This window comes from Cupressus sempervirens, chromosome 8 (genome assembly GCF_028749045.1).
Source record: "Cupressus sempervirens isolate cs-2001-9-10 chromosome 8, ASM2874904v1, whole genome shotgun sequence".
In the NCBI taxonomy this organism is placed as follows: domain Eukaryota; kingdom Viridiplantae; phylum Streptophyta; class Pinopsida; order Cupressales; family Cupressaceae; genus Cupressus; species Cupressus sempervirens.
The window spans coordinates 82114062-82258240 of record NC_143125.1 but is presented as its reverse complement, the minus strand read 5'-3'; the positions used below and the strand labels follow the sequence as shown (position 1 = coordinate 82258240).

The following is a 144179-nucleotide window of genomic DNA, read 5'->3' as shown; positions in this document are numbered from 1 at the left end:
TCCCTTGAATAGAAAGCCTTCCTGCAACATGTAATCATTAAAATCAACTTTAAAACCTTGTTTGAATTTCTCACATTCCTCATAGGCTTCTTTGAAGTCTTTATCCTCCTTGTAGAGGTCTCTTAAATCATCCATTCCCACACTATGTAATTGCATTTCTTGTATGGCTAGTACTCTTCTAGTGAGATCTTCTACAACTTTGTTGCTCACACCTTTCTTGTGCTTGATTACAAAGGTAAATTCCTACAAATATTCCACCCACTTGAGGTGTCTCTGATTTAATTTCTCCTACCCATTCAAGAAGCTAAGGGCATGCTTGTTTGTATGCACCACAAATTCCTCTAGTAGGAGGGAATGCCTCCACTTTTCAAGGCTTGGACAATAGCATATAATTCAAAGTCATCAGTGGAGTATTTTTTTTTTGCCTCATTCAATTTTTTAGATAAGAATACCACAAGGTGTCCTTCTTGACTTAACACTTCCCCAATGGCTAGCTTACTAGCATCATACTCTACAAAAAAGAGTTGATTGAAGTCTAGAAACCTTAAGGTAGGTAGGGTTGCAATTCACTTTTTCAAAAGCTCAAACCCCTTATTTTTTGCCTCTATCCACTTGAACCAACATTTCACACCTCCTTTAATACTATAGATAATAGGTGCACATACATGACTAAATCCTCTCACAATCTTTCTATAGTAAGATGTCACCCCATGACAACTCCTAACATCTCCTATGCATTTAGGTATTGGCCACTCCAATATAGACTTGACCTTATGAGGATCCATTTTAATACACCCATCGAAAAAAACAAACCCAAGATATAATAATTCAACTTTTAGAAACTCACACTTTTCTTGGTTAATCATCAACTTCTCTTGATGTAGGCTCCTCAAGATCATCTTCAATTGCTTCATATGCTCCTCTCTTGACCTAATAAAGATTAAAATTTCATCCAAATAAACAATGAAAAACTTACCTATGAAGTCTAATAGCACCTCATTCATTAGCCTCATAAAGGTACTTGAGGCATTTATCAAGCCAAAGGGTATTACTATCCACTTATACATCCCTTCATTTGTCTTGAAGGTTGTCTTCCAATCATCACTAGACCTAACTCTAATTTGGTCATATCCTGATTTCAAATCCACCTTGGAGAAGTAGCAAGATCCTCCCAAATTATCTAATAAATCCTCAATCCTTGGCATAGGGAATCTATATCTAATAGTGATATTTTTGATTTCCCTAGATTCAGTACACATTCTCCATTTTCCATCCTTCATAGGTGCAAGGATAGTTGGTACAGCACAAGGGCTTAAGCTCTTCCTTATTAGGCCCTTTTCCAAAAAAATATAGTATTTGTTTTGCAATCTCAGCATTCTGACTTGGATTCATCTTGTAAGTTTCCTTGTTAGGTAGATTTGCCCCTAGTATCATTTCTATTGGATGAATTACCTCTCTCATAGGTGGTAATGCATTAGGTATCCTATTGTCCACTATTTCATGGTACTTCTCTAACAACTTCTCTACTTCTTGAGGTACATGGACCTTCTCCTTAGTTTCTTCACTAGGTCTTACCACTACTACACAAAAACCTCCTTTCTCCTTCTTCATGGTCCTTAGGAACTCCTTCCCACTCAATAACATCACACTTTCCCCCATATGAATATCTTCCTTAGGTTCAATCAAAGGGTCCATCTAAAACTTTTTGTCATGATTGGTGATCACATAACTATTTTTCTCCCCATCATGTATACCCTTCACGTAATACTACCATGGATTCTCTAATAAGAGATGAAAAGCATCCATATGCATTATGTCACATAGCACCTAGTCCTTATATTCCCCTATCTCAAACTCCACAAATTTTTGTTCATCCACCATAATTTTTTGGCCCTTATTCAACCAAGACACCTTATAGGGAGTGGTGTGAGGTACCCTCTTGAGGTTCAATTTATCTACCATCTCTATGGATACTATATCTTTAGTTTAACTTAAGTCCACTATCACTCTGGAAATCTTCCCATGGGGCCTACAAGTGGTCTCAAACAAACTCTTCCTCTAAGGTGGTTCAACCACATTAGGTACCTTCACCAAAGTCCTCAACATTAAATTTTCACTATCCAATATTGGACTTGCCTTGGAAATAAGTGATGTGATGCTTTGGGTGTCATCTTCTTGTACCAATTATGTTCTCCTCTCTCCCATGGATGAGGTCGAACCCTTCTCAAGACATCTGCCCATAGTGTGGCCCACTTGATTACAATTGTAACATCTACCAGTAAAAATTGTATTGCCTCTACCTTAGGACTAGAACCTACCTCTCAATGGTCCTCTTCCTCTATATCCTCCTCTTTGAAATGTGTTATTGTTATTATTACCCCTATAGTTGTCATTTTCTAGAGTCTCTTATGGCCTACTTGGTCCTGGTCCTCTACAAAGTTGCTTCTACCTCTAAAACCTCTATTAACTCTGCCTCTTTGTTGTGAATCATTTCTTCTACTTGCCTTCTCTTCTACCCTTAAAGCTAGTTGAAAATATTTATGCATACTATCAGGAGCCATCATGCTAATCTCATCTTGTATCCCTTGCCTCAATCTATTGAGGTATCTTGCCACTCTTTCCACTTCTTCTTATTGTCTTCTTTCTCTTAGGCTTAGCTTATTTAACTCATCAATGTAAACACTCACTGTGAGATCCCTCTACCTTAGGTTCTACAACCTTTGATAGATCTGAATCTGATAGTCTATGGGTAGGAATTGTGCTCTCAACATAATCTTCATCCTATCCCAAGACTCTATCTTCTTCTTCCCTACTACTATTATTTCATCTTGCATCATGTTCCACCATACTAGTATTGATCCCTTGAGTCTAGCCTTGGCATAGTTGACCCTCTTCGCCTCTTGTACTTCCTTGTAATCAAACTAATTTTTTATGGCCTCCAACAAATCCAATAGTTCATCTCCATTCAAGCTACCAGTATAATAAGGAATATGCTCCATACTATATTTGTTAATAGATTTAAAGGCATCCAAGAACACCTTTTGATCCTCCTCCACCTCTGGATCCATGCCCCTATTAGATGTCTCCCATGTTAGACTTTCATCTTCTTCTTCACTCTCATCTCCCCATTCTATGATTTTCTTCTTATTCTTTGTATCTACCTGGTTGGATTTGGCCAATAGATTCTTGACCAAATCCACTACGGCACTCATGCTCATTTTCTTGGGTGGAATACTATCAACCTCTTAGATATCTTCCACGTCTAACATAAACTAAACTAAAAGTTGGCTCTGATACCACTCTAATGCAGAGGGTCTAGGATTCTATTAGTTAACCACCTCTAATTAAGTTTCTAAACCTTGAATCATCCAATGATTCTTTTTTCTTTATCTTTCAACCAATCTTATCCTCCAATACTCTTCCCAAACTTTCCTCCTTGATATAGTTGGTTTGATATAGGGTTAATCTCCCCTAATAAGGCACTAATCTTATTAGGCCATCCTTCCCTTAGAAACCTAACCCTTTCTTAGGATATTTATCTCACACTCCCTTGGAATCTGCTGATGTTTTTGATAGCCTTCTTTACCTTTTCTAATAATTCTGGTCACATCTACAATCACCAAAAAGTAACTATCTTCAAATAGGGCTAATTAGGCCTATTTTCTTTAGGTCTAGTAACCATGTTTTACTCCATTACCCAAAATACTTCCAAGAAACCTCATGAAAAACCTTAGTAATCTAAAAGATATTACCTATCACTCCAAGATTCTAAAATTACAGAGCCTCAAAACACCCGCAACCCTATTCACCCTTAAGCCCTAGATTCTAGCCTATCTTTTAGGCCTTTGAACCAATTTTCATGAAACACTTTTCTAAAGCCTTTAAGACAAACCTTCCAACCACTTGATCATTCAAGGTAACATTCTAGGGCTTTTGTACATGCAATTGGTTTGGCCCAAATTGGTCATGAGTGTGCTCTACAACAATATCTTTTCAATGTCCTAGCTCACCTACTCCCTACAGTCGGCCTAGGGCATCACTCCAATACAAGGTAACCAATCACAAAAAAAAAAAAAAAAAACAACACATTATGTATAGTGTCTAACCTATCATCCCACAAGGTTTCACCCATTTTCCATCTTGGATGATTGGGCTAGAGCCATTATTGTGGTAGCAACCTTGTGAATGAGAATTACAAACCAGTCACCAAGAAAATTCCACAACTTGATAATCTAACAACTTTAGTCCTAGTTTAAATATGCAAAAGAAAAAGGAAACATTACTATACAAAAACCATAAGTCATATCTCCTATGCCAATCTGGACACAGCTGTACTAGGGCATTAAACACTGCAAAAAAATGGAAAACTCATAAAAATATCCATACAATAGGACCAAACGTGCATAATCTAACTAGAAACATTCTTACCTTCCAAAATATGATACAAATGCTCAAATAACCAAGAATGGGTAGTTACAACTTCCCAAACTACCATTTGCAACTTTTTCCAAAAATTTCAAAAGTTGCTCAAGCAACTTTTGAGCAACTTTGCAACTTTTGAGCAATTTTTGCTCTTTATATCTTTTGGGAAATAAGTCTATCTAGGACCATTCTAGGACCCTAGTTAGGATTCCTAGGACCCATTAGGTAATCAAATACCTTAGTTTTCCATCCCTAACAACTTTTTACCTATTAAGCAACTTTTGGCTCACTGAACAACTTTTGACCAACTTAGGACCTAATGAGCAATTTAACTCTTACATTGGGACTAGATGCAATCCAAGGACTCTTCAAACTTATTAAGAACATACACACAACCCATTAACTAACCCTTAACAACCAAAAAAAAAAAAATGAGGGAGGGAGGTTCACTGCACCATTTTTGGTACCTCTCTTATAAATCTTTAATCTTTAGCTCAAGTTCCTTTAAACTTTTTTCTAGAATTGATGTAACACTAGGTCATACTACTCCCAAATCCTACTTTTTAAGGATTCACTTAGGCTTGATACTAGCCTATTAGGGTTTATTAATACCCTAATCACTAGAGGACCTTCAACATATCCTCTAATCACCCTTCAACCTAGTTACATCATTATTTTGTATTCTTTACTTACACAAATGCTTCTTCAAAACTCATTGCTAACATTTCTCCCATGGCTTCTTGACCAAAACCCCCCATCCATGTAGGGTGATGGCTTTCCTCAATGGTCTTGAACTCCCCTTAACCTTCTAGACACCAGTCTTGCAACTTGAAACCATGTTCCATGCCTATAAGTCAAAATTTCTCAAAATAGGGCTACTAGAATTAGACCTCCAAACTAAGTTTTTGGACTTTATATCTAAATTACTCCAAAGGAGGTGGAAAACAAGCTAGACATTCAGATACCCTTTTGAGAAAACTTAAATATTTAATGGGTCTTAGATCCATAAAGTATCTGTACACCCAAAAGAAACTTTTTAGCCTACTTTCAAGGGTTTTTAGACAATGTTGACTGGTTTGAATAGGGTATGATAGTTAACCCTACAAAAGTCATCCTAGAAAAATTTCCCTTGGTAGGATTTTTCCTTACTTATTCCTCCTCCTTTTGCACCAACTGGTTTGAAGTATCCAAACACTTTCAAACCCCAAAACTTCTCTTCTTGATCTGTGATTTTCTAACCAAGTGCACAGACTTGCCTAGGGCATCACCTTAAAATTGATTGATACACTTATAAGGGCCCCAAAAATAATATACATGTACTGCCATGTTCCTTGAAACCATGAAGAATTCATGGCAGGAATTCATGGGAGAGCCATTATTGCTCAAAAACTCAAAACTATAACAACACACTGCCTAATTAGAAAAGATTTTGAAAACTTAAATAGATGAATAATTAAAAACTAACAAATTAAAGAAAAAAGTGTTGTACAAGAATAAGAAGAAAAAATCCAACACCATATTATTCTATTCAATCCATTTTTCTATACAAGTCAATCAAATGCAACAAACTATCTATAAAAATGTGCATTTACTTACTCAGGCTTGCTTATTACGATTCTCAAGCCTTGTCATTCAAAGTTGCACAAACTTGACAACTTTTGTATTTTCATGAGAAAGTACTCTCCCCATCATGTTGGTACCTCTTGATCTATCTGGATTCAGTCAAAAATGATGTCAAAACATGAGTTTTTTCCTTAAGGAACCAATATGCATCTTTTTAAGCCATTGTTCCTACTTGACAACTTTCACAAGTGTTACACAAATTGACATCTTTTTACATCTTTTCACTTCCTAACTTCCCCATGACATCCTATGAGTCCTTATCCACATAAGAGATTTAAATCACACCATATATGAACAAGTAGTTTCAAGACACATCTTTCCCACACTTTCCAAGTTCCTAGACCTATGCCTTTTGACCCAAATCAAAATTCAGACACACACCCAAAACACCTACTTAAAAGCTCCTACAATTACTTGGCTAGAGTAATACAAGCCCAACCTAAAACAAAAATGAAAACTTGGACCAAACTTTGAACTATTTTATGTTGCATCATACTCCCCCAAACAAAACAAAAAACTAAGCCATCCTTGGATTGAAGAGGTTAGGATCAATGCCCAACCTTTTGAATTCTAACTCCCTAACCCAAGTAGAATTAGCATCACCTTTTCCCATCCATTTGATAAGATTCTCTAAGTAGATATTGGTTCTAGTCTACTTGTAGACTCTAGAATCCAATACTTTTGCTAGTTGTAGAGGTGGAGGGGGACTAAGTTGAAGGCTTGCTACATCCTATAGTATCTCCTAGATATTTTGATCAAAAAATGGATCAAGTCCTTTATAAGAAACCAAATCTACAACATTAAAAATTGGTGATAATCCTAGGTCTGCAAGTAATTCAATCTTATATGCATTTTCTCCATACTTGGCAAGTATCCTATAGAGTCCTAGACTTCTCATTTTGAGCTTGTGTGTTGTCCCTTTATGCAACCTTTTTTTATTTAAATGAACTAGCACAAGATCCCCAATCTAAAACTATAAATCCCTTCTTAAGACATCTACCTTTTGCTTAACTTTGTCATCATTTTTAGTCAATGTCTTCTTAACACTTTCATGGACCTCCCTCATTGATTGGGAAAAATCTTCATCATAGCTACTACTTGGACTTCCATCTTTTAATTTTCTCAATTCCAAAACTCCTCTAGGATGTAGACCATAAACTATTTCAAAGGGACTCTTGCTTGTGGACCTATTCACTATATCATTACAAGCATATTCAGCTTGCCCAATGAGTCAATCCCAATTTTTCCCATACTCCTTGGTAAGACACCTTAGGAGGCTTCCTAGACTTATGTTTGTAACCTCTTCTTGACAATCAGTTTGGAGATGGCAGACAAATCCAAAAAGCAAGTTTGTTCCCAATCTCCTCCATAGAGTTTTCCAAAAATGACTTATGAATTTGGTGTCCATATCTAAAAAAATACTCATTGGGAACCCATGAATCCTAACTACCTCTTTGAAAAATAGATTAGCAATCTGACAAGCATCATGGATAGTCTTGCAAGGCACAAACTGAGCCATCTTACTGAACCTATCCACAATCACATAGATATTATCATATCAATGCCTTGCTTTGGATAGACCAACTACAAATTCCATGCTTATGCATTCCCATGGTCTATTAGGGATTGGAAGTGGTTGGTAAAGACCAAAATTGAGGATGTCACCTTGGCTTTTTGGCATATTATGAAACTCTCAACATATTGCTTAATATCCCTAGTCATCTTAGGCCAAAAATAAAACCTAGTAACTAACTCTTGAGTCATGTTGACTCCAAAATTATCACTAAGTACCCCATTATGCTTCTCTTGGATCAAATTCTACCTCATTGACCCTCTAGGAATACAAAGTTGATTTCTTTTAAACAATAGGTCATTCTACAACGTATAATCACCAAATTCACCTTGAAAAATGTTTTTAAATTCTTTGCATACATTGTAAATGTAAGCAAAGTCTTCATCATCAGCATAGAGGTCTTTGAAACTATTTATACCTATGCTTTGGAGTTTAATTCCTTGGACTGTGAGGAACCTTCTACTTAAAGTGTTAGCTACTTTGTTCTCCACTCCCTTTTTGTGCTTGATTGTAAATGTGTAGGCCTACAAATATTCCACCCACTTCATATGTTTGCTGCTTAATTTGGCTTGAGATTTTAGGAAGCTAAGGGCTTGGTTGTTTGTATACACATCAAATTCCTTTGGGATCAAATAGTGTCTCCACTTCCTAAGGGCTTGCACTAGAGCATACAACTCTAAGTCATAAGAGAAGTACTTTTTCCTGGCATCATTGAGCTTCTCACTATAAAAGGCCACTAGTCTCCCTTCTTGACTTAGGACAACTCCAATGGCTACATTGCTAGCATCACATTCCACTTGAAAGAGTTTATCAAAACTAGGAAGTACTAGTGTAGGCAGCTCTACTATCATCTTCTTGAGAGTTTCAAACCCTTCATTTACTTGAGGTGTCAAAATGAACTTTTTCTTCATTCCTCCCTTGATTGTGTCCAACATAGGAGCACATAGGTCACTGAAATGCCTAATAAACTTCCTATAGTAATGAGCTAGTCCATGGAAACTTCTTACATCTAATGCAGTCTTAGGAGTAGGCAAACTAAGAATGACATCTACTTTTTCTTGGTCCATTTTTAGGTTATCTTGAGATAGAACAAAGCCAATATATACTAATTCATGATTCATGAAGTCACACTTCTCCAAATTCATCATTATTTTTTCATCATTGAATTTCTTAAAAATAATTTGCAGATGCCTAATATATTCCTCTTTAGTTTTGCTTAAAATCAAGATGTCATATAAGTAGACAACAATAAACTTACAAATGTAATCTTCCAACACCTTGTTCATCAACCTCATGAATGTAGATGGAGCATTGGATAAACCAAATGGAATCACAAGCCATTTATACAAACCGTCATTAGTTTTGAAAGTTGTCTTCCATTCATCTCCTTCATTTATCCTAATTTTATGATAACCACTTTTCAAGTCTATCTTGGTGAAATACTTGGATTCCCCTAAACAATCCATTAGGTCTTTGATTCTAGGTATTGGAAATGTATACTTAATGGTGATTATATTTATGGCTCTAGAATCCATAGAAAACCTCCAAGTTCCCCCTTTTTTGGGTGCTATAATAATAGGGACCACACATGGGCTAATTCTTTTCCTAATTTAGCCTTGGTTTAGGAGCTCTTGGGTTTGTTTGGAAATTTCCTAATTTTGTTGAGGAGTCATCTTATAGGAAAAATTATTTTGTATGGTACCTCTTGGAATAAAGTATATTTAGTGACTAAAAAGTCTTTTGGAGGCAAGGTGGTAGGCTTCCCATTACTAACAATGGCCTTGTATTCCTCAAGTAACTCATGGACTTCATTTGGTATTTCTACCTTCTTGGCAACATTTCCATCTTTTGGTTTTAAAACTAGCATAGAACCAACTCCATCTCCTTCCTCTAGTGTTTGTAAGAACTCCTTCTTACCAACCATAAGCACACTTGGTCTTGAGGTCTTCAACTCTCCCTCTTCTAGTAAGCATTGGATCTTGAAAGTTACTCCATCCTTCTTGAATGAATATGAATTCTTAATCTAATGCAGTACAAGGCTAGAGAATCCCCAAAGGAGATGTCCTAGCCCCCCGCAATAAAACCACATGGTGGAAACACAACAATAAGAAGCAATAATGCAAGATTTGATACCAAATTACAATAATATATTAATAAAATATAAATGATTACATGCAATGTGTCGAGCTATAAGGCCTTCCTAGTTATGGCCAAATACAAAGAAAGTAATAATTCTACAAGATCCCTCAAGATCCAATCCAAACCCTAGCTAGTCCAAATCCACACTTTGGTAGAAAACCCCAAGGAAGATCTCAACTTGTGCTTGAAAGCCCACCAAGCAATCTCCTTGTTTTTCAAGTCACAGCTACTAGCTCTTCTCCACATTTGCTCCGCTACCACCTCCTTCTTCTCCACAATGGATCAATAATGAATAAATACTTTCCCATAAATACTAATTATACCAATATAAGACACAAGTTATCCCAAAACACAAATTAAATACAAATACATAAATTAAATACCACAAGTCAACCTGCAATAGAAATTAAATGCCCAAAATCGATATCTAACTGAAATCATGATACCTCCTAGCTCTAATTGAATTAGAACTCGTGCTTTGAATTGTAGTTAGTAATCTAGGCCCTCTTAAATTCTTGAAATTTTCATTCTCTAACTCATTCTAGAAAATTATTTACATAGCCTACAATAGGAACCAAATTCCTAAGCAAGCTTGAGCTCCATAGACCATGTCGAGCAACCAAAGACCATGTCAAGTCCCTAGACCATGCCAAGCAACCAAAGACCATGCCAAGTCCCTAGACCATGTTGAGCTCCAAAGACCATGGTGAGCTCCATAGTCCATGCCGAGCTCCCAAAGCATGCCAAGCACTAGTCCAAGCACCCTCTAAAGTAATCACTAAGCAAATCAAAGATGATCTTGCATCAGACTCCCCAGGTAAATAGAAAAGTGTATCCCACACTTTGATGTAAAAAGAAAGATCAACAACCATCTTCATCTTCACCAAAGGCTTCCACTCCAACAGGCACAAGAAAACCAATCTGCTCATCATCCACATCTGTATCACTCTATCAAACACTAGAATCTCTACCATCCAATCAGCATGCTCACACCCAAGAACAAACTGAGCATAATGCTTCAACAGCAAACCCACATTAGAAAAATTTAAATATCCATCAACACACACCAAATTCACAACACTAGAAATCTCATTGCTCACAACAAGATGCTCTACAACACACAACTCATCACCAATAGTAACCAAATCATCTACGACCAAGTGCTCTGCAATTTCTATGTTAGACCCAACCAATTGATCATGAAAATGAACCTCTGTCCCAACATCAAAAAGGTTAGGAATATCTTCAGCTACAACCTCCAGCTACTCTGCAAGTTCTATATTAGACTCCACAATCTAATCAACAAAACCAAACTCAACCTTGCTATGTCATCTTCTCTCACTAACAAGTCTCTTAACTATCCAAACAACTCTCTTCCAAATCGGTAGACTCCAGCTCCACAAACATTTACGAAATGCCTTCCTCATACTATCCTTATCTCGATCATCTATACTAGTTCCAAATTGAGTGACCACCTTCTTAGTTTGATCAACCAAATTAGCTTCAAACCAATTAGACATCTTAGAAAAAATACTCTCCACCACATCATGGAGATTCGTAATCATCTCAGGGTCCAATCTTCTTGGAGCCATCTCCCAAGATCTTCCTAAACCCTCTACAAGAAATCCTTCCCATGCTCAACCGCAAAATTTTTGCAAGTTATATTGCAACCTACCACCTCGCATGAGCAATCAAGAACCATATCACAAGTCTAGGACCATGGATCTACAATCCACAAACTCTCTATGATCATGCCTCAACAAGATCACTCTTCCATCTTTGCATCCATCAATCCATCTATAAGCCCTCTACAATTGCAAGTCATAACCATGATCTACCACATTACAACCAAGAGACTTAAGACTCCAAAAATAAAATTCACTACCAGATCAAGCTCAAATCAGATCTACTTCTCCACCCAAGTCCTAGTGAAAACTACCTCAACTTCAGTGATCTATCTACACACTCAGGAACAACCTTCACTTTAATACCACCTGACGTAGTGCAAGGCAGGAGAATCCCCAAAGGAGATGTCCTACACCCTAGCAAAAATACCACATAGTGGAAACACAACAACAAGAAGCAATACTAAAATATTTGATACCAAATTATTATAATATATTCATAAAATATAACTGATTACATGCAATGTGTCATGCTATAAAGCCTTCCTGGTTGTGACCAAATACAAAGAAAGTAATAGTTCTACAAGATCCCTCAAGATCCAATCCAAACCCTAGCTAGTCCAGATCCACACTTTGGTAGAAACCCCCAAGGAAGATCTCAGCTTGTGCTTGCAAGCACCAAGCAATCTCCTTGTTTTCCAAGCCGCAACTACTAGCTCTTCTCCAAATTCAATCCTCTACCACCTCCTTCTTCTCCACAATGGATCAAAAATGACTAAAGACTTCCCCACAACCCCTACTTATACCAATCTAAGCCAAAAGTTGGCCCATAACACAAATTAAATACAAATACATAAATTAAATGCCACAAGTTGGCCTGCAAGAGAAATTAAATGCCCAAAATCAATATTCGAGTAAAAACGTGATATCTCCTAGCTTTGATTGAATTAGAACTCACATTCAAACTATAGTTAGTAATCTAGGCCTATTCAATCCCTAAAATTTTCATCCTCTAACTCATTCTAGAAAATTAGTTATGTTACACATCCTACAACAAGCACCAAATTCCTAAGCAAGCTCAAGCTCCATAGACCATGTTGAGCAACCAAAGACCATGTCGAGTCCCGAGACCATGTCAAGCTCCCAGACCATGTCAAGCTCCAAAGACCATGCCAAGCTCCATAGACCATGTTGAGCTCCCAAAGCATGCCAAGCACCAGTCCAAGCACCCTCCAAAGTAGTCACCAAGAAAACCCAAGATGCTCCTACATCATAATCCCATCATGTATAGCCTAATTGTCAAATTACCATGGCCTTCCAAGTAGAAGGTGGCATGCATCCATGTGTAGAATGTCATATAGTACTCTATCCTTGTACATTCCTATAGTGAACTCCACCCCATGCTTTTTCTCCAACTTGTATATGTTGAACCTTATTGAGCCATGTGACCTTATATGGATTTGAGTGAGGGATCCTCCTTAACTTCAACTTGTTGACTATCTCCTCACTAATTATGTTATCAGTTCAACCTAAACCAATGATAACTTTGCATACATTTCCCATGATCTTACATCTGATCCTAAAAAGTACTCTCCTCTAACTTGGTTTCTCTTTGATTGGCTCTTTTATTAGTGTTCTCCTTATCATTAGATTTTCCCCTTCCTCTGATTCTAGGAGTACCTCAGAGTGCTTGTTGTTACTGCTAGATTCCTCTTGCAGATAATTGACTCTTTTTGTGGTTCCTTAGGTAGTTGAGCCTTTTTTAGAGAACCTATAGGTAAGATGTCCTAATTGATGGCAATGATAACATTTCATGGTGGCAAAATAAGAGCGTCTTCCTTGGTTGTTACTCCTTTCTCTCCAACATGTGTTAGAACCTCTGCCCCTATTGAAACCTCCTCTTCCTGAACTTCCTTCTTGTTGTTCAGTTTCTTTATTATCTCCTTGTGTCCTATAGTTTGATCCTCTCCCACCATAGCTTCTACCTCTTCCATCTTTTCCCTTATCTCTTCCTCTAAAGTTTGAGTCTTCCTTCTTTATATTATTTTCTTCCACTTTCAAAACAAGTTGGAAGCACTTATGGACTATTGCAGGAGTCCACAAATTAATCTCTTCTTGAATACTCCACTTCAAACCCCCTAGATACCTAGCTACCTTGATGGCTTCATCTTCTTTCACTCTTGATCTCAAGCACAACTTTTGGAACTCTTTAGTTTAGGTTGCTATATCCAAGTCTTTTTGCTTCAAACTTGGCCTCTTCTTATGAAGTTGAACCTCATAGTCTTCTAGTAGGTATTGCTCTTTCATTTTGGTTACCATAGCATTCTAATTTGCAATGGGATTCTTCCACACTTCTTCCCTCACCTCCTAGAGATACTTCCACCATGTTAGGGTTAATCCTCTTAATCTAGACTTGGCTACTTTAACTTTTTGTGCTTCACTCACACCTTCACATTCAAAGTGATTCTCCATTCCATCACCAAATTAGGTTCCATGTTTTCACTGAATAAGGGAACTCCTTCTAGGGCTTTACCACCTAGGGAATTGATGGCTTTCAGGAATAGCTCTTCATTGATAGAAGGGTCAGGTTCAGGGATAAGGTCTTCTTCATCAACCTTTTCTTTACCCCTGTTGTTGGTTTCACCTTCTTCCCCCCTCGTAGTTGCCTCAAAAACTTCTTCCAACTTGGTCTTCGTTGCTTTCAAAGCTTCTTCAAGGATCCTATTCTTCTCCTTTTTCTCACCCATCTCCTTAGATAATTCTACATTTATCACCATATTGGAATCCCCAATTGATTCTATAGGTTTAAACATCTACCCACAAATCCCAAACTTCTTGCTCCAATACCACTCTAATGTAACGCTAGGTCATGATACTCACAAATCTTATTTTTCAAGGATTTACTCAGGCTTGATAATAGTTTATTAGGGTTTCCTAATACCCTAGTCCCTATAGGACCTACACCATATCCTCTAATCACCTTCCAACCTAGTTACATCATTTTTTTTATTCTTTCCTTGCGTAAATGCTTCTTCACAACTCATTACTAACCTTACTCCTATGGCCTCTTGACCAAAACACCCATCCATTTAGGGTGATGAATTTCCTCAATGTTGTTGGACTTCCTTTAACCTTTTAGGCACCAATATTGCAAGTTGAAACCAAGTTCCTTGCCTATTAGTCAAAATTGCTCAAAACGGGGCTACTAGGATTAGCCCTCTAAACTAAGTTTTTGAACTTTATCTCTAAATTACTCCAAAAGAGGTGGAAAAACAATTGGACATTCAGATACCCTTTTGAGAAAACCTAAATATTTTGTGGGTCTCAGATCCCTGAAGTGTCTGTACACCCAAAAGAAACTTCTTAGCCTACTTTCAAGGGTTTCAACACAATGTTGACTAGTCTAAATAGGGTATGATAGTTCACCCTCCAAAACTAATCCTAGAAACTTTACCCTTAGTAGGATTTTGCATTACTCATTCCTCCTCCTCCACCAGTATTTTTGAACTATCCAAACATTTTTAAACCCCAAAACTTTTCTTCTTGATCTATGATTTCCTAACCAAGTGCACAGACTTGCGTAGGGCATCACCTTAAAATTAATTGTTATGCTTATCAAGGCCCAAAAACTAGTATACACTATGTTCATAGGATCTACTACCATTCTCCTTGAAACCACGAGGAACTCATGGAAGGAATTCATGGGATAGCCATTTTTGCTCAAAAACTCAAAACTGGAACACACTACCTAACTAGAAAATATTTTCAAAACCTAAATAGATGAATAATTAAAAAATAAAAGATTGAAGAGAAAAGTGTTTTACAAGAATAAACAACACAAATCCAACACTAGATTGTTCTATTAAATCCATTTTTTCCATACAAGTCAATCAAATGCAATAAGTTATCTAGAAAACTGTGTATTCACTTGCTCGGGCTTGCTTATTACAATTCCCAAAACTTGGAATGTGTTTTAATGATGGATATATAGGATCTCAAAGAGGTTTTAGGTGGTTGGAATAACCACCAAGCTCATTCTTGTGCTTTGCAACTTTTGCCCAAAAAGTTATCAAGCAACTTTTCAAAAAGTACCACAAACTTGACAACTTTTGGGTTTTCATGAGCAAGTCTTCTTCCCATCATATAGGTACCTCTTAACACCCCTTGACTTGTCTGTATTTAATCAAAAATGATGTCAAAACATTATTTTTTCATTAAGGCACCAATATACATGTTTTTAAGCCATTGTGCCTGCTTTACAACTTTCACAAGGGTTGCACAACTTAACATTTGTTTACATATTTTCACATTCTAACTTTCCCATGACATCCTATGAGTCCTTATCCATATAAGAGCTTGAAATCACACCATATATGACCAAGTGGATTCTAGACACATCTTTCCCACATTTTCCAAGGTCCTATACCTATACCCTATGACCCAAATCAAAACTTAGACACAAACCTTGTAGACACCTAAATTTGTCCAAATACCAGTTCATAACCAATTAAATAAATACTTATTATTTTATTTTATTACCCTACATTTAATTAAATAAATTTACATTTATTTAATTATGTTCACTTTCCTTGATTTAAATAAACTAAGGTTTATCTAAATCCTAGCCTTTCCTTGATTTAAATAAACTAAGGTTTATTTAAATCCTAACCCATTCACTTTAATTAAGTACTTTGTTTACTTAATTAATCCTTTCCTAATTGTACTTGAAATTAAATATTATATTTAATCCTATTTGAGCATATGGATCCTACATTTAATCCTCACCTAACCTCACTATCCTCACATATGTGTAAGGGATGTTCACACTTTCCTCACCCCTCATGTCTTCCATGCCTCTTGCACACTTGTCCTCTTGCATGAGAGTCAAGGTGTCTCATACATGTGTGAGAAGCCATGCTTCTCACACCTCTTGCACACTTGTCCCCTTGCATGAGAGTCAAGTTGTCTCACACATGTGAGAAGCCATGCTTCTCACACCTCATTGATCATGTCACCATCAAAGGTTGCTCACACATGTGTGAGCATATTTCCCCCTTTGAATTGGTCAAAACCCTAATCCACATGGAGTCTACTTGGCCTCCACCTCATTGACACCTCATCGATCTTAAGAGATCCTAGCCCTTCATCTTGCATTCAATCTTAGCCATCCATTGCATCTCATTTCTGTAAGGAAACTCAGGTGCAGAAATAGCTTCCTACACTAATCTCTTAAGATAAGTATGGTGCAAATCCTATTATAATCTTTTACACTTACAGATTCAATATCATGTAAAACAATAATATTTCAACCAAGCAAGCATAAAGAAAATAGACATAGAAAGAAACACATAACACAAAGATTTGCCGATGGGGAAAAACCTTTTGGTAAAACAACCCCACCCCTCCAGAACCTGCACAATGTATTATCTTCAACACAAGGTTACAATACACTTGCATTGCAAGTTCAACATCGACAACAAAAGACTCCAGTAGCAACTCACAGTACCAACAATACACTTTTTCGCATCCACCTCTTCACAACCCTAAAAATGCTTATAACATGCGCTTCACTTTTAGGGCTACTCCCAAAGATAACCATATTAGGGTTTTACCATTCTCTGAGAAAATAAGAACCCAAAAAAAAAAAATTGGGGCGATGCCCCGAACCCCACTATTGGTGTAGAGTGTACAATACTCAAATTCATCAGTTGCCACATGTCTTCACCTATCATTGAATCTTCCTAACATAGCTCTTATGTGTCATAGGAATTTTTCATAACCATTTTAGTGATGATCTCCTTATACACAATTCAAGATGTCGACACATCAACATTATTTGCAAGAAATACATTTTACAAAACAAGTAATAAGAATAGGAATTATCCAAGGTTGAGACACCTTATTCCTAACAATTTCCTATAAAAGGAGAGCCCTCTCCTCATTTCCACAAGCACTATCTACCTCATTGTTATGATGTTGGATTTGTGAGCAACCACATCCCATAATGTGAAATCATCAATCACTTGGTGATTTCATGAGGTTTGCATTAGTATTTTGAGTTATTTTGAATAGTTTATACTCTTTTGATTTCATGTTATGCTTATTTACATGTTTATCTTCCATATTTTGAGGTTTGCATAATCATGTACGAATAGATGTTAGTTGCTTAATGTCTATTCTCATTATTACATTTTTATGCAATACAACCCAAAATACCTACTTAAAAGCTCCTACCCTGACTTGGCTAGATTTAGTACAAGCCCAATCTAAAATAAAAATAAAAACTTGGAGCAAACTTTGGACTAGGTGCTCTTGCACCACCAAGCACTAAGCTCTTATACCAATTGTTAGATAACTGAGAGAGGGGTGAATTAGTTATCCTACAATCCCTTCAAATAATTTTGGTACCAAACAAACTTCATAATCATCATAAGAAATCACTTGATGTATTCAATCAACTTCACATTCAATCACTTTACTCCAAATTATTCATTCACTCTTCTATTTTAACTTACTGACAGTAAAAGCTTAGTTATTGCCAACCATAAACATAGTTCTTATAAAGTTGTAGTAAAATGAATTTAACATGTAAAACAACTTGCAACATAACAAAATCAACACATTTGACACCAATATTTTAACGTGGAACCCCTATTAAGGGAAAAACTACCTAGGATTTCCAACCCAAAATTTTCACTCTTTTGAAGTGAGCTCTATTAGGAACCAACTTTGTTAAAGATTACAAACATATTGTTAATGTGAGCTTGTTAGAGGATTTCAACCAAAAGATCATCTAGACCTTATGACTCCTTGATCACATCTAAAGAATGGCTTGCTCTAAATAATTTTCAAATATCGCTAATTGATGTTACCATATAGGATTCCATAGACTTGTTAGGTCCATTTGGCCTATGATATTTTCTACTACCAAGATTGAAAAGTAATAATGTAAATTGATTTGTTTAGGTATAGCACTACCTTTCTTATTTAGATCTCCTTTCTCTTTGATTCACTCTAATCTCTTTCTCTATTATTCTTGACTAGCCAATTTACTTCTTTTCATTTTCCTTCCTCAACTCTAATCAATTCAATTGGCTCAACTATCTTCTTTCAACTTCAACAACTTTGCATAATCACCTCCTTAATAATAACAATCAACTTTAACCAACAACCTTATCACCATTCAATCAACAACAAAATTGTCTTGAACATCTTAAACAATCATCTCTATGCTTCCAAATTCTTCCATTATTGTCACTTAATCACAATCGTCGATCTCAAATTCATATACTTAACCACATAAAAACTAGAACTTGCATTGAAATTTTTGTCCATCATTATCATTCTTTAATCTCCATCATCATATCCTTATTGGATCTTCCCAGTTGCTATTCTTGTAACAAACTTTGTCTTGTACCTTTAAACATCTTGAACATCTCATATTTCCATCAAAAGGTAGCCTCATATTCCATTTTTCAATTTATGTTCTTCTAGTTGTTACTTGGTGAACAAAATATTTCATTCAGGTTGTATAGAACTCATTTAATACTAGACTTTCTCAGGCAATACTAAATTTCCAACTTACTTTGTCACTTGGCAAATATTGTCTTCCTTCTTTAACCTTGTCACTTGGTTAAGCTTGTGTAACTCAATACATTACAATATTACATAATTGTAAAATAATTAAACCAACATTAAGTTGGACCTCACCAAACATTCAAGACCCGATACTAATGTTTATGTATTTTTCTTCTCAATCTGATCAATCTCTTTATTCATAGTGTTTATCCAATATTCATTATCCAATGCATCCTTAACTATTCTAGGCTCAAAATTAGAAATCAAACAAGCATTGTCTCTTAACTCACTTCTCGTATGTACTCCAATAGTTTTGTAACCAATAATTTGTTTAGGGGAATGATTCTTTCTCACATATATTTCTAATAAAGGTTAAGTTCTTTGAATTTCAACAATTTCTTCACTTAGTAGGGGTTCAGCTTCATGTTCAAGGTATATTGTCTGATGCTTAGGTAAAGAATTTTGTAACTCGAGTGATATTGCTTGGTGCTTGATGAATCTCTTTTGTAACTTGGGTAGTGCATCAGGTGTCTCTTCATACACATATACAAATTTGTTGTAATCTTTAGGTTCCCTCTTGCTTTCCACATCCTTCTTCTTTACAAACTCGTCATCTTAAACTTGCACTTTCAATCATTCTATTAGTATCTTTCTTCAAACATTTATAAGCTTTTCTCTTAGATGAATAACTAAGAAATATGCTTTCATCTCCTTTAAAATCAAATTTTCCATTCCTTGCATTTTTATGAATATAACACCTACTTCCAAAGATTTTGAAAAAGACTTACATTTAGTGTATGACCATATCAAAGTCCATAGGGTTTCTTTTTTCTTTCTTCAACTAAAACTGGTTGAGAGTGTAAACAACAGTACTAATTGGTTCTCTCCATAATATATGAGCAACCTCTTTTTCAATTGTCAATGTTCTTCCACAATCCACAATTGTTTGATTTCTCCTCTTAGCAATGTCATTTTGTTGTGGTGTCCTCAACACAAACAACTATCTCTTAATACCATTCCCAACACAAAAGTTATGAATACAACATACATAAACTCACCACCTCTATCAGACCTTAAATATTTCAAAGATTTTTCAACTTCTCTCTCAACTCTAGCTTTATACCATTTGAGAATATCAAAAGCATGTCATTTTACCTTCATGAACATAATTTTGTCATTCTTGAATAGTAATCAACAAACAATATGAAATATATGTCACCATAGTAACTGTCAACACCAATTAGACCACATAGATCAATATGCACCAATACTAGGATATCATTTGAAGTGTGTGTCTTTCTTGAAAAACTAGATTTTGTCATCTTATTGAACAGACATTATTTACACATAGAATTCTATGGTTTTTGTAGATTTGGTAATCATGTTACTCTTTTCTTTCTACTAATTTTCACCATGTTCTGATAGTTTACATGACACAACCTTTTATGTCATAACTGTATTGCTAAAAGCATGAATGTTGATGGTACTTCTATGGGGTAGTATCATAGAAACATGATTAGATCATTATCATGATGATATGTTACATTCATGACTGTGTTTTTCATTGATGTCAACATAACAATTTTTTGTGGTATCTGACAAAAGAATAGTGATAAAGAACAAGTTGGTACGGACAAGCAGTTGAGCATTTTCACTAAGTGATGTTAAAGATAGACACTACTAAGTGTCTATTATATGTAGCTAACCTCGAAAGCATAATATATTAAGTATGGAAGAAGTTATGCAATTTTTGATGAAGATTTTTCTGAGATAGAGTTTACAAAGGCATGTTCTGGTAAATTTATTATATCTCTTAGCAGAGTTGTTATTCTAAGAAGCCAAAGTTAAAGATGTGAAGAAGACATTTTGGAGATGACGTAGCTAAGCTTGCTCGTCATAATTTTACATGTAGGGAAATTTATTCAAGTTACAAGGCGGAAGATTAATGTTATCACTAAGTGTTATGTGTTCTTAATGAGGTCCTCTAATAATTAATTCAGAAGGTGTAATAGTTGACTTGGGGAATTGTTTTATGGATTTGGTATAAAGGAAGCATTTTTCTTTATCATGTATGGAATGGATTAATGATTGCAGGAAGCACGAAGAGCAGAATGTGAAGATAAGAAAAGTAGAGTGAAGGTGAAGGAAACTTCATTGCCAAGGTTTATTGTGTGATCCAAAGTTTGATATTTGGATCTAAGGTCTATGACCTAGTCTGCAAGGTCTGACAGTGATTGGTCTGGTTGGTAGGATAGAGGAAAGAAGTTAAATTACAGTATAGATAGTTATTCATCATGGAATAGTTGAGAGATCAGTTGGACAGTGAATTCAATGGTCTTGCCCCAGAAGTTGTTTAGATGGGTCATTTTTCCTTCTACAACTCCTAACAAGGTTGGAATCTTCTAACAAGGATTCAAAGCCTCCTAAAAAGGACTCATATGTACTAAATGTTGTAATAGACTTCTAACAGGATCCATCTTCTAACAAGGTATATATATATATATATATATAGACACCTAAAATAGTCCAAAACCCATTTCCTAGCCAATTAGATAAATATTTATTATTTATTTAATTCCCCTACCTTAATTAAATAAATTTTACATTTATTTAATTATGTTTTCCTTTCCTTGATTTAAATAAACTAAGGTTTATTTAAATTCTAACCTATTCACTTTAATTAAGTACTTCGTTTACTTAATTAATCCTTGCCTAAATCCCCCTTGGAATTAAATATTGCATTTAATCCTATTTGAGCACATGGCTCCTACCTTTAACCCTCACCTAACCTCATTATCCTACCTAACCCACCTTGCTAAACCTACCCACTTCCTTAATCATGCTTGCTTTTCCTAATCACCTAGCTAATCTCCTTTTAATTCTAAGTGTGTGCTCACACATGTGTGAGGAATCTTCACACATGTGTGAGAGATGTTCACATTTTCTTCATCCCTCATGTCTTCCATGTCTCTAGTACACTTGTCCTCTTGCATGAGAATCAATGTGTCTTACACATGTGTGAGAAGCCATGCCTTCTCACACCTCTTGCACACTTGTCCTCTTGCATGAGAATCAAGGTGTCTCACACCCCTTGATCATGTCACCATCAAAGGTTGCTCACACATGTGTGAGCATATTGCCCCCTTTGAATGGTCAAAACTCTAATCCACTTGGAGTCTACTTCGCCTCCACCTCATTGACACCTCATCGATCCTAAGGGATCCTAGCCCTTCATCTTGCCTTTAATCTCAACTGTCTGTTGCATCTCATTTCCTATAAAAGGAGAGCTCTCTCCTCATTTTCAAAGCACCTTCTACCTCATTGTTATGCTGCAGGAATAATGAACAACCACATCCCATGAGCAAGGAAATCATCAATCACTTGATGGTTTCATGAGGTTTGCATAGTGCTATTTTGATTTCATGCTTTTTTTATTTCATGTTATCTTACATATTTTGAGGTTTGCATAATCATGTAGGAATATGCATTAGTTGCTTAGTGTTATTTCCTTGATTACATTTTAATGCAATACAATATATATATATATATATATATATATATATTAGTACATCATCTTTTGGGCATCATTCCCACCGAGGTTTTCCCTCTAATCAAGGGTTTCCCTAGTTAACAAATTTGTTGTATTTGTGTATGTGCATTTTAGTACGGTTGTTTACTTTAATTAAATGGTTAAGATTTTTTAAGGTTGATAATTATTGGATAACTGATTCACCCCCCCTCCACCCTCAGTTATATTGGTGGATTATTATTTCTAACAATTGGTATTAGAGCATTAGGTTTTTTAGGATAAGCTTAAAAGCTTTGGGAGATCAGTATCGAGTTATTTCAAAATAGATAGTCCTAAGTCTAATGAAGGAAATTTTGACACCCAAAATATGGAGCTTCTTGGTGAGGGATCATAATTGTGTACAGAATTAAGGAATGAGCTTTAGAATAGAGGCACAAGTAAAGATAGATTCAATTTTGAAGAAGAAATGGAAATCAAAGAAGGTTTTAATCTACTTATGAAAAGATACAAAGAAGGTATGGAAATTTTTTCTTGTTGGACATGTAAAGAGTTTGGCCATTTTTCATCTACATGCCCTAAGAGAATAAGAAAAACTAGAAAGAGTTCACTTTCTAATAAAGTTGAAGAATTTAAAGCAAGTATGGAAATATTCTTGAGTGATTGTGATGTCAAGAATAATGATCTTAAATTGGTTAAGAAAGAGGAAGTAGTAGAAGAGATAGCTTTGGTAACTATTGTTGATCCAAAGGCTAACCATGAAAATGTGGAAGTTATCATTAGCAATGATTTGCAGAATGAAGGAGAGAAAAGGCAGGAACAAAGCTTAGAACCTTCAACAAAACTAAGAGTTGAGATAACAACTCCTACTTCTAGTAAGCATATGACAAAGAATCATCCACCCGAACAAATCATTGGAAGAAAATATAAATGTGTGATGATAAGAAGCAAAATCAATGAAGAAATATGTCTAATATCTCAAGTTAAACCAAAGAATGTAGATGGAGCATGTAAAGATGACTATTGGAAGCAAGCTATGAAAGAGGAATTGGATCAGATAATGAAGAACGAGACATGGGAATTGGTCCCTAGATCAATACAAAAGAATGTGATAGGAACAAAATGGGTATTGAGGAACAAGATGAATGGACAAGTTGACGTTGTAAGGAACAAAGCAAGATTGGTATGTAAAGGTTACTCACCGCAAGAAGGAATCTTTATTTCTTAGACTAAGTATATGAAAGATTTACTAAAAAAGTTTGGTTTGGAAACATGTAAACCAGTTGGAACACCTATGGTAACTGGACACAAGTTATCTACAAAGGATGAGACACCTACTGTTGAGCAGAAGAAGTATAGATCTATGATTGGAGGGTTGTAATATTTGACTCACACAAGGCCAAATATAGCAAATGCAATTGGAATTGTTGCAAGATTTCAAGCTAATCTTAGAAAATCATATTATAGAATAGTTAAAAGGATATTTAGATATCTTAAAGAACACCAGAGTTTTGATTTTGGTATGACAGATCTAATGATGTTACTTTATATGCTTATACTGATATTGATTGTGCAGATAGTATGGATAATAGAAAGAGCTCTAGTGGTGGAGCATTCTTTCTTGGAGGAAGATTGATTTCTTAGTTAAACAAGAAGCAAGATTGTACCTCTAAAGTATAGCTAAAGTAGAACATGTTGTAGTAGCAAACAATTGTAACCAAGTTGTTTGGGGGAAGCAAATGCTGAAGGATATAAGGATAGAACTCAATGAACCTGGTGTCATATATTGTAATTAAACAAGCATAGTGAATATGTCTAAGAATCCAATGTTGCATTCTAAGACCAAGCACATTTCTAAACAAATATCACATGTCGAGAGAGAAAGTTGCAGAAAAGGAAATTAGATTGGAGTTTGTAAGCATCAAAGAGAAGATTGCAAATATTTTCACCAAGCCTCTTCCCAAAGAGACTTTTGAGTATTTGTGAGGTATGCTAGGGGTTATGCCCCTTCCTACTGTTGGAATATTCAAATATGGAAAGAGCACTTATGAGAGGGGGGGGGGGGGGGGGGGGGGTGGGTGAATCATAAGTATCCTACTTTAGCCAATAAAACTTTTAATTGAAAGTAAATTGCATGCATGTAAATACATCAAGTAAACTTGAAACAAAACACATGCATCAATAACACTTAAACTGGAATTTGGTAACCCAGAAACCCTATAGGAATAAGAAGGTAAAACTGGGGTGGGGATGATACCCACAAAAATTACTGCAGCAATATTGTTCAACCACTTTTGATGATTTGCCCTGTTAAAGGCTTTACACTGTGTCAATAGTGACCTTGTTAGAGGCTTTCAAACACTTAACATGAAGTGTTACCCTGTTAAAGGATTTCATCACCTAGTTAAAGGATTTATCGAAATAGCTGTTAAGATAACCTATCACCATAGGATTTTCATTCTAATACAATTGCTAGAGAGTATTAGGTACAATAAACCTGACTGATTACAATCCTTGATTGCTGATTGCAGGCACTTGTTATGCTTTCTCTGATCTAGATCCTTTTGTGATCTGATAATCCTCACTTCTGAAAATAGAATTCCTTGTGAACCCTTGTATGTCTTCTCACACCTCTCGTCTCTTATATTTTACAATAAAGTTTCGTCTTCCTTATAAAGACATTTGAAGATTTAGGGCCAGGTATGGATCTACGATCCATATTCAATCTTCATTTTTCGCTCAATACTTATCTTTTGCTGATTGGTTGCATGCCTTTAGTATTTTTCTTATTGGCTATATGCAAATTGCATAGGAAAAATAAAAGATTCGATCTCATCATTAAATCCTTCGAGATTTACCTTATGTCGGCTGTAAAAACTGTTTGCATCATAGTTTGTGCAATTACAAACTCTTATGCTAATATACTAAGTTACTCGGCTCCTGAAGTATTGTTGATGCTCGGCACATGTTGTTTCCTGGATGGCACCTTAACAAAATTGTATTACTTGGCACCTTATGTTACTTGGAAATTGTTAACACTTGGCACTTGTTAGCACTCGGTACTTATACTTCACTCAGTATCTGATCTTCACTCGGTATCTGATCTTCACTCGGTACCTAATCTTCACTCGGTATCTGATCTTCACTCGACATCTAAAAATTACTCGGCACATGAAGATCACTCGGCATGCAAGATGTACTTGGCATCCAATGTGGAATATGATTAAGTGTGTTGGCACTCAAGTGTCAAAAATATTATGATGTTAACACCTACATCAGAGTAGATGATGCAAGAGTAATAGAGCACTATTATTTGTCTGGATTGAATGTTGATGCTAATTGTATGGGGGAGTATTTGTGATGGACAGAGTCATAGAGGACTCTTGTTGGATTTTATTTTGAATAGTGTCTTTTGACACTTGAGCTAGTCAAAGACACTTGTTATAGAGGTTGATGGTTGTTGAAACTTTGAAATTGATGTGATCGGGGGAGAGATTTATAGCATGTAAAATAGTTTGATGAAAATAGTTTGAGCATGGAAATATAGTTTGAAACAGAGCACATCGAGGTATACCAATGAGGGAGATTTATTGATGAAGAGGATTTGAAAAGAAAGGCTAACAGTCTTTACAGTTGGTATTTTTGGAACTAGATGTTTTTCGTCTATATTGCCATTAATGCCAAAGGGGGAGATTGTTAGAAGCATGAATTTCAATGATACTTTTATGGGGGAGTATTGTAGAAACATGATTAGATCATTATCATGATGATATGTTACATTCATGACTATGTTTGTCATCGATGTCAACATTACAGTTTTCTATGGTATCTGACAAAAGAACAATGGTAAAGAACAAGTTGGTACAGACAGACAAATGGGCATTTTCACTAAGTGAGGTTAAAGGGAGATAATGCTAAGTGTCTAGTATATGCAGCTAACCTTGACAACATAAGATATTAAGTTTAGAAGAAGTTATGCAAGTTTCGGTGAAGATTGTTCTGAGACAGAGTTTACAGAGGCATATTTTGGTAAATTTGTTATATCTCTTAGCAGAATTGTTATTCTAAGAAGCCAAAGTTAAAAATGTGAAGAAGACATTCTAGAGATGATGTAGCTAATATTGCTCATCATAATGTTACATGTACGAAAAGTTATTCAAGTTACAAGGTAGAAGATTAATGTTATCGCTAAGTGTAACATGTTTTTAATGAGGTCCTATAATTATTAATTCAAAAGGTGTAATAGCCAACTCAACAAATTATTTTATGGGTTTGATATAAAGGAAGTAAATTCTCCTTTATCATAGATGGAATAGATTAATGATTGCAAGAAGCACGAAGAGTGGAATGTGAAGATAAGAAGAGCAAAGTGAAGGTGAAGGAAACTTCATTTTTGATGTTTTATTATGTGATCTGAAGTTTAATATTTGGATCCAAGGTTCATGATCTGGTCTACAAGGTCTGATAGTGATTGGTCTAATTGATAGGATAGAGGAAAGAAGTTGAAATACAATACAGACAGTTATTCAGCAAGGAATAGTTGAGAGATCAGTTGGACAGTGAGTTCAGTGGTCTTGCCCCAAAAGTTGTTTGGATAGTGGGTCCTTTTTCTTTATACAACTCCAAACAGGGTTGGCATAACTCCTAACAAGGTTGGAATCTTCTAACAAGGATTCAAAGTCTCCTAATAGGGACTCATATCTACTAAATGTTCTAACTGACTCTTAAAAGGGTCCATCCTCTAACAAGAAATATGTATACTAGTACATTATCTTGTGGACATCATTACTACTGGGGTTTTTCCTCTAATCAAGGGTTTCCCTAGTTAACAAATCTAGTGTATTTGCGTATGTTCTTTTTAGTATGGTTTTTGTTTAGTTTGACTAAATGGTTAAGATTATTTAAGGTTGATAATTATTGGAAAACTAATTCACCCCCCTCCTCTCAATTATATTGGTGGACTATTGTTTCTAACACACATCCTCAACTTTTGCAAATAAACATGTCTCAAGAGTAAGATCAAGATAGAATAATTTAACTCTTGTTTGCATTTTTGTTCCAATCAAATGACTATCATCATCAAAGATCTTGACTTTTCTATTTTGAAATACTACTTTATGACCTAAATTATTCAACTATGCAACACTCATACTTTAGTCCTTGTAACTAGTATGAATCATCTCATTTAATCTTATCATTCAACATTAGTGATCCTCTACCATTCACTGAACACATAATATCATTCCCTAGCTTAATAGTTCCACAGTCATCAATTTCCTCAAATTTATCAAACTTATTTAGATCACCAAATGTGATGTGAGCATCTACTATCTATAATCCATGAGTCATTGTTTCAAACATGTGAAATAAGGGAAATTTCACTTTCATACCTTTCTCCATTGGGATCTTCGTTGATTGAAACATATACCATCTCAACTACTTCCTTGTCATCATCAGAATTATACTCAGTGTGCTCTTCTTTAGCAAAATAGCATTTTTTTTCCATTTTTCTTTATAATCTTTGTTCTTTTTATACTTTAAATCTTTCTTGTCATTTCTATCACTCTTACTTATATTTGGACATTTCACAACAAAGAGTCCAACCTCGTTACATTTGATACAATTCAAGGGCAATTTACCTTTACTTCTTGACAACCTTCTTGCAAGCAATGCTTCAAGTTGATCTGCATCATCCTCAAATTCATATTCACTTTCTTATGTACTTTTCTTCTCTTTCTTTGAACTTTTAATGGGTAGTGAATATTTAAAAGCATTTCCAATTATAACCATACTATTGTCATAATTTCTCAATTCAAATGCAATCAATCGACCAACTAAACTATCAAGTGTCAATACATTACCAAGCATAGCTCTCACTTCTTGTATTGTAGAAACTTTGATAGCATAAATAGGTAGAAAAGTCCTAAGAACTTTACTTACAATTTTAGAATCACTAATAACCCCTCTAGTAGCTTTGATTGCACTCACAACTTCTTTGATTTGGTTTAAATAATGTGCAGCATTCTCACCTTCTTTCATTCTCACATCATCGTTTTTTCGTTTTAGACTTTAAACTATATCTCCCCTCACATTATCATCTCCTTCATGTACAAATATCAGCTTACCCCACATTTCTTTGGCAGTAGCACAATTATTAAACTCGACATCATTGAGTGCAGATGCAATCTCAATCATTAGGCTATTGTCATTCCTCTTTTCATTCACATGATCCATAGTCAAAGGACTAGTAGGGACAGTGTATCTATGTTCCAACCAATATGTAACATTATCTCTAATTTCAAATAGATACAACTTCATTATGTCTTCCCATGATGAGAAATTATCTTTGTTCACTATTGGTACCTCTCTCTTATACATCTTCAATCCTTAGCTCATGTTCCTTTAATCTTCTTTCTCCAAGCACTAAGCTCTGATACCAATTGTTAGCTAACTGAGAGGGGGTGAATCAGTTATACTACAATTCCTTCAAACAATTTTATTACCAAAAAAACTTCATAATCATCACAAGAAATCAATTGGTGTATTCATTCAACTTCACATATAACTCATTCAATCACTTTACTTGAAATTGTTCATTCACTATTTTGTTTTAACTAAATAATTGTAAAAACTTGGTTATTACCAATCATAAACTTAGTTGTTATTGAATTGCTATAAAAATGGAAATAACATGTAAAACAACTTGCAACATAAGAACATTAACACATTTGAAATTAATATTTTAACATCGAAACCCAATTAAGGAAAAAAAACACCTAGGATCAACAACCCAAAATTTCCACTCTTATGAAGTGAGCTTTGTTAGGAGCCAACCTTTTTAAAGGTTACAAACACATTGTTAATGTGATGTTAGAGGATTTTAACCAAAAGATCATCTAGACCTTATCATTCCTCGATCTCGTCTAAAGAGTGGCCTGATTTAAAGTACTAACAAACACCACTAATTGGTGTTAGCATATACTATTTCACACACTTATTAGTTCCACATAGTCTATGATATTTTTTGGTACAATGATTAGAAAGTAACAGTGTAAATTGATTTGTTTAGGTATAGCACTACCTTGCTTGTTTAGATCTCCTTTCAGATCTTGTTTAGAAGATTTTTATTTCTCAAATCCAATAGAAGGAATTTGGATAGACAAATATAATGAAGGAACTTTTAATAGGCAAATGTTTTATATGACTTTGTCCAAGATGGGATATTTTAGTTGAATAATCCTCTAGTGTTAAGTCACTGAGAATGGTATTAAAGTAAGATAAAGATAAAGGTCATAAATTATCTATTCAACAAGATGATGATTTTATCTCCTCCTCTAGCTAAGGTGGTCTTAGAATCTAGGAAGAGAAAAAAATATTCTCTAGCCTTAGGCCTACAACAAAAACCCCTTAATAATGGGTTTTATAGAAACCTTCAAAGAGTGAACTCAACTAAAATTGGAAGAAGGTCAAGATCATTGGGGATACATTACTTGAGTTGGGTTCTTATAAGCCCATTGATTCTTGATCTCAACCATACAAATAATTGGTTCACCATGGAATAAAAGGGGTTTGAATAGTATCCCTAGAGAAACTAAGAGACCAGTTGAAGGTATGGTAAATAGAGCTTCCAACATCTTGTCTCAAGGTGCATGTTAGTTTATTTATGCCCATGTAAATTCAAGTGGAATGCATCTCTTTTAGGATCCTAGAAGAGTTGTCCCTAAATGATAAATTTCAAGTCAATCATATCTTATTCTCTTAAATTAAAGTTTGTGCTCCTACTAATATCTTTGGAAAATTACATCTCTAGTTACAAATTATACTTTCATTCTTTGGTTCCATTTCTTCCTTGGGTTATTAGAGACTTAATGCAATTTTTAGCTTGGAAGAAAAATAATGGAGTGTAGGTAGAATTGACCCTTATTCCACCCTTTTGAGTGATAATACAGAGCTCTTAAATGTTATTGATGGGAAGCTAAATAATGTTATTCACACTTGGAATAATAGGAGGAGAGTGGAAGCAATTTTTTAGAGACTAAATAGATTTCTTATCCCTTTCTTTTGGTTGAGTAAAAGGTGTTGGAATTCTTTACAATAATTGAGAGCGAGGGTGAATCAGTTATCCAAGGTTTAGATATACAAATAAAACTTTTCACAACTTAGTGAACCCATATCCATAAAACATATTCATGCATGCATCCATTAGATCATAAAATCACTTAAACTTTTAGATTATTGTCCTAGGTCAAAACAACTTTGCAAAAATGTAAACATGAAACATAACAGATTCAATAACACATTTGAGACTAGGATTTTACATGGATACCCAATTTGGAAAACCACCAGTAACATCCTACTCATTCTCACTCTTCTGAAGTGATGCCCTGTGAAAAGCGAACCTTGTCAAAGGTTACGATATACATTGTTAAATGTGACCTAGTTAGAGGATTTCAATCACCTTGTTAGGAGTGGGCCTTGTTAGAGACTTTGGCTCATTCACTTGGAATGTCACCTGGTTAAAGGATTTACAAATGATTGTTAGGTCAACCTTAATTCAAAGGATTTACCCTAGATTGGTACAATGATTAGAAAGTAACAGTAAGGCTTGATCTGATAACAAATTACAACTAATTGCAGATTACAAATCTTTTTTTTAGACCTCCATTCTGCTTGGTCTTCACACACGTCAGCTCTGATAACTTGTTCACCCTTCAAGCATTCATACTCCTAAGCCTTCTTGCTTTTCTTGCCAACAGTAGTCTCTTATGTTCAATCACTAAATGTAGCAATACCTTAGACCTCTTGTCTAACATAGGTTCTTGAACATGACCAACCTTGCTTCTAACCAACCATCTCTATAAATATAAAATTAAGATCTTTTGCCATTCAACCTCTATCGTCCATTTTAGGGTTAGGTAGGATTAGGTAGGATTAGCTCGACATCAACTAAAATTTACTCGACTTACACTGCATCACTCAGCACACACTAAACTTTCACTTTGCTCAGCTCCAACTAATTTTCTACTTGGCTTGCACTAACTCTGCCCAACACCTACTATCCACTCAATCAAGCTTGGCAGACTCAATTCTTCTTACTTGTTCTTCTAGACATTATCAATGTATCCAACCTTTGCAGCCGTAAGTAGATAATCAATGCACTATAACATCATTTTCTTAACTACTATAACATCATTGTCTTAACTAATCTTTGTACTCCTCTTTCTTACCATTACTCAACCTTTCCTCTAGGTGATTTTATTATCGCATTTGATTAAAACCTCCTCATTAATCAAACAAATGATAGTACTCAAATCAACTAAGCAATTGTCTTACCAGCAAGTAGCAGGTTGGACATCAGTGACAAAATAATGATTGAGACACATCCTCATACTTATGTCAATATTTTTTCAACAAAAGGTGAAACACTAGTTTAGAGATATTAGATTGGAGGGGATCTAATTACTAGATAACTAAAATATCCATGCTACCTCCTAAGATCTCAAAGAAACCCTCCTTTATATTTCAGCTTGTGTTGTTGCATAATCTTTCTCTAAAGGATTTAATGACTAATTGGTAGTATGAAGGGAAGCCTTATTGGGCACCATTTATATATACTTTTGTCCAAAGGTTGCAATATGTGAAGTATGAGCTCAAGGGATGAAATAGATACTATTTTGAAAACATGCACTTAAAGAAAAAGTGGCATTGAAATTTTATATTGATCCTACCACTTGTGTATTTTTTGGTCAAGGGTGTTCCCTTGACCACGATAGGGAAGAGTCTAATGTAGTTAATGAGCTAGAGGAATGGGAACTCCACGAGGATATATTTTTGAAATAGAAGTCTAGAGCTACTTAGTTATAGGAAGGGGATACATATACTATTTTTTTCATAATCATGTCAAAGCTCAAATAAATAATAAACTCATTACTTCTCATGTTTCTTTTGAAGGAACTCAGCTTTTCTTATTGGGTGAAATCTCTCAGGAATATTTTTTATACTTTGCATGTCTATATATGTCTCTCATCCTACTAAGGAAGATGGATCCATATATTATTGATTCAATTCCCTTGTTGGTCTCTAATTAAACAAACGTGACTCCCACATGTCCCATCTCACTAGAAGGAGTGGAAGAGGTTTCTTTATATATGTAAAAAGGTAAAACCCCAAGTCCTTATGTTTTTTCAAGAATATTAGGATATTATTAAGCTTGGCTTTCTAAAAGAGTTTTGGGAAATTGTTAGGCCCTGACCAACTATATAGTAAAAACATAATTTACTCTCCTAAACTTGGTGTGACTTTTCTCCAACTGCAAGTCCAAGAAATAATGGTAAATTTGAATATGATTATCAAATTCGTATACATACACAAGGTTGGACCAAGGTCTTCTGTATGTTATGGCATTGAACATATATAATGAAATGTAAAAAGACTTGGTTATAAATCGAAATGAGTATTATTTGATGAGTGAAGCTCATCACTGATAGGAATGGCTATACATGGATTAGGATGTACTGTTGAATAAAGATTTTAATTAATTAAAAATAAAAAAATGGTAGTTTTTTTTATTTTTTAGGTTTTTTAATTTTTTTAATTAATCAATAATGTTAACCTTTCACAAACAAAAGTGATAGAAAAAATAATTATTTTTAATTTTTGAATTAATTAATAGAAATGGTCAATGGTGTATCTCTATTCGTGAAGAGTCATTGCCTCACTAATATATCTTTCCCAATATATATTGTTCATTTATGCAAATGATTTGTATGAAAAAGTACATCTACTCAAAATCATGGTCAATTTGGTTAAATCTCAATTTGTGAAACAAAATTATCAAATATTTATATTTCATTTTCAAGTTGCAATTTGCCTAAATCAAATGTCGTTATCAATGAAAAAAGTTTAGGCAATATTTTATCTTAAATTGGTTGGTTTTTTCCCTAATAAACTTGAAGATGCAACCCTAGGATTTCTAAAGTAGATTTTTTAAATGGGTAATCAATCACCTATTGTCACGATAATTTCTACAAAATAGTGTGTCGCTCTTTACTTTTTCTTCACTCAGTTGCTCAATAAGTCTTCTTTCATTTCAGTAATTTGTGAACAGTGGGATATTTGGGCATTTAAATCTTTTAAATGAGATGAATTAATATCATATGTTCAATCTCTCACACTTTTATTTACAAGGGCATTTCAGAGCTAACTTACAATTTCACTTTCAAGAGTGAGGTTGGGTTTTCAAAACTTTGTTAAAATCCAACACAAGTTTTGAAACTCCCTTTCCTCTCCGTTCATCTTTTATCTCTTTTATTTCCTTTCTTGAGCCTCAACTACCAACTTGGTCATGAGAACATTACATCACTAGACAATAGTTATGCTTTCTTTCTTTTTCTTAACTACCATTTGCCTCGTTTGCCTTCTTTTTATCAGATTCTTTTAAAATTAGATCTATTGTTAGAGTTTCACAAGGTTGTAAAAACATTATGGAATTGTAATGTATATTTCAAAACCCGTTTTGTTTCCCCCCTCTTCTTTGCTTGTCTTTTCTAGCATTGATATTTTGGCAAGAGGAAGCTTTTTGGAAGAATGGTGGGTTATGAAAACTATAGACAAATCTAACAAGGTTGTAAGTTGTGACAACCTATCTGGTATCCACTAACATCAACTTTTTGAAAGTACTAAGGATATTTTAGGACTTTCTCAAGCTTCAAATGGGTTGTGAGGACCTCATTAGAGTCCAATAACATTTTGAAACCTAGAGAAAGATCAATGAAGACTTGTTTTGCAAGAGAAAAGTAAAAGACAAAAAAATTAGGATCTAGATGGGTTGTGAGAATCCCATTAAGGCATGAAAAAAGGCTCAAAACCAAAGGTACTATCGAAAAAGTAAAAGGAAATGGTTAAATGTAATTTTTCAAAGACTAGATTGCACTATTTTAAGGATCTTAAAACCCACTGAGGCATTAACCTAGTGAAAACAAGGAATAAAGTGATGTAAGAAGCTATGGTGTGTAAGCCATGATAACGTATGGAAAATAATAAATGAGCAATTGTAATAATGAAAGATGAGAGTGCCTAAATGTAGACTCGCATCTCTATTGATTGTTTGGCAAATGCATTGACCTTAAAGTTACCAAAGAATAGGTTCCTAAAGATAATGGATGAAGGAGTTACATTCAAGAGGACAATTATTGATCCTAAGACTTAAGGAAAGTAGTTGAAAATTTTTAGAAAGAGTATTAATTTTGAAAATAAATATTATGAAATGCATCAATATGAATTTCCTAGAGATCTTATTGTTGTAGACTTAGAGGTGGGACATTAGGAACTTTGATTGTAGCAACTAACAAAATATTTCTCCACCCATTGGATTCTTTTGTGGCATTATTCCTTTAAGGCTAGAAAGGAAAATTCTATTATGAAGGAATTGAATAATAATGAATAGAAATATTGCTAATAGAGTTGGTACTATTCATTGATGACTATTCTTGGCATTAACAGTTGCTTGAAATAAATCAATTTAGAATGTGTCAAGAGTTAGAGGCTTGTTGGATACCTAAGGCATTCAGGGTCATTTTTTTTTTCATTTGGACCTTTAATACACTAAATATGGTTATGATATCATTTATGGCGCATTTTGATGCCTTTTTATGTGCTTTGAAGATTATCAAGTCACGTGGAGTTCTTCTTATATCCTAGTTATGGTATCTGCACTAACATCAAGTTGTGTGGTGTCGACCATAGCATGTCATGACATGTCCATGGATATTATGTCACATAATATCCACCATGATTATCTCATAAAGATCATAATAATATCCAACTAATTTAACTCCTCATGATATCTATCCAAATGTCCAAGAGATACAAACTATCATGATAGGTCTACAAATATCAAGTCACATGATATTCATTATGATAGTAAACATTGTAAAGTCATCACCTTACAATGTTGAATACAAGTGTATATTATTTGAAAGATCATTAACTTTAAATAATTTACACAGGGGGCATAAAGTTGTAGTCACACATATGACAAAAGAGTTTACACATTAAACATCTTATATCTACACACACACACACACACACACACACACACACACACACACACACACACGTATACATATACATATATACATACATACATATACATAAGTACAAAAATAATTTTGAGACTTAGTATCAATAACTTACATTTCAACTATACCAAGTTTCTTTCTAAAATGTTCAACTCTAGAAAGAGACTTTGTGAGAATGTTTATTGTTTGATCACTTGTACTAATATACTCCAACTAGACCACATTCTTTTTCTGTCATATCTCTCACATAGTGGTAAGGAATATCGATATGCTTAGATTGATCATAGAACACTAGATTCACTGAGAGCTTAATACAACTTTGATTATTGCAATGGATAGTATTAGGTTTGAAGGGCTAGCCAAATAGTCTCGCAATCAACTTTCAAAGTCATTCTACTTATCTAGCTCCAATATAGGCTACAATATATTCATCGTGTGTAGAACTTTGTGCTACTAAAGACCGTTTCTTGCTTATTCAAGAAACCATGTTTGATCCCAAATTGAAACATCTCGATGTGCTTTTCTAATCAGTCACACTTCCTGCTCAATTTGAATCAAATCATCCATTTAGATCTAGGATTACTTACCCATATTTGAGACCATAATAGTACCTTGATATATATTTTGCAGCAGCGAGGTGTATTTCACGTGGTTCACACATAAACTAACTTGAAGCATTACTACATAGAAAATATTTGGTTGAGTGTCAACCAAGTACTTCAATGATCCAATTATCTATCTAAAAAGTGTAGGATCTGCAAATCTAGGTTATATTACTACCTCTTTTAACTTATGCAAGTTGGTTTCCATGGGTGTAGACATCGGTCTACAATTTAACATACCAAATATCTTCAAAATATCAATAGTGTATTTTCCTTGATTTAGAAGAATACAATTAGATTTATGTCAAGCTTCCAAAACAAGGAAGTAGTGTAAAATGCCCAAGTCCTTCATGTTGAATTATGAAGCCAAGTCCTTCTTACATTGGACAATAAGGTAATCTTCTCATTTAATTAGCAAGTCATCAACATATAAGATTAGTATTAGTATCTCACCTTTAATAATTTTAATATAGTGATTTGGGTTTACATCATTCTTTGTAAACCCTAGTCACTTAAGATAGTTGTCAATCCTTTCATACCAGGCTTGAGAAGTTTCTTTAAGTTTGTGTAGGGCTTTCTTCAATTCACATACATGTGAGGTTGCATTATGAATCACAAAACCTCCAAGTTATTCTGAATAGACTTCTTTGATAGTCTCGTTCAAGAATGCAATTTTCGCATACATCTAGTGAATCTTCCAGCCTTTAGTTACAACATAGTTATGACTATTCTAACAGAACCCTTTGGCAAAAAAAGGTGCTTTGTGTTTCTCTATACTGTAATCTACAATACATTTGATTTTGAAGAGCTATTTTGAAAAGACAACAAATTTCTCTTTTGATCTAAGTATTATATCACATACATCATTTTTCAAAATGGATTGATGCTCTTTTGTCATGGCATCTTATCATACTTGATGTTTGACAGATTATATTATACTAGTAGGTTTAGAGTTCATGGTTCCTCTCATAAAGGCCATGTAGCTTGAGAATTTGTTAGTCCTCTTATGTTCTTTGAAGGTTCCTTTGAGTACTACAAAGTTTTCAAATTCCTCAATCATTTTTCTAGCTTGAAATGGTCTTTTCTTGTTGTTATTGTTTAGATTTTCCTCTTGATTCTCCATCTGATTCTGAGGAGCAATTTGAGTTTTATTTTTGGTTCTTCTAGTTATTCCCTTTGAAACTCATGAGTGGGGTCCTTCTCCATATCTTTAGAGGAGTCCTAGATTTCTAACTCATTAGAGTTCTTTGCCCATTTGAATGCATTGTCTTCCTCAAAAAGGACGTTTTTTTCTCATTTCTATTTGTCTTTGTCTAGGTATGTATATCTTGTAATCTTTTGAAGTTTAACTATAGCCTTTAAAAATTTATTTCTTTCTAGAAGGCTCTAATTTTGACCTTTTTTCTTTAGGTACATGGATATAAATAGGGCAACCAAATATTCTTGAGTGCCTTATGTCGGGTTTTATACTGGTAAAAGGCTCTTTAGGAGCTGTGTAATCAAGATGTGGATGTGGATATCTATTTTAGATGTAAATAGTTGTTTTAGAAGCTTCTATCCAAAATGAGGTATCTATGTTTTGGTCATACATCGTTGATTTTGCAGCCTCTAATGGCTCTATTTTTCCTCTCAACTACCTCAAATTGTTGAGGATTATACATTACAATGAATTCCCTCTTAATCCTGGTATTAACACAAAATTCATTAAAGATTTCTAAGGGGTATTAGTTTCCATTTTTTGTTCTCAGTGTTCTAATTTTCTTTCCAGAAGAGTTTTATGTTAGGACTTTAACCCTTGCAAGGATCTCTTCTGACTCTTTACACTTGAGGAAATAGATCGAATTTTTTGTGGAGGTCATCTCCACATAAATCATAGTGGACTAATTCCAATATAATTTTGGTTATGCTCAAACTATTTTGAAAAGTTCCCTTAGTGTTTTTCCCTAAGGCACACCCTTTGCATGTCTAACTATGAGTTTGATTTAGTTTGGGCAATCTTGTTACCAATTTTTTCATGGAGGTTAGGGCATGAAAGTGAATATTCCCTAATCTTCGGTGCCAGATCTCATCGGAGTCAGAAGTCTCATGGATGAGGGCTTGTTTTTTCTCAACACATAGTTTGTATAGGTATCCTTGCCTTATACCTATAGTTTTAGCTTTTTTATATGTAGAGTTCTTTGGCCATGCCAAAACCTTCTCATCCATGAAGGTGACTCTATATTCATTGTCTTCTAGGGCACATATGGATACTAGTGGTCTCTTAATTCTAGGTATAAATAGCACATCAGTCAGTTGAATAGAAAACCTTGATTCCAATTTGATGGTACAAGTTCCCACCCCTTTTACTAGATGTGCAGAATCATTTCCTATAGTTACTTTTTCATTGATTTGTTCCACCATAGTGTCTAAGTGTTATCTGAATCATGTGATGTGTCTTGATGACCCACAAAAATCACCCAAGTGTTTATTTTTTTTTATATGTGATTTGATAATGTTTAGTAGAATACAAATTTCTAAGAATCATCTTTCGTATTTGTTTTTCCAACCTTAGCAAGAGATCCTTGTTTCTTTTTCCTATTAGGGCACTTGACAACATAATGTCCATATTGATCACATATAAAACATTGAACTTGAGAAACATCTTTCCTTTGCTAAGATGAACCCCCTTTCCATAAAAATTTATTTTTCTTTTGAAATTCTTCATCTTGTCTTTCTTATGAGAGCTTGTGTTTAGGACATGAATATCCTCAACTTTAGGTTTTTGTTTGTTTCCTTTTGGCATATGTCTAGCTGCTTCTTGTAGGCAATCAGATCTTAACCAATCCAACTTTGGAAGTTTTGATCTTACACTTATTCCTTGAACAAATCACTCATGAATTTTGTAGACCGCCTAAAGCTATTAGAGACAACTCTTTGCTATCAATTTTGTATCCAACAGTTGACGGTTCATCCCTCATTTCAATTATTCTCATGAAGTATGCATTGATGGATTCTCCTTTTTTCATGCCTATGTGATTCATTTGCCTCTTTAGTGCTATAGTCCTACCAGTGTTAATTATTTCAAATGTACTCTCAAGGAATTTGAACACAAGTATGCAGTCACCTACTTTGCCAATATAGCTACTATGTGGCTCCTAACTGCATCTACTATTAATTTCATGGTTTTTTCATTATTCTCAATCCATTGGAATATTTTTTGTTCATGCATAGGTTTGGTCTTCTTGTCTTTCACAAATGAATCTATAGCTTATTTTCTTTTAGTATAATCATAATTCTCAACTTCCATGATGTGATGTTATTTGCACCTTCAAGACTATCCCCAAATCTGATCATATTTGACATTTTTGAAGAATGGAGTGTGACTACAATATTAAGGTGAGTAGTATGATCTCAGATTTAATTTTTGGATCTTCCTTAGCAAAGCTCTAATACCATGTGAATGTAATTAAATTTCTTATGAGACTCGTATATGATTAACAATTTGCAAATTTGAATGCACTAGTTTCTTCGAATTTGTTTAGGTTATGATCAGACTTTATTCCTGAAGGAATCGGTGTAGTAGAAAGTGTGGAATATTGATTTAAATCTGAAAATGCAATTTACCTCCAAGTTTGCATGTGTCAAACTCCAAATGAGAGAATATTTATTGATTTTGAGATCTCTCTTTGCAATTTGGTATTGGTATAAGTATAGTCTCTAAGGGACATGTCATGAAAGGACGTCTCCACAACGTGGAGCCATGTCCATTCATGGAATGGCTCTTCATTGAAACAAACATACAAACATTAATCATAACCTAAATCAGGTTAGTTAACACTTAACCAATATTGTTCTTGCAAATTGTCGATCATCATAAAAGTGAATGGATCATTTGCTCATTCTAAATCGTGTTTTAATATTAGTATGCCAAAACATTACTTGATCAATTCTATGCATATATATCAAATCATTACTGAATCTATACTGAGAGAAGATGAATAATATATTTTGCAAATTCAAATTTCAATAGACTTAATGTGATATATAGAGTTTTGATTGAACGCAAGAATGATTTGTCTCCAGGGTATATGAAATGATAATTCTTATTAGGCACAAGAATTGTGTATGTGTGCATGCATGCCAGTTCACATTATGAACTGCCAATGAACTAAAATACATACATACATGCACATATGTATATAATCAATACAAGCAATCATCCTTGTATCTGATCAAAGCTTCTACATATCAACATGTGTAAATAAAATAAATGAGTTGGGAGCATTTAACTTGGTGAATGAAAATGAATGCAGACCAATCAAGCTCAAAATTTAATATCTTATGAATGTTTAACAGGTAGACAATGTTTCTTTGTTAGTGACATTAAGAACCCTGTGAGGACTTGGGTTGAATATATCTTGCATTCAAATTTGTAAACACGTGTATAATTAAGTTTTACAAATATCAGGTAACGAAGTGCATTATTCTAATTTTAAAAAACTACTTGCATCATTAGAGGTTCTCTATATTGTCCTCCCAAGCTTCCTAGCAAGGCGTTATAGTATATAATTTAAGAATATGGTATTATTATTCGATCTTTTATATGTAAAATACAGGCAATTATGTATAATTCTTATGTGTTTGCTATAATCAATCATGGTACAAATAACAGGGGAATACAAGGAAGGGAAACAATTACAAGGTTCCCTTCTAAGTATGCCACCTCATGGTGGTGACAAATTGTCCCATGTGGCCAAGGGAGTACAACAAGGTCCCGATCTGTGGGCTTGAAGGGAAGGGAAGGGAAGTTCCAAACACCTTATTGTAGTTTCCCCAAGCTCATACCATGGTTGACCATAAGTTAAGGAACTTTAATTGTAGGTAGGAGGATAAAGGTGACAATAGAAGAGAGGAATGGCTATGGGATTCCTCAATAAGTAGACTCCCTCATATGGATAGCAAAGGGCCACATAATGTCCAAAATTGATGATATTGGATCTTGGACCTAGAGTAATGGATTGTTTTAAGCACCCTACCATGCCCCTTATCCAATTTATCTTATAATATAATTAAATGTTTTAACCCTAGTGGTAAAGATCTATGCTTATGATGTCTCTAATAAGGAAGATCTATTTTGTGGATTATGTTGTAATGGTTTCCTAACATGTTGCAAGATCTGGATCAGGAGGTACCTGATGTTACTGTTTCTATTCTACTTGAAATTTGTGACTTAAAGCAAAAACTAGGGCATTTACAAAGGGGCACATTACAAGTTTGAAGCAGATTCAACAAATGCTTTGACACTATCTCGCATGCCCCCGCTACTGAAGACAATTGAGAGCCCCTACAAATTGAGTTGAGACCACTGCTCCTCCCACTCCTCGATTTAGGGTTTTCCAAAGGTTGGAAAGAAAATTAAGGGAAAAGTTAATAAATTGTTTCCACAATGATTTAGCACTGATTTGATTCCATCCCGAATTTGACCCTTTTTTGAGAGTGATTTGGCAACTTTCTCAGGTTTTGGCAAGGATTTTTTCATGTTTTTGCCATTGTTAAGGAATTTTAAAATGATTTTAGTCTATTTTAAATGCAAGAAATCATTGAAACTTGGTTCAACAATTGGTCAACATTTTTATTTTTCATGAATCAAGGCTTTCTCATGGAAAATAATCGGCTCGCTCCAAGATTCATGATTAATCAGGTATGATCACAATTTATAGCAGATTACTGCTTCTCTGGGATGAATAAGTGATTTATCACCTTTCTTTTTAAATTTTCTTTGCTGTTTTCATTTAACCTGCTTCCCAAGGAATAGGAAAGACTAACAAGGATTTAGAAACAAACAAACGATAAGAAAATCTACAAAGCATAACTATAAAAAAGGCATAGAGATATCTTGTCACTTCCAGGGCAGTTGAAGAGCATCTAAACATCCACCAGCTGTCCCAGAGAATATAAGGCATTTCCACATGCTCCTTGCAGAGGGAAATGTCTCGTGCTCTACAGAGCCATCCTGTAGACAACCTCCCTAGCAGGTGATGTCCATAAGGATGGAGGAGGGGTGTTACAAAACCATCCCACTGTCCTGAAAACCTTCCTAGTCTGGATGCAGCCAAATTCAACCAAGGATAGCATCCTTGCGCAACACTAGGTTTGGACAGGAGAGGATATCAATAAAAAAATACTACAAACTACATGCAAATCATATAACACAACCACTCACCTAGAATATTTTATGTCATTATATATAGTATTGTTGTGTTCGATAAAATAAGCCTCAATTGTTCGCAGAATACAATGAGCATATCTACAGATTACAGAAACAATTCTTCCAATTCGTGGATTATTTTCCCAAAAGAAAATTACAATATAAACTTTAACTACTTCAAAGTTACAATGATGCTACAGATTAAAAAAATTAAGCCCCTCAACTGACAAATCATTTCCAAGAAGTTAAGCACAGTCCAGCAATTCAACCAAGGATATCTTCCTAGTCTGGATGCAGCCAAATTCAACCAAGGATAGCATCCTTGGGCAACACTAGGTTTGGACAGGAGAGGATATCAATAAAAAAATACTACAAACTACATGCAAATCATATAACACAACCACTCACCTAGAATATTTTATGTCATTATATATAATATTGTTGTGTTCGATAACATAAGCCTCAATTGTTCGCAGAATACAATGAGCATATCTACAGATTACGGAAACAATTCTTCCAATTCATGGATTGTTTTCCCAAAAGAAAATTACAATATAAACTTTAACTACTTCAAAGTTACAATGATGCTACAGATTAAAAAAATTAAGCCCCTCAACTGACAAATCATTTCCAAGAAGTTAGAGTACAGTCCAGCAATGTTGATATTGTACAAGAGTTTTGCAAGCATGTTATAAACCCTTTCATACCAGAAATTTATCACTGGGATGGATGATTAATGTTCCCATTATTTTGAAATGAAGAGAATATTCAGTTTATAGCTTTCCCTTAACTTTCCTCCAATTGATTAGGATAGTTAACGAGTCTTGAAATGCAAATTGTATTGCAATCCCTCAACCTGATCAAAATTACTGTCGGTACAGGTAATGGAGGTTATGATTATTTCTAAATTGGTGCTGCCATCCATTTTGAAAGGGGTTCACAAATCCCTGCTCAAGATGGGTCAAGTGTTGCATTTTTTGTGCCTGACCATTTTGGACTATATTTGGAAATCTTGATTCAAAAGGAGCCATAGGTAGCATATTATGAATTTTACCATTTTGAAATGGGTCCAGAAATTTTGCTTCAAGAGGGGTCAGTGTGACATCTGGCGGACCAGACCATTTTCAAATGAACCCAGAAACCTTGCTTCAAGAGGATCCAAGTGTGGCAGCTCATGTGGCAGGCTATGCCCCAGCCCAAAGCTTGGTCCATGTCCCTGCCTATGCCAGAATCCCTGCCGAGAATCTGGCAATGGAGGATATCTTAGCCATGGCTCTGACTCTTGCCCTTGCCTAGACCTTAGTCCCCAGGCTTGTTCTTTCAAGGGACCATATCCAGGCATCAAATCAGCTACAGATCTAGGTACATGATGCATCACATTTCCATTCCTCTGTTCTTCTTCAAAGAATCGCATCTTCTTTTGATGAACCTTATCTCCAAAGGGCATGCTCCTCTTCCCCTTGTGCTGGTGTTTTTCCTCGTATGACTTACCTAAAGCTTGTCCAAAGAGAAATGCTTTCAAATCAGATGCCTTTGATTGACCTTTTAAATACTGCTGAAGATGAGAAAGGGTTTTCCTTATGCAGTTATAGATTGTTTCACATTCTATCTTCTTCACTGACCTTGCAGCATTCTGATTGCGATCTGTAAAATCTTCAACCTGCAGTACCATCAGTCCATAAGCAATAAGCACAAATATTAAGGACACTACTTCATAATTTTTGTAATTCAAGCTCTTAAACAAACAGATAGTAAATATGGCTTTTCTGGCAACTGGTCAAAAGGGCCAAGGTATGGTTACTTGCATATTTAAGATAAGAACTATCTGAACTCAGAATTCTGAGATTCTTCTCGTCATGCACACCTGCACACAGAGAATGCACAGAGAAGGATGAAAGGAAGTTAGAAATGGAGGGAGTGAAGGAGTGAGGGAGTGAGAGAAAAGGGGCAAGAGATAAGAAGGATTGTGTGGGCATGTATCTGTACTTGTGTGCCTGTGCCTGTGTATCTGAATGTATTTTTAAAAGAGAGATAAGGGTTGGAAATCTGCTAGCTTACTTATAGTAACTGTTACGAGACAATGACTTGAAAAAGCATTGAATATAACACTCATTTAAGAAAAAATTCTCTAGCATGTAGATATTTTAATAAACTGATGAGCAATGATATTTATACCCTCTAGACAAAACAACAAGAAGTGGGGAACATACACTTATACAGCTAATTTTATCCTCCAGCTTTTTGAAAATCCAATTCCCTGTGTAAGTGCTAGCACACAGCCCTTCCTGCCAAAGCGATTCCACTGCCAATAACTGCAATTAATGTTAACCGAGTTAAGAAATGTCTTTTCATGCACAAGTTGCTTAAATCTATAAAATATCTCACCATCCCAAAAATGTTTAACGAGTGAATTTAAAAGGTCAATGGATATAAAACCCTGTACAAATGTACCTGAGAAATGGTTATAATTTTATGAATGAAAATGAGGGAAGGAAACGTTTGTGTAAACACTGCCTGGCCAATATCGTTCATTAACAACACATTTTCTTATCAGCATTAAATAAACAGTGTTGGAAGAAATACTGCTAGCAAAAACATAAGTACATATTCAAGGAACAGATTTGTCATCTGAGTCAGAATATAGATTGTAATATCACTATCAGGATTCAACAGTGTAGTTTTTAAATCAACCTCATTGACCTATGTTTCATGAGTAGTAGTTCAGAAGAATCTGTCTCTCATAAGAATGAACAGAAAACTAAGCACTCATTGCATCTAGGTGATGCTCACAAAGGTGAAGCACCAGGACTTCCTGGGAGGTCACCCATCCCAATGCTACTACAGCTCAAGTGAGCTTAACTACAGAGCTCCCTTCGTGGTTAAACCCACTTTGCTTGAAACCCTATTTGCAGATCTTTCAGAGAGTGTTGTGTATTATGAACCATTCATTAGAAAGTCTCTTAAGCTCATCAATTGGTAAGTAGGAGATATTTTCCACATCAAGTCAAATTGTGATATTGTTAGTAGGATTCAACATGTAGTTTTTTAGTCAAACTCACTGACCCATGTTTCATGAGTAGTGGTTCACAACAACCCATCTCTCATGAGAATGAGTGGAACACTTAGCACTCATTGCATCTAGGTGATGCTCATAGAAGTGAAGCACAATGACTTCTTAGGAGGTCACACATTCCAGTACTACTTCAGCTCAAGCATTACGGAGTTCTCTCCATGGTTAAACATACTTTGCTTGCAACCCCATTTGCTGGAGGTTTCGTAAATGGGGTTCGGAGATTTTGTAAATGGGGTTTGGCCTCACAAAAAGTCTCAATGCTTCACCTTTGTGAGCATCACCTAGATGCAATGAATGCTAAGTGTCCCATTTATTCTCATGAGCGATGGGTCCTTGTGAGCCGCTACTCATGAAACATGAGTCAATGAGTTTGACTAAAAAACTAAAAAGTTGAATTCTAATAGCAGTATCACAATTTGACTTGATGTGGAAAATATCTCCTGCTTATCAATTGATGAACTTAGGAGACTTTCTAATGAATGGTTCATAATGCACAACACTCTGAAAGTTGTGCAAAGTGGGTTGCAAGCAAAGTGGGTTGCAAGCAAAGTGGGTTGAACCTTGGAGGAAACTCCGTAGTTAAGTGTGCTTGAGCTGGAGTGGTACTAGAATGAGTGACCTCCATGGAAGCCCCGGTGCTTCACCTCTTTGAGCATCACCTAGATGATATGATTGCTAAGTGTTCGATTCTTTCTCATTAGAGATGGGTTCTTGTGAACCACTACTCATGAAACAAGGGTCACACAGTTCAATCCGAATAGCAATATCACAATTTGACTTGCTGTGGAGAATCTCTCCTACTTATCAGAATATAGATTTCAAAAATTGCTTGTAAGCTTCTTGTCAAGGATTTGATTGCATTTTCTGGATGTAGAGGTGTGAATTTTGAAATGCAAGACAGAATTGCTCATTATGAAATATGAGCACATTCAGAAATGCAAGTGGCATGACTCCACAATCGCCATGCAATTTAAATTTGGAAAATGTTTTGTAAAGTCAGGTGAAGCTGGAAGAAGAGCAATGTATGTCTTTCCAGATCCACAACCACAAGTATGATTGCTTCTAAAAAATACTTTTTAACATTCCACCACAGAATCTCATTGATTCAAAGCCCTTAGCTCTCATGATGTCAATTCACTAACGATAATACCAATTATCTGAAAATGGTGCTGCCAATTTTGAGATGCTAGCTTATTGATAGAGCTGGTGAGATGCAAATTTTAAAATTTAAACTTCCCACCCCAGAATCATAATGATTCAAAACCCTAACTCTCATGTTGAACCCCAAACTTGACCAATTTACAAAAGATAATGCCAAAGTCTCCAAAAGTAGTGCTGTCAAGTTTCAGATGCTAGCTTAAGGCTAGAATTTGTGTTCTGGTTATTTTTATGATTTGTTCCAATTTAAAACAGTTCAGCTGAATACCACTATAAGACTGTGCATCAGTTACAACATTCATCACCATTCTATAAACACAAACAAATTGATTTTGTAATACCTGGCACAAACTCGAAGTAAAACAAAGAAGAGAATTTTAATATTCAGCTAAATAGAAGAGCAAATACAAAGGGGTGCTCGAAATAGGAGAACTTTACTGTTACATTATAGCCCTCGATAATATAATCTCTGCTATATACTTGTGATATAACTGGACAGTAGTGACATGATTCAAGAAGATCATAAGTAATGAAAACAAATCTCCAGAAATATGTTTTAAAAGAATCAATGGAAAAAGGGAGATAAAAAATCTAGAATGATACAAATCAATGATATCTCTGGGGCAAAGAATTAAATAGGTTGTAAACTGTAAAGCATACCTTGTACAGGAGAGAGATGAACAACTCAGGTATAGACTCTTTATTATGACTACCAAAATTTACGTATTGAAGGACTCTTTTCTCCACCACTGAAATGCCAGCTTTGTCTGCACAAAAGTACTAAAACTTTATAAACTAGAATTACTTTCTTAACATGAGTGCTCTCATTCCTTGCAGTAACTGCAGACAAAATTTTAAAATAAAACACAATATGATGGTTTCTCTTGCATGCCAAAAAGAGAATAGACTAAGCAGAAGCATATACAAGGTGGCTTCTGATGTAGCCACATAACTAAGAAACAATCAATATGTCTTGACTCTTTATTGTATTAGGCTATATACCTGCAGCTTGCTAGAGTAAAGGCAAAAAAGTAAAAACAGTAACATGCAGGTTCCACTGTGTTTGCTAAATCATTTGAAGTCAGCATGACCTTAGGATTTCATAGATGAACCAGTAAACATCTCAGGAAGTGGAAAGTAGAGAAAATTCAAATCAAAAAAAGTAAAAACAGTACCATGCAGGTTCCACTGTGTTTGCTAAATCATTTGAAGTCAACATGACCTTAGGATTTCATAGATGAACCAGTAAACATCTCAGGAAGTGAAAAGTAGAGAAAATTCAAAATTGTCTAATCATATTCAATGCTATGTTTTTAATGTAAATAACCATGATCAATCAAGTGGATGGCCGTTGACCAAGGGGCAAGTGATTTCTGTGGATGGCTGTGGATTTGCTGACACATTTATCAACTCTCTCCAACTTCATCACTCTTAAGAAGTGAAACATGGGACTAATATTTGTTAAAAAATGGTGGAATTGTACGTTTATTGTGAAGCCATTTATCATCACTGAAGTGGCCAGTTGATGTCAAGGCAGAGCCCATATCCATATGATGGCATTTCTGAAACAGCAAACAAATGGAGCATTGTGAAGGAAAAACTTTAGGGATTATGAGACCCTTGCAAATTATCCAACCAATCTCCACAATAAAAATTGTAATATGTCAAATTGAAATTTTTCCATAGAACATTACATAATGGAATCGGATATAGTTTTTTTATGATTAAGTTAATGTTTCTAACCTAATTGGTTATATTACTCCAAGAGATGGATCTAGTCCTGGTTGGATGTTCTTTACTCTTGGATATTAGTTACTTAAAGAGATGGATATGGTCCTGGTTGGACATTCCTGCCTCTTGTGGATAAGTTATTCCAAGAGATTGATTTGGTCCTGGTTGGACATTCCTGCCTCTTGTGGATAAGTTACTTCAAGAGATGGATTTGGTCCTGGTTGGACATTCCTGCCTCTTATGGATAAGTTATTCCAAGAGAATGATTTGGTCCTAGTTGGATGTTCCTACCTCTTGAGGATTAGTTACTCCTGGATATGGATATGGTCTTGGTTGGACATTCCTGACTCTTGTGGATTAGTGACTCCAAGGGATAGATCTGGTCCTAGTTAGGTACTCCTGCCTCTTTTGGACCAAGTAAAATGTCTACATACATACATGTGTATGGTTTATGTTCTCATGCATACGCTCTGTGTCTTCATGTGTATGCTTTGTGATTTAAAGTATTCATGTGTCTACTTCATGTATACTTGGTGTCTTCATGCATTCATTGTGTCTCTGTGGGTATGCTTTGTGATTAAAAGTATTCATGTGTCTACTCCATATATACTTGGTGTCTTCATGCATTCATGTGTCTAGTTCATGTATGCTTCGTGTCTTCATGCATCATGTGTATTCTTTTTTTTTCAAGCATATGTAAATAAGATATTTAATATACTATAAAATTGTCTTATTAAATAAGACACTACAATCTTCTGCAATCAGTCTCCATGGTACACCCAGAAATAAAGCAACAATCTATATAAACTCGGAACTTAACCAGAGATGCCCAGAAAATTAGCAGCAATCTCATTAAGCAAAAGGGATGCAACCAATTTATGGAGACCAACCTGAACTGATATGATATCAATTCATTTGAACTTAATACAACTTCAGGAGGGCGAACCCAGAAGAAGGGTGACAAATAAAGATTAAAGAGCCAACCTCCAAGTTGGAAGAGATGTGATTAGCATTTTGGAGAGATGTCGTGAGAAGGAGCATGTCTCTCCTGTTCCAAGGGAGAAGATATAATGATATCTAAAGATCAATTCCAAGAGGACAGGTGGTCAAGACGGAGGAAAACACATTGATCAGGAGGACAAGGAGAAACAACTCAAACCTTACAGAGCATGTCTCTCCTGTTCCAAGGGAGAAGATATAAAGATATCTAAAGATCAATTCCAAGAGGACAGGTGGTCAAGACGGAAGAAAACACATTGATCAGGAGGACAAGGAGAAACAACTCAAACCTTACACCAGCATAATGAACAGAATAAGGCACTCGTAAAGAAGTGTTGCCCAGCATTCAAGGAAGAGTCGACAATAGAACAATAAGAAATAATAAGAAAACAAGTCAGCAGAGATATAGAAGACAAGAAGTGGAGATAATGAGTTTACAGGAAACATGGTTACAGAAAATAAGAAGCAAAGATGAGCATCGAATAGCAACAGATCAAGTAGAATCACGGCGATTCATGCGATTCACGCGATTCGGCGATTCGATTCAAGCCAAACGATTTTTTGTGAATCGGTGAATCGAATCAGTGATAAAGGGTTTATGAAATAAGTTACTCACTAAATTTCAAGGGTTTTTTAAATTTTCCGATTCATGGCCGATTCGATTCCGATTCATGGCCGATTCACGATTTGATTCGGCCTTGCCGATTTTGATCCGATTCCGATTCTTGTTACTTTGCTTCAGACACTGTGGGTATAAACTAGGGAAGGTCCTAGTTGGGGACATTACATATATCTCTCAAACAAAAAGAATGAAGTGTTAGCAGAAGCATTATTTTCATGCATCAGCAAGCAAGAGGTAATTTTCACCAACAATTCAACTATAACAAAAAGTCCTTAAGTTCAATCTAACTATTTTACCAGGTCTGAAAGAGGAATGATGGAGAATCTAGTCCCTGAAGTGTAGCCAAGATTAATTCCATAAAGAATAGGAGCATTGAATTACCATCTTGCAAGTCCCAATCAATGAGTTGTGCATTCAAAACAGCATCCAAAGGTTGTGAATGCCAATTGCAGGAACATCTAATAGGGTTACCAAAATAAAAAGACATTCAGCCAACCCAATCTATCTGCCAAAAGCTCAAGTGGTCTGACAACTCAACATGATGGCTGCAAGCATGTCACCATGGCACATTCCATCCATCCCTGAGCAAAGGAATTAGCTTCAAAAAGATATAAAGATGCGATAAAATTGGAAGGAAAAGAACACAGTAAGAAAAAGAGAGACTGTTTGTATTGACTTGTCTACAACTCTCCATAATGTTGGTATAGAGGTGAGTATATCGAAAAACAATGCCTGCTTATTTAACTGTAATAATTAGGGAAAATTGTTGCATGATAGATTTCAATGGAAACATTAGACTCGCACCTAATAAAATTGTCAATACCATGAAATTAACCTATGAGCATGTGGAAAACATATGCATGTAAATGGATGGGAAAATGGTTCGGGCTGTAGGAATCATTAAGACCCCCTTCCCCTGCCCCCACCCTCTTGCACTATATATTTTCCCTAATATGGTATACCACTATCTATCAATATGTCTTGCTAATTGAGATTGCCCCAATGTTTGGCCTAGGCTTGTCAAGAGAGTCTACAGCCAAAATAGGAGGATACCTCTCCTATATTGATCCCATCTCATATTAATATCAAATATGGTTCGAAATTGAGAATCGTAGAAGAGCCAATTCATAGGGAACACATAACCCATAAAGTGATATTTTCAAAAGAAGAGAAGATGAATGCAGATCTCTTAGAGGAAGATGACAATCACAATGTTCTTGCTTCAAATCAGCATATAGATGAATAGCCAGTTGAAGGATTACAATGTGACTCTTATGGTAACTTCGACAATTGGCTAGGGAACTATGAAATCTATTGTCCAGATCAAATTGTGCCTAACGTGAATATCTTTTAAGGCCAGTCAAGGGGATAAATAAAATTCTTCTGAATTGTGGAAATTCCATTTTGACAATGTCAGATGTGCTAACAAACTGAAAACAGGAGTATATCTTATTCCACCTGAAGCTAAGAAAGTTCTCAAAGCTTTCCACTTCCACTTCAATTGCACTTATAAATTTATTATTAAGTCAAATACAAATGGATAATGCATGCAGACATTTAGGCCCACTAGTGGGGGCACTCGGGTTAATCCAGTCAGACAAAGGAGGAAGTTGTATGGGAGTCAACTACTGCGGGGTGGGTGAAAGTAAATTTTGATGGAACATTGAAAATAACAGAATCCAAGCCACTGGAAGTTGGCACCAACAATGAAGCAGAGGCCAAGGCTACCCTATTGGCACCATTAGATTGAGGGTGGAACCGCTATGTTTGGAAGGCAAATCCCGTGTCACTGTGAATGCACTGGCGACAGGAAAATCCCAAGTATGGAGAATTGACAAAATCATCTCAATCATTTGGCAAAAATTGAATTTGTTCACAATATTTGAAATATCCCATGTCTTCCAAGAGGTCAATGCTATTGCTGATGCACTTTCCAGTGTGATGTGGCTCAGCTGAAGTAATCATGCCAAGTATGGATTTTAAAATATTTGTGAAGGATATGCAATTGAATTCTCTAATGGATGTTGGGATTCTTGAGATGATGGAAAGGACGGTGAAGTAAATGCAAGCAGCAATTGAGGGCTGGCTTCACCATTAAGCTACAAGTGGTATTGCTTGGTGTGCTTGTTGTTTTGAATAATGCAGAAGTCGAAGTTTAAGTGGAAATTGGAGGCTACATTCATGCTCAATGCCACCAAGCAATTCACCATTAAGCTACAAGCAGTATTGCTCGGTGTGCTTGTTGTTTTGAATTGTGAAGAAGTCAAAGTTTAAGTGGAAACTGGAGGCTAGATTCATGCCCAATGCCACCAAGCAGCAGATGGTGTTTTGGAGAGAAACATTGGATGAGAGGCTCAAGAATGTATTCACCACAAATGACCCACTCTTCCTCACGGCTGCACGAGGGATTTTCGGGTTGCTTTTTGCAAGTTGAATATAAATGGAGGATCAACACCCAAATTTCATCATTGTTTTGCAGTTGGGGGTATTTGGGAGGAATTGAAACAAAACCTATAGTTCTTCCTTAGTGTTGTTGAACCAGGAATAGGGTTTCGTACCCAGAGAGATATTTGGATTCATGTTCCTAGATATCGTGTCCACCTCCACCCCTTCCTATTCTACCATGCAGCCTAGAATCATCGTCCTAGAAAAATGGAGGTGAGAGATATGTGGAGGGTCATGTCTATGAACAAGTGATTGCATCCAAGCTTGATAGAGAACACTTAGACATAGCAAGCCTCACACATCAAGCAGCTGATTATTGGAGGCCACTATAGATGGAACAAGGGACCCCGTATCAGCAAAGGAGAGTGATGAAGGGTACTCCCCTTATTAACACAAACGCACACAAAAAAATAGAGAAATGTCAACAATTTGTAAAAATGGGAAATTGGCCTCTTATTATCTCCAATAAAATAGAATTAAAATATTCAAAAATATAACATGCAAAGCCACATAGGCATTTTCCTTATAATATTTTGTAAGCTAGAGCCACCATATACATCCCTCGAACTATCGTACACAACCCTATGGGCCTTCTTTATATAGGCAATTTTCAACCACCCAAGAAGGTTCTCGAAATTTTACCCTAAAATATGAGGCCCACCAACCCTAAAATATTATTGTTTATATTTTATTACATTAGAGTAGTCCCGAACAATTTCCAAAACTCAAAAAAAAATTTGAAGGAATTTCATTTTTGTCCATTTCAGGTAATGCAAATTCCTGAGGCCATAACTCAACGCCAATTGCTCCAATTGGCTATTATGGCCCCATTTCGGAAATGCCACAAATTACTCTACACTGCCCAACTTCCATAAGCTCCAGTCAATTGAGGTTTGAACCCACCCTTTTTGGAGCTTCTCAAGCCTGCAAAACTAAGTTCAATTTTTTTGTACCCTAATGCCAATACCAGAAATTTTCAATATCTTCAAAAATACATGTGATCTTGCACTGAAACTTTGCTGGCGGGCTAATATATCCAAAGTGAACCTCCATGGAAGAAATTTGAACATTCTAAGTTCCAACAACCAAGTTACTAGAAAAATAGTAAGCTTCCAAGAATAGCAACTTTGCAGTGAGATAACCCTTAGTGAAAAGACAAACCAAATAATATTTTTGGGTGATGCAAGATTGCCCTTACACCCAAGATGCTTTTGCATCAAAGCACTGGACCATGTGGACGACACAGAGGGTGAGAACGAGGCGAGTGGAGGGCTGGTGGAAGAGACAAATTAAATGCACGTGATCGTGTGACAAGAGGCCCAGGCTTGAAGGGCTGGTGATGTTGCAGAAGTGGCCCAGGCTCAAAGGGCAGCACCCATGGGTCCTCGTGTTACATCCCAAATTTTGACCTAATTTTAAATTTATTTATAGCCATTAGATTGAATGGATTTTCTTTCATAGTCATGTGAAGTGAGTGGTTAAATATATTCGTTGTATTCATTATGTTAATTTTTTAATGATGATGGTCGTTATCCATTGATTGTCATGTGATGATTAGCAGTTACTTGATTTCGGAATTATGGTTAATAATTAAATTCCTCATCTATATTAAATGTTATTATGGATTTATCATGGAACTTATTATCATGGAAATGTTGCATGGGTGATTGCAAGAGAAGATGAAGGGGAGAAGCATTGCTAAACGGGATCAACGGAATGGGATACTAGCTTAGTCCAATTATCGGGTTGACAGGTATGACTTTTAATTGTCTTGGTAAGGACCTAGCGACTTGAACATCAAGGTACAATCGATGAACCTGTAGTGCTTGCCCCTAGTTCACATTCTATTATCACTGTCAAATTCTTTTAAGCTAATTTTATGCATTGATTAGTTTTAGAGATACTAGATTTACATTATTATGATATTATTTCATGTCTTGAATTACAAATGCATTGGTTATTATTGCTTAGTTGATTTCATTCATGTGTTGTTAATGGTATTTTGATGATCCTAGTTAGTAAATGTGGTTTCTTTCATAAAAATGTTAACATGATGTCTTTAATGATGATTATGTTGTATTGATAGAGATGTATTATTATAGGTACGCATTTGACGATACTTACCCCATACTTGCATGTGTATGGTGTGCGTGTTTATTTTATCTTTCTGTCTGACGTGTTTGATGTGGCTAAGGGAGGGAGTCGTAGTCACCTGCTAGTCGGGATCTACACGATGAACCACTCCTCGCCATTGTCTGTTTAGTTTAGATATATTATATACATGTACATGCTCGTCTTTTATGCAGGATGCAGGTACCGGGCATCGACTTCCCTGAATTGCCAGGATGAGCGTGCCCTATTACAAATACTCAAATGGTGAGAATGGGAAGATAATGATCAGGTCCAATCCTAGCCATAAGCCTATAATACTTGTCCTGCAAAGAGGACTCGTAACAGACTGTCTACCCTTTTTAAACCCGTGAGTATTTTATGCGTATGTTGTTTTGTGAGTCTTTGATGTATTTTCTATTAATTAAGTCTAATTAATAGATTAAATTAATAATTTAATTTAATGGAGAATTATTATGATATTATGAATATTTAATTATATTTAATTAATTAAGAAACTAATTAAATATAAAGAATTGAATTGGAGGATAAAAGTTTTAAGATTAAATTTAGAACATGATAATATTTATTTAATTTAATAATAATATATTTAGAGTTCATTTTTAAATAAATGCTAAATATTATTGTTATTTAAGTTAATAAATATTTATCAAATTAAACGTTCAAAATATATTAAAAAGGAAAAGATATTAATTTATGGAAAAGATTTAAGTTCGCATGAATGAGTTTTAAATATAAGAGATTAATTTAAAAGATAAAAACATGTGAACTTGAATAAAGGTATTTTAATAAAGTACGCATGAGATTAAAATTATAAATTAACTTTAAAAGCAAAGTCAAAGTGGAAAAGTTAAATAAAGTAATTTAACAATTCACTTAAAGTGCATGAAGGATTAATAAAAGAATATCTTAATTAAAAAGAAAATTAATTGTGCATGAATGAATTAATTAAATAAGAGAGAATTAAATATTGGAGATAAAAGTTAAAGTTTAAATTTAGAACGTGATTATATTTATTTAATTTAATAATAATATATTTAGAGTGCATTTTTAAATAAATGCTAAATATTATTGTTATTTAAGTTAATAAATATTTTATCAATTAAGTTTCTAAAAATGAAATTAAAAGTGAAAAGATATTTAATTATCATAAATATTATAGTTCGCATGAATTATGCATGAGTTAAAAATAAAATTAATTAAAAAAAATAAAAATCTGAACTTGAATAAAGATATTTTAATAATGTGCACATGAGATTTAAAAAGTTATAAATTTATTAAAGTAAGGTGGAAAGTTAAATAAAGTAATTTAACAATTCACTTAACATGCATGAAAGGAATAATAAAATAATAATTTTAATTAAAAGGGAAATTAATTGTGCATGAATGAATTAATTAAATAAAATAATTATTATTTTAGAGTCGTGGGGACAGAAGCCCTAAAAAGGTAATTAGATTCTATATTAGAGGGTTTTGGGTCATTATTGCACACACAGGTTTTCAGGGAACACACTTTTGGAAAGGGGAGCAAAGAAATCTTTGTAAGCTTGGAAGGGTCCGGATTAGCAAGGGTTTCACCAGATTATTAGCATCAGATCAAGGTAGGGTTTGTGAACCATTCTAGAAACACTTTCGGATCTTTGTCTTCTTCGTGCTTGTTGGAAATTGCTTTCTCAAATTTTATTGAACGAATCTTGCTACCTTTCTTCTGAATCTTTTGCGATTTGATTTCTTCTAGGAATCGGGATTGAAAAACTATTTAGAAAACCTTGTTTTACTTCTAAAAGAAATTTAGTATTAAATTGAAATTTGGGTTTTGAATTAAAATGGAATTAAGAAATTTAAATTTGGAAGGGGTTTGTTTTTGGAAATGAAAATCTTAGGATTGAAAATTCGAAGGGTTCAATTTATTTTTCCTATCAGTTTAATATCGTAAATGTTATTAAAATATGTAAATATTAAAATAATATTGTTATGAAGTTCGTTAAGAAAAATATTATAAAATAAAGAATATAGAATTATAATACAATTCTTAAAATTTTCATATATAATAATTTATCTAAATTTATTAGAAGGGTTGTTCTTCTAATAAACAAAATTATTGAAATTTGACTTTGTTTAAAAAAAAAAAAAAAAAAAAAAAGGGTTTTTGAAATAGAAAATTTTATTAGTTTTATTAAACTTCATATAAATTAAAATTTATAAAACATAATTATAAAATTTAAAAATATATATATATTATAAGTAAGTTTCTTTTGTAAAACAAAAAAAAAAAAAATTATAATATGGGGTGGGCGGGGCCACCAACCCCCACCCCCCACACTTACCTTTTTCGCAGCAGGTGATTTGCTGCACGACAGTTACGACTGCTGCCGTAGCGGCAGGTACTGCCGTAAAGGCAGTACATTGCTGCTACTGCAGCAGCGAAGCTGCCACGGCAGTTTTTTTTATAGCCGCGCGGGCTTTAAACGTAGGCACATTTGTTTTAAAGTTTGTTTTATTTATTTATTTTGAATTTAGTTGATATAAAATTTATTAATTAATATTAATTTTTATTAATGGTTATGTTATATATCAAATGAAATTTAATATATATATAAATATTAATAAATTTTAAATTATAAAATGTTAATAAATTATTATTAAAATTGATAATTATTTAATGATAATATAAATGATTTTTAAAATAAACAATTAGTATGTGATTCAATAATGCTTAATTATTAATGTTAATTAAGTTATTATTAAAAGAAAATTTAGAATAATAGATTGTGACTTATTACGAATATTAATTAATTTAATTAGATATAAATTTAATTAGAATTAATTAATAATGGAATTTGTCCAATTAAGTTTTAGATTTATTTAATTATTATAATATTGATTATAATAAAGAAAAAGAGAGTCATAGATTATATCTTTGAGAGAAACAGCAAATATTATTTTAATAATTTAAATAAATTACTCTTGGATTGTTTTTAGGATATTGACTTAAATCGATAAGAGTAAATTTAGACTAAGAGTGGGTTAACTTGTAAGGGTAATTGCAAAACCTATTACTTGAAATGTACATTGAACACAAAACTGAAACTTTACTTTTTACCTTATTGTGTATTATTGTAAATCAAACGCAAACTATGAAACTATATTGTTTTGCTTATACTGTCTATGCTTTGGGATTTTGGTGTTGATTAGGTGTTGACCAGTCTAGGATGTACACCAGAGGTTTTGTGAGATTTCTTTGATACCATTTATGGGACTAGAGGTTGTGATGTGTTTTGTGATTCATATTGGAGATTATATTTATGAGTTTTAATTGTGGAGCATTTATGTGTACTCAAATGGGAGAACCATCTTGTTATCAGGGTGCCTGTTAAGGAACCGAGTTTGATTTTTATGGGTGTTGTGGTATGGGACACAACTGTGGAATTTATGTGCTTAGGAGAGGTTGTCTAGGTACATGACTTGGGAGTGGCTTGCATAGGGGTCCGGGACACAAAGTGATCAGTGCCAGGGTAACCTAATGCAAGTTATGTAATAAGTGATAATCTAGTAAGTAAAATTTATGGGGGGAAACACACTAAAAGAGATAAGTTAGAGATTTTTTATTTACCCATGCCTTGAGTGCTTGTATAGACTAAGGATGGGAATGAGATGAGTACCTCGTCTTCTTGAGAGGGCTTTCTAGTTTTCCATATGTGTGATGTTGAGGGTCCGGGGTTCAAAGTAACCAGTCCTGGGTAACTCAATGCTTGAGGGTCCGGGGTCTATTAAGAGATCAGTCCAGGGTAACTCAAGCAGCCATGTGATGACACTCCCTAGTATGTAGCTGAGTCTCCTCTGTAGATTTGTGTATCTCTGGTGGTGTACTTATTGTTGGTGGTGTATCTATTGTCGGATGTGTTTATTATGGTTATTTACTTTCATTAATGATGATTGGTGATTCATGGATGTTGTACTTTTGACATGTGGCTTTTGACTTGAGATGATTATCTTTCGTTGACTTTATCTTATGATCTTGGTATTGGATTGAGTGTTCTTACTTTTGGATTATTTTATCTTCTTGAGTAGTATGTGTTACCTTTGAGGTAGTTTTGGCTATTAGGGGTACCTTGCCTAGGAATGTTTTATGTTTGATAGCCGTATGTGGATCGTTCATTATCTTCCCTGCACGGTGGGAGTGGAAGCCTGACTAGGTAACCACGCGGTCGGGAGGTAGTGCCTTCTTACCATTTGGGTCCCCCTTCACATTGCTAGCTGTTGGATGTTCGTTGCAGAAGATGTACCTTTATCATTCTTATTTCTTATCTTACAGACTTCTTTTCAGATGATGTATATATGTTATCATGTATTCTGTTGTACAATATCTATTTTCACATACCCTGCGACATGTGCAGTGGATGTTATTGATTGGATGCACTTTCATTGTATTGTTTATACTTATGCACTTGCTTATGCGATCTTGTATCGGTTATTTCTTTATGATCATGAGACATTGTACTTGGAAACTTAAACTAATTAATTTAAAATTATTAAATGTGACTCAACGTAAAGGAACCTTTGAGGAATTGAAACTATATCTGTAATTGCAAATGTGTATTTGTTGTGTATGTTCTTATTGCTTCCGCATTAATGTTATCTTGATGTTGTTTAAACTTCAAAAAAAAAAAAGTTCAGTAAACATTGTAACATGTTAGGTTTATTTCTCTTGGGTTCCCGAGCGGGGCGTTACAGAACCTGCATGAACTATTAAATAAACATTGAAAACATTAATTATTTTAATTAAAAATAATGCCTCAAATGGTTTTTGGTTGACCCACCATATCATTATAACGTATATTTATGTACGTGCACATAGGTATAGGAATGAAGGTGACACCATAATATTAATTTTTTTAATAAATAATATGATGCCACCTCAAAAGTACATCTACGTGCAAGTAGATAAATATATTATAATTATCCTCGATTTATAACCTTCAAATCTTTTTCCATATTTATTCAATTTCTTGCTAAAAACTGAAAAGCACATTTGGCATATTTTATTGGCGATCAAGAAGCCAAGTCTCTTCTTTATGAGTTACGAATTCTTGGAAGCCAAAGAGATTTCGAATACTTATATTATGAAGCCGTGAGAGACCATGGACATGAACATATCACACGATATCTCTTCCATACAACACCCGATATCTCTTCCATACAACACCCGATAACTCTCTACATCTTTTCCTTGCAACGATTTTCCATTTCATTAGTATTTCTACTGAAGACGTAATTGATAATCACACAGAGATATTGCACCTTAAGTAAATTCCATGAACTGACTATTAGCGTCCAGCCAAAGCTCCAATACTTCTGAACTTACCAGGTTATGTGGCTGACTTACCATATCCAATCGATTTATAATATATGCTTTTTATCAGATACCTCTGCATTGTATTTACAGCAGTAAGCTACAAACTCTAGAAATACCGTACAACATCCTTGTTTGATATCATCAATAGTTCCTCTTTAAGTCAGAACTTCTCATGATAGGTCAATACCAATTATTCATGATATGCTTTCGCATCTTTATTTTACTACTAAATGACATAGTAATTATTTTGCAAAGATTATCTTTCTCAGGTCACAAATATGTGATATGTTGAAAACATGTAATATTCTTATATCAAGTTGAGGATCAGCAAACAAAGCCGATTGCTCTGAGATTTGAACACCTAAGACTCACTAGTTGTATAGCCATGGAAAAGATGAAGAGGTGAGATGGGAATCTACAATAACATGGAAATAAAAGTCAAACATGACATAACAATTCTCAATTAATTTCATTTAATAGCTTATGCTTGTTCATACTATTGTTCCCCTGTTGTCAAGTCAAGTGGTGGTGATTGGGTCATTGAACCCATAAAAAAACCTTGGCCAAAGTCATTAAAAGCATGTTTGCCATCTATGATCACTTGATGTCAGTAGTGTTAATTATTCAGACATGTCCATCCATAACTGTGCGGACATTCTAAACTCTGAAATGCTCAGGTCACTGAACTAAAAAGTATCCAAAGCCTAATCCTGGGGTAGGGAGGGCCTTTCTATTCAATAGATTGTGTGGGGATGAATATAGTTCGAGGTTGGGAGGTTAAGCCTAAGTTAATGCTTCTCCTGTTACCAAAAGTCAAGGCTTGCACAACCAATTAAAGACTCATCAGATACTTCTCGTATGTTCTTCTTTCTACTTCATGTTATGCATTTACTTTACTTGTATACAAGGAAAGATAGTAAATTGCTATTTCAGTTATATCAGTTGAACGTTATTACAATTATTATAGTTGATCATTGTTACAGTCATTTCAGTTGATCGTTATTATAGTTATTTCAGTTAATCATCATTACAGTTATTTCAGTTGGGTTTCGTTATCTCAGTTAATCTTTGGTAGTTAAAATCAGTTAATGTCTCATGAAAAGGAATTCAATATATTTTGTTTCAATAATTAGTTGAGGAAAACTCTTTCTAGATCACCTTTATTTTGTTCTGAAAATCCGTTTGTTACACCTGGGCCTTCAAACCAGCCTTGAGCGTCCTGGTGAAAATTTCTTTTTTTGAATGTGCAAGATCTGTCACGAGTTTTTTGTCTGATATTGTATTGGGCTGAGTCAATTTTGAGATGTAAGGTCGCTGATGACTGATATGTATATCGCAGGGTATCATAGGAGTTTGCTGGGTTCAGGATGCAGATACAAACATTTTCAGTATTGCAAATTTGAATTTAGATCGATGTAAAACTTTATCTTTATATATATTAATGAAATATAAACTATTTACCTATCAAAAATATTACATGCACTCAGTTTGGTGACAGTGAAAATCAAACAATTGCAGATATTCAAAGACTCCAAAAAGATCATCAAGCAGGCAAAAAGAAAGGTCACTGCTAAGAATGTAAAGGATGAGGTCACATTGCCATAGGGTATAGGAACTCTTACAAAGTTCCAATTGTTTTCAAGAACTGAAAACATTAAAGCAAACTGGATGGCTATGATCGGAGCAAAATTTGATCCAAAAAAAGATCTTACAACTAAGAAGCATGTCAAGCTAGTAACACGGCCTGCTATTCCAATAAATCAAGAGCAGTAGCAAATATTTGAGAGCAATACTCAGATATCATCAACCTAGATAACATATTACTCCTAATAGATAAAAGAAAGTTTATGCAGATTAGTATATTATGTTAAAATAGTTGTCTAAGTGAAAAGGTAAAAGTAAAAAGAATTGTAAACAAAAGGGAAGTGGGTATGCTTATTTATCTTGGACAAAATACGATAAGGTATGGCATGGAACTGTGAGGAATTGAAAAGGTATAAAAAAGATATAACTCAACATACTATTGAACTATCTATGGCCTCAAAACCAAGCAGGCAAAAACGCAGACCAGTCAATCCAAGGCCTTTGAGGAAACATGAGCTCATTATGATTAAATTGATTCAATTGAGCATCATAGTTCCTATCAAGAATTCTACCTGGGTATCAAATCTGGTACCCGTACAAAGGAAAATTGGGGAAATTAGACTTAGTGTAGATCTCAGGGATTGAAAATGCATACTGAAAAACAACGATTTTATGAGTTAATGAATTATTTTTCGGGGAAATTAGGTTAATATATGATATTTCAACATCCCCTTCCTTCAATGGAACAAATATTTCATATAGTGGAAAGGTCTGCATGCATTTCTTTATTAGAAAGATTTTCCAATTTAAACAAACCCGGTTTTAAAAAGTGTACAAAAAGTGAAATTTTAATATCAACAGAATGCTCAAGTTCACAGCAAATGTGTGCATTTCTACAATTTGTGCAAGCTGACCAGTAACCAACAGGAAGCACTAGCAATGCCGAATTTCAAGCCTTTCACAAGATCAAAGATTTGGCTTACCAAAGAAGTTAGTTGCTTACTTGATTTTCTCAAAAGAGTTGTATTACATTTGTAACCCTTGCTACATATTTCTTAGAGTCGTAAATCAAGCTTTTTCTAAAAGAAGAATATACATGTATGCTGATGCAACAAATTTTTGAAACTGAATGCCAAGAGTTTGCATGCATGTTTTCCCCAATTCTGGGTGATGATAATAATTGGTCCAATTCTAACATTGAACTAAATATAATCTCAAGGAAAGTCATTCAAATGGCAGAAAGATTTGAAATTAATACATATAAAATTTGCAATAAAATATTAATTTCAATAAGCGGTTCTTCATGGATATCTAGACCCCATGAGGAAGGACAATACCTTTCAAAAGAAGGGAAAATGCCGGAAAAATTGGAGGAGATCGAGTCTGTGACAATTAAAGCCAACATGAATAATCAGTTTGATCCAAAAACTGCCAAAACATGAAATTTTCCATACAAACATATGACATGGTAATACATAACACCTCTGGAATCTAATTGAATCAAAAAGATAAAAGCACCAATGAAGAAAAGTGTGATCAATTTAAGCCTAAAAGAAAAGCACATTTAATTCTTCTCTCTACAATATGATTCTTGGATGAGCTTTTATATGTAAATTGATGAATCTAGATCTGAAATGATAGCTGATCGATATTCAATAGAGTAATTACAAAGGAGACAGAGGCTCCTTTAATAAGGCAATATAAAAACTATCTAACTAACTACATACATTAAATGACCATTACGAGGTAAATAATATAATATTACTGTAATACCCTTCCTTAACGGTCAATTTAATAACTAACAACCCTACAAAAGATTTTACAAAGTCTGTAGGTCATTTGGCCATGAATACATGGGAAGCCACCCCTTTCTCATCAGAACACTCTGAAATATGAGCCTACAAATGAGACCGACCCTGGTGCTGCAAGACTTTTGGATACAACCAAGTTAACCATAAGTCTTCCAACATGATGTCAGGTAACAAAGTTATCCCTCCTTTTATCAAGGGACACCAAGATGAGCTTCAAAAATATTCACAATTCTGGAAAACAACGATTTTGCCAAAAAAAATTCGTCAAATGCAACAACACCCACAAACACCAATAACATATTTGAAAGAACAACCATTGCCCTTGAAACCCTAGCTACAATCCAAAACACTCAACAAGAAACTATGATTTTTCACAAATTTATCAAAACCAAAGATGCCACAATTTTGTGAAAAAATCGTCAAACCTTTGATTTGAGGGGAAAAAACCATGTTTTTTTTCAAAAACATCACCAAAACCTACAACAAAGAAAAGAAGTGGCAAGCTTGAGGAGAATGGTACAAGGTACTCTACCTCATATTGATGGCACAAGCCACATGAGATCAAGAGAGATGGTACATCCAAACTTAGGCCTAGGGTAGAGGATCTCTTGGGCACCCAATCAAGTCACCCTATCTTAGCTCTTTTATGGTTGAGTCTTCATAAACTGATTTATCTATACTTCTAATATATGCTATTTCCTAATTAAAAATACATATTTTATGAGTTACGATTGTAAATGATTCCTAACTTTTTGCAAGGTCTCAATTAATGTGAAAGGTATCTCTAACCCTTATCTATTTCATTAAAAATTGTGACCTAGGGCAAAAGTTGGATATCTTACATTGTCCCCAAAATAGGAGAACCCTAATCAAGTAGCAAATTAGGTTTAAAAGTATTCTCCCCTGATTTGTACCCCTATAAAGAGTTAGGAAAATTTCATAATAAAGAATTTATATTAAATAAGAAAAGATCACATGCAACATATATATATATATATAGCAAGAATGGTAATCCGAATACAAAATAACAAGACTTAGGGCATAGTAGCTTTGATGGGGTTTTATATTAGAATCATATCTTTATAATATCTTTGATTTCTTATTTAGTGGGTACAAAAAGTAACTTATGTAAATATTAGATACTTTCCAGTTTATGATTGTTCTTTATAGAAAAATTGTCTTTTATATCTCTATAAATGATCATTTGATCACTCATTTAATTCATTCAACAATTACCAAAACATCTTGGACCCTCCATCCTAGGCCCAAGAGTGAATCCACTAACCCTCATGGTTCCACAAGGCATTGTGCTCTTCCAATGGAGTGAAATACCTAGTGCAGTATCAGACACATCATCCCCTCAGCTCAGTTATTTCCACCCTAAGCCTAATCTTTCGTCTTCCTTTTACAAGCATACCATGATAGTAGGATAAGAATGCAATCAAGTACCCTAGCAGCACTACTCTTCCAAGCCCAAAGGCAGCTTATGCGCCTTTGGCCTCATTCTGACTCTCTCGGTCCTTTCCATGAGGTTGGGGACTTAGAAGATGGCTCTCATTGGTCCGCTTTTGCATACCTATCAAGGTTTCTTAAAATACCGTATACATGAAGAAATCCACATTAATCAGACACGATAACCAGTACTTATATAATAAATAAAACATGAGAGATATACAAGAAGGCATAGTGTCTATTAGTATTCAACTAACCATATACATATACAGCACAACATATAATTTACAAAATACCCAAGACTCATACCACATCCTTAACATTTGATTGGCTACTGAATATTAATTGCTTTAGTTCTTACTTATTTTGTGTCTTCAATATACCCCAACTTTACCTCCCTTTTTAATTTAATGACCTTCTTCACTGAAGTTCTTCTCCTTTATATCTCCTTTGAACATAGGAAGTCACGCTGATTCATTTATTAGTGCCCTTATGAAAGGGTCACACCTTTTGGTTATGAAACGATACATTTGTTTGACAACAACTGCTGCCTCTTGCATTTCCTATCCCTAACCTATCAAATCTGTCTTTACCATTTTTCAAATTAAGACTTGCATATCTTCTTCTTCTAGATCTATATATCTTATTTTCTTCTTTCCTTCTCAATTCTTATTTTACATCCCTCCTTGTACTTTTACTCTAAATCTGCTCTAGATCTCCACTACTCTTTCGTCAAATCCATTTGATCCTTCTCCTTTATATCTTCCCATATTAGGCGAGGTCACACATGTTCATCACGGGAGCACGAGCCAACAGCTGAACCTCTTCCGCCAAGAGCCAAGGACTAAGGAGTATCCATTCCGCCAAATTCACCCAACACGTGATCCCAAGCTCATTTTGTTTTTGATGTCGAAGCTTTACACTCAACAAGACTTGATCCTTGGTGGGTTCTTCAAGAAACTTTCAACTTCACCAATTCACCAAGGGCACATCGACTTGACCCTATTTCAAAAGGTCACAATTCTTCATAATTACAAACCTTTCGGAAGTCGCAACCCTTCACAATCACAATCATTTCAAAGAGTCACAATCTTTCAAAATCACAACCCTTCACCATTTGAAAGTTTCTTTCTTATTTGCTTCCCTTTCCTTTCCCTTGATTCTTATTTTTGTTATTTCATCCTCATTCCCATTTTTTCCTCAATGAAGTTGTATTCTCTCCCTTTTGTACTCTCATTTGAGGGAGACACAACATTTCCATTCATGCCTTTAGACCATTTCCATTCATGCCTTTAGACCATTTCTTTAACTCACTAAAATTTAACTATTTTTAATTTTATTCTTTTTTATTACCTAGTTACATATTTAAAATATGGGGTCATTACACCTTGCCATCCATATGAGGTGGTGTGCCTAAAGAGGAATCCATAGCCAACCAACCCACTACCCTAGGCATGTCATCCCTCCTGGCCTCATGTGGCCCTTGTCATCAATATGAGGGAGTTTACCTAGCGATCCATAATCAATCAACCTTCTACCCTAGGCCTAAGTGCAAATACCATCCCTCTTGGCCTAATGTGGCCCTTGCCATCCATATGAGGGAATGCACCTGGTAAGGAAACCATAGTAATTCCCGGTACACCCTTATCCTCTTTCTATGGTTAGAGTTCCTTATCATAATACACAATTAAACATATAAGGGTTACATATTGTTGCATATATTCTTCAAATAAATGTCACATAAACATATCGTTGCATTCATATACATCATTTGTAAGCAAGAAATCATAAATAAGAACCCATTGTGTTGTTTATTATGAGAACTAATACTTCATGGCAATTTATAAATAATGTTCAGATTTCCTATACATGAGTGAGATTGTTGTAAACCAAATCTGCTTACTTCAATATTATGCAAATGTTGATGCTTATCGATGTTTTGACTTCATTGTTTAGTCAATTTTCATTGACTAATTGATTGATTGAATGAATGCCTTTTCATTTGATGATTTGAGGAATTAGTTTTGTTGCAAGGTGTGTGCCCTTGGTATCCTTGTTCAGGTTTGTGACATTGCTTAACTACCTGCTATGGATTATATAAGTTTAGTGGTTCTGACAAGCATTAACTAGTCGATCCTTTGGTGTATAAGAAGCCACACTTGTAAGAAGTGGTATCAAAGCTTGGTCACAAGTTCAAATCCTTCGCTTGCACTAGGGTGATTGTTGCAAGATGAGTGCCTTGGGTCTCCTTAGCACAGTGCTCGGGTTTGTGACATGGTTTAACTACCTTTAGTGGATTCTAGAAGTTTGGTGGTTGTATCGAGCATTGACAAGTCTTGATGTTTGCTCTCTCAATTCTAAATTTGGGTTTATGCAGTTTTATGATTTAATAAATGATTCACAACCCCCAACCCCCCATCAATATTTTTTGTGTGCTCCTCACTAAGGAAACAAGGAGTGTGCTGGCCTGCATTTTGCCACCACAAAATGTAGGTAACAATACGAAACTTTTCCAAGCTACTTTCGTATTTCTTTAAGCTTATTTCATTATTTAATTGGTTTGTATTGATCAATCAAATGACACCAATTAATATAATGAATCATTTTACTGAAAGCTTTCATCAAGTCTTTTTTGTTTTTTTGATTGTCAAGCCTATGATTGATTTTTGAGTACTTCATTGATTTTTGAGTACTTCATCGTTCTTTCTTTGTTTTTGAGTGTGTGTTTGTTGGTTTTTAGTCCTTTGGTTTTGTTCAAATCATCACTTTCAGTTTCCCCTTCAATTTGATGAACCTAGAGTTTAATCGATGTTGTCAATCAAAAGATATGGCCATTTTAGAGCCCAAAAAGTGGACCTTTTTGATGCAACATAACGAATTAAAAATATCATGTTATTATATTTCTAATTTGACATTCACTTTTTGGAAAATATAACTTAAATTCACTTTATGTTATGTTTTAACTTTTTAAGTTACTTTATCAATTAAATTTTCAATTATAGTTCAATTTAATTTTTAGCATTTAAATCAAATGCTCTAGTAAATATTACTTTTTAAATGATATTTACATGTTATATTGATAATATGATGTGTGAATATAATTTATGCCCCATTTAAGCAATATTTTAACAAATTTAAATTGACCTGTGCTAATTAAATCACTTAAAGTCATCCAAAGAGGACCTTTTTCATATCTTTACATGCAACATCTATCATGAGTGGACATCTTTCATGCCATTGCATGTAAAATTCAACTTAGAATGTAAAGTCACTCAAATGTGGACCTCTTTTATGCCTGTTAATGTTTTATAGCTTCAGTCGGATAAAACATAAGATGTAAACATAAAAGCTAACTCGTTGATATATATATATATATATATGATACTTATAGATTATACCTAAAATAATTATTTGTTATTACATAGTTTCTAACTCTATTCTCTATGAAATAAAGACCTAGGCCCGAGTACATCCCAAGAGGCTCACCTATGTGTGACTAAATCCTCACCTTCTTCTACTTATTGGTCAGTTATGTCTAGCGCATATATTTCTTTATTCCACTTGTGATAAGGTATCTAATAACTGATTGTCTTGCCACGTTAACCAAAGGTGGCACAGGGATATGTGAACCGACGTTGACAAATTATCATTAATGTTAATTGTTGTCTGCACCAACCTTGTTGGTAATTGGTGTGTCGATTCTACTCAAGCGGTCATGTCCCCTCTATTTTTGCTCTACTTTAAAGACATGCTATAACATATAAAGAAAAGGAGTTTTCAGATTATTATCAATTACTCAATTCAGAGATACCAATTACCAGTATTATCTAATAAACATTTGAAAGGTGTAAGGTGGAATTACACAAAGCGTTATAAGGATTATGAGTAATGAATATAAAGTATATTTAATATATATATTGACTACAAATATATTTTGAGATCATTTATATATTGACATACAAATATAAATCAAAGATTTAAGAATTCAATTATAAATTAAAATAAATTTGATCATTGATTTTCATCGTGGTATCAGAGCCAGGTTAAGAAGGCGATCCTGATCAGATTTACTAGTGCAATCAAGTTCTCTTAAAATCCAAATCTGTCAAAATGGTGAACGGTATGAGGCTAGAAGATAGACTCGAAGGTGATTTAGATTTCACAAGATGAAAATTGAGAATGAAGTTAACCTTGAAAGAGAATAGTTTCAAACAATTAACTGAAAAATCCAAACCACTACCCAAAGGAAGTAATCAATTGGAAAAATGGGAAAATGATAACACCAAAGCCATGAAGTTGATTGTGGATGGTGTTAGGAACCATTTACTTCCAATCATCTCAAAGCTAGACACAGCACATGAAATGTTTAAAGCACTTCAAGAAATGTTTGAGATAAACAATACCACTAGAATTCTAACTCTGAAGGAAAATCTCTCCAACATTAAGATGAATAAGGAGAAACATTCACTTCATATTTCATGAGGATAACAGAATTAAGGAACCAACTTTCTACGAATGGTCATATCTATGATGAGAAAGAATTAACCATGATTGCTCTAAAGGGACTGCCACCATCATGGAAGACTTTTAGACAAAGAGTATGTGCTCATTCCAAGATTCCTAAGCTTGCTTGACTAAAGGCTGATTGCATACAAGAGGAGGGCATGTTAATGTCTCAAGATGACACTTCTATTGGATGTGATGTCCAAGTTCTCACAACCCAAGTCAATAAAAGGAAGAAACCCAAATTCAAAGGAAAAAGAAAACATATGGATTACTCTAAAATACAGTGCTTTAGATGTGACAACTATGGTCACTTAGCATCTCATTGCCCTGATAGACTAAAACATCAAGCATCCTTTGTCAAAGTCAACAATTCTGATATAGATCCACAAAGATGCCCATTCTAAAAGAACTTCAAATATCCTTAACACATATGAAATAGTAGGATTAAGAGGGAGTTCTGTATTTTCTTATCATCTTCATGAAATTGCAAAATAAATGTAAATTGTTTTTTAAATGAATTTAGCTTGGTAATAATTTTTGAGATAGAGTCTCAAAATACCAACTTATTATAACATATTTTTCAATAAAAATCACATTTATTTGGTTCTGCATACTCTTGAAGAGTTATGTACCTTGATCTTTTAATCTAAGAATGTTCTTGCAAGAAAAAGAGGAAGATTAAGATCCAAAGTGAGGCTTACATTTCATGAAACATTGAAAGAGAGGGAGAAGATAGAGGACATGATTAAATAACTTTCAATGATCTACATCATATTGATTCAGAGGGAGTAAACCATGTTGTGTTGGATTCTCCGATAATTAATAAATTGTAGTAATCAAGAGGACTATAATTCATATATACCTTGTGATTATGTGATGGGCCTAACCCTTGTGTACATCATGAGGAAGTGATGACTTCCAAATGATCATCACTTGAAACTGCATAAGTTATTGAAAGGTGACGATCTTACAATAACTTAAATTTTCTATTATGATAGATATCTTATGATATCTATGAAGATCATGATAGATTATACCTTGCATGATGGATGTTTATATGGTAGCATTATGAGAATGCGTGTGCACATACCTTATAAACATATTTTAGTATATGGTGAATGTTATGCGAATTTGATGTTCTAGAGGCCATTACATAGAGTACGTGGCGAATATCATACGACTTGATATTCTAAAGGCCATTACTCATAGTACTTGGTGAATATCTTGCATCTCATTCTAGAGACCACTACTCAATGAATATCATACGTTGATATTCTATATACCAATACTCAAATATGATATTATAATGGTGAATATCATATGTTGATGTTATACAGACCATTACCTTATTGAATACATGGTAAACATCAAGTGTTGATATTCTGGAGACCATTACTTAGAGTATTTGGTGATTATCATATGTTGATATTCTGAAGGCCAATACTTATGATGTTAAATGTCATACCAAATGATGAAAATCTTCTATCCTTAAAATTGTTATTTATTCATGTGTTTTATCCTCCCTAGCTAAGAGGGAGTGTTAATGTTTTATAGCTCCAGTCGAATAAAACATAAGATGTAAACATAAAAGTTAACTCGTTGATTACACACACACACACACACACACACACACATATATATATATAATTTATATTTGTATCATATATATAATATATTTATATTTATAAATATATGATACATATAGATTATACCTAAAATAATTATTTGTTATTACGTAGTTTCTAACTCTATTCTCTATGACATAAAGACCTAGGCTCAAGTACATCCCAAGAGGCTCACCTATGTGTGACTAAATGCTCACCTTCTTCTCCTTATTGGTCAGTTATGTCTAGCACATATATTTCCTTATTCCACTTGTGATCGAGTATCTAATAACTGATTGTCTTGCCACATTAACCTAAGGTGGCACAGGGATGAGTGAACGGGCGTTGACAAATTATCGCTAATGTTAATTGGTGTCCGCGCCAACCTTGTTGGTAATTGGTGCATCAGTTCTACTCAAGCGGTCATGTCCCCTCTATTTTTGCTCTACTTTAAAAACATGCTATAACATATAAAGAAAAGGAGTTTTCAGATTATTATCGATTACTCAATTCAAAGATATCAGTTACCATTATTATCTAATAAACATTTAAAGGTGTGTAAGGTGGAATTACACAAAGCGTTATAAGGATTATAAGTAATGAATATAAAGTATATTTAATATATATATTGATTGAAAATATATTTTGAGATCATTTATATATTGACATACAAATATAAATCAAGGATTTAAAAATTCAATTATAAATTAAAATAAATCTGATCATTGATTTTCAACAATGCCATTGCATGTAAACTCACTTGAAATGTGCAATAACATCACAAAGGTGAGCTTTATAACTTAATATGCATTCACCTCCAAAAGGTGAATTTTTAAAACATGCATCCAAATCAAAAAGGTGAGTTTTACACTAAAAGTGAGTTTTTAATATATGCATTCACCTCTAAAAGTTGTGTTTTGCATTAAAACTCATGCTCATGCCCTTCCAAAACCCGTTTTTGGAGAAAATACATGCAATGAGCTCTCAAGAACCTATTTTTGAAGATTTTGCTTGATTTACTCGATGGTTTTTTTCTTGAACTCTTCTCCAATAGGGTCGTTTTTGCCAATCCATGGGTTTTCAAACAATGAATTCGGATTTTTCTTGCTAAGAAACATTATTTTTAACTCCATTCAAGGGCACGCTTTTTAAGAAATCTTCATTTTTTGCTCACGTTTTGGCAAGAGGAGTCGTTTTGGCATGTTTGGTGATTTATATTGCATATTGGCTCACATTTTTGCATTTAGATGTCAAAAAAGTTCCATTTCATGCCTTTATGAATCACGTTTTTGCTAAAAATGCACAGAAAATTGGGGTTTTTATCCACTTTTATGCGTTTTGAAGTCATTGTTTAACATTTGGATCCATGTATTAGCATTTGGGGAAGTCATTTTTGCATTCACAAGTCAAAATTGACTCAAAAACATGCATTTTTTTGCCACGTTTTTGCAAAAGCGGCCCAAATTTTTGCATAAAAAAGTCACGTTATTGTTCAAAAAACTCAAAAAATGGCATTTCCAGCCCATACCTTTGATCAAGAGGGGTTGTTTTTGAGCTTTAACGTATGTTATTGTCTTTGGAGACCATGTATTTGGCATTTTCATGTCAAATTCGACCCTTCATTGCTCATTAATATTTGTTAATGCAAGTACGGAAAAAGTCAAATCATTGTTTGAGAATCTGGATTTGAAGGAGAACTGATCTTTTGCTCATTAATATTTGTTGAATGCAAGTACAGAAAAAGTCAAATTATTGTTTGAGAATCTGGATTTGAGGGAGAATTGATCTTCAAGTCTATAATCCTTGCTGTTTTGGCTCATTGATCTTCAAGTAAGTGGACATTTTCAATCTTGTTCATTAATTTGTGCTTATCTTGCTATTCTATTGCATATTATGGCTTGTTGTTGCACATTTGTCCAAATATATGCCACGAATAGTGCATTTTCCCTTTAAATATGATGAAAATTCTCATTTTCATACTTTTGGATTTTCCCCAAACTCCAAATTCGAATTGGCGTGTTGAAGTGGATTGCTTGTTGACATGTTTGAGTCTTTTGCCAAAGGCATGTGTTTGTTTCGTGTTTACTTTTCGTTTTTCTTCTTTTGGAAGAAATTGCAAGTTTTTTCCCAAAAACTTGAGCACGTTTCACTTCACTCCACCTTACATTTCATGCAAGAACATCATTTCATTCCATTTCAATTTTCACTCATCCAACTTTTCACATCCAATCGCATGTCATGATTACATGAAAAGTCTTTTACATGTAATTGCATCTTGAAAACCCGTTTTTGACTAAAAGTCACTTTTAAAAGGTCAAAAAATGTCATATGCATGTTTTCCCATGTATTTCGAATTCACTTTTCCACCAAGACGACTATAAAGTTCATTTCTCCTCAAGCTACATTTCATTTTCATCTCTCCATATGCACTCACGCCTCCATGAGCAAATACATGTTTTTCCACTTTTCATGTCATTCCACATTCCACATCCCATCTGTTATCTGCACTTACATGTAAAGCTCATCCTCCATCCTCCATCCTCCATCCACATCTCATCTCACTTTCCATTCCTTATTACATGTTGCACATACATGTACTCCACTTTCCATGCAATAACGTCTTGAAAACCTAAGTCACACTTTTTAGAATCAGCAATCTTCATTTGCACGCATTCCCATGCGTCAAGCACTTTACTTTTAAAAAAAGAGTTAAAGGTGTTGATGGAAAGTTATTTCGAATTTACATGCGGACATCATCAAGAAAGTTTTCAAAGAGTCAAAGAATCCAGAATGTGCCAATCTACAAAGGAGAATTCACAACAACTTGAACGAGAAAAAATTTGATCACATCAACATTTCAAATGACAATGGATAATTCATCAAAGAGAGTTGGAGGTTATCAAACGACGCAACACCATGGTTATCAAGGTGAATGCAGTGGCACAAAATACAAGAAATCCCAATCCCGTTATCATCTAGGATTGCATCACCAAGTACAAGGCCCTTCAAAACAATCTCAATCTCTAGGATTGTTTCAATTCTCTTTCGTCTTTCCTCGTCTTCTTCTTTCGTGTTTGTAATTGAAAAGGATATATTACATGAAAATGTATAATTACATGTAATGCGAGTTGCATGTACAGTTGCATGTAACCCAATAATTTCTCTCATTAGTTAGACCAAGTCAAAGTTGATTGAGTTGCTCCCATTTTTTCCTCTATCTTTTTCTCAACTCCTATGCCTATATAAACAAGTGCCCCCTCATTGTAAAAATCATCTTTTGTTGTATGCAAGAAAGCTCTGTCATATTGTGCAAGCATAACTTTGATTATGTAGTACAAAATTGGGAGAGAGGTGAATAAAAGAAGCAATTGGATTCGAAGCTTTGACTGGAGGCAAGTGCGATAGAGCAAATTATAAGCTTTGATTGTAATTTGTGCCTGTTGTCTTTGATTCATGTTATTATTGAGTGTTCAATAATAGAGCATAGTGATTTAAGAACCAATCGAAGCCGAAGCTTTGACTGGGAGCAGTTGTGGCAATACATAGACTAGGAGCTTTGGTTGTAGCTTGTATTACCATCTCAAGTAACAAAAAATAGTTAGATCTAGGATTGCATCACCAAGTACAAGGCCCTTTAGAACAATCTCTAGGATTGTTTCAATTCTCTTCCGTTTTTCCTCTCCTTCTTTCATGTTTGTAATTGAAAAGGATGTATTACATGAAAATGTATAATTACATGTAATACGAGTTGCATGTAACCCAATAATTTCTCTCATTGGTTAGACCAAGCCAAAGTTGATTGAGTTGCTCCCACTTTTTCCTCCATCTTTTTCTCAACTCCTTGCATATATAAATAAGTGCCCTCTCATTGTAAAAATTATCTTTTGTTGTATGCAAGAAAGCTCTACCATATTGTGCAAGCATAACTTTGATTGTATAGTACGAAATTGGGAGAGAAGTGAATAAAAGAAGCAGTTGGATTCGAAGCTTTGACTAGAAGCAATTGTGATAGAGCAAATTAGAAGCTCTCACTGTAATTTGTGTCTATTGTCTTTGATTCATGTTATTATTGGGTGTTCAATAATAGAGCATAGTGATTTAAGAACCAATCGGAGCCAAAGCTTTGACTAGGAGCGGTTGTGGCAATACATAGACTAGGAGCTTTGATTGTAGCTTGTATTACCATCTCAAATTCACGAAAAATAGTTAGAATTCTCTACTTCTGGAAGTCTTTGTGCCCAATGGTAGAGGTTATTCTTATAGAATAGGTTAAACAGGACTTAGAGCCAAACTGGTACACTTTCAGCTAGCCTTTGAGTTAGTGTTAGTTTTCCGGTATCACCGTTTACAACTTTAGATAGAAGTGTAGTTTGAGGTTTCATTTTACCCATTACTCGCTCCGCGGGTAAGTGGATTCTTTCCTAAAGCTAAGAGGAAAGAATATTGGTAACAACCCTTACGAAATCTCTCAACTTCTTGCTTACCTTGAGTTGATCCAACGAACGGTGAGAAGGGGGAGCCTTCCCTTTAAGATAGGAGAGACTCTGTCTCACACACTGTGGCTGGTCATCCTATTTTACGACTAAATTTTTACCCAAAACTATTGCTTGCAAAATATCGGCCCAACAGAATGCAACCTTTTAAGCATAGTACTATTTAGTAATTTACCTTTGTACTTATGTAATCGATGTATATTTATGTATGTGATCAAATTACCTTGTATTTCATGATGTTATTGTTCTTTAAGCTTTATTCAATAATGGGTGCATGGAATATTCTTTAAATCCTAAAAAAACTCTAAATTTCAAGAGTTTTGTCACTTTGTTGAGTCATTGTTGAGTCAACGGCGAGTCCAAGCCAGGTCATGAGTTGAGTTACCCCTTGCTGAGTCAAGGCCGGATCCGAGTCTTGTTACTTTGCTTTTAAGGGTGCCAATGTTTGTGCAATATGCCCATAAGGTTGGCTTTAGCTATATATGTCAATCTTCGCCAACGTCATTGAAGGTTTTTTCTAAATCTTAATGATGGTTTCATTTAATGCCTCTCTTGGTCATTGCTTTGTGGGTAGTATGGAGTTGCGAAGCGAGGATAAATGTTGATTTTTTTTCGAAAAGTCACAAGGATCTTTGTTTTTCATATTACAATAGCAAGGGGAATACCATATCAGCAATATGATAAAACTCAAAATGAATTTTGCAATTTGTTTACTAGTAATGTAGCTCATGGGAAGAGCCTCAATCCACTTTTAAAATACTCAATAACAATGATAATAAATTTCCAATCATTGGTAATGCAAGGTGGATTCTTCCTATGAGGTCCCCACTAAGAAAAGGATCATGGATAAGTTAGAGGTCAGTGCTCTTATTAGGTGCATGAATCAAGTCATCATAGACCTAACTTTGGTGACACTCTCTAACAAATGTATAAGAATCTTGCTCCATGATAAGCCAATAGTATCCAATCTTCGTAAGCTTCTTTGTCAAGGTCCATCAAAATGAGCCCCACATATGCCATCTTGTATGTCATGCAAAGTTGTGTTCACTTCTTCCAAGTCAACACATCTAAGAAGAGTATCGTCTAAGCTACAACGGTATAAGGTATCACCAATGATAACACATCTAGAGGCTTGGCACATAAAGTTTCGACTTTGTTAATTGGACAGGTCAAGGGGCAAAATTTGTTCATGAAGGTAGTTGTAGAAATTTGTGTGCCACAGTGAATTGGGGCCAACAATCTCCAAAGTGCACTTAGTGTGAGAAACATCATAAGAAAATGTCATCTATTGCTTGACGAGGAACTTAGTGTGCTCCACATTTTGTGCCATCTTGTGCTTGATGAGGAACTCATAATGCTCATTGCATTAGTTGATCGGTTATGTATCCTAAGTATCAGATCAAAAGTGATATCATCCAACTTTTTCATCCTTAGTGTCATAGTCATCATTGACCTATGTGATACTCAAATAAGAATCTCCATTGACATGCAAGTTCTTGATTTTGCATGCAACAATTGTTTTGAGTTGTGTAATCAAGGCCTTGTACTCTATAATTTTATAGGTACACGAACAATATATTGTAAGCCTTGGGTATTGCATCACTCTATGGTGTGATGAAGAGGATACCAGCTCCTGAACTGAATTGGAAGCCTAGCTTGTAAAAATACATTTTCCATTCAATAAATGCTATCAATGTGAAAATTGAATCCTCTGGAGATTTTGATAGGAGATAATATGCTAGTATAGGAGCGTCGGTGAGTTATTCTTCTATGATCTGACATTTTGTTGCTTTGCAATCAACATATCCTATACAAAACTCAATGAGAATCATCACCCATTTCACTAATCAACCTACACGAATTGTTTTGTTATGGAGAAACTTAAAACGATCAAGTTTTGCAATGAACTTTGTTTGATGTTGCAACATGTGAAGTCTGAGATTTTGATATACAAAGATAACTGTTGGACATGCTCACTTAGTGGGAGTGTAGTTAAGCTATTCAAAATCAGATATTCAACCCTCTCAAAGCCATGCAACTAACGTTCTTTCTAAACGAAAAGGCATTACATTCAATTACTTACCAACTCTTTATACACATCCTGTTAACTATTCTTACTATATGTAATATTTAGGCCTTTATCTACCTTCTAACAATTGCACAACAATATTTCATGAGGTACACATAAATATGAATAAAACTAGCATACATATCTTCAAAACATCTATCTAAAATACACTGGGAAATATCAATATCAAGACCCCTATCTATTCTCAAATACAATTTTAACATGGCCAAGACTAATATTATGACATCTTTTAAATAAATATACGTAAGAAATGTAAGCTAGTGTTAGAAATAAATAAAATATGTTTGTTTACAATAAAAACACATCAAAGTTAATTAAATGAGTCTAATTTAATCCCATTATTAAGAAAAAATGAATCTTATTTATCAACAAAAAATATATACAATTCATTCTTTAAAAAATAATATATATACTAAATTTTAAAAAGTACAATTTTTATTTATAATTTATATATTAGATTATACATTTATAACCTTAAAAGTTTGTTTTTTATTGGTGACCTTAAAAGTAAATTAAAACTATTATCTTAGTTATATTTTAGATTTTACTATTTTAACCAGGGTAACGTGACTCGCGGCGAGTCACGTGAGTCAGGCGAGTCAGCGAGCCGCGCTGACCTCGCCGAGTCACAATGACTCGTGACTCGCGAGCGGCGAGTCACGAGGAGTGACTCGCGTGACTCGACCTTCTTGACTCGGCCGCGACGGGCAAGAAACCGGGCCATAAAAATATAATTTTTTGCATTTTTTTTTATGTTTTTTTTTTACATATTTCACTCATATAACCCTAAAAGGGCTCCTATAACAGTCTATAGTGAAAAGAAGAAAGAGAGAGAGGTAGAAGAGAAATAGAGGTTTCTTGTTTTGCAACCAGCTGAAAGGAGGAGGAGAAAAGCTTGCATTTGTGACATTGGAGCTTGCATTTAGATCATCAAGGAGTTTATAGGAGCTCTTCTCAACACTTCCCAAAGCATTTGAAAGAGGTAAGACTTGATTGTTTAGATTTTGATGATTTTTTTGTCTATGCTTATGGGTTTTTTGCATGAATTTTTTTTGCTTGTTTATGAGTTTTTTTTTTACTTTAGATCTTCATAAAATGCAATGCTGAAATGGTAATATTTGGTCTAAAATGTCTTATTGCAGCAACCTTTACATTGTTCCTTAATTAAGTCATAATGGCTTCTAGAGGTAAAAAACCCAAGCTCTCTAAAGGCAACAAAAAAGATGAGTGTTGGAAGTTCACCATAGAATTTCCGGGTAGAAAGAGAACTCAAACAAAATGCCTATTTTGCAAAACCATTAATAGTGGGGGGATAAATAGATTAAAATACCATATTGTTGGCTTACGTGGTCACGATATTGAGCCTTGTGGAGCTGCATCGGTTGAGGCTCAACGTTTTTGTTATGTAGCCTTGGAAAAATATGAACAAGAAAAAGAATTTTAAAAAAAAAAATTAGAAAAATTAGCTTTGATTGGTTCTAGTTCCCTTCCACACTCATCTGCAAATGTTTCTAAGTCAGTAGGCTGTGTTGGAGAAGGTTCTTCTCGTCCCCCCTCTCGTCCTAGTGCTTCTGTTGCTCGTGCTTCTTCTACATCTATTCCTTGCACTTCTAGTGATGCTACTGCTGCTGCCCCTTTTAGTAGTGCTGCTCTTCTTCATCCTAGAGTCAGAAAATCTAGTAAGTTGAACAACTTTTTTGTACCGTGTACCACTCCTGGTGCGCAACCCTCACTTGAGAGCATGGGCTGGAATAGGGAGATACATGAAGCTGGAGTAAGAGCAATTTGCAAGTTTTGGTTTTTTTGCGACATTTCATTTATAGCAGCCAGGTACTTCAAGTTTTCAACTTCATTTATATTTGATTGTTTTACGTTTTAAGTTTTAAAATTTATATTCAATTTTATACTTTTAACTTGATGTTGAAAATTTGAAATATGCTAATTAAAATGTTTTTATAAATGTAATAGGACTCCTTATTGGCAGGGGATGATTGATGCAGTTTCCATCTATGGTGCGGGGTTCAAAGCCCCCACTGAAGATGAGTTGAGTGGCCCCCTCTTGCTAGATATGGTTGAGGAGATGAAACTTGAGTTGGAGGACCACGAAAAGATTTGGAGCCAAAAGGGGTGTACCATCATGAGAGATGGATGGATAGATAGGAGGTCCAGAACCCTCCTAAATTTTCTTGTTTCTAGCGGAGGTAATTCATAATGCTCTACTTCTTGAAGTCTAAAATTTAATTTATACTATTATTGAATAACAAAAATTTTGTTTTATTGAGTATTGATTCTTGATTCTTAAATGATAATTATTTTGTTTAATTTTCACTTTCAGGATCCACCATTTTTTTGAGGTCCATAGATGCTTCCTCATGTGTGAAAAATGCAAAATTCTTATGTGAGACTATTGAGGAGGTCATAAGGGAGGTGGGGGAAGACAATGTTGTCCAAGTGGTGACAAATAATGCAGCTAATTATGTTGCTGCAGGTAAAATTTGAACTTCTAACTTTCTAAATTCTACTTCTAAAAAATTTGTTTTAGTTTTTCATTAAATTTTGAAAATTAAAAGTTTTTTAATACATCAAAAATTTTCATTGTTTACTAACTAATTTAAAATTGCTGCAGGAAAACTATTGATGGAGAGACACCCAAAAATCTTTTGGACTCCATGTGTGGCCCATTGCATCGACCTCATGTTAGAGGATATTGGCAAGCTTGTATGGGTGAAATCATGTGTTACCAAGGCCAAATCTTTGTAAGTTCATCTATAATCATGCCTTGGTCCTCAGCACTATGAAGAAATACACGAAGGGAAAGGAGTTGGCTCGTCCTGGTATCACAAGATTTGCCTCTAACTTTATCAAACTAAAATTCTTGCTGAGTTCAAGGTTAGAGTTGAGGTGCATGTTTGTTGGTCCAGAATGGAGTTCCTCCTTTGTGAGCAGCCCTGCAGGGATAGATGCAACAAAATGCATTTATGATAATAATGATTTTTGGGAGCCATGTTCGAAGATTGTGGAGGTAATTTTAAATTTAAATTTTAAATTTTAAAAGCTTAAGTCTTAAAATTTTATAAATTAATTTGTCTCATACATATTTTTGATTTATATTCATTGTGCAACTTTGCAAAGTTTCATCATTCACTAAATTTTTTTTTTGTTTAATTGTTTTGTAGATCACCGAGCCCCTTGTAGCCCTCCTACGAGTTGCTGATGGCGAGAAGCCCTCTATGGGCTACATTTATGAGGGCATGGATAGGGTCAAGGAGACTATTAAGGCCAAATATGTAGGAGTTGAGGAAAACTATGGCCCTATTTGGGACATAATTGATAGGAGATGGCAAAATCAGCTTCATAAGCCCATCCATGCAGCAGCCTATTACCTCAATCCGGCATACCGTTTCCTTAATGATTTCAAGGCAAATGAGGAGGTTCTTAGTGGCCTATACACAGTGGTATCGAAGATGTCTCCTAATCCCACAAATATATTGCTTGAGATGGATGCCTATAATAATGCATCAGGGCCCATTTTTTCAAGTCAAATTTGCAAAGAAGGTCGTACAAAATTGCAGCCAGGTAAAGATTGCAGCTTAAGCCTTATACAATCTAGTTTATAAATTTCTAGCTTTAAACTTAAAGCTCAAATTTTGAAATGAGACTAATTTTTTTTGTTTTCCTTTTCTCAAAATTCAGATACATGGTGGCAAATGTTTGGGCCTTCAACCAAAAACCTTCAGCAAATCGCCATCCGCATTTTGAGCGAGCCAAGTAGCGCTTCTGGATGTGAGCGCAACTGGAGCATGTTCAAGCACATCCACTCGAAGAGGCGTAACAGGTTGTCTGTGCAAAAAATGAATAGTCTAGTCTTTGTGCACTACAACCTGCGCATTAGGATCAAGGAGATTTTGGATAGTGACACCTCTCCGATTACTCTAGAGGAGGTTGATCCAAAGTCTGATTGGATCACTGAGGCTACTGATCCTGTCTTTGATGATGAGGACCTACAGTGGCTTGACCAAGCAGATAGAGAGGGCCAAGTTGAGGCTGTGGCTATGGCAGCAGATGACCAAAGAGCTCCAGTTGTTCCTAGTGGCAACTCACAGAGATTGGCAGAGCCAGAGGCAGAGAGTACAATTGATCCTAGAGGCACCTCACGAGCTGATGCTATGGCTATTGAGACATCCAGGACCTACCTTAGACGCCTTACTAAGAGGCATTTTGTAGATTATACTGAGCCTGAGCCTGTAGATTATACTGAGCCTGAGCCTGAGGTTGAGGCTGAGGTTGTGGATGAGGATGAGGATGACGATGATGATGAGGATGAGGATGACGATGAGGATGATGATGATGATGAGGACTCCGACTAGGAGCCATAGCTGTAGACTTATAGTCTTGTTTTAACTTTTTGTTTAACAGTTTAACAGTAACTTAATATATGATCAGCATTTGGAACATTTGAATTTGATGATGACTATTGAATCTTGATGTGTTGGATTTCATAATGCATAAATGATAATACATATACATTTTGATGGTTTGCATGGATTTATCTTAGTCTGACTTTAATTACTAGTAATATAGTATTTACTTTTAGCAATTTACCTTTGTAAGTTTGTAACTTTGTAGTTTGTAGTATTGTACATATGTAATCGATGTTTGACTTTTAAGTTTTAAGTTTTTAACTTTAAGTATGTGGCATGTGCATTATGATCAAATTATCTTCTATTTAATGATGTTATTGTGTCTTTATGCTTTATTCAATAATGGGTGCATGGAATGTTCTTTAAATCCTAAAAAATCTCAAAATTTCGAGGTTTTTTCACTTTGCCGAGTCACCGCCGAGCCGGGTCACAAGTCAAGTTACCCTTGCCAAGTCCGAGCCGAGTCCGAGTCTTGTTACACTGATTTTAACCTTCAAAAATATTTTAAATGAAATTAACAAGAAATGTGTTTTTTTTAATGTTACATGTCTTTCAATTATTGTTGATAGTTTTTAGTATTTACTTTATCGGCTGTATAATCAGTTTATTTAACCTTTTTTTAATTAAAATGTTTACCCTACTCCATTCCGCCCCATATAATCAGTTTACAACATTAAAATGTTGCCGATGTAGTTATGCCTCTCGGCCTAAATATACAATTAGTGAAATCACCCTACCAATATTTTGTAATCTCTATGAATCAGTTAGTAAGGATGTGGATCATGTTGACATGTAACACTGGAGCTAATGGATCAAAAGATATCGGATCAAATCACTATTTACATTTATCCTTACAGGTGAAAATGGATTACCATGACAGTATCCTATCACTGGGATGGTTCAAGCTGATCAAGGGCAAAACAAGGACAAAACTAAAAAATATTAACAGAACAAATCTAAAATTGGAAATAGTCATTAAGGATGGAAGGGAACAGTGTACTCTCTCTACCAGCTGTCAAAAAACAACAAATTATAAATTGAAATCAAGAAGGGTCCAGAATCCAAACTAAGGGTATATCATTGAGCTTATGTATGAAGACTTCTCAGCATCTTACATGACCATACCAGTTTCAGTATGTTTAATTAGAGTTAAGGGTTAGGTCTCCTGACCCTTTGCGATGCGGCCCTATGCATGTTCAGATGAAGACACCTGGATGGAACAATCTGGAGAAAAGATCTCAACCGTATAAAGTTGCATCTCAAAAAGGGGTGTTAATCAAGGCTCTCTTGGTTGTTTTTCACCTATGAGATCTTAGGAGTGTGTGAAATATTTAAGATTTCAAGATGAGGAATCCAGCTATCATTTGATTTCAATTAATTCCCAATTAAAATATTCATATTAAATATTCCTTTAAGATTCTAAACACAAAATCAAAGAATTGTTTTTATTTATGATGTGGATAATACAATGAAGCATTCCTAGAATCAAACCATATCCTTCAGAAGTTTGTTTCGATTCAAAGTGCTGCTGATTTTGGATAGTTGTGTGCATGTTTTCAATTTTGTAACTAAAAAGTAAAAATTTTCATCTGTTATTTACTATTGCATCAACTCAATTAATCATTACTCTTTCCTTAGTTTAAAAAAAATATTTTTGTAGCAGGAAAAAGTATATCATCCCATCTAACTATTAGTATTCCTCAAATATGCAATGATTTTCTTCTATTATTTGTGTGCTTATGTACTGATGCCATATTCCGAGTGTTTGGTTCACTCTCTGTCTTAGTCTCTTCTGATATTCCCACCAACCTTCTAAGCTATATGATTGAGGTTTCATTCCAAATTGCTACAAAAGAGGACGGTAAAAAACAATAAACAATTCAAGTGTACACATTAGAAAACAACATTTGGAACAATCAGACCACCACTGAAGGTGGGAAATGGCTGTAAAGAAATACACCAAAATAATAAAAGAATAAGTAACATGTACCTGTAGGTGTAAAGCAACTAAAAGGATGATTGACAGAGAATTTAGTGTCCTATCCCTTGAGCTGTTGATGTTGTGTGCTTTAGCCCAAGCTTTCATCTACGGAAGAGCAGGAACCAAAAAAAAATTTAAAATATTGCTTTTGCCCCTCACCAACTTCGATCGACGGAATTAAGCAAGTGGGTATTCTAATTTATAACTTAATTGAAATCATCTATAACTCATTCAGCGCTATCAAGTAAATACAATAACCTAATGTATTAGCTAACATTAGAACCTGGAATGGCTAGAGGCCTGCCAAGGTTAAACATCCATTACTTCATTCACAATAATTCATTATTAAGCAATCAAACTGAAGTACTTTTGATTTGAACAATTTGGCTGCCAATTGTTATGCATTAAAGGTAAGACAAATCTAGCAAGCTTCCAAATACAGCAAGGGATGTCAAACAAACCAGATAGCAAAGCTTCTGAAACCTGTCATCAATTGAAGAAAAAATGCGCAACATCTCTGATTTAAGGATTCCATCTTTATTCTCGATTGAAATATCACACTCAATTCCACTTTTACAGTCAACAAATTTCAAAATGGGAACAATGGCTCTCAGCACAGGTACAACACCATAGACCATTCCTCTACCTGCAATTGTTAAACAAGATTTACGAGATTTTGAAAAGGGAAGAACTTTAAAAATGCAAAAGTATAAGCTATTAACAGAGACTAGAGTATGTTCCATAGTAACAAACTACATAAGAGTTTTGTCTGCCTTGAAAACTGTACATGTAGCTATTAACAGATGAGAAAATGTGTTTAGTACCATACACCATAATCCTTAATCATGACAAAGATTCAAGAACATAAGAAATAGAGACCTTTCAAATGAAGTAAAAAGCATTGCCACAAAACAAGGAGTTTAAAAATCTTTTATGTCAAGGAACAACAGTGAATGTGGTTTAAATTCCCTGATATGTCATGAATGGTATGTTAATCAAATCCAGACAGATATGGTTCAGATCTGGATAGATCCAGAAGTTTTTGGAATGGCCAGATTTGTCTGAATTGAACCTAATTTTTCAATTCATTTAACTAGTTTACAGATCTTCATTTTTTTAGTATTTGCTACCCAACAAATGAATTTCTTCACAACTGATAAGTATAATTCGTATTGCATACCCGCGTACCTTGAGCATCATAGTATAAAAAGTAATTATGAATAATCCAGAGGTGCATTTGACAGAACTGAATGGAGTAAAGAAGTGAATAAGTTTTAAAGAAACCCAAACAAAACCCCAGAAATTGAAGGTTCAAGGGGCCTAATGTAATTACTTTTATCATATCATTAGCATTGCATAAGTTTCTTTCAGATGCCACCATGATGGAATTAGCTGCAATTCACGGAAACCAGAAAGATGAAAACAAGTTCATAGATCAACTGTATTTTTTTAGCAACAATGCTTACAAATGGCAAGGGCTCACAACTACGAAAGAAATTTGGATTAGTGACCAAGTCACTTTTAACTAAATATCCCAAAATTCTGCAACTTAGCTTATACTATTGTAGTTATCATTCGTAGTTTGTAATGTCCCCATTTTTACACCATCTTCTTCTGCTTGCATTGTCATGTTTTCAGGGTTTTTCATAGGTTTCTAGATGCGGTAATAGGGTTCCAATGTTCTTGGTAGTTTAATTCTCAATTTAAGTCGTTTCTGTTGAGTCTTCTGGTAGCTGCAAGATAGATCTTATCTATGATGGTCACCAATTAATGTTCTTTGTTCCTCCTTATCGTATGTTCCTCATGTAGATACATTGCATCATCTCTACTTTCCCTTGCTCCTGTAATACGAACTTGCATTATGAATGTGATTTGCTTCATCTGAATACTTCATTCTTCTCCTCTTCTAATGTCTATGTGTATCGTGCACAGCTCATATGTAAAGGCTTCGTGTCTTGCTGGCACCGTGGCTCTTCTGCCATATTAATCTTGATCTCTTCCTCCTTACCTGGAGGTTATGTGGTCGCTGACATAGCATCATGGCTGTTGGAGGTCTTCACTGTGGTTACCGTTTTTGATATTGCCTTGGTCGGTTTATGTTTGTATTGATGAGTCAACGGTTTACCTATTCATATCGATTCGTTTATTCTTCAGCACCAGTTCTATTATATGAAGCATTGTTTCATATTTGCAGGAGTTTGTTCATGCATTCTTGTATTATCACAGGTGGCTCATTTTGACATATTGGTGATATTCACAAGTCTGATTTATTATTCTGGCGTACCAAGTATTACCATATTGAGTTGAGACAATTCTGAAAGATGATATATATTGTATTGTTCCTATTCTTTCTATCTTCTGTTTTGAGCTGTCATATCGGGCCTTTCAAGTTTGGCATATATTTATCAGTATCCAATCTGAGATATTTGTGTGGGTATCTAGGTGTCTCATTACGGATGCTCTGTAGACTATGTAAGCACTGATCATTGAGTGAATAGTGAGTGTTGAATCAGAGTTTTGTAATTGTCCTTTGCAAATCTAATAAAGGAACTGTCTTGTGGTGGGCTGGGTTGTTTCCCTCAGTAAAGAGGGCTTTTCCAAGGATAAAATCCTTGGTGTTATTGGTTTTTCTGAGCATCTGTTTCAATTGTTGCATTAATATATTATTTCCGGTTCATAATTTAACAGGTTTCAACAGCATTTGCTACTTATACTAATGCATACATGGCATCAATCATTCTAGGTTTTGGCAGGTCTGTTCTCTTTGGTGCTCAGAAAACACAGCTATTTTAACTAAGTGTTTGCTTGGCGCTAATCTTTCTGGAATTTTTAGGGTTTGTTCTTTTTGGTTCTCTAAAAACATTGCTATTTATAGTAAGTACTTGCATGGCACCAATCTTTCTAGGTTTTTCTCGGTTTGGAGAAAACTACTAATTTAAATTCATAGTAAGTGTTTGCACAGCACCAATCTTTCTAAGTATTTTTGGATTTGTTATCTTTCATTCTTGAAGAACAGTGCTATTTATAGTATGTGCTTGCGTCAGCTTCAGTTGTCATCTTCCAGCCCATATTTGAATTTTTTGATTTGTTTTTTGTCAACTTAATAAAAATCAATTTTATTAATTGTCACATTATAAATTACCGAAAGAAAAATTTATGAGATAAACAAAAGAACAATAAGATGCAAATAGAATTTGTAATAGAATTAAGGAAAGAATGCATCCTCTTTCCAAGAAAGGATCACACAAACATACGAATGACTTGACAATATTTGTTGGCCCACATCATTTCATTAAACCATTGTTTTCACAAGAAGATGATACCATCTACCTTTCAAAATGAGGTTGCAAATAAGAGCATTCCCTATTGCATTTATAGCAACGGATTTCCTTTCAACCTTGTCAAATAACTATATTAGTGGGTTATGGTAACAACAATAGCCAATGGACCTATTGATCACATCAATCCTAGGTATGAAATGGTGCAAACCACCTTATTGACCAAAGAAAAACTTCCATAGAGGCATCATTGAGGATGATCATGGATAGATGGCCTAAAACATGAGTAGCTAACATTTCTAATGGATGGAAGAATTGAAAAACAGACATTTAATTAACATCATTGTAGTGTGCTCTAAAAGGACAATGTTTCTGAAGGCATCTAATTGTGAGTAACAAGTGAAGGATGCAGCTTTATTTGCCAACAAGTGAAGGATTCAACCTTCATTGCCAGCATCCTCATGCAATCTATTTTAATGTCCCCTTCCTAGCCAGCTTCAGTTATCAAGGTTAGCCTATCACTAGGTTCTCATTGACTAACAATGATGATTACAGGACACATGTTGGGTGGTTCTTATCCTTCTCTTATCCTATCTTATCCTCATCCTTATATATCTTTATGATTATCCTATCTTATCCTCATCCTTATCCACAAGATACACCGTCTCTACTAGCTTGGGGAGGCAGAAACTGAGACCCACTTTATTTTCCGCTGCCCCATCTTCTACAAGATCAGAGCAAGATTCCATTGCATTTTCAGAGAGTGCACATCCTCTTGTCATTCTTCAAGTACACGAATCAGCAATGTCTAGCACTTTACCTCCAAGAGGCCTTGCAACTTCGCAACCACATCCTGCAGCCTCAGTTATCTTCGGTTCAGTCTACCAACCAGCTCGTCACCTCATTCTTCATTCCTAGGCCCCTAGCCTGGGGAACGAAGTGGCCCCCTTGCCACTCTTTGGATCATACCAGGTCTATGCGACCTCGTAGAGGCTATATTCGGCAACAGCACCTGACTCTCAGCAACTCTTCTAGATGGTTTGGGCCTCACCCTCACCCAGAGCGTTACCCCTCAGTTCTTCACTAGTACTCGCCTGTGAGGAGTAGTTAGCTAGTTGTCTCTATGCGGTTCATGTTCTTTTTTTTCACATTCTTCTTTTGTTCTTCTTGCGGACACTGTTTGGTGCTCCTGTTACTTGGGGCTTCCTCTTTGTATGCTTTTCAGTCTCTTCACCCTAGTGGTATCTTGTTGGACATTAATAAATTTATCTTATCTTATCCATCTTTATCCTATCTTATTCTTATCTTTACATTTACCCTTATCCAGATTTTATTCTACAACCATAAATAAACGATCCTTGTATTATAGTAATTAATTATAGAGCAAATGAAAATAAATGTTACTGAGAGAATGTTGTAGAGTTCCAATTCCATATATATGTGTGTGTGTGTGTACATGTGTATATATACATATATGTACGTATGTATATATGTATATGTACATGTATATGTGTGTGTGTGTATGTATATATATGGGTGTGTGTGTGTGTATGTATATGTATATATGTGTACAATGTACATATACATATACATGTATATATAAGTATATATACACATATATATACAATGTACATATACATATACATAATGTATATATATATATATAGGAATCAATAAGATATATGTTTGGATTTTAGCAGAGCCTTATAATTTATAGCAGCACTTTCTGAATACAAAACCCTTCGCACAGACTTGCATTACAGTAGTGAAAGATGTCTCTAGGTTGTAGAAATCTCAGCTCAAGGGATTAATTTGAGCATCAACAAAATCCGGTTTTGAGGAGTTTTCTTCCCTGTGATTTATGAGTGAGCCACCTCCTTGCCTAGCTGCACCATTTGCACATCATTTTGAAGTGTGGCAGGATCATCTCTACTTCTACCAGTATGGGTTCGCAGGTTTTTCTCTTGCCAGTAAAGAAAGCAGTTGCTTTTGTAGTTTCCAAGATTTTGTGCGATCATTGACAGCAGTTTTCTGCACATAGCCAGACTATAAAGCCCTCTTCAATGCATTCTATTCCTGGGGCAAATCGCTTAGCGTTTGGGCAGCTATTGCTACACTTTGGAGTTTACCTAGTCAGATTTCCTTGTTGAGGCAATTTGTTCAGTGGAGACAGCAAATTTGAGACTGCTGCAACTTCTTTTCTGAGTCACCTAGTTAGCTGCAACTCCATTTTCAGACCTACAGTTGGCTGTTGCAGAACTTTCGGTAAACTATCAAAGGTCATTTTCTGGATATGTCAAAATCTGATATGTAGAACACTTTTCTGAACTGGGTTATGCTCATGTACATCAAATCTTGTGATCTCAGACCGGCAATAAAATCTGCAAATTATTGCTGAAAGTGGTATTTTGCTGTTTGCACTTTCCTGACGTTTCTAGCAGTTCAGATTTTCTGGGTAACTGGTATATGTTTTCATGAGTTGTTTTTATTAGATTTCATGCAAACACGTCAGAAATCAGAAAACATGAAAACAGAAAACAAACAGAGAACTTGCAGATTATAGTTCTCCAGATCAGATTGAGACATTATAGCTATTGAGATAATCTACACTCTAAACAATTTCCACATCATAATGGACAAAGCGAAAAAGCCAAAAAAAATAAGGCAACTGGTTCAACAATGGAGGGTACACGTACACATACTTTCTGGAAACCATGTGACATGCACTCTCTCAACTTGATATTGCAAAGGATTGGTAAAGAGATTGAGCAAGTCAAAGAAATCTACATGAATGCCAAGAGATTCAAATATTTATCCCAAATCAAAATATGTCAAAAGCCATCTCTAAAACGTCACAACTTCAAGCTGTCGAGGGACATTTTATTTCTATCATATTTAGGAAAAAAATCACATCATCCACTTTTTAGGTTTTTATTCTGTTTTAAATTTTACATCATGTTAGCTTGCCAAGGCTCTATCTACGTCAACATTAAATTAACTTATGACAGCTACTTGAAATGCAAGAGCTATTCAACGCCACGGTAATCAATACCCTTTGGACAGTATGGAGGCAATTAAATATAGAGACAGCCCAAAAGTCAAAATATTAATCCTAGATGATGAGAGGTGGGCTTGTGTGGAAAATGTTTTGACTTTCACTGAGCCCAACATAAGTATGATTAGGTATGCCAATATTGATCAGACATGTTTGGGTGAAATTGATGATGGCATTGACTCGATGGCGACAAACTAAGGCATGTAATAGAAGTCAAAGAGTGTAACCCCATAGAAGCGTTTTTCAAAAAAGTGCAAAATATCATTATTGACTGGTGGAACAAGATAAGTACATTCTTCCATCAACTAGCATTTACTTTGTTCACAATATATTATTACACAGAAATGCATTCCTTGCCAAGAGAGAGTGGCACCACGTAGAGATGAAGAAGTTACTATTGTGTATGAGATTTTCAAGAGATAATAATGTTTTCCCTCTTCAAGACAAGCAAAAGAAAAATGCTCATGAATTGTGGTACAAACATGTTCAAGGATCTATTTAGCTGCAACCTCTTAAAACTAGAAATTCTGGTGTACTTTTTCTTTTAATATCCTCACTTTTCTGCTGTTACTATATTTATAATTTATGTTCTATGATTGTACACGTTACATGCAATTTCAACAGTTCACAAGTTCTTGTTGAGGAGAGAGGAATTGGAATACATACTCCTTTATCCACTAAATTTCGCACAACCAATTGGATGCAAACAATATTGAGGATTGGTTTAAGTGCACTTCAACTTGCACCTTGTTAAGTCAGAATCAAGGACTCCCATGCGTGCTAACTTAAACCATATTGTTGCACAGCTTGCTGAAGTCTCTTTCGAAGAGACAACTTCTCCATATGACATGGTTAGTGGGAGCAACACCACAAATGATTACACTTCAAATGAAGTTGAACCAAATGCTAACTTTGATCCTATTCTAATTTTGATACTCTTAAAGAAAAGCAATATGAGGTTTGTCGATTGTAATTTTCATTTTGTATTGACATTTGATAAATTAACAAACTATGAATTTATAAGCCTTTTCATTTTTCCAAATTATGAGATATTTGTTTACTAGCAGTTATAAGTATTATAGTGTTTATAGAGTCATATTAACTATTACTGTTTATATATATATATATAGCAAGATAGAAAGATAGATAGATAGCTTTGTTGCTTTCAATAAAGAACAAAATAAAGATTGTTGATTGGAATTTTCAGTTTGCACTGCTATTTGACAAATCAATCAATAATGAGTAGTGAATTTGCAGGTTATGAGTTAATTCGTTTATTGGCAATTATAAGTCTTAACTGTTTATATATTGATTTTATATATATTCAGTATTGCTGTTAATTTATTTAATCGGCCTAGATTTACATTAGGAATATTATTTTTCCTTTCCACAAATATAAGCCATGTGGCATTATTACCGCCATCCATTCCAATCTATATATTTGACATACATTCCAATATATAAATTTCAAAAATAAACAGATATTACTACCATGGCATTCCATCACCTTGTCAGCTGCCTCTATTTACTTCCCTGAAATTCTGATTTTAGATTCAAGTTCGTTGTGATTTCAAATTTAATCAAGCTTATATCCCAAGTTTGGAAATATTATGTGATATGTCAGTGTATTCATTTCAGGGTTCTAGAAAGGATCAGAACTTTGAACCCCTTTTATTGTCTTGAGATGATCTCAAATGTGAGATCTATAATATAGGAATAAAAAATTATAAATAAAACATTTGCAAATTCCACATTAGCCAAACACCAAATTGGGAAAAGGGTTGTCCGGAATAGCATGTAGTGGTTACAAACAAGTCTAACATTAAAGAATGAAACTCTCTTATTACCTTTAAGTTGATGAAATGCCTTTGACAATATTCTGAGAACTTTGACTTTATTTTCTCTCGGGAAGGCATCTCCATTATAACCAAGGTTCACAGACAAGTCCAGGTCACTTCCAGAAGTAAACAAATCCATAGTGTATGAACCAAAGGCCCTTGTAGATGCACCATTATGATTATAGCTACTTCCTGAAAGCATAAAAGACTGCATTTAAGTGCAATTAACACATCAAGCAAAGAAATACATCTAGCAAAGAAATACAACTGATAAAACATTACACATGAAAACTGGATGAGTACCATAATCCTTGTCATTGAGCATTATGCGCAGTTGAGTGCCATATTGCTTTGAATGTTAAAAGATTAAATACAAAAGAAAACCATGTGGACAAAATAAATTTCAAGGGAGATGCAAAAAAATAACATAATTATAAAAAGGAACCAAAACAATGGAAGAGGTACTAAAAAGTAACCGATTTCATCTTATAAATGTATGTGACCAATAAAGAGATAAAAAAGACCAACAAATAATAGATAAATAGATTAAAAAGTTTCTCTCATCAAAATAGTTTTGAACAGAAGTGAACTAAATGATGCTCAAACTTTCAAAATCAATATACATATATATCCCATTACATGAAATAAAGCACACTCCTAATGCTCCCACCTTCCAGAAAACTAGCCCAAAAATAGAAACAGGAAAGAAAAGGTCAAAAAATATGTATCAAGTCTGAAATGACCCCATCTTTGAACTTTTAAGGTTGATTCTGGACTATTTATTGGAACTATTTCATTTTTATTAAGAAAGAACAACAAACATTGCCATGCCTCCTCAAAAACATTGTTTGTTCTTATGAGTGGTTGATAAAGCCCAAAGTTGCATGGACATGGATATGGATACAGATTATGGTATCAGATACGAACACAACCATTTGTGAAGTCCCCTGATATGGATACAGGTGCATATGACCTTCATAAAAAAACACTTACACATATTTAATACAATTTACTAAGTTAATAAAGGATTTTTTCATTACTTTAAAAGTAGTATGGACATAATTGCTAAATAAGTAATTATAAGCTAAGTCACAGTACACCGAATTTCATCTATGAAGTTTGAATTTTAGCAAATTTTTACCCTTTCCGAACATCATGCAAATATCACGATATCTAATATAATATTGTTATTTATAATAATATTATTCTATTTTTAAATAATATTGAGTTATTTAGTTTACTTAATGTCAAATTGTGACAATTTTTTGGTTTATTACTTATATTTAAAAATAAATAAATTTATATAAGTTAAATTTACTGTCGATTTTTTTCCGAATAATACCCTTGCCGAATTTTATGATTGACAAACTCGAATTTGAATTTATACCCTGTGACTTAGATTATAAATTCATTTGACAATTTACAATATGCAAAGGTTAGAAAAGTTGCACTAGAAAATAACCCCAAAAATTGGGTCGCTGAAATAGACAAACATGTCATTTGCTTCCCCATTTGAGGTTTTGTTTATACCAAAAAAAACACATGATTTAAGTTTTTCTTAAATTTAATTTAGGAAGGTTCATGTCAAATTACACAATATTCGACACAGTTGGAAAATCAAGGTTTTTTAAACACGTGGGTATGGTATCGAATGTATATCCATTTCATATACATAGATGTACCTAATACGGATAAGGTGATACAGACACCCAGAAAAGGGCAGAGGTGTATCCGGCTACTTTGCTTAGGCCTTTTGGTACCACCTAAGCACAACAGCCTTTTTTTAAATGTGTAACACATTAAAATGGGAGAGATGATGGGAGACATTAACCCTGTAAGTACAAGAAGAGAATGTTGTAGAAATTTCTTCATTTACTAAATATAACTTGCACTTTTGGAGGAATTGGCCTCTAGAAACCCAATCTTGGATGCTATACTTGCAAATTTAGCTTTGGCAATTTCGAGACATATTACAACAAAAACCTTAATTCAAGCGGTGTTCCAAGTTAATCATTTATAATGACTTTGTTTAGTGAGGGTAGTGCCATGTCAACTCAAAACTTGGAAACCAAAAACTCTACCTTAAACAAACAACTATAACCTAAACTTGATAGACTAATTCAATTAATCAATACTAAATCCAATATGGTCATGCTCAACTATCCAATCATAGTAAAAGCATATAAAACAGGAGCCGAATTGCATTTTCTTGTTAACTTCAGAACTATTGCATTACCATGAGCATTTTGGTTTACAAACTTGTCAACAAAAGCAATCAAAGATTTCCGTGCTTCATAATCTTCCCAACTTGGCCGAAGCAAGGAATAGACTTCATCAAGCAAATTTCCAAGGGCAACCATTTGTTTGGGAATGATTTCAAACTTCTTGGCTTCCTCCAACTCTAATTGCTCCGCCTTCTGCCGAATAGCTGCAATAAGTTCATCAAATCAGAAAACATCAAGTCAAGTCCAAGCTGAGAGTGTGAGGAAAACATAATTTACAAGGGGGTTAAGGGCAATTCTAACATTTACCATAAGTAGCAAGACCGACTTCTTCCTGTATTTGACTGGTTGACTTAAGTAACAAATCCATTTGTGAAAAGCTATAACATAGAAAAACAAGATATTAAACAGAGTCGTCATTCTTTTGAAAATGACTATGTTTGAAAATTTCTCACATAGCTGTTATGTGATGCCTAGTTTTGCTGAAATCCTCTACTCAAAAATTTTAGATACCATTAAGAAAATAAAATTACAAATGAAAGGGCCAGGAGTGGAAACAGGCCATTTAATTTCCCCACAACCTACACATATTCACTTACCTTAAGACAATGCTATATAGTATTTCTGCTGAAATGTGCCTCTCCAATAGATGTTTTATCCATTAGTCCATTTCTATTGACATTTCTTATGCAAAAGTTAAGTTCATTAAAAACCACAGATTTATCCACAAGCACCCACAAAATAGAAATTAAAGCATAAATATGTGTAAAAATCAAGGGCTTTGGACCATATCTTTCAGGGCAGAACATGACTTATGTCTTCCAGTTTATAGTTGTATCACCTAATCTAGTAGTGTAATAAAGAAATACTAACTAATAACGAAAGCATTAACACAACTAAATAGTTAACACTTAAGATAAGACCAAGATTATCACCAAGAAAGAGGGAAAACCAAGAATGGTAGGCTCCTTATGGTATAACCCATGATGAAGTGGATATGTCCCTGATGGATGGAGATGTATGCTCACGGTGTGCTCAAGCTTCAATGGATGGGTGATTATCAAGTGTGTGTATGGATAAAGGTTTCAACAATGGAGGTATGGAGGGATTTCAGCATTATGATGGTATTTTGGTAGTTTTTAGGCTCTCAAAATAGCATTATAAGTTTGCATGGAAGGTGGATGATATTTGTAAAGGGAGAGGGTTTCATTTATAGGCTAAGGGGTAAAGAGATGGATGGTCAGGATGCAAGGATGGTAAAATGGTGAGGGAGGGTTAAGATGCATTCAAAGGGGAGCACATGGATTGTGCTTGGTTGGGACCAATAGGGGGTTGACACTTGTCACAAGGAGGATGACTGTGAGGGGATGGGATAAGGGTTGGTCAAAGGGAGTAACGAGGGAGGATGCGTATGTAAGAGGGATGTAAGAGTCATAAAGGAGACTTGTTGACTTTGGCTTGGGTTAGCAAGTCTTAAACCTTGCTTAAAGTTGTGCACATGTTTAGGAGGGGGATTAGACTTAGCTTAGAAAGGGGGTTAGGGGCAAGTGGCTTAGATTTGATGGGATAGGTTAGTTAGGTGGCTAAGTGAGATTAGTATGGGTGAATGGGTCGGATTAGGGGTAAAGGTTGGGTCTAGGGATGTTTTAAAGGTTTGGGATAATTTATTAAATGATTTATTTAATAAATAGGGGATGTGGATTAAATTAAATAGATTTTGAGAATTCATTTAATTTAATAGAGGAATAAGGTTTTAATTGATAATTTAATTTTGGGTTATCATTTGATTTTATCAATTGGACTATAGTTAATTAAATTAATTAATAACTAGAGGATGAGAATTAATTAATTAATTAATATTTAATCAATAATGCCACAAGAGGTGACTAAATACGATTACCTAGTGATGTAATCAGATTTAGGTGTCTACAATAGTATCATGACACCCTCTGACATTGTTGGCATACTAAATTTATTATGCTATGATTAAGTATCATTGCTCAAAGAGACATTGACCAAAGAAATTTATGGCACCTCTCCAATTTGAGCACCAGCAAACAATCCAAGCCATGCTTTTGGTTTAAACTTAAATCAATAATCAACGAAAGGCTACATTTCTGAAAGCAATTCATGCAGCCTTTAGGAAAATTGAATGTTTATTTGCTGCAGGCGAATCCCCTGTTGATCTAGGCTGGACAGAAAGCATATCCACATAGGTATTGATTAAAATGATAGCATTACATGCCCCCAGGCAGGCATACACAGCAGAAAATCAGTTTGTAGGTGACCCAATGCCTCAAAGATCAACCCAAATTAACAGAGATTAGCCCAAGAAAGGGTAGCTGTAGATTGAATGAAACTTCTTCTTTTGCTTGAAAATTAAGTTGTGTGCACACAATGACAAGGATTTAACAACAAGAACAAAATTGTGTTGACTGTTCTCCCTTTAATTATCAGACCGTACACAATATCAAAACACAACTGAGTGGGGGTTGCCTGCCTTCTCCTTCTCTGACTCACACAGCCTTATACCTCTTCGTCTTTGTCTTTCTCAGCTTTCTGCCCATCCTCTGTCTCTACATATTCTCTCTATTTCCCTATTTCGTTCTCTATCTTTGAGGCTTCTTCCTTGATTAATTCTCTCCTAATCTTGTTCCAAAATCCCATCTGTAAGCATAAGGATGCCAAACACCTCCATCTCTAGCTCAATACTCTCACCTAAATCTCTCCCTTGATTCTTTTCTGAGCTGCTGTACATTTATGACAGGGGAAAGTGGGTGGAAGCTGGAACATCCCTCTCAAAACAAATGATCAGCGACGTTTTAAAAGTTCAAAAAGAAGGGTTGCGAGAAAAGATGAGATAAGCTGCTGCAGGGAAAATCAAATGCAATGCCCCTGCATCAAATTACCAAATTACAAAATTTGTGAGCCCCTACCACTGCCAAAATTGTGAATCACTGCAAGTTAGCAATGCTGTTGCTACAAGTTGAACTCAGGACACTTGATATCTTTTGAGTTCAACTAGGCATCACCCCCTGCCAGCCTGCCTTTCGCTTCACCAAATATTCACTGTATTCTTTGCCTCTGGTTCCATGTTTTGACTCATTTGGCATATTGAAAAATTCAACATCCTTGCACAAATTGTCTTAACTCCTTGTTTATGATAAAACACCAAATGCCTTCATATAGTGCCTAAGGAATCTATTCATTATTTCATTGGAAGCTACAAACTTGATTACATGCAAGCTATAAAAATGTCTGCAGGTAGTTTATCCTGGTTGTTACAAGCAAGTGGCTAAATCTGTTGAAATCATTTTCTTGCAATTAAAGAACCCGTGGCCATACCAATTATCAAAACTACAATAAGAAAAGCTATACTATTTTCGATATTAGAATAGTTCAAGTCTGAAGTTACATCACTGATTCATCAGAATCCAAAGTTACTCAAAAAATAACTAACTCAAAAATACTAGAAAGTATCACCTATCAGCTACAGCAATATATCAGCATTTACATCATAATTGAAAATATATCAAGTGTTACTGTCTAGGTAGCTGGCCTATATTAATAAGAACAAAATTGATTTGCAGCTGGAACCAATAAGATCAATATGAATGCTGCATTCAACTGAGAGATACTTGCCCTTCTCCAGTAGCATCATCTTCAACTATTTGAAGACCTTGAGTAATACTCTTTAAGGCCTGCTTGTCTGTCATCAAGCTTGAGGTTTTTGATAAACTGGTTGTGACTCCCAAGCTCCCTTTCATTGAGCATGTCTTTGTGAACAGAGAAATAGTGGCAAGAAATTACATCCTTCTTGTGTATCAAAAGTTGACCTTCCCTCATCAGCATCATGAATCTATCCCTAGAAATTTCAAGTGCAGCAGCAACTTGTGACATAATTTGAAAGTGAATGAGTTTACATCATGTACTGTCTTAAAATGGGCGGACTTGCCTTTTAAGACCTTTTAGCACCTGTCCTTTACAAACTTCCTGGACCATGGATGGATCTCTATTCAATGTTACTTTTCTCCTATTTTGCACCATATTTTCCAGTTTCATCTATGCATCGTTTTGGGCGTTCTCAGGCCCTATTTCCTCTATTCTCTGGGTCTAGGTCGACCCAGCTCGACCTGGCCCTTTCTAAGACCCTTCTCCTCCATCTTTTGGGTCAGGATCAACCCAAGTCGACATAGTCCAAGACTAGGTCGAACTTGTCCCTGATAATTGTGAGTTTTAAGGTCCGAAAGGTCTCAAATTTACCAATTGAGTCATTCTGCTCCCCAATCAGCCTGTAGTTAACTCTCTGCTTAACAGTAGGCCTCAAGGCAGCATTTAATTGTTTTCCCATCAGAAAACTAGTATAAAAGGAGGCTTGGGGGCTTCATTTTCATATCTCAATCTCAAGACATCTCATCTCCTCAAATCATCAAGCACTCAGGGCAAGTAGTTCAAGCATTCAAGCAAGCAAGTTTTCTTCAAGCATTCAAGGATTCTTTGTGGGTATTTCCTCTTCAAGATCTAGCATTTTGTTGGCCATCAAGGGAGAAGATCTACAGTAAGGCATTCATTATCTTCTTCGTTGATGCACATTTACATCCATGGCTCCATGATGCGCTTCTGGTAGATCTATTGCAATTGTGGGGATATCACATCCTTCATGCGAAATTCAATATCTACAACATACAACAAGGTAAAATCCATTGACAAGGGTTTTTACAAGCAACGTGAATACTTACATTTATCTTGTTTGCTTTACATACATTTACATTTACATTTTGAGGTTGATTCCTCAATTTGGTGCTTGACTAAGGCAAGCCCTCCCCCACCAAAATCCCAAAACCAAATGTTTATGTGTGTAGGAATAGGATAGTAGAATTCCGCATGCAAATCTAGTAATAACTTTGTAGAAGCTTTCTGAAGAAGTTCGTTCAACTTTGTTACAATGTCCTCGAACTACGTCAACTTGTGGGAAGTCATCCTTCTTCAGGTCGACGTAGTCTTTCTACTTTCCTGACGAACGATTTCTAGGTTTTGTTCCTTTTGTAAATTCATTTGAGAATCCACAATCGAATACTCAAAAATAGGCTCAAATTTGCGACTTTTGGAGCTAAAATACATTGTCCTTTACATATTTCAAGGTGATTCATATATATTTCATTTCCTTTCATATCTTTATCTTAGATCTATATCTTAATTGACCTGATTGTATACACATAACATCTAGATCTACATTAGTCAATCAATTAGTTCAATTTTACATACACACTATCACACACGAGACAAAGTTCATTTCCTTATATCGTATTCCCTCCTATGATTTGAATCGATTATTGGCATTCCTTCATTTGGGTCTTGCTAATCTAATCTGGATCCAAAAAGGAATCATATTTGGAAATTCCCATTATCCCCACACACATCCTATCTATTTGAATGGCTTAGTGGTGTAAAGTAGAGGTCTACATCTCATCAGAACACTTCCATGTTTACCCCCCAACATTTTGGTGAACCCGACATCTTTTCCTCTTCTATTGTATTTTGGAGTTGGAGTCAGCTATCTTATTAGATTAAACTACTCTCTTCTTTTAAGTCTTCTTTTGCATTGCATGTTTAGATCTAGCTTGTATGCATTTCACTCATGTTGCAAAAGTTATTTAAAGCATTTTTTAACCATTCCTCTATTCCCTTTTCCATAAAACAACATCCTCCTTTATGATATGTTTCCCCTAAAAGGAATCAGTATAGGGTATGTAATGTTGCCTTGTCCTCTCTTACATCACCTTATAAGGAACCATTAGAACAAGATTACGATTTTAACCTCTCTCTTAATGCTCTTTCTATTTGTGAGGGAAAGTAGAGATTAATGTTAGCCTTTCTCCTAACTATGAGGACACTTTTGGTAGGGATTATATCTACCTTCTTTCAATTCCTCTCATTTTTCTTCCATGGTATGCTTTCTTGATAGATATAGTCTTCCCTATGACAATTCTCCTATTTGGGATGAACCCTTGGATGATGACATGGATTACTTTCTTCCTCGTGAAAGAACCTTACTTCCAAACAATGATAGCATGGATGACACCTCTTCTATATCATTTCCACGTGACATACTTAATATTTCTCCTGCTCCTAAACATGCTTTCCTCTTAGGGATATTTTAGCGCAAGAGGAGGACATTATTAATACTTTCATCAATGTGACCTTGTCTTCATTCGATGCTCCTAGCAGAGATGATTCATTAATGGGCATCCATAATCCCTATTCTGAGGTTTCCTTGGAAAAGGAGGATAATGGTAATCTCCTTAATTGTCTCTCTTCTAGTGATGAGTCTACAGAGAGGCAAGATCTTAATCAAGTTAATGTTGCTCAACCTATTCTCACTCTAAAAGGTTACCTGTCATCAAATAAACCTCTCATCACCTTAAGGGTTGTCCTCCCATAACTCTTAAAGGGGAACATAGCCATTCTAAAGATTATCATGTGGTGTCCCACACTTATCGTACAAGAAATAATCCTCAACCTACTACTTCTCTTGCACCTTCTCAACATGTTCTTCCCCCTCCACCTCATCTTTCTCAAAATCTTGGGTTGCATTATGATTTGATATCGCAATTACGTAATACCCCCGCCAAGATTTCTCTTTGGGAACTACTTCAAAGATGTCTGCCATATCATGAAGCCTTGAAAAAAGCTTATCCGCTCTTCCAACTCCTCCTAATCAAGATAACATCAATGCCTTTTTGCAATACATGAATGCTACATCGATCTCAACTCAAATTGTGTTTACTCATGATGATTTACATCCTAAAGAAGCTCAAGATCACTATGATGCCCTTATGGTAGCTGTCTTAGTTAATGGTAACCTTATTCGTCAAACCTTAGCTAATAATAGACCTGAGCTTAATATTTGTAGGGTGGATATGCTCAAAGCAATTAAAGTTGCTCTTTCAAATATCAACCCAGACTATAATTCTATTTGTGGCATTGATAATGTTTCTAAGAAAACTTTAGGCACCATCACTTTACCTATCAAAGTAGGTTTAGTTATTTTGGATACTCATATTCATCTTATGCCTGGACCTCTTAATTACAACCTTCTTCTGGGTAGACCTTGGTTACATGCTATGTACGTTGTTCCTTCAACTCTTCATCAAAAAGTCAAGTTTATCTATAATAATATGGTGTATACTCTTCATGTGGATACTAACCAAATAGTTGTCTAAATATTGAGGAACAACAAAACCAAGAATCTGATGATGATCCTCCTTCTACAAGTATTCTTTCAAAAGATGATTGGGGTACATTAGATTTTAATCAAACTTTCATTGGTGAGTATAGGGTTAATGACCTTTCATTCATGAAACTTAGAACAATTCCTCTTTCTAATAACTTTGTTACCACTTGCTCTCCTATTGAACCTCTCAAAACTAGTGATATGGATTCTTGTTTTCATCCTAGTTATCATAGATTCACTAAGGATGCCTTTGGTAAACAACAACACAAAAATCATATGCCCTTAGGCAATGGGGGGCATGAATACTATAATGGGCACCCTAGAAATGCCCAAAAACTGAACCAACTGTTAATAGGAATTTAGTCAAATAATTTGCATCCAACTTTTAATTTCTCCGTTAAATGTTAAACCCTCTATATGGCTCCGAAAATAAAATGTTTGTTTGTTTTAATATCTTTGCATAGATTTGAAACCACATAACATGAACAAGAAGGAATTTATAATAATATGCAAACTGAAGATTCAACTACTGCTGAAATAATATTGATTTTCAAACTAATAAAATCAGATACATAGCAGACTTTTCAACTCACTAATTACTCCAGCATTATAGCACAATGTTCTTATAATGACTTCCCATCTTGTTGCTACAGTAACATGAATAATGTCGTACAATGACATGACTAGTGTCACACTACAGTGCTGCTATAGTGAAATCTGCCTTCAATCAGTCCAAGACCCTCATAAAATCATCCCTTCAAAAAGGCATAAGCATCGGACAAGAAGCGGGAATGATATGAGCAAACACCCAATTCGTTTGTAGCTGGAAATGCACCCAATCTGCCTGTTAATAAAACTGATAACAATGAATTCCAAAGGCCAAACCCCAAGGGAATAACGTCTAGAATGTCACGAGAGGATAGACGTCCTCTAATGCCAAGAACGGATCTGCAACTCACACATCAATTTTCTTCTCATATTCAACCTGCCAAATGAAGCCACTAACGCTCCTTTTTTTCTTTCTCCAAGAGTTGATTCAACTCACATGAGCTATGTGGGATAAAAGATGCGCAATATAAAACATATTAAAATAATCACTTATGTCTCCCTTAGGAGCCCCTTTTTGATTTGCAAACATTGCGATAAAATTTAATATTAAAGTATCACTTTAATTAGTTACAACTAAATTAAATGTTACTTTGATAATACTTCACGCATAAAAATATATTAGCTATCGAACTCCGAAAAGCGCGAGTGATAGCTCATCAGAAAGCTCTCGCTGAGTAGTATCAAATTCAATCACCAAAACTAGCATCCCCTATGTCCTGCTAACTTATGAAAAATAGTAAGTATGCCTGAGAGTAGGTAAATCAACTCCATTTTGGCCCAAACTGAAGATGACTAGGCCAAAACACTCTAAAATCCCTTTAAACCCTTCGTTAGCCCTCGAGACCATGTAGAACTAGGCTAACACACTTGATCGACTACTAAAGTGGGGACATTACAAATATTCTTTTTATACCATTTCTGATCATAACTTAGGATGTATATAACAAAGTGTTGAATCTCATTCTTTGTCCACATCCTCTTACGTATCTTCTCCTATTGAGCAAGAAAGTATTTTACCTTAACTTCTTCGTGCTAAGGTGATTACTAGACCTAAACATAGAAAGAAACATAGTCAAAAACTTATGAATCTTCCATTTTGCACCCATCACCGTTATCATGATCACTCTACTAATAATTGTCAAACTTGACATTACAAGATCCAACAACTCATTAATAATGAGGTTATTCACATATCTCCTTATAATGAGCTCTCTTTTACTTCTGATTTCTTTAAATAGCATTTAAGTCCCTTGTGATATTGCTATCAGGATTTAACTGTGTGATTTTTGAGTCAAACTCATCGACCCATGTTTCATGAGTAGTAAATCAACATGAATCCATCTCTCATTAGAATAAATGGAACACTTAGCACTTATTGATCTAGGTGATGCTCACTGGGGTGAAGCACCGAGACTTCCAAGGAGGTCACCCATCCCAATATTACTCCAGCTTGAATGCGCTTAACTATGGAGTTTCTGCCATGGTTAAACCCAAAGCTTGCAACCCTTTTGCAAAACCTTCACCAAGTGTTGTGCCTTATGAACCATTCATTAGAAAGCCCCTTAAGCTCATCAATTGACAAGTAGGAGATAATTTCCATAGCAAGTCAAATTGTGATATTGTTATCAAGATTTAACTGTGTGATTTTTGAGTCAAACTCATTGACCCATGTTTCATGAGTAGTGATTCAACATGAAGCATCTCTCATGAGAATAAATGGAACACTTAGCACTCATTGGATCTAGGTGATGCTCATAGGGGTGAAGCACCTGGACTTCCCGAGAGGTCACCCATCCCAGTACTACTCCAGCCTGAGTGTGCTTAACTACGGAGTTTCCTCCATAGTTAAACCCAAAGCTTGCAACCCCATTTGCAAAACCTTCATCAAGTGTTATGCCTTATGAACCATTCATTAGAAAGCCCCTTAAGCTCATCAATTGACAAGTAGGAGATAATTTCCACAGCAAGTCAAATTGTGATATTGCTATCAAGATTTAACTGTGTGATTTTTGAGTCAAACTCATTGACCCATGTTTCATGAGTAGTGATTCAACATGAATCCATCTCTCATGAGAATAAATGGAACACTTAGCACTCATTTGATCTAGGTTAAGCCCCTATTATGTTTGTCTATGCCATGTAACATTGTTGGCCTTTCGTTAGAGGTTCATTGTCATACATGGTTTGCTTTGTGAGTAGCATTATAGGTTTTAGATTGTTTGTTTTATCTTCTTTTGTTCATATACATGGGGAGCAAGGGAATCGTGTCCTCCTTTTCACTTCCTCAATGATCCACTATTTCCTTTGGTTGTGTGTTATTTGTTTATCATGTCACACCCAATCTTGCATTATTCGCAATTGGATTTTCATAATGGCTAGATCACTTACCTAGTAGCCTCATAATAGTGTATCCTTTTTTCCAAGGATTTCCTTTATCACTTCTTGCATAGTGTCTCTACATTCTACCCTTCCATGACCTCATAGGAGTTGTGACCTCTTGGGTTTGGACTGGGCGTTGATTGTGGATACTATCTTGATGCTGAAATTGTTTTGTCCTTCTTCATCACTTCCATAAGATGCAAAAGAAGAAATTATTTTTCCATCTTAAAGAGCGGGGGGCATACATGGTCCCCATGTCCTTTTCATATGTTTTTATTTTTAAAGCACATCATATAGAGTACACTAGCATGACACAACTTGCTAGGGCCAGCTACCCTCTATTTATACATATCTTGGATTGGTTGACTAGCATGCCACAATCACTTTGTAGATGCCACACTCACTTTGTAGACCATTTGACCTATCCTAGCACATATATAAACCATTCTCATAATATAGGAGTATTATATCGTGGGAGTGTAAAGTCACTGCAAGGTGCCAATTTATGGGATTGGCTATCGGGAACACAAACCTGCTAGACCATTTAATCCTCCTTTCTTTTCTTTGTGGGATTGACTACCAGGAACACAAACTCGTTAGACCATTCAATCCTATCCCCTTTTTTGTGATTCACAATAAGGAACACAAACCTTATTGGGCAAGTTGATCACACCCCCTTCTCTCTCTCTTTCTTTTCAGTGAGATCTCTCTTATCGTGATTTTGGGATATGATGAAGACTCAAGTTCCTTAGGGGCAAATACATATTCTAAGTGTGGCTTAGAGTACTTCAGCATTTCTGGCTTGGTCTGATTTCTTGGTTATCTTCAAATCTATGCATTGCATTGTTCCTAACTTAATGATTTCTTTGTCTCCTAAGTTGTGATAAGATCATCTTTTGCCTTTAATCTACTTTATGATGAGTTTGAGGCAACTCATACTCCTGCTAAGGTGGGTGTTAAATGTACCATCTTAAAATGGACGCACTTACCTTTTAAGACCTTTTAGCACCTGTCCTTTACTAACTTCCTGGACCATGGATGGATCTCTATTCAATGTTCATTTTCTCCTTTCTGCACCATATTTTCTAGTTTCATCGATGCATCCTTTTGGGCCTTCCCAGGGCTTGTTTTCTCTATTCTTTAGGTCTAGTTCAAACCAGGTTGACATGGTCTAGGAGTAGGTTGACCCAAGTCCTCCATCTTCTAGGTCAAGGTCGACCTAGCTCGACCTAGTCCAAGACTAGGTCGACCTAAGTCAACCTTGTCCCTAATGATTGTGAGATTCAGGGCCCAAAAGATCTCGAGTTTACCAATTGATTCATTTTGCCTCACAGCCAGCCTGCAAATAACTCTTCGCTTAACATTCAACCTGTAGTTTAACTCTCCACTCAATAGTCGGCCTGCAGTTAACTCTACTCAACAGTCGACCTACAATTAACTCTTCACTCAATAGTCAGCCTATAGTTAGCTCTCTGCTTAAAAATCAACCTTAAGTCCACCTTTAACTATTTTCCTGCCAAAAAACTAGTATAAAAGGAGGCTTGGGGAGCTCCATTTTCATATCTCAATCTCAAGACATCTCATCTCATCAAATCATCAAGCACTCAAGGCAAAGAGTTTAAGCATTCGAGCAAGTTTTCTTCAAGCATTCAAGGATTCTTTGTGAGCATTTTCTCTTCAAGATCTAGCATTTTGTTGGCCATCAAGGGAGGAGATCTACATTAAGGCATTCATTGACTTCTTCGTTGATGCACATTTACATCCATGGCTCCATGATGTAGTAATGGTAGATCCATTGCAATTACGGAGATATCCTACATCCTTCATACCGAATTCAAGATCTACAACATACAACAAGGCAAAATCCTTATTGACAAAGGTTTTTACAAGCAAGGTGAATACTTACATTTGTTTTATTTCCTTTACATACATTTACATTTACATTTCAAGGTTGATTCCTCAATGTAGGGCTTGACCAAGGCAAGCCCTCCCCCACCAAAATTCCAAAACCAAGTTTTTATGCATGTAGGAAAAGGATATCAGAATTCCACCTGCAAATCTAGAAATAACCCTGCAAAAGCTTTCTAGAGAAGTTGGTAAACTTTGTTATAGTGTCGATGGACTACGTCAACTTGTGGGGAGACATCCTTATTCAGGTCGACCTAGTCCTTTCTACTTTCCTAATGAAAAATTTCTGAATTTTGTTCCTTTTGTCATTTCATTCGGGAATTCACAGTGGAATATTCAAAAACAGGCTCAGATCCGCAACTTTCGGAGCTAAACTACATCTTCTTTTATGTATTTCACGGTGAGTCTTTGATATTTCATTTCCTTTCATATCTTTATCTTAGATCTATATCTTAATTGAGTTGATTGTATACACATAGCATCTAGATCTACATTATTCAATCAATTAGTTCAATTTTACTAGTTCAATTTTACATACACACTATCACACACGAGACAAAGTTGATTTCCTTATATTTAATTTCTTTCTACAATTCGAATTGAGTATTGGCATTCATTCCTTCATTTGGGTCTTGCTAATCTAATTTGGATCGAAAAAGGAGTCATAGTTGGAAATTCTCATTATCCCCGTACACATCTATTTGAATGGCTTAGTGGCGCAGAGTGGAGATCTACATCTTCCATGTTTGCCCCTAAACACATACAAACACTGTAAGCTCCTCCTTTAAAAAATCTCTCCATTCTTATCCTTCCAAAGGAGCCATAAAATCTCACATGTTAAGACAGACCCAAAGGTGTTAGTTTTTAAATAAAATGACTCCACAAAACCAAGATTTCACTCCATTAAAGACCAAAACCACTATTCAGTGTATGCATGTAATGGGTGTGCCAAAGAAAATAGACCATAAACCACAAGCATATCTACACTCAAAAAATAAATGCTCATACGTTTCAAGTACTGAACAGAGACCACACATAATGGGACTGTCTTTATCAGGGGGGGTGGTATAACCTACAGCAAGTTTCTTTAGCAATAGCAGGCATCTAAAACAAGACTTTTTAGGTTCACAAGGGGAGTGCCAAAAAAATCAAAGATAAAATGCCATTTAGAGACAGACCAACTCAGAGCCCAGCCTTAATTCACTCTATCAAAGGTAGAGCATCTATCTTTTAACATATTATAAATCTGCCTAGCAGAAATCTTACAAAATTCAGTGCCATCTTTCAAGTTCACCCAATGCAAGAACTTGTTAGTATTCATGATAACTCTGGGAAAGAAATTACCCACAGCTTTAACAGTTACAGAATAAGACATTTTTTGAATGTAAGGAATATTATACTTGGCTGAGATTTCATCACAAGACCATAGCTGAATGTCAATCAGAATGTCTTTAACCATATAAATACCATATTTGTACCAGTTTTTAGTAGAGCAACTTTAAGTTAATGCTAGAGGCTTTCCATTAGCCCTCATTCCCCACCACAGGGATCTATCCATAACAGAGTATGTAGGAAAACCACCACTAGCTCCCCTTAACAGACTAAGGACTCTAACTTGGGACCAAGTCTTCCATAGGGATTTAAAGACTTTTGAACCAAAAATAGACAACTAAAAGTTTCCAAATACTTTATCACAAAGAAAAACATTGGTCCAACTTTTACCTCTTTGGATGACAGATTTGCGAATGTTGTTTCTAACTAGGACTTTCCAAGGTTCCTCCCAAGATAGAGCTTGAAGGATCCATTTTGAGGCCAAAGCAATACCATGAGACTTCAAGTCTTTCATGCCCAGACCACCCTAGCTTTTAGGAAAACAACACCAATCGCATTTAACATAGTGTCTTTTTTTATTTCACAAACCATCAGACCATAAGAAATCTCTCATAATCCTCTCAAGACTGATGGATTGATAGTTAGCAAATAGCCACGCAGAAGAAATGTATATATGATGTGCAGAAAGGACTTTCTGAACCACTTGCACCCTCCCTGCTAAGGAGAGAAGATGAGTACCATTTCAACTATATTTTTTCAATTTTCGAAAAGAGCCAAGACTACATATCTTTGAGGAATGGATCAATAGAGAAAGGAATTCCCAAATACCTGAGCATAGACTGGGGTCCAAGCCACTACCAACCTTTATTCACAATCTACTCAAGGTGGGTGGAGTGCCAACCTATGATAGAAGATTTGTGTATAGCCAATTTAGCCCCAGAAACCAATCAGAAGAACTGAAGTCGATTATTGATATTATCAAAATTATCCCCATCCAATTCAATAAATAAAGCAGTATCATCAAAAAATTGAACATTAAGAAGGCTCTCCTAATTAGGAAGTGTAATACCAATGCAATTACAAACAGAGCAGGGACAATAGGGAACCCTTGTCTTGTAGACCTTTGGAGAGTAATACTTTCATTTAATTCACCATTGACATTAATTAATGTGAAGGAGTCTTTAAGAAGAATGCTGATCCATTTACAAAAATATGGAGGAAAGCCAAAAGCTTCAAGCATGACCATAACAAAGGGCCATTGAATTCTGTCATATGCCATCTCAAAATCTAACAATACCATCATTGCATTTTGACCTTCACTCTTAGCCCAATGCATTGCCTCCCAGCTAGTGATCAAGTTCTCAAGAATGAATCGCCCTTGATGAAGCCAGTTTGAGTTGGAAAACCTTATTCCTTAGTTAGCCCAATATCTGGCTGAGCACCCTTGCAAGAGTGCAAGCAGTTTGTCTCTATGCTTGAGGTTCCACCATATGGACCTTTCACCACACAGTTTTTGACCCTTATCTATAATACCATTCTGAGAAATATGCTTCCTTACTGAATCACATGCTCTACAAATAGATTTAAAATGATTGATACAAAGGTCCTAACAGAAAACTGCCCAGCAATGATATCACAAACAGGGAGTCCAACCCGAGAGGGAATTTGTTTGGGGACAACCTTAGAGATATATCTGATCAAAATTTTCCAAGGCTCATCCCCTTGTAATGCCTTAAAGATCCATTTGGTTGCTAGGGAGATTCCTTATAGCCTAAGATCCTTCAAACCCAAGCCCCCTTTGCATTTACTCATAGTGCACCAGGCCCATTCACTGCATGCCTTTCCTTATTGCCTTTCCCATCTAACAGTAGAAAGTCACTTATCTGCTTTTGCACATGATTGGACTGGTAAAGACAAAAGAATTTTTTGATAGACCTGAACTCCACCCGCCGTAGATAGGTACTGTCTGTTGCCCTATTCATGTTTTTATTGATTCTTTCTTGAGTCCTCCACATTTCTTGAGGTTGAGGATAATGGAAAACAGAATTCCCAAGCATCTTACATGATGATTACGTCCACCCCACAGAATTAGATACTTATTAACCAGCCAGAAGGATATCAATTCCATCCAAGCATAATAGACTTGGGCAAAGATATTTTGCTCCCTGAGGAAGCACAAGGAGCTCCATCTTATTCATTAGGGCCTCAACATTTTACTCTTCCAGATTAATTAGTATAGTTGTATCAACAACAAACTGAATATTAGATAGATCTACTTGGTTGGGAAGAGTTGTGCCTTTCACTTTTGGGGAAAGCAGATTGTCTCTCGGTAGATAGTACGTGGCATCAGTAGCCAGCACAAAATGGCAGGCACAAGGGGGCATCCCTGCTTCATGGATCTAATCAAGCTGAATGCTTTAGGCCTAACTCCATTCACTTCCACCATTGCTTTGGGCATCCTGCATAAGTGTAATGACCATGTGACAGAATTGCTTAGGAAAGCCAAGAACATCAAGCATCATAAAGATGAAATGCCATTTTATGCAGTCATGGGATTTCTCCAAGTCAACTAATAGCATGGAGGCAGTCTAATTGGATTCTTCCGCCCAATTCATAGCCTACCAGCAAGTGGAAAGGTTCTCCAGTATATATCTCCCCTTCTTAAAGACGGTTCAGGTGGGTTTGACAACTTTCAGAAGGTCATTTTCCAACCTTTAGCCAAGATTTTTGAAAGAATCTTATACAACACATTGAGAAGTGTTATGAATCTCCAATTTTTTATGAGGGACCTCTCTCCATCCTTAGGGATTAATTTAATTAGACCAGTATTAATACTATCACCAAGAGATCCCTCCTCAAGAGCTTCTTTGTACGCCTCCAAAAGTTCTTCTCCAATCCAAGAGATGTTTTTCTTATAAAATTCCACTGGCAGCCCATCAGGTCCTGGGGCCTTATCATTACTGAGAGCAAGAATAGCCATGTTTACCTCTTCTATAGACATCTCTTTACTTAGATTTGTAGTATCTACACCATCTAGTTTGTTTGGAATGATGCTTTGAATCTTGGTTTTGGCAGTTTTCTTCTTATTCTCATTGTCCTTAAATTTAAAGAGGTTACATAGAAGCTTTAGAGGCATTTAAAATTTCCAATTGATCAGTGACGTTCTATCATTTTCCCAAATGCTCTTTCTGTTCTGCTTGACTTAATTGCATGTAAGAATCTGAAAGAAAAGTTTAAAGTATTTATCCCCATGCTCAAGCCATTTAATCTGGCCCTTGTCTGAAGTTCCATAATTTTAATATTCTGTACTCTTCTCAAGGCATGCTTAGCTTGGCAGAGAGCATCATTAGCATCCATATTAGCAGGATGCGCTTGCAAGGTTTCTTCAGCTTTATATAAAACATTATGCAAGGTTGTCTCCACCCTCCTCATATCCTTGGCTTTCTTTCTGCATACTGTCTGTAAGAGCCCCTTCCAAATATCTAACATTCCAATTCCATTTTCCCTAGCACCATGTAGAGTCTTGTTCCTCCATTGAGGAACCTAATGATACCAACTGCCTGCAGTACGTCATCATCTAAGAGCAGCCTAATATTCAAGGAAAATGCCTCCCTTTCCCTCTATGCTCTTCATGAGGATTGCTTGATGTGATGGTAGCATGCACAAGATAATGATTTGAGAGAGTATAAGTAATCAACTTGACACTACCTTCGTTGGATTCTTTTTTAAATTGGAACTCATGTTTGTTTGCCTAAAATATGTCCAATCTACTATAGGTCCTCCTCGATCCTTGTTGAAAATTGCACCATGTACAAACGTTTGATCTCATTTTTCTTCCCAACCATAGGATCAAACAACCTCAGTTTGTTAATCATTTTATTCGAGAAAAATTTCTCCTCGCTTTCCCATTCAAATTTAGATCCACCAACTTTGTCTGAAGGACATTCAATCATGTTGAAATCGCTCCCAAGGATCCATGGTACCTCTTCCAACTGAATCAGCCACTTCCATAGCTCAATTCTGTCAAATAATCATTAGAAGCATAAAAATAGCAGATACCCACCTCCTTGTCATTTATTCTCAGAATGATCCAGACCACTCTATTGCAAGGCAAGCACCCGCACCTGATTCTAAGTTGTCAGTTCAGGTTTGGGGACTCTACAGGCGGGCGGGCGGGCGGGTGAGCAGGCAGGTAGGCAGGCAGATAGAGAACATACTTAATTGCAAAACTAAATCATTTCATAGTATGAATATATGTTGCTTGATCATTGGTCAATGCCAAATATCAAAGATTAACATTAAATACTTGCTCATCAATCTATATTCACAATTATAAAGAAAAACATACATCGAATTACTGAATTGCAAAATGAAATTTCAAAACATAGACTAGTTCATCAAATAATAAAGTTTAAAACATAATGATAATAGTGAAAAGTGTTTAATAGTTTATCATTATATCAAGGCCTTCAAGGGTAAAATGGATCATCAAAAAATGAGGGATCAATGGTTTTCTAAACTTCCTATAAACCAATAAACCAAAACCTTTTTTTAAACTTCTTTTTGGCTACAGGCTTATTGAAATAAAAATAAACAGCCCTTTTTGTATCATTCTACAAAATGAGAACTTGAACCCTAGTTTCTTGATGGACATAGATTGGAGCCAATTATTTGTAGAACCTAGAGGGCATTCTGGAATGATCCAAAACAACATGAAACAATGCTACATCCTTAAAGCCTAATTCTCACTTTGTTTAATTCTTGAGCCATTTCAGAATCAGGCCCAATTGAAAAGGTCATGTCAACAGAACACTACCTATGGGTCCTCCATCAGTTGGGAGAGTCTAAGATGTGCTTTTAGCCGCAACAAAAATAGCCCCAGACAATGCCTTCTAGCAACCCTCAAGCACGGTTTTGAATGACATATTTTCACCACTAGCCAAATTCATTGACCAATAGAGTCAAGATGGAATAGGGCCATCTCCCATCACAAACACGAAAGGGAGGGAGGAGGGGTACAATAAATGCAGACAAGGGGGCACGTCATAACTAACTCTACATGGAAGAGCGATTGCTCCCTTGTGTGAAATCGGTCCTCACCTTGAAAATCACCACAGGTTGTCAATTCACAATTTTTGTTGTTGATAATACAATTGAGTTGATATTTGGTGTTAAATTATAGTAGCTTCGGTCAGACCAATCTAAGTATGAAAATCCAATCAATGAGGTCATACCCTTCTCTTAGATCGAACTGTATAATTCTGATCATAACCAATTTATGTGCTTCATAGATCAATTAAATGGAGACTATATATATATAGGATCGAGTTAATGATCCTCTTCAGTATGATTGGAGACCTTATTACATATAAGATAACCAATAATTATTGGTTTATTGCAACCTGTTAATGTATAATTAGACCCAATTACCAAAGGGTTTGTTTGACAAATTACTAATTAGTCACAACTGGTGTCTCTTCAAACAGACACATACATTTAATAGACATGACTGTTCCTTTCGTATGCCTCCTGACGGATATTTATATGCAAATCGATCTTGAGAATAAACTATTGAAATCAATAAATGGTTCTATCTCTGCACTACAACATTAGATCAGACATCAAGTAAAAATTGCAGTAAGATTTATCTGTCTCAAATGAATAGTTATTGATCCATATCTGTTGTGACTGATTACTGTCTGCTAAACATAGTTTAAACCAGTAATGATTAAATTGAAAATAAGCAATATCACAGTATGATATAAATTTACCAGTACGTTTACATTTGGCAGCTAGGTTCTTCCTCAAAAGCTCAATCACATTGTATATGTTTTGTTGTGGCGTACTGATTCTTTTTGTGTTTAAAACTATATATCATTTCCATTTACACCTATTCTCTTAATTTAAGTGTGCAAGTTTATCAAGATTCCTTTTACAATTAGAATTCATGTTAATAGATGGAGATATGAAATATCCACCTTGATTACAGATCTCACCCTACGGCATGCAACTCCATGTTTCAACATTTCATAACTTTTTGTGCTAACTCCCAATGTCATTTCCTATATTTTCCCACTGATTTATTCTCAAGTTTCCCATTATTTCAACAAAAAAATTTCATAATTTCCAAATTCCAACCTGAGTCATTCCCATTTCTAAAACTTCCAATAACTTCTTTCTAATTCTTATTGAATACATGAGATTTTTATTTCATAAAATGCCACAAGACCAAGGTTATGATAGGAAGTAGAAATCGTCTCATTAATCACTGTACCAATAAAAATTGGACTAATCTCTCACGTCTAAAAGAATGGACTCAATTTATTAGCAATGATGGATACTCTCTAGAGTTGATAGTAGCATTTTCATCTTTTAGTGCTAAAGGAACACACCATTGAGCTCGAGTCACGCTTTGCTAAGTAACACATCCAACAATTTTCAGTTCAGCCAAAGTTTTCTTGGGACTTCCACCTAGCCTTTACAATGGCCTTCCAATTCTCTAAATGACCAATATTGATGGTATTTACGGTGCCATGCACATTGCTAAGTTGGATAACATAACTAAAAACATTTCATATAATTTCCGGGAATTGTGACACCCATTCAAGGAATTTCGGTCACATAGCCAAGCTGGTTAAACAAAAATGCCTTCCGAACAACAAAAATTTATTCTTCCACAAACATGCATAAAAAAAATTAAAACTAGCTTGTTTTATCTACGGTTTCTAGAAGCAATGTAAAACAAACGAAAACACGTCTCTCTGCGAATTGTAAATAGCTAGTTCGATTTATGAGATCCAAGTAATTTTTCCCTCCTCTACATAAAAAGCAATGCTAAAACCTTTAAATTTGATTAAAAATTACTGAGCCAAAAATGAAATATTGAAATTACTGATAAGACAAAGCAGATCCCCAGCATTTTATTAAGTCAGATACACTTTAAAAATCTAGCCAACAAAAAATTTAAAACAGGCAGAAATACAGCAGCCATTGTTTATACAAAAGTTTGAAAGGAAAACCACTGATCTTCAAAATACATTTACAGAAATTTTTCCCCGATCGTTGTTTAAAAGATCTTCAAAACATGCTTCGGCGCTCCTCCTCCCGGCAATCTTGTAGCTTTTCGCTCTTTTTTTTTTCCCTTGGATCGTTTCCTATTTGAGGGGCTGGGAAAGACGGATTTTGACTTCGAAATATTTTTTGCCATTTGCTTGTGTTTTTTATACGTGGCCAATTTCTTCTCCCATCAATTCGATAAAATGCTCTCTTTGTCAAACAGGCTAAACCCAGACCTCGATTTTGTTGCTGCAAGTGTTTCTGTTTTTATTTTTCCTAAAAGCTTATAGGCAAATTCAATTTGCTCCAATATTCAATTAACTTCACAATTTAAAAAATTATTTATTTGCATTGTGATTGGTTTAAATCAATTTGTATTATACCTTTTTCAGAATTACTTTCTCCATCTTGCATAATTTTCAAAAAACATTACTAGATATTAAATTTTGAATATATTTTTTCTTACTCTAAATAGATATACAAATATAATATAATAAATGTGTAAATATAATATATTAAATGTGTAATTTCACTTTATATAAACTAGAGTATTATTGTAATATTATATTAAATATCTTTATTATTGTTATTTAATATACTTGTTTTAGAATTAGAGAAACAAGGGAATTAAAAATCTATTAATTAATATTCAATTACGTTCTCTATTTTGTTTTTAAATTTGATTAATTTAATAATTGAAAGTTTTTGCCTCAAATTTGATGTAGACATTTGTAAACTAAAATTAAACTCAATAGAATATATATATATATATATATATATATATATATATATATATATATATATATATATATATATATATATATATATATATATATATATATATATATATATATATATATCTTAATAATATAATATTTCTCACGAGGATGACCCCACAACGTGATGGTGAAGTCACGAGCCTTGTGATATGAGATCTAGTGTTCGATTCTTGGTAGGGTTGATTTTGTGATGTGCAGGTGGGATCATTAAGGCCAAAGATTTTTCCTCTGCCCTTGTGTGTTCATTAGTGGCCTGTTCATATGCGCAATGTGTTGTAGGTGTCAGTGTGGAATACAGAGGTCCACAATCATTTGACGATGTTTCCCCCATGTCATGGTGTGTTTAGTGGTCCCTAATTGGAGTTGGAGTGATAAAGGGTTTCATGTGCTTCAAGGGGTACACCGTAAATTATTCAAGAGTTATAAGGTGTATAGTGGCAGTCATTTTGGGAGTCATAAGGAGTGATCTGAGGAGTTTGGATTGATAAGGTGAAGTTGTATGGGGAGATAAGGAGGATAGAGTGATTTGGAGCCGAAGTGATAAGAGTTTAAGAGATATAAGGTGTTTGGCATAGGGGTTGTGGACGCCATAAATAGAATGTTGATAAAATATGAGGATGCGGCCCCTCAAAAAATGTGGCCTCACTGGTTTAAAGCTCCAATCAAAAGCAATTATCGACCAAAATATATATAATATTTCTCACCTCTTTGTAGTAACAAATTTTAAATTTTTTTTGGTCGGTAATAAGTTTATATTTATTGATGTAATAAGATTTTACATAAATACAAAAGGGTCCAACATCTCTATCTTGGAGGACCATCATATTCACTATGCCTTGATTCTTCTTATACTACCATTACATAGAAACCTCTTTGATAGGCTTATACATTTTTAATGAGCACACCCAAAAACTTATGAATTCACTAAACCTGATATATAGGTCATGATTTCCTTAGCATGGTTGGGCTAGACAAACTTCCATAGTGGCGACAAAATTTACTTTGTTTACAAACCACTGCTCAAAAATTGTTATATCAACTTTTAGAGCCCTTCAAACTTCCTTTGCTCTAACATCCACTTCATACGCCTTTCATTCCAGAAAAACATGGCATCGTATTTGAAGCTACGTTCCTATGTTGGTAGCAAAAAGGCATCCCTTGCTATCATCCTTTCTACAAAAAGGGATCACACCATCTTTCGCAAAATTGAGTGCCCTCTATCACTTTTAAACTCTATGGATTTTCCTTGCAGACTGTTTTTTCCTTGGGATAATAGTAGGAACTGCAGCCTTCCTATGTTGTTCATGAAAAAATAGAATTGTGGCCTTCAGGGTTACCCATGCATGACGGTGCTTATTTATGTAAGCATCTTTATCAACCTGCAGTCGTGGCCAGTTGACAAAAGGGAAAATCCCTTTCTCCCTCCCTTCACCTTCATCTTCATAGCCTTCACTAAAATCAAAGGCCCACCTCGGATGTGCCCATTCCAGCAGTGACTCCATTTTCGAGATTAAAGCTTTTTCAAAAAGTGCCTTCATTACCCAAGCAACATTCTAGTTATGGTCGCCAACTTGTAAACCCCATGCCATCAACATTGCGGCAATATCCACTTGCACCTTCCAACGGTGATCTGCCTCTTGGAAAAGAGGACCTAAGGTTTCTTGCATCGTGCATATAACTTTTGTTGAAGGACATGTCACTATTTGTCTGAGATGTCTATCTGCCACCTTCCCAAACAAGGCTTTTTGTTGCTTCTCCATTTTGAAGGTAAATGTCAGCTCCATTAATGCTTTCAATCGCTCTTTTTAAATTTTGAGTTGTGCATTGAAAAATTGCCCATCCCTCCTATTAAAGAGTTGTTCACATGCTTCAAATAGAATCAGCTCTGTCTTGATTTAAAGCGTCGACATTCATTTTATTAAGATGCCTTTGTTCGCACGTTTTTCACTTCCAACCCAAGTCGAAAGGACCAATTATGCCTTCATCACCCTTTTATAACAATTATGTCCTTGGGAGTCTTTTCATTTAATGATTCCCACATTAAATAATCATTGAGTCGAGTGATTCAAATCCACCCCAAAATCTGAATACTCTATCCTCACCAAATCATCATTTAAGGTGGTCGCCCATTTTTGATAAAGTGTCTGCCTCAATATTTCCTTCACGTTTGATATGGGTAATCTTGAAATCTTCAAAATTACTTAATTCTTGCACAATTAGATCAATTACTATTTGGAGATGTCATGCATTAATTTACAATTTTGATATTGCCTGCACCACTATAAGGGAATCACCTTCTAAATGTAGTTTTTTTATCCCCTCCTTTATGGCTAACCTTACTACTAATAGAGCTACTTGACACTCTGTTATGTTATTGGTGCCCATGGGTAGATTTTTGGCTCCTTTCAATAAAATGTGGCCTGCACACTCTCTCAAAACAATCCCAACACCTGAAGCCCCTAGATTACCACTCACAGCTCCATCAAATTTTGCTTTGACCCATCCTACCAAAGGAGCTCTCCATTTTGTCCTTCCAAACTTCAACTTTTTCGTAAAATCACCAATACACCTGAGGGGGAGTTACATCTAATCCCTAGCCATGAGGATTGTAACTCACTATCCTCTTTTGTACAAGGGATCTGCATCGCTTGCCTTCTTGTAGTAGAGGCCCTTACTATCTCCTCTATAGCATTAATAATCTTACTTAAACATCTTCTCAAAGTCTCTTTTTCTTCTTGAAAAATTCCTCTATTGTGTTCCTTCCATAATTCCCATATAATCAGTGAAGGTGCAACTAACCATATGCTTGAGAGAGTAGTTTTGTTTTCCTCCCTTGGTCATCCATCAAACACCTCCTTAACATTTTGGGCTCTCGGCCCCTACCATCTCAATTTGAAACATTTCCTTGCATACTTACATTGAACCAAAAGGTGATCTAGTGTTTCCTCATTTTTCTCACATAAAGGGCATCTTGACAGTCTTATTATGCCTATTTTCTTTAGCCTTTCAGCAATTAAAATTCTACCATTGTACGCCAACATGTAAAGGCTCCTACCTTGGGTAGTGTGTCCTTATTCCAACAGAGATCTTTTGAAGTGAAATCTTCACTGTTTGTTTTAACTAGAATTTTATAACCAAGTTTGATTGAATAATTACCTAAAAGGGATCCACACCAAATGACTTTATCCTACTTTGTGCTCAAGAGCAATCTTCTTTCCTCTAAGATGCTCTTCATTTGTTGCTTTTGTTGTTCTGTCAACTCCTCCCTTGAAAAATCCTTCCAACACCATTCCTTCCCTTCCAAACCTTCCTTCTCTATCACATAATCTAAATCTAACACAAATTCCCCCCGTCTTACTTTAAAGTAGGCTTTTAGCTCGTTAAAGTTTTCATCACACTCCAAAACTTTATGACCATTCCAAGAATCCTCCTAGAATTTTGCTTGTTTCCCATCCCCAATACACCAAGAAATATGCTTCACAATAATCTGCCTGCAGGAGAGCATAATATTTTGTATTGCTAACCCTCTCGGTGGATCTCGCACTGTAAAAATCCCATGGCTATCATTTGAATCTAAATATTTTCCTTTAAATACTCTCACCTAGTAGAGTTGTGGGTTTTCATACATTGCCCATATTATTTTAGCTCCCACACTTTATTCATAAGTTGCTAATTTATGATTCCCGCTCCACCCTTATCCTTGGGTCTGCATATATTTTCCCATGCTAATAAGGGTATTTTATCCCCTTCATTTGACCAATTCCAAAAGAACTTTCTCATTTTTTGCTCCAAAATTCGGACAACTTTCTTGGGGATATCTAAGCACATCATTGCAAACACTAGCATGGCTAAGATTACTATTTGTAGCATTACGATTCTGCCTGCCGGAGAAAACCATTTACCTTTCCATCCTTCCATCTTCTTATGACATTTATCTATCAAATTATTCTAGAGGTTTGCTTTATTTCTACCATGAAAAAAAGGAATCCCTAAATACTTACTTGTCATCAGTCTAATTTTTATATTCATGATTCTGTGAATTCTAACCTTGACATATTGTGGAGTGTTGAAGCAAAATAACTCTAATTTATTCCAATTGATGATCTACCCTGAAATTCTTCCATAAAGTTATAAAGTTTGCTTCATAGCTTTAGCTTCCAAAATATTTGATGTTCCTGCTAGAAAAGTGTCATCTACAAATTGTAAATGTGTTAGGGCTTCCACTGCTTCTATAATTTTAATCTCATTCCACAACCCCTATTCCCACTGCCTATTGATTAACCTACCGAAAACCTCTACCATTATAATAAAGAGAAAAGGGGATAGGGGATCCCCTTGTTGGATATCTTTCTCTTGTTCAAAAAACATTGAGGGTTTCCATTTATCAAAACTAAGAAATGAGGGGTGAATATGCAACTTTCCACACATTGCACCCATTCCTATCCAAATCCAAACCTCCTCAACACACTCAGCAAGAAGCATCTATCTACTTCATCATAGGCACACTTTATGTCTAGTTTTACCATTAGATTTTGTGTTTTTGAAGCTTAAATTGTGTGGACTGCTTCATGTGCAACAACAACTCCCTAAAAAATGGATCTACCTAGCAAGAAACCACTCTGTTCTACTAAAATAATCGAGCTTAAAACATGTTTAAGTCTATTAGCCATGACCTCAGAGATAATCTTAAATATTGTGTTACATAAAGATATTGGTCTGAAGTCTTCAAAGTCATTTGTGTGCCTTTTTTTGGCACTGGAGCAATGAAAGTGTTATTAAAGTCTTTCAAAATGAAGCCTCCCTACCTTGATTCTTCAACCACTTCTCACAATTCTTTTTGAAAAATAAACCCCAATTTTTGAAAAAACATAGTTGGAAAACCATCAAGGCCTAGTGCTTTATCCCCACCTAGACCCTTCAAAGCTTCAAGTACTTCACACTCCGTGACTAGGGCCATTAATTTTTTGTTTTGAGCCTCCATGATCATGGCCGAGATAACACTCAAGACCTCTTCCACCTCATTAGGGTTTTTTCTACCTGTTGTTTCTTTTGAGAGAAAAAATTTACTGCCTCTAAATTTATCCCCTCACTATCTTGGATGAGAACCCCCTCTAGATTTTGAATCTCAAAAATTTTATTTGTTGCCCTTCTAGTTTTCACTGAATTATGAAAAAAATATGGGTTTCTATCACCCTCTTTTAATCATACTTCCCTTGATTTCTATCTCCAAAAGGTTTCTTCTTTGGTAAGACACTCATCTAAATCTCTTCTCAAGACTTTCTCTTCCTTATAATCCTCTTCAAACATGCCATGTTCAATGACTCAAAGGCTTAAAGTTTTTAATTTCTCCTCTATATCCAATTTCTTATCAAATATATTACCAAAGTGCTCTATATTCCAAATCTTTAATTGATCCTTAATAAATTGTAGTTTTTTGAAAAAGATGAAAGCTTTGTTACCTTTTCTTGCTGGAGCTTTATTCCACCATTCAATGATCAAATCTGCAAAACCTTCTATTTTCAACCACATAGCTTCAAAATTGAAAGGGCATCTATCCAGAGTTTTTTCATCTTGAATCCTCAAATAGATAGGGAAATGATCTGATCCATGAAAGGGGAGAATTTTTGCAGAGCATAACCAATTTGCCTCCACCCAGTTGCCTACCACAAAGAATATATCTAACTTTTCTGCTATATGCAAAAAACCTTCTCTTCTATTAGTCCATGTGAAATCACCTTTCTTGAAATGAATTTCCATCAAGCTACTATCATTTACAAAGTTGTTGAAATCTCATTGACTTTCTAAGCTTCATCCTTTACCACCTTTTTTGTCTTTTGGGTTCAAGATTGCATTAAAGTCCCCTTCTAGAATTGCCACCTCATTGTCTATTCCTTGTAATTCTCCTACTCTAGTCTACCATAAGGTCCTTTTCTGAGCACTATTATTTGGACCATATATATTTATCACTAAAAAGGAATAGTGTATTTGTTTATCATAGATTTTAACCCATTGGCAGTTTGTGTCAAGATGGGTAACAGTTACCTCTAAAAGATCTGACAGCCATAAAATAGCCATACCCCTCGAGGCACCCTAAGCCCATGTTAGTAGGCATTCCCATCTTCTAAAGTTATTCTTAAACATTGCAAAATCCTTCTCCTTTATCTTTGTTTCTTGTAAAAGCACCAAATCTAGTTTCGATTGATCAATACATCTTTTGATCAATCGTATCTTGTCAAAGGCATTGCATCCCCTGACATTCCATGATAGGGTTTTTATGGCTTTCGAGAAAAGGCTAAACCTTTTCTTGATCTTAAAATTTTTGATTGACTTGTTGTATTGTCTGTCAATTCTAGCTTTATCTTGATAGATTTAAGTCCTCTCTTCTTTTTACTCCCTACATTTGGTTTCTATTTTACAAAGCATGTTTGCTCAATAGATCTTTCATCGAATCCAATAAACCTAAGTCATTTAGGTTTTCCTCCCCATCAAGCTCCTCCTGAGTTGATTCCCCTACATCCCTCATGTTGCAACTTTCAAAAGCTTCCCCAAATGGATCATATAGGTTTAGACTTGGGGAGACCTCTATATCTTATAGATGTTATTACTCTCTGCTTGTATTATCACATCCCATTGTGCTTGCAACACCAAGGGTGCCTCCATGATTGTTCCTGAAGTATCTCTAGAGTATGCATCTAGGTTTGATGATAGACTCTTATCTTCATGACTTCCAATCACAAGGATTTTTGAGGGAGTATCGTTTACCTTTTCTAACATAGATGTATTCTTCTGTAGGTCCATGACTTCCTTTTGCAGATTAAATCCCTCTTGTCCTTGCCATTGTTCCATAGGATTTTCTTTGACCACTTGAGTAGAAACCTCATTATCCCCCTATTCTCTCTCCTTAATCACCTTAAAAAAATTCTCCATAATAGTTGTTGTCCTATTTGTGTTTAAGCTCTCTTGTTGCTTGTTGAGTTCCTTAGAGGGGTTTTGTTCCTTTAAGCTTTTTTCCATATCTCTTTGGCATTCCCTCAATTCAAGCTCATCCAATAGTTTGTCAGCTTCTAGTCCCTTCCCTTTTAAGTGTATGCTATTATGTCTCACCTCTTTGGAAATCAAACTTTCCTCCCCTTCCCATACTTTAATTGGTTGTTTCCACACTCCTTTATCCATGCATAAGGTCACAAAGTCTGGGATAGGGTTTCCTTCCTTCATGTTTATAAGAACCCTTGGGTGTGAGGATGAGTCCTTTAAGTTTAAAACTTCCTCTACTTTGATAAAAGTCCCTATCATATTCCTGATCTGTGCTAAAACCTCCTCCTCGCAATATTCCACAAGAAAATTATAGAGGTTTATCCAGATAGGAAAAACCTTCAACTTTTCTTTGACTTGATCAAAATTTGGCTCCCATTCTTTCATATATATTCCTTGACCTTCTAAAAATTAAGGGCCCTTGTTTAGGATGTCTATTTTATTAGCTTATCTAGGAGCAATTCCCATATAAACCATTTTTTAGGGTTTTTAACCTACATTCCTTTCCCCAAATCGCTTTACACCCCATTCTTATCATAGTTACAGAAGGCCATGGACTGAGCCATTTGAAAAAGAAAGCTTTTTCCTGTAGCTCTATGATAGTTTCTTGCCATTTTGCATTGTTAATTTGAATGGAAGACGTTACCTCATAGGTGATGTGATCATCTATTTTTTGGGGAGGATCTACAGTTGATGTTGTCTCCTTTGCCTTTGCCTGGTGATGTTGCTTTGGTCTGTAAAACTTGTGAGCTATTTTTGTAAAGTAGAATCTATCAATCTTTGTGTAGATTAGTTTTTTCCCCTACACCTGTTTTCCCCATTTCCTCTCATTCCCCCATTTTTGTCTATTCCTTTGTGGTTGGATGAAATGATCATGTTTTTGTGAAAAAGGGTAGGGTTCTCTGGTTAATGGTTTGCTCATATATATTCAAAGGTCAACAATTTTTGCTATGCAGCCCATAAGACCATCCTTCATGCTAGTTGAAGTCTAAATGTGCATTTTCTCGCCATTGGTCCTTTCCTGGCCAAGTTGCAGGTAACTTGTTCTATCCAAAACATCAAAAATACCACTGCAATGCAAAAACCAACCATAACTACTAAAGTAACTATTGATCTGTTCATAGATAAAACGTATTCAAAAAACCACCCATTTATATAGTTATGTTATGTTTAGTGTTGTAATCATTATTACCATTTTATTTGTTTAAAATGAACATTCTTGTTGGTGAAGCTTGGTAGACACATCTTTTTTTGAAAGGCAATGAGTTAGTTATCTTTTCTATAAAGGTTAGGTTGATTATTTTTTCCCTCCACCAATAGGGAAAAGACATAGGTGTCATTTTTATGTGTGATAGCAATTATATTTCTCCATCTTAATATTTAACTCTTATTTTTGTAGCTAAAAGAAAATATGAATCTTTTATTATTTGATATTCCTATATATTATGCTAGAACATTTCTAGTTTATATACCAATTGAAAAGAGGAAAGGTTAGAACTCATAATATCTTTATTATAACTATTTATTTTTCTCGCATCCCTATAATTCAAGTGCTCTATATCTGCTCAAAGGAAAGATCTATTTTTGTTCAAGGAAACATATTCCAAAACCTATTGGTTGAATTGCTTATTTTCTTAATTACCCACCAATTCAAAATTAATAATCATTCATTTTATTCTAAATTTATCATATAATTTTTAGTATTAGGATATATCAGCTTTCCAAACAAAAAGTGTGTTTCAAAAATTAGCAAATCATTACAAAAATGTACAAATAGGATAATAGAAACCTCTCATACCACATTCCTAACATCATTTTAATACATCACGATGGTATAATTCATCAATATGGATTATGTATTGTGGTGTATTTGTCTAAAATAATTTAGATATTTGGTATATTAAATTTATTTTAATCAAATTTTATAAATAAAAAAATTTAAATACTACTTCTAAACTCTTAAGTACTATAACTTTCATTTTTATCAAAATATCATTCTAATAACAATTACAATTAGTACTATAAAGGCAAGTGCACCTACTACATGACACTTATTCCAACTTTTGAATGGCACAATTATGAGAAGGTATAAAATCTTATAAATTGACATATTACATTTTTTTAAAATATTGTATGCCTGATATTGAGATTATTAATAAACAAAATCTGAATTATAGTTAATATATAGTAGCATTTGCACTAAAAGAAGATGCAATAGTTAGGTTGATAGTAATATATAATAGGTAACTGAATCTTAATTGATGATTGAAAATGCTTCTTGATAGCTTATAATATTGATCCTTTATGGACTTTTGACTTTTGTTAAGGTATGTTGGGTTCATTTGCTAATGAAAAGAATGCTCAAAGTGTGGTGAGTTATATTCTTATCTTATTGGTGGAAAGATGAGGTTGTATCTTATTAAGGGGTTGGGGATGTTTAGGGGTCTCCTTTGCTTCTCCCTATGCCTACCCTTGGTTTTGGGATTAAAGTTCTTTGTCTTTTGTATATTGGTAATGAGAGTTGTTGCCAATATTGATTTTCTTTTGCTTTTACTTCTTCTTTTTTGTGCCTTTTGTTTTAATTGGATTCAACTGGAAGGGAGTTGTATTTTACAATAGGACAATATTACTATTAATTATATATCAAATAATTTAAAGTCCCAATAATAAGGGTCTTCAAATTATTAGGTTGTTCAGAGGGACGATTGGAATTCTTGGGATTCTCCAATTGCACCAAAAATACTATCATCACTTAACGCAATTCAAGTCAGGCCTAGTTGGTCCCCCAAATTAATAGAGATGGTGTGTTTTGGTTGGGACCCTGACACATTTTAGGGTGCTCATGGTTGGGGCAGGGCATCTGCACAATGCACGAATTCAAGTGTGCAAGATGACATAGACTATGGTTGAAACCAAGACAAGATGAATTTAAATGCCAAGGTAAGTAGGGGTCTATATGGATGTGATGATATGGAGGAGTGAACAGTGCAATGAATTTTTATTTTTTGTTTTTTGTTTGATAACTTGTAAATTTGAGCATCGGATGTGATGGTATTTTGTTTTTGTAAATTGGAAGCGTATTCATGGGAGGTAGTTGCTACTCCTTAATGTTTTCATGATATGCTTTTAATGGTGCTCATAAATGTATCTATGAAAACTATACCGATGTAATTAAAAGGGATGATGTTGGGTTTTCTTACTGATTCTTTCCCAGTTAACCTATTTTGAATCAAATTTATTTATAAATATTATAGTGGCTTGCCACTTTTTCCTTTAAAAAAAAAAACATTTACTTTTTAATTAACTACTCAAAAATGTTACAATAGCATATTGAGGGGATGTTTAATTTTTGTGACATTTTTAACTTCATGGAATTGAAATAAGTGACCACTTAAATATTAATGGTATTATAAAAGCTAGACCTATAATGATATTTTTGTGGCACATCTCCTCCTTTTCTAAATTAATTCTTTGATTAATTAGAAGGATAAGACAAAGTCAAAGAAGCATTAGAAGAGTCACATCTGAATGCATTTTCCTCTAAGACTTATGTTCGATAGATATAACATTTGCAAACAAGATTGGGAATATAACATCATAATAAAGACAAGTATTGATGAGTATTCTAAGGAGAAAATAATATTTATAATTAATTTTGGTAATTTCTCTTAATAAAAAGAACACAAAAAAATTAGCTTAATCACCTGCTATCATTATTACCTTATCTATTTATCTACCAAAATAATGGTAATCTTAAGAATATTTTTATACAAAAACACTTTCATGCTTTACACATGAGTGAGTAAAATCATGACATATTGAATATAATCACTCTAAGTACATAATTATTTAATGTATGGGGAAATAATTTGGTTAGAAAATAAATAATATCTATATAATCCAACAAGAGATGTGAAGCATCACAATTCCTGCCATATGTTTAGTTATTGTTTTATTGTGAAGGGAGGGAAGAGGAGGTTGGTGTTAAGTAAGAACTAGGGAAGATGTAGGAGGTTGAGATGTATTTAAAGAAGATTTGCTTTCATTAATAGTTTAGTAAGAGTTTGTGTAGTATACTAATGCAAGGTGATGGTAGGAGTAAGATGAAATAAACCTAACTTAAAACTACTAACACCCCTACTAAGAGTTACACACACAAGCTTTACTCATACAAATCAATGGAGACCACAAAAGCCATATGCAATAGATCAATTGTGTAATTATTTCACTTCATATATAAAGAAAATATTCTTGACTCTGAGGCCTTTCAATTGTGACCTTATAGAAAGAAAAATACAAAATCAGAGTCCAAGCTCACCTCTTCTATCTTCTTCGCTCTAAGATGATCATTTCCTACTTCTAACCAAGCTTCATTTATAGCCAATCAAGCCACAAGTCAATTAGTCGGGAATTTAAATACATTATAGATCCAAACTTGGAAGAATAGACCAAACCCAAGAAAAGGACACAATAAGCTCATGGGCTATTAAGGATAGGTCCACACACAAGTTAGGAGTCAACTCCCAATTGTAGAAGATGACAAGGTATCATAGGAAACTGTGCCAGAAGAAGCACCTCACTGGATGAAAACTGCAAGAAATAGAGACTACAAAGAACAACACAGAACTCAAAGAATATGAAAGATTATCATACATACACTTAGGACAAGAATCTAGGACAGGTCTTCAATATGATATCAACTACACACAACTTGAAACCAAAAGCAACAATGAGTACTTTGTGAACAACTGACTAGTACAAAAAATAAGAAATATTTTTGGTTGATGCAAGATTGCTCAAAGATCCAAGATGCTCCTACATCAGACACTTGGGGTTAATAAAGAATTGATGTCCACATCAGGTATTCCTAATATTATGACATGAATCAAAAATATCCAACTCAACTTGTGTAATCCATGAATTGTCTTCAACTAGTTTGTTCTTCCACTGAACTAAGTATTCCATGTAGTCTTTTCCTCTGGTACTTTTTCTTATTCTACTATTTAAGATCTTCTCAATGACGTATGTCTTCTTCTTAAGATAGTTCAAGTTATCTTTTAATTCCTTGTCTACCTCAAAGTACTGAAAGATGTCCACAATGTTGAATATAGGTGAAATATCTATGTCTTTAGGTAGTTCAACTCCAAAAGCATTTTTGCTATCAACCTTTCTCAGAATCTTACAAGGACCAAATTTCTTTTTCTTTAGCTTATTGTATGTACCAACAAGAAATTTGGTCTTCTTCAAATGAATCATCACTTTATCTCCTACCTCAAAAGATTTATGTCTTCTCCCTTTATCTACTCTTTGTTTATGTCCAAGGTTAGTATTCTCTAGATTATTTCTTACTTCATCATGCAAAGTCTTCATGAAATTTTCAAATTCTTCAGCTTCAACAATTCTCTTTCTCTTAATAGTCAAATCCCTTAATTCAGTAGCGCCTTTAGGATTCAATCCATTAACAAACTCAAAAGGTGTCTTCTTGGTGCTTATATCCACAAGATTATTGTATGAAAACTTTCTTGTGCTAGAATAAAATCCTGATTACCAGGTTTATCCCCAACCAAACATCTCAACAAGTTACCCAAACTTTTGTTCACAATCTTAGTTTGTCAATATGTTTACAAATGAAATGTAGAACTATATGTCAACTTTCTATTCAACTTCTTCCAAAGTGTCCTCTAGAAATAACCAGTAAACTTAGTATCTTTGTGTGAAACAATAGTATTAGGAAAACCATGCAATCTTACCACTTCCTTAAATAATAACTCAGTCACATGTACTACATTAGATGTCTTATTACAATGTATGAAATTAGCCCTCTTTGAAAATCTATCAACCACTACCAAAATAGAATTATTGATTCTTTGAGTTCTAGGAAAACCAAGAACAAAGTCCATGTTGATATCTTCCCAAGGCTTACTAGGTACAGGCAATGGTGAACACAATCCTAAATTCTGACTAGTTCCTATTTTTGTTTATACATTTTGCATCTTCTAACCAAACTCTGCGCATCCTTATAAATATGTTACCAAAAGTACCTATCAAAAATAAATTTACTATTTTATCAATCCCAAAGTATCTTGCAAGTCCACCACTATTTTTTCCTTCATGATGTTATATCACATAGATCCTCTAAGTATGCACAACTGAACTCCCTTAAACAACATGTCTTCCTAAATGAAATAATCAGTCTACTTACCTCTTACCATATAATATTTACAAGCTCTCCAAGATTTTGCAAAATCAAGATCAATTTTATGCAAGTACTTTAAATTATCAAACTAAGTACCTCAACTCTCATTTTTGCCAGCAAATTCCTTCATCTCAAAGCATCAACGACTTTATTTGACTATCTACTCTTATGCTTTAATGAAAAAGAAAATTTATGCAAATACTCAACCCACTTCATGTGTCTCTGATTCAACTTATTGTGACTTCCCAAATATTGCAAAGCTTTATGGTCAGTGTACAACACAAAATCTTTAGGTATCAAATAATGTCTCCATTTCTTCAAACCTTGAACAATAGCATAGAATTCATGATCATAAATTGAATATTTTATCTCATCACCATTCAACTTCTCACTAAAGAAAGATATGGGTCTTCCTTCTTGACTCAATACAACTCCAATAACACTTCCACTAGCATCACATCAACTTGAAAAACTTTATGGAAATCAGGCAACACAAGTGTAGGAAATTCTGCTACTTTTTGATTCAATGTTTCAAAACTTCTATGTGCTCCATGTGTTCACTTGAAATTCCTCTTATCCCCTCTTATCATTTATGTCATAGCATTACCTAGTAAATTGAAATTTGTTATAAACTTCCTATAGAAACTTACCAATCCATGAAATGATCTAACTTCCCCAACATTCTCAAGTGTAAGCCAATCAAGAATAACATTTATCTTTTTAGGATCCATCCTCAAACCTTCAGCTAAAATTACAAAACCAAGATACACAATCTCTTCCTTCATGAATAAACATTTCTTTGAGTTAATCAATAACTTCTCCTCCTTCAATCTCTGTAATACTTGTTTGATATATTCAAGATGCTCTTCTTTGGTATTATTGAATATCAGAATGTTATCAAGATATACAATCACAAACTTACCTAAGAATTTCTTCAAAACTTCATTTATTAGCCTCATGAAAGTATTGAGTGTGTTAGTTAAACCAAAAGGCATAAAAAACCATTCATACAAACCTTCATTAGTCTTAAAAGTAGTTTTGCATTCATCTCCTCCTCTAATTCTGATATGACGATAGCCATTTTTCATATCAATCTTTGTAAAATACTTTGCTCCACTCAAACAATCCATTATGGCATCCATCCTATGCAAGGGAAACCTATACTTTATTGTGATCTTGTTTATAGCTCTAGAGTCAGTAAACATTCTCCATTCTCCATTCTTCTCAAATTTTAATGATGCAACTACTACACAACGACTCAAACTTTCTCTAATCAGACCTTTCTCAAGGAATTCTTACACTTGTCTATTCAACTCAATATTTTTAGCAGGTATCAATCTATGTGGCACTTTGTTAGGAAAACTAGCTCTAGGTATCAAATACATGCAATGACTAATACTACTCATAGGAAGTCAACCATCAGGTACATTATTAGAAATGATGTATTGAAACTGTTCCAACAAAGATTTAATCTTGGGTGTATGTTCTAGTTCATCTTGTTTCTCACTCTTTATAGGAATCAAAGCAAAACAAACATTATGTTCCTTCATATCCTTAGCAAACTATTTTCCTTCAACCAAACATACTTTAATTGTGGTACAATAGTTCTCATCAAGCTTTTCTACCAAAGGTAACAAAATTTGCTTCTTTTCATTAACTCAAATACTATATTGATTCAATCTACCATCATGCAAACTTTTCTATCATACTGCCAAGGTCTACATAATAGAATATGACAACAATCCATAGGCATAAATCACACAAGAATTCATCGGGATAATTTCCAATTTTTTATTTAACAAGGCATTGCTCACTTACATGTAAATTATGAGTCTTCTAAATTTAAGAAACATGGTAGGGTTTAGGATGTCTCAACCTAAGTAACTACTGCTCCTTCTAAATTTAAGAAACATGGTAGGGTTTAGAATGTCTCAACCTAAGTAACTACAACTTGTTAACAAGCTCCTCATATGTTGAATTATCAGAACTTCCACTATCAATGATTACTTTACAATATTTTCCAATGATCTTACATCTAGTCTTTAACGAACTTCTTCTCACAATAGGTTCTTCATCAGCTTCCTTAGTCCACAAAATTCTTCTTATCATTAGGTTCTCACTGTGCTCAGGTTCATTAGGTATTTTAGTAACTTCTTCGCAAGCCAAAGTATTTTTACTTCTGCCTCTAATCTTCTTTCTATGATTACTCCATTCAAAAGCTCTATGTCCTTCTTCTCTACACTTTAAACAAGTACCCTTAAACCAAGATATATCCTATCTCTTTCCACCATTATTATTCCTATAGTAACTAGTATAACTATACCTCTAGTGTAGTTACCTCTTTTCCAACATATTCTTCTTTCTATTCTATCTTTCCTTTATCTTGCATTTCATTGTCAAGTTTGCTACTCCCTCCATAGGTTTTTCCTTTTCTTTTTTAAAATCTACAATCTCCACCTCTTTGTCTTTGATCATGTTTCTTTGACAATCTTTATTTATCCTTTAGAGCGTACTGATATGATTCTTCCACATGTTCCATCTTAATATAATTGATCTCATCTTGAATTGATCTCCTCAAATCACTCAAATATCCAACCACATACTCAACTTCATCATCCACATGTCCTTATCTGATATCCAACTTGTAGAAATCCTTAGTATATTATTTCACACTCATGTCCTTTAGCCTCATATTTCGCATCTTTCTTAATAAATTGACCTGACAATATACAGGGTGAAACTTTTTCTTCATCTTTCCAATTGTTTTCACTCATGTCTTGATCTTTACTTTCTCTCTCTTATGTCTCCTAGTTTGCAAATGATCCCACCAAATTGAAATATGACCCTTCAGCTTTATGACTATGATCTTCACCTTCTTATTATTAAGAGTGCTTTGATACTCAAAGTATTTGTCCATCTCAAAGATCCAAACCAACACTACATAAATCTCAAGTCTTCCTTCATAGCAATCAATTTCAATAACAATTCCAGATTTGGTCCTAGACAAAACTCTCAAATGTCTTTCTTCATCTTGTCCAGACTTTGGTTCAGGACTAGGATTGGGTGTCACTTCTTCATCATCACTAACATCTTCAAGATGTACACTTCTTCTATGAGTTGTCTCAAAAACTTCAAGTCTCGCTATAATCTTCCTCAACATGTCCATTATAACATTATCCACATTCCCTCTACCACGAAACATTTTGATAATAGTTCCTACAAGACTATAATATTTTGCAAGTTATAGGTCAAATATACAAAGAGGGATAACCTTGCTTTGATGCCACCTAACGCAAGGCGATGGTAGGAGGAGGAAGAAGGAATAAACACAACTTAAACCTAGTAACAACCTTGCTTAGAGTTACACATGAAAGCTTTACTCAAAAAAACCACCATAGAACACAAAAGCCATATGCAACATATCAATAGTGTAATTATTTCACTTCACCTATAAAGAAAATAGCATACCCAACTATAAGGCCTTCCGATTTTCCACCTTATACGAAGAAAATTACAAAATCAAAGTTTAAACTCACCTCTTCTATGTTATTCTCTCTAAGATGATCATTTCCTACATCTGGCCAAGCTTCATTTATAGCCAACTAAGCCACAAGTTATCTATTTGGGCATTTAATACATTATAGGTCTAGTCTTGAAAGAGTAAACCAAACCCAAGCAAAGGAAAACATAAGCTCGAGTGCTCTTAGGGATAGGTCCACACACAAGTTAGGAGTCAGCTCCCAAAAATGCAAGACACCATGCCAACATAGAAAACTATGCCAAAAGAAATAGTGTGCCTCGTTGGATGAAAACTGTAGGAAACAAAGACCACAAAGAACAATGCAAAACTCAAAAATGTGTAGTGTCAAAATATGTGTTCTTAGGACAAGGATCTCGGATAGGCCTTCGACATGATATCAATTATGCACAACCTGAAACCAAACGCAACAATGACTACTTTGGGAACAACAGACTGGTACAGAAAACAAAATATATTTTATGTTGATGCAAGATTTCTCAAAGACCCAAGATGCTCATACATCATATACATTAACTAATCAAATAATGAAATATAAATTCAACCTAACTAAAGCTTTAACACAATAATGATCATGTAGATATATTATTACTCATATACCCATTGTTAATTGTAGTCTAAACCATCATCAGTTTCAGAATCATTATATCTCATAGTCAAATAATAATTTGGGGGGAAAATATTTACAAATTCTATTTCTAACAACAACATTTGTAATTAGGCAAAGATGTGAGCAACAAATATTGAAAAAAGGATTTTCAATTTGGAAAGAAGTTTTAAGAAATTCTTCAAATTAAAAACAATTAACATGAGATATATTAATAAAATTTCACGTAATATACAACATTCCTAATTAAACAAAGGTCATTATGAATGGCAAATAGAAAGATCAATGTGAACAACAAATACAATCAAAGGAATTTGAGTTTTAAAAAAAGCATTTTGGAAATGCCTGAAATGAAGAACAATAGACAATATTTATATTAATAAACTCCATGTAATGTACATTGACCAAGCTAACAACTTCAAAATCATTATCTCTAATAGAAAAATAAAATTCCAAAAAAAATATATATATATATATATATATATATATATATATATATATATATATTCAGTTTGTAAAGAAGCTTTTGGAAATGCCTGAAATAAAGAATAATATACATAAAATATATAAATAAGATTTAGTGTAATGTATATTGACAAAGTGTTGGAAAACCTTGAACGGGAAGAACATCCAAAATTTGAAGCTTCATGACAAGTACCATGATTTTTAGCCATGCAAAGAAATTACCATTAAAATATTTAGAATAACTGAGATGGGGGGAATAAATTATTCTCAATTCTAGATGTACCAATTGAACTTTTACTAACATCAAACAACATAAACAATCTCATTACACCACTCGGTCCATACAACAACTTAACATTATATTCATTATATGTCAACCAATAGTAAATAGCATGCATCACACATATAACATTTGCACATATATGACACCAATATTTAACATGGAAACCCAATTTGGGGAAAAAACACCAAGTAACATGCTACCACTTTTCACTTTTATGAAGTAAGCTCGGTTAAGAGCCAACCCTATTAAAGGTTACAAAACACAGTATTAGGTGTGACCTTGTTTAAGGATTTAATCACCCTATTAGGAGTGGTCTGGTTAGAAAACTTTGGATCATTCCATTAGAATTCACCTTGATGATTTACAAAATGGTTGTTAGGTCAACCTTGGTTAAAGGATTTAGACTACCATAATGGTTACAAAGTAACAACATGTTTGATCTGGAAAACACAACTCACTTTGAAAATTTAGATCTTCATTTGACTCATATGTTGGTTCATTGATTGGAATTCATTATCATCTCCTTCACCGATCTTCTTGGAAACCCTTCAAGAAATCACACTTCACCAATCTTCTCACTTTTCCTCTGCTACTATGTTCTTCATGGGTTCTCAATAAAACTGCCAATCAACAATGAGCCAACCCTAGAAAACATCTCATATGCCTCCTTAAATAGATAATTTTTATCTTTTTCAACTTAAATATCATTGTAGATCTTAGGATCAGATCATATTCAATGAATCTATCCATCTTTTTTTCCTTCTACTCCTTTCTTGATACTTCTAGAAACTTCTCCTTAAATCATCACCTTTGATCGCATAACAAACTTTATTTGTGCATTTAATACGCCAACTCATCAATCCTTATCATCCATGTATTTTGACTAATCCAAAAATTCAACTATGTTGGCCTCAAACGCAATTCTTTTACAAGCTGTGATTTTGCTAACACTCGGTCATCACTGTGCAACTCAGTCTCTACTATTTTGTCTCACTCAACTTCTACTAGCTCGCTTGGACTTCACTATGCTTGATCACTACTATATTTTATTCTTCATCTTGCTTGGCCATAGCTATCACTTGGCTAATAATATTTTCTCAATTATCTCTTATGTTCTTTAATCTTCTATTTCAACTCCTTCATTAACTAACCACTATTCACTAGGCTTTGCTTTGGTTTAATTTAACCCTTATATAATTCATACACTTAGTAAATAATACATCATCTCGTCAGTTACTAATTGATCAAGTGTTAGTTGTAATTCCATCATACTTGCTCCTCTTCACTCAACAACCTCACTATTTCATCTAGTTATCTATCTTTTCAAATCATCTTTATCAATCAACTGATATGACACTCTATGTTGTTAGTAAATATCTCTCTAGTAGGTTTGACATTAATGACAACTTAACAATTATTCTAATTATAGTTTCCATCAATCTGCCTTTTAAGCATTGATGGTAATAACTCTAATTACCATGCAAATGCAAAAGACATTATCATGATTTATCATTAACATCTCCTTAATAGCTCACTCTGTGATTTGATACAAATCTTCATTAATATCCTTAGTTTCTCATCTTGCACTCACTTGTTCTTCTCCCTATGTGATGTCAATTGTATAATCTTCAATGTGAACACCAATTGCAATACCAACTATATTTAGTTCCTCATCATATTAGATTTTGATTCAAATTCTCCCTCTTTCATTAGATGGATAGTAACTATCATATCTCCCTTAGGATATGAATGTAAACTTGATAACATAGTCTCCCTCTTTGAAAACAATGGCAGAGACATCAATCATTCACATACACAATATCCTCATGTTAATATCTAACTAATGTATCAAGATCACATTCTCTTTCATCTTTACCTTGACTCTTCGCAGTCTCATCTACTTCATACTTTAGTCCATCTTTTCACAATCTTTATGCAGCTCCTAAAGTGTGATCTCCTGCTTCAACATGTAAGATATTATGATCATAACATTTGATGCAATGCAACATCTCTTCTTAGCTTGCTTCAGATATGGGAATGACCCTAGCTTACCTCTTAGATACTCAAAATCATTCTTAGGTAATGCCTTAATGAGTATATCAACTATTTGTTCCTTTGTGTTCAAGTACTCTAGTATGACTTCTTTGTCTTGTAACAACTCTCTCAAGTAATGATACTTGATAGCAATGTATTTGGTATATGTGTAGTTTGTAGGATTCTTTGATATATTTATAGCACTTGTGTTATCACAATATATCACAACCATTTCAATAATCTCTTCCTTTATACCTTTAAACAATTACTTGATCCATAAAATATTAGAACAATTAACTATTGTAGCAATATACTTATCCTCTGCTATGGATTGTGAAATACACTTTTGCTTCTTGCTTGTCCAAGAAATAAATTTCCTGCCTAGAAAGAAAGCACCTCTACTTTTACTCTTTTTGTCGTCAATGTTTCCATCCCAATAAACATTTGTGTAAATGTTTAGCTCAAACTTGCCACTCTATTTGTACCATAATTCGTAGTCTTATGTTCCTTTCATGTATCTTAGCATCCTTTTCACAACCATCATGCGATTCTCTCTAGGATTATTAGAAAATCTAGCAACAATACAAACTACTAATGTAGTGTCAGGTCTACTCCGTGCAACATATTATAGATTTCCAATCATTGACCTGTATAATGTTAGATTCACTTCAGTAAAATTATCACTTTTTAAATGTTTATGACTAGTAACCATAGGTGTTCCAACTGGTCTTGAGTCCTCCATTCCAAAAGTCTTCAATATCTCTTTGATATAATTTGATTGAGTAATATAAATACCTTCTTCATCTAATAAAATTACAAACCAACAAAGAATTTGGTCTCTCCAAACATTGATATCTCAAATTCTTCCTTCATCTCATTAGCCAATGACTTACACAACACATCATTTCCTCCAAATATGATATCATCACAAAAAAATCACCTTATAATATGTTGTTCTCAGATTCATTTTTTAGGTACAAATTGCAATTATCATTAGTTATTGCAAAATTAATTTTCATTAAATAAGTGTGTAAGCTTTCATACCAAACTCTAGGGGATTGCTTCAAACCATATAATGCTTTATATAGCCTGCATATTGTGTTCCTCTTGCTAGGATCAAAAAATCCATCAGGTTGATCAATGTAGACTTCTTCTTCTAATATTTGATTCATAAATGCATATTTGAAATTCATTTGGTATACCTTGAATCGTTTGTAAGAAGTATATGCAAGCAAATTTCTCACTTCTTTCAACCTTGCAAATGGGGCAAATGTCTCATCATAGTCAACTCCTTCCTCTTGTGCATATCCCTTACAAACTAGTCTTTCCTTGTTCCTCGTGACTTCACCTTTCTCATTCAACTTATTCATGAATACCCACTTAGTTCCAATCACATTCTTGTCCTTTGGCCTAGATACCAATGTCCATATCTTATTCTTCTCCATTTGATTAATTTCCTTATTCATTGTCTTAATCTAATCTTCATTTTCTAAAGAATCTTTAACTGATTTAGGTTTAACCTCACATAGTAAACATGTATTATTCTTCAACTTACTTCTTCTCTTGACTCATGAATCTTTTCTTTTAATGATTGGTCTGGTGTAAGATTCCTCCTTACATACTTTTCTAAGACAGGTTCATGTTTTCTTTATTTTATTTGTTTCTCACATGGTTTCACATGATTATCACCTTCAACTATCTCTGGCTATAACTAGACATGGTCTATCTGGTGTTTGGTTTCATCCCTCTAATGTTTAGCTCCTTTTGTCTATGACTTAGCTCCTAAAACTTGATGCTTGATAGTCTGCTAATACTCAATCGAGCTTTTCTGTTGAACCTTGACAATGCCTAGTTGTTGATGCTTGACAACCTCTTTTTGTGGTTCATGTAAAGTACTAGGTTCACCTTCATATATGTAGACATAACTTATGTATTCATCAAGTTCTTTCTTGCATTCCTCTTTATTATTTTCTACAAATTCATCAACTCTAACATTTTCACTTTCCACAATTTTATTAGTGTTAGAATTCAAACACTTGTATGCCTTGCTTTTAGTGAAATATACTAAGAATACCTTCATCACTTTTTGCATCAAGTTTTCCTTTCCTTGCATCTTTCAATATATAACATTTTCTTCCAAAGACTTTGAAATAATTGACATTATGTGCATATCCATACCAAAGTTCAAAAGGTGTTTTATTTGTACCTTTCTACACTTGAACTCGGTTTAGACTATAGACTGTGATACTTACAACTTATGTCAAGTACTTTTGTGTAACATTCTTCTTTGTCATTAATGTATCTGAACAATCCATGATTGATCTATTCCTTCTTTTAGCTAGCCCATTCTATGGTGGAGTCCTTAGTGAACTCATTTTCCTCTTGATTCCTTTGTCATTGCAGAATATATTGAACTCATCTGATATGAATTTACCTCCTCTATTTAATCTTTAACACTTTAGATTTTTTCTTGTTTCTTTTTTGACTCTAGCCAAATACCACTTAAATATTTGAAATACATCAGATTTTTCTTTAAGAAACATCACAGTCATCATTCTAGAGAAATCATCAATACATAGAATGAAATATTTGTCACCATAATAGCTTTGCACTCCAACAAGACCACATAGATCAGTGTGAACTAACTCTGAAATATCATCATAACAATAAGTTTTACCCTTGAAACTAGACTTTTCTATTTTTCCCATTTGATATTGTTTGCACATCACCTTATCAGGTTTTCTCAATCTTGGTAATCCTCTTACTCTTTTCATCTTAATAATTCTTACAAAATGATCAAACTTCACATGGCACAACCTCTTATGCCATAACCAAATATCTTCAAATTGTGTAAATAGATAAGTATCTTCAGATAGGTCCATATAGAGCAAGTTCCCTCTTTTTTTTACACCACTTCCAATTATTTCACTAGTAGCATCATTATTCTTTCCCTTCCTATTTTGAAATTCAACTCAGTAGCCTAAATTGTTCAACTGTGCCATAGTCCACAAGTTATATATTAAACCATCAACCCAATATGTATTGTCACATATGATCTCATCATTTAGTGTAATTGATCTTTTACCTTTCTCATGACATAGTGTATTTATTTAAACTTAACACTACTTCAATTATAATGTTCTAACTTTTCAAACTTATGTGTATTACCAGTCATATGATGTGAACAACCACTATTAATTATCCATCTGCCATTCTTATTCGCATGTGAAATCAATGTTTTTTTCTCATCTTCATCAAATTCATCTTTCATTTCAATAGAAACAAATTCTTCATCATTTTCATCAATATCACTATCAGAACCATCTTCTTCAATAATGTAACAAGACTTCTTACCTTTGCCTTTATAGTCTTTACCTCGACTGTCTATGTTATCTCTTATTCCTCAGTATTTTTTATCCTTCCTTTCTTCCTTCTTGTCTCTATCAACACATCTTGTTGCAATATTACCAACTTTTTTACATGTAAAATGCATAATAGGGAGTTTACCTTTATATTTGACATTTTCTCTTAGTAGCCTTCTTGTCAGTATTGCTTCAAGATTATCAAGATCACCATCTAATTCACTATCACTATCTATATTTTTTCTTTTCTTATTTATTTTAGATCCATCAAGGGTTTGTTTATACTTACTTATCATAGTCTCATCAGATATGATGCCTCCAACTCCTCTAATAACATTCATAACTTTCTTGATTCAGCTACAATATTGTGCAACAATTTCTCCTTTTTGCATTCTCGTGTCATAAAATTTGCCTCTCAAACTTTCAACTTTAGCTCTCAACACTTTTTTGTCTCCTCCATGGGTTTGTGCCAACTTGTCCCACATTTTCTTTGCATTATTACATTCATTTAAATCATCCAATTCAACATAATTCAGAGAATATTCCAAATCTATCATCATTTGATTATGCTCCCCCTTCTTCATTTGTTCAACAATCATGGGTCTAGGAACTTCAATGTATGCATTTTCCAGATAGTATATTGTGAAATCTCCAACTCTAGATAGGTACAGTTTCATCACTAGTTTCCATGCTAGGAAGTTCCCCTTGTTTAGCTGAGGTACCTCTCTCTTGTACATCTTGATCTTTAGCTTAATTCCTTCAAATTCTCCTTAGAGGCACCAAATGCTCTGATACCAATTGTTGAAATATTTAGAATAACTAAGAGGGAGGGGGGAATTAGTTGCTCAACAATTGGTATCATCAACAAAGTGATGCTAACTAAATCATCAACAACTTAAAATTTTGTTCAGTGTATGCTAACCAATAGTAAATAAAACAAGAGTAAATAGCATGCATCACACATATAACATTCACACATATATGACACTAGGATTTAATGTGGAAACCCAATGTGGGAAACACCACCAGGTAACATGCTACCACTTTTCACTCTTCTAAAGTGAGCTCTATTAAGAGCCAACCCTATTAAAGGTTACAAAACATACTCTTGGATGTGACCTTGTTAAAGGATTTAATCACCCTATTAGGAGTGGTCTAGTTAGAGGAGTTTGAATCATTCCATTAGAATATCACCTTGATTAAAGGATTTACAAAATGACTATTAGGTCAACCTTGATTAAAGAATTTTGATTGCAACAATGGTTAGAAAGTAACAATAGGTTTGATTTGTAAAACACAACTCACTTTGCAAATATAGATCTCCATTTAGCTCATCTGTTAGTTTATTTACTAGACTTCATTATCAACTCCTCCACTGATGTGCTCAACAACCCTTCAAGCAATCACACTTCACCAATCTTCTCACTTTTCCTCTGCTACTCTGTTCTTCACAAGTTCTCCATATAATCACCAAACAAAAATGAAACAACCTTATAAAACATCTCTTATGCCTCCTTAGATAGGTAATTTTGATCTTTTTATGCTTAAACATCACTGTAGATCTTAGGGTTGGATTAGATTCAACAAATCTATCTATCATTTTGTCTTTCTACTCCCTTCTTGATACTTCTATAAATGTCTCCTTAAATCCTCGTCTTTGATCTCATAAAAAACTTAATTCATGCATTTACTATGTCATCTCATCAATCCTTATTATCAATGCATTTTGAATAATCCAAAAATCTAACTATGTTAGCCTCAAACTTGCTTCTTTTACAAATTATAATTTTGCTGATACTCGGTCATCACTATGTAGCTATGTCTCTACTATTTTGTCTTGCTTGGCTTCCATTGGATTGCTCAATATTTACTATGCTCGATCACTACTATATTTTGTTCTTCATCTTTCTTGGCCATAACTATTACTTGACTAATACTATTTTCTTGACTATCTCTTAAATTCCTTAATCTTCTGTTTCAACTCCTTCATTGATTGACCACTATTTACTAGGATTTTCTTGGTTTAAATCAACACTTCTATACTTCATACACTTAGTAAACAATGCATCATCTTGTCAAAGACTAACTAATCAAGTTCCCATTTTAATTCCATCATACTTGATCCTCTTCACTCAATAACTTTACTAGTTCATGTAGTTATTTCTCTTTTCAAATCATCTTTATCAACTGATATGGAACTCTACATTGTTAGCAATTGTCTCTCCAATAGGTTTGAAATTAATGAAAACATAACAATTATTCCAATTGTAGTTTCCAACAATTACAACTAAACATTGAAATTTGGGAGATTAAAGACCAAGCAACAAAGCACAATGCTACATATATGGACCAGCTTTGGTCAAGTTCTGAAAATTAGTCTAGTCAATAAGTACATCCCAATACAAGTTTTTTTTCCATGTATGTGTAGAAACCATTAATTTTGCGTTGATCATTTTCATATGGTAGGAAATATTCACAATGCATTTCATTTGATGCTTAGAGAGATCTTTTGGAATGAACAAAATTAGTAGAGATACATGCCATTGGCCAAAACGATATATATAATAGCAAAAAATTGTTGAGTAGTAATATATACAAGGTTATTTTGTTGAATCTAATGCATAGATGAGTTGTTTGTTGTCCAAATGTGATGCCTACAAAATTGATAATATGGTTAGTGGATGTGCAGTAACATTTAATGACAAAGGAATAAGTACTAAAGAGAGGCTAAGTTTTGTTAGGCATTTATAACATAATATAATATTATTGAATTTGAGATATATTATTTTAAATCAATAGAAATATTTTTTTGTTAAGTATTTACAATATGTTTATTATGTGTATAGAAAATTTTATATTTGACCTATTATTATTGAAATATAATATTATTTCAAACATATTTATAAAAATATTCATACAACTTGATCTTTTACCTCCACAAAATCAATTAATACATCTCCTATATAATATGAAAATAGCTCTATAATATATTTTGAATGACATTATATATTATAACTTTTGTATTGCCGATATGACCTCAATGTTAATAGCTATGTGGCTACTACTAAGATAGTTATTTGTTTGTGTGAACATGTAAAGAAGGCTTTTTCTTTCTATGTTACTTTTATCATTGACAAATAAATGACATTAAACATGACTGGTCTTAGGTTTTTGGAACTTCTATATTATAAATAAGATTAAGTTAGTAACTTATTATATCACTGATTCAACTCGTTAGGAAATCTACGTTGGAATTATTTAGAATAACTGAGGGGGGGGGGGGGGGGGAGGGGATGAATCACTTATCTAAGGTCCAGATGTACAAATAAAAAATTTCATAGCTTAGTGAACCCATAAAACATTTATCATCATGCATGCATCCATAAGATTATGTAATCACTTAAAACTTGTAGCTTACTGCCAAATCAATTTGCAGAAATGTAAACATGAAACATAATAGATTCAACAACACACTTGACACAATGATTTAAATGGAAACCCAATTTGGAAAAAACCACTAGTAACATGCTACTCTTTCTTAGTCTTTTGAAGTGATGCCTTATGAAAGGCCAACCCTGTTAAAGGTTACAATGCACATTGTTAAATGTGACCCTGTTAAAGGATTTCAATCACCCTGTTAGGAGTGAGCATTGATGTATGAGGTATTGTTCTTGAGCATTGAATTTTTTTTGAAGGTAGACACTTTTACATTTCACAAATAAGCTGTGGAATTTTTTTCTTCCAATATTTTATATATATATTTTTTATCAATTTCTTTAGATGATAATCACCTAAAAGAGATTCAACACACAAGAACATATAAACACGATTTCAAATAAAAATATACAATAAATTACATAAAAATTAAATCAAGTCATAAATATAATATATGTACACCAAATCTAAGAAATATCACTTCTAACCTCATCTATTTTCCAAAAACATATATAACTTATTTAATACTATTGTCAAACTAGTGTAGGAGGGATAGAGGTAGGACATACTGCAATCATTAAAAAATGATTTTTTCAAAATATTATCAAATAATACAATAGATAGTACATGTAATTTTAAAAATATATTGTATATAAAGAACATGACTTACCTTGATGAAGGTATGCCAATCATGTGTTTTCAACCCTGGCCCAAACTCACCTTTCTTTGATACGAGACTACTTATATTTGCAGTAAATCCTATGGAAATAATATTTTTTAATGACTTCTTTTAATGCATCACTTTGTTGCTCCGTTAATAACCAAGAAAAGGTACGCATATTCATGTGGTCTCCATTTCTATTTGATTCAATGAAATCTTTCAGTGCATGATTGGATTCATGAATGCCATTACAAATTTTGGCAATTTCTTTCTCTATCATGCCTTCCATCCAATATTTTCCATAGTGTCTCTATTGCATTTTTTCTAATATGCATAACATCAAACAAATGCATGATTGAGAGATCATTGTAGTACAGTAACCTACTAAATTGAGTAGGATAAATTTTTATTCCTCTAGGAAGTTGGTCATTGATGTCTTGACAATCTTCATGAGCATAAATTACATCATTAATAAATAAAAGACAATATCAAAATATAAATTTCAAACTTCAAACCATAAACTGGACATTACCTCGGCAATTTCGTCAATTGTTCTCCAACTTCCATAGATTAGGTGTCATTCTTCATGGCCTTGATGTTGTGTCTTCTTTCCCATTAAAAAGATATTTTTCGATAATTCGATACTTATGATTATTGTCGAGAAAGTGCCTAAACTTATTGAACAACTACTTTCCTAAACTTCTTGAATGACGAGATTTCATCTTCAGACCACAAACTAGGCATGCAAATTTTTCCTTTGTTTGAAGACCTAAAAGATCATGTACAATTATCATGTGCAACTTAAGCATACAAAAATAATGTGTAAGCATTATAACAGACCAAAAATATGCGACCTTAACAATATAACATACCTCAAAAATGAGTTAGCCCATGAGCATTATGTATTATCCATACAAGCATTTCATGGAATTGAAATTTTCTTTGTCTTATTGGTCTAGAGATGTCATACGTAGTGACCCAATTCCATAACTTCAACAACTCATCAATAAGGAGCTCAATATACACGTTCATATCTTTAACTTGGTACTTAGTAATTGAATGAATAT

General features: G+C 34.6%; 1 protein-coding gene across 8 annotated transcripts; it reads right to left on the bottom strand.

Moving 5' to 3' along the window:
• Positions 1-42758: 42758 nt before the first annotated feature.
• On the bottom strand, positions 42759-114979 carry LOC149541730 (protein HESO1-like). 8 transcript variants are annotated; one of them, XR_016355368.1, is made up of 12 exons: positions 114702-114979; positions 94512-94582; positions 94217-94408; positions 91990-92172; positions 84271-84455; positions 83819-83914; positions 62790-62835; positions 47246-47352; positions 44565-44666; positions 44156-44218; positions 43977-44014; positions 43740-43845 (listed from the first exon to the last, which is right to left on the bottom strand). XR_016355368.1 is itself a non-coding variant. In XM_089796856.1 (11 exons), the coding sequence occupies exons 2-11, from the start codon at positions 94570-94572 to the stop codon at positions 43842-43844; spliced, it is 1014 nt and encodes a 337-aa protein (XP_089652982.1). In that variant the 5' UTR covers positions 94573-94582; positions 114702-114979; the 3' UTR covers positions 42759-43841. The 8 variants fall into 8 exon arrangements, 6 of the variants coding, with proteins under 6 accessions (XP_089652982.1, XP_089652980.1, XP_089652979.1 ...); XR_016355367.1 differs by having other exon boundaries at positions 44160-44218; XM_089796856.1 differs by lacking the exon at positions 44156-44218 and having other exon boundaries at positions 42759-43845.
• Between the last annotated feature and the right edge of the window lie 29200 nt (positions 114980-144179).

Bases quoted from the DNA above. Each gene is read 5' to 3' on its own strand.
- LOC149541730 (XM_089796854.1), bottom strand. From the start codon at position 94,572: ATGGATTTGTTACTTAAGTCAACCAGTCAAATACAGGAAGAAGTCGGT. The intron at 47,353-62,789 runs GTATTGTCCTTC...ACTTTTGTGCAG, and splicing joins ATTTTCCCTTCTTTTGAAAG to ACAAAGCTGGCATTTCAGTG. The intron at 44,667-47,245 runs GTATGCTTTACA...CATTAATTGCAG, and splicing joins TCATCTCTCTCCTGTACAAG to TTATTGGCAGTGGAATCGCT.